This window comes from Zootoca vivipara, chromosome 11 (assembly GCF_965207765.1).
Source record: "Zootoca vivipara chromosome 11, rZooViv2.hap1.1, whole genome shotgun sequence".
Classification (NCBI taxonomy): Eukaryota; Metazoa; Chordata; class Lepidosauria; order Squamata; family Lacertidae; genus Zootoca; species Zootoca vivipara.
Genome location: NC_142594.1, coordinates 38,959,225 through 39,083,856, shown reverse-complemented (window position 1 = coordinate 39,083,856; position 124,632 = coordinate 38,959,225). Strand labels below are relative to the sequence as shown.

The 124,632-nt window shown below is 41.7% G+C and overlaps 1 protein-coding gene across 2 annotated transcripts; it reads left to right on the top strand.

The window, feature by feature from the left end:
- Positions 1-27,905: 27,905 nt before the first annotated feature.
- Positions 27,906-110,257, top strand: ODAD2 (outer dynein arm docking complex subunit 2). Of its 2 annotated transcripts, none has more exons than XM_035130099.3 (20): positions 27,906-28,390; positions 29,936-30,187; positions 32,426-32,583; positions 32,897-33,092; positions 33,685-33,791; positions 34,765-34,901; positions 36,329-36,445; positions 44,384-44,598; positions 45,842-45,943; positions 47,521-47,665; positions 60,564-60,710; positions 61,454-61,663; positions 62,476-62,712; positions 63,992-64,102; positions 65,403-65,557; positions 67,723-67,965; positions 78,518-78,632; positions 84,036-84,224; positions 85,931-86,152; positions 109,795-110,257. In XM_035130099.3, the coding sequence occupies exons 2-20, from the start codon at positions 29,964-29,966 to the stop codon at positions 109,906-109,908; spliced, it is 3,144 nt and encodes a 1,047-aa protein (XP_034985990.3). In that variant the 5' UTR covers positions 27,906-28,390; positions 29,936-29,963; the 3' UTR covers positions 109,909-110,257. The 2 variants fall into 2 exon arrangements, with proteins under 2 accessions (XP_034985990.3, XP_088509807.1); XM_088653681.1 differs by lacking the exon at positions 109,795-110,257 and adding an exon at positions 91,152-91,207 and having other exon boundaries at positions 85,931-86,228.
- Positions 110,258-124,632: the final 14,375 nt, after the last annotated feature.

Here is a 124,632-nt window from a genome sequence, read left to right as displayed (position 1 = left end):
ATTGCACAAGGTTCTGTCCTCATTTTACAAGTGATGAAATTATTATAATGACAAAATAAAAGCAACATATTACAACATGTGAGTTTAACAGCCAACCAGCAAGTTTCTCCTTGCATAGTGCATATTCTGGGGAGCTTTCCATAATAATGGTGTCACCACACACCCTATGATGGCATATTCACAATCAGCTCTAAACATCTGCACCATAGAAGCCTTCACTTGATTTAGAGTAGACCTTCCTTCTGGAAAACCTCTAGGGGTTTAAAGATGAACCCTAAAGTCCATTTTTTCCTCTACCACTTCCTGAAAGCCCATAGCTTGTCTTGCATGCATTGGATTCATGCGCCATTGGTGCAAAATATTTTTCCTTGTTGCATGCTACTGTGCTTTGAATAATTTGAATTGCATACTTAAATAAGTTGATTAATCAGCTAAAGAGAAAAATTAAAGGCAGGTTTTCATAATTAAGGCAGCAATGTCTCTGTTCTAATGTGTCACAGCAAAAGGGAGGAAAGTAGCCTTCTTACAATGGGAGAGAGTCTTGAAATTAATTGAAAATCTTTGAATAAGTTTTCCTTTACAATAAGGTGTCTGGAGATTCTAGAATAGGTGACAGTTTTGTGATTTCTTTTTTAAAAAACAAGAACCAATTTTATTTGTTTTTAAACAAATACAATACAGTAAATATTTCTATCATCCTAGAAGGGGACACAAAATGTATTTGGATAACTGACTAAAACTGGGTACAGTATATGTTGATAATATGTTGACCACATTTTCTTGTTAAGGTGTTTAGTTAAGTCAGCATGTTGACTTCTTAGGATGGATTTACTGAGCTAATCCACATAAGTGTTTTTTTTTTTAAAAAAAAATGCTAAATAGAAAACAAAACGTTTACTATGTCACAATGACTCTGACTTAACAAGTGTGTTACTCCAAGTAAATACTTTACTGCTTAGTCAATTGCATGCATGTGGGCACCCACAAAACTTTTTTCCAACTGCAGTTAGGACTGTAGATATTTTTGTTTCCTTGGAAAAGCATGCCTACAAGAGTTTCTTTCTTGCCTAATTGAATGAGTATAGCATTTTCCTGTGCAGTGTAGCAGTGAAGTTATAGGTGGAGAAAGATATATGTTCAACACAAGTGGAACATTCACACATCTCGGGAAGCTTAGAACTGTGTATTTCCAAACACTGCCTTTCCTTATGTTGCTGGAGCTGGGAGTCTGACGGAACCCAGGTTGCAAAACATCTTTACAAACTCAGGTTAAGATTATACCCACCCCCCACCCCACCCAAGAGATTAATGCAATTGTTCGACTAAAAAGGCTTCTTTGCCCACTTGGTGATACTTTATGTAGGCCAGATACAAAGGAATGTGAACCTGCCAAGAATTGAAATTCTTTTACCTTTGGGCTTCCGGATTCAGCGCCAGCGTCGATCGGCGGGGTTTCGTCTCGTCTCCGAGACGGCCCGTCTCTGCTAGGAGTGGGGAGGGCAGCGAGAGCAACGCTGCGCCCCTTAGAACCTCGGGAAGGGCGTCCCGAGGGCAATTTGCTCGGCACAGACCCAATCCGGACTCCCCAACTCTTCGGTTAGCTCTAATAAGAGCTCCGGAGCGAGGAGGGTAGAAGTCGCGGGGGCCATTTTGAGCGGCAACGTTATTCTAGCAGGGAGAAGCTTCAAGCCGAAGGCGGAGAGCGCTGGATTCTTCCGAAAATAAAACGATTGGAAAAGACTGTAAGTAACCTCACGATTTGGATTATAAAACAATTTGGTCTGGGAGAGAGGGGAGAAAAGAGGAAGCCACCCCCCCCCCACGGCAACAAAGAGACAGTAAATAGAAACCCGAAGCCATAAACAGAAGATTTGTAATTCAAAAGGATCCCTCAAAGGCATCAAAGAGAATATCCCCTTTGATGCAGGGTGAAAAGGGGAGAGAGACTGTGGTTTATGACTGCCCTGCAGCAATGAGGTAAAGCCTAAGAAAAACCTTTCTTTCCCTCGGGAGCCGGCAGCCTAGGCAATTCAGTGAGTTGATCAGGATTTATAAGTCAATTTTTACTTCACTTTGTATTTCTGGACTTTGTGGAATTTCTTTTTTGGCTTAAGTGCTTGTGAAATGTGAGTTCGAACTTTATTGTTAACAAGACTTGAAGAATGCAGCCAGCTTGTTAAAATGGAGTCGAGAAAATAAACTGTGATCATATTCCACCCCACGTGATAAGTTTTGACCTTGGCAGGACTGAAATATGTCAACAAAAAAGTGTTCCCCTGAGTTCCAGCGGTCTGTTTTGACCTTAATGTGGGAAACAAGAATAGAGTTATGTCAAGAGGAGACACGACGACAGGAGTTACAGCAGAAATTTCAGGAGGTGATGGCGGAATATGATTTTCTAGGAGATGAAGCTTTTGACACTGAAAAAGAGCAATGTGAGAATGACAATGATGGGGAAGGAAAAGATGAAGATGAGGACTGTGATGATTTAACACAAAATGAAACACACCATGAAAAAAATGATGACTCTACTCTACAAAAAGTTGGATGGAGTGCCCTGTCTTTGAGGGGGGCACGATTGGTATTATTGGAACTCCAGAACGCCCACAGGGAAGAAGGAAAAAATATGCAGAGAAGAGAAGAAATTCAGGGGTCCTGTATGGTGACCTGGATGGCAAGAGACTGTAAACAGGGGGTGGGGTGAAGGGAAAGTGATGTTGTGATTATAAGGATGGATTAACAGGTTTATAACTGGTCTGCTGATTTTGGAATTTGCTGGATTGGGGGGGGTGGAGCCGGTAATCGGGGATGTAAGGTTAAATTGAGAATAGTTATAGTTTTAAAAGTGAATGGATTTTGGAAAATGTGAAAATATGGAGGCTTATAGAGGGAGAAAAAAAAAAAATTAGGCACGGGAAGAGAAAATGGGAGTTTGAATTTTCAGTGATTTGAATATTAGATGAAAATGTTAACAATTGATTTATAAGTTGTATAAGATACAAAGGTGTATTTTTATAAAGTAAGAAACTGTTGCAGATGATAAAAAAGGGATGAAAACCGGGGAAGGGGGGGAGGGGAAGCCCATAAAATATGGTTTTTCAACTATGAATGCAAGAAAAATTTTTCTGTTTTGTATTGTTTTTTTCTTTTTCTTTTTTTTCTTCGCCCTTTCTTTTTCCCCTTTTTTTCCTATTTCTATTTTTCTCTTTTTTTGGTATAACAATAGATGGTTGGATGGATGTCCTCCTGCGTACTGCCCTGGTTTGCTGGAGCTCCCTGGTGGCAGGGGGGGGCTTTGGGGTCAGGGGAGGGGGAGGAGGACAGAAATCCAAGCATAAAATGGACCATTTCTGACTGTTCACAAACATGGGATACTTCTGTGGCAGGGGAGGACCCATGTGGGTGGGTAGGAAGGAGGTGGAAAAGGGGTTTAAGTATGTACCGTTTTTTTGTTTTTTTGTATTTTGTAAAATTAATAAAAAGTATGTTTAAAAAAATTAAAAAAAAAAAGAAATTCTTTTACCTTTGTGACAGCCAAGCTACCAGCATGCTAATTTTTACTCACACAAAAAGGTTAAAGACTCCAAAAGGCACCAAATTATCTTTTATTTTCCTGCCCAGATTGAGCTGCTCTGATGTGACTAAGAAATAGATGATAGTGTTCTTGAAGAAATAGATGATAGTGTTCTTGAAGAAGTGTGCATGCACACGAAAGCTCATACATATGACAAACTTAGTTGGTCTCGAAGGTGCTACTGGAAGGATTTTTTTATTTTGTTTTGATCATATTCATGAGAACTAGTATCTTTGGAGATGCCCTGGAATCTTCAGATGAGTATAAATTTAATAAATAATAACAATAATGTTATTAGTATGAGGTCACTCATATCATGAAACTCACTGGGTAACCTTTAGCCATTATTTGGTAAGGTAAAAAGAAAAAGGTAAAGGACCCCTGTATGGTTAAGTCCAGTCAAAGGTGGCTATGAGGTTGTGGCGCTCATCTAGCTTTCAGGCCAAGAGAGCCAGCATTTGTCCACAGACAGCTTTCCAGGTATTGTGGCCAACATGACTAAACTGCTTCTGGCGCAACGAAACACCGTCACGGAAGCCAGAGTGCACGGAAATGCTGTTTACCTTCCCGACGCAGTGGTACCTATTTATCTACTTGCACTGGCATGCTTTTGAACTGCTAGGTTGGCAGGAGCTGGGACAGAGCAACGAGAGCTCATTTCGTCGTGGGGATTCAAACTGACGACCTGATTGGCAAGCCCTAGGCTCTGTGGTTTAGACCACAGTGCCACCCGCTCCCTTTACCTTTACCTTTACCTTTATTAATACTCTCAGTGAAACTTACCTCACAGAGTAACTGTGACTATACAACAGCTGGGGAACCTCCAGCCCGCCAGGCCATCTTGAACAAACCTCTGATATCACCTGATATCATATATCAGACAGGGGAAACTTAACGGCTTTTATTATCTCTAAGCACCACAGCGCTGAGATCAGAGGTAAGCCCTCTAAAATGCTGGAATAGAGAGGGTTGAAAATGATTGTGTGCTTGCTTGCCTGGTATGTTGAGAGTTTATGAGTCTGACTGCATGCGCTTAGTGTGTGTGAGAGAGAGACAGAGACAGAGAGCTCTGTGCTTGGTTTCGGGTTCATGCATATTTGTGACACTGGAGGTCAGAAGAGGTACCGTGTTTCTCATATTATAAGACATGTCTTATATTTATTTTTTCCTCAAAAAAACACACTATGGCTTATTTTCAAGGGATGTCTTATTTTTTTCCTCCTCCTCCTGCCGCGGCCGGCATTGCTGCTGCGCCTATCACTATGTCTTATTTTCGGGGTATGGCTTATATTCCTTGAATGCTTAAAAATCCTGCTATGGCTTATTTTATGGGTATGTCTTAAAATATGAGAAACAGGGTACAGGGAAGTTTCCTGGCACCTTCATTACACACCTTTAGGCGCCAGGCAAAAACATTCCTTTTTAACCAGGCCTTTGGTTGATCTGATTGACATCTAGCACCCTTTTAGAATGGGACTCTTTTGGGGTTTTTTTTAATTTAAAAAATGGGTTATTGTTTTGGGTAAAATAAAAAAAATCCTTCAGTAGCACCTTAAAGACCAACTAAGTTTTTATTTTGGTATGAGCTTTCGTGTGCATGCACACTTCTTCAGATACAGTGAAATAGAAGTCCCCAGGCACTTATGTAGAGAAGGGGTGGGGATGGGGAGGGGAGGGGAGGGGGGATCACTCAGAAGGGTGGTGGAAGTGGGTGATTGACTGACTGATAGCTGTTGATGACCGAAAACGACTGCAAATGGTTTTGCATGAAAAAGCAAGGGTTGAGATGGCTGAAGATCGCTTATCATGTATAATGAGATAAGAATCCGATATCTCTGTTCAAACCAGGTCCCTCCATGGTTTTGAGCTTGGTGATAAGTTGTAATTCAGCAACTTCTCTTTCTAGTTATTGTTTTGGGGTTTGATTTATATGTTGTTGTCTTGTTTGTGAACCACCCTGAGACCTCTGGGTATAGGGCGGTGTATAAACTGAATTAAAAATAATAATACATGCATGCATTTTTCTTTTGGGGAGGGTTTGCTCTACTGCTTTTTCCCCACCTGGCATTGGAATGTGGCTCCCAGAACACAAGGTAAGTTCCTTGAGCAGAAATAGCTTCCTCACCCCTACAATATGAGAGCCAGCGTGGTGTAGTGGTTAAGAGCGGTGGACTCTTAATCTGGTGAACCGGGTTCGCTTCCCCGCTCCTCCACATGCCGCTGCTGGGTGACCTTAGTCACACTTCTCTGAAGTCTCTCAGCCCCACTCGCTCACAGAGTGTTTGTTGTGGGGGAGGAAGGGAAAGGAGATTGTTAGCCACTTTGAGACTCCTTAAGGGGAGTGAAAGGTGGGATATCAAGTCCAAACTCCTCTTCTTCTTCTACAATATGAGGAAGAGCCTTATATACTGCCATGAGGGACTTGGAGAAGGGCCAAGGCATAAATCGAATAAGCAAATGACCTTCAGGTCCACTTCTGACATCTAACTCAGAGAGATGGTTGGTCCTGGGTGCTTTGGGAGACCTTGAAAGTGCAGGTAAACCATTCTGCCAGTAGAGGATGATGCATCTAAATCAAATTCTGTGTGTGTTCATATTTAATTGCTTTATAGGTATCTCTAACACCCAAATAGAGCTCTTTCCTAGTCTGGATCTCTTTTGGAATTGTTCTTACATGTTTTTAGCTGTTTTGTTTTACCTTTGGCCTATTTGCTGCCCCGGGTCTCTTCATCTACCTGGCGAGGCTACGGATTGGATCCTTGGGCTTTTTGCATGCAAAGTGGGTGCTCTTTGGTCAATGACCTTTGGGCCGTTTTTCGTTTCATGTATTTTAGTTTTCAAAAAGAAATATAAGTTATGTTAAAAATGAAAAACTGGTTATTTTCAAAGAGTTGGTTCCGTGGCCTCATCACCAACCAGTTAAGAGGCAAAAAATGAAATGAAATTAAATGCTTCAATTTTTAAATTTAGCTTCAGAATCCTTACATTTTAAAACACATTCTAACTTGAATAGAATGACATTTCGAAATTACATGTAGCCAGTGGGGTTTTTTCTTTAAAAAATGTTTAGGGGTACTCTCATTTTCCTACTCATATTGAAATACAGCCCCCCAATGAGGCCAAACTTGGATTCACAAAATGTTTAGGGTTATGTGTACCCCTGCGTACCCCCTGGGAAAAAGCACTGCATGTAGCTGCTTAGTGTGGGGGGGGGGGGGCAAGGGAAGACAAAGCAGGCCAGGCTGATTTTATGGACTTTCCCACCCATGCTTTCAAATAAAACATAATTTTTCTTCCTATTTTTTTTTAAGATTACTTCTCCTACTGTACCTCTCAATTTGTTTGCTTATTACTTACACTTCCCTAAACCCAGCCCTTTATTGTATTCTAGTTTAAAAACCACCTGGATATTCTTTTTCTTTGTTAAATTCCCCCCCCCCCTAAGCCTCTTTTATATGCTCGTCTGATGTATAAGACAGACTCCTACAACATGAAAACTTCAGAACTCTTGTGCAGCTGGCAAGTTTTTCATTATTATTATTTTTTAAATGCAGTTCTTCTATATAAGTGTAGATATTAACTCTGAGTAAAATGGCTGTTGTCCTAAATGTTAGCAATCTGCTTTGTTTCAAATGTGGCATTAGCAGTTTCAGTGGCATGCTTACACCTGTAAGCTTGTTATATCACACCTTGTTATATTGAAGAACAGCAGAGTGTAGCAGACACATGTAGGCATAAGACGGGAGAAGGAACGTGAAGGTGGCCTTGTAAATCTTTGGTGCTGGAGTGTGGTGTGATAGCTTCAAAGAACAGCTCATGAAAAGATCATCAGGTGTTCTTTAGATATTTATGTCAAAATTCTATACTGGGTTCTTTAAAAATGTGAAACCCTTAAAACACACAGTTATGGCTAGCAAATGTTAAGAAGGGAAAACGCTTCTTTAAGATATCAAACTTCAACTGAGACCAATATTTTTTCCTTCTTGAACACTGGTGGCTTTTCCCACTCTTGGAGTTGCAAATGACGAGAAGGCTTTAATCTGGGAAACTAACTGCTGAAAACTGGCATCTCCTTCAGGCTGGTGCTTTCATTGCAGTGTTTTATTATGCAACATGTTTTTAAACACAATAATCTGCTTCAGTTTGGGCTCACCCACCCTTCCACTTATTGTGTGATTTATAGGCACAGGTCTGAGACGTGTTTGGTTTTTTTTTTTGTCCCATTACTTTCCTCGAGAAAACCCGCTGTTTACTGCTGAATTGGAGCGAATGTCAATCTGCAGAAAACCCAATTGACATTTGTTCCAACTCAACAGTATACAAGACAGAAAGCAGCAAGACAAAAGAGGGGGGGCACTCTTGAACCCATGCCTAGAAATTGCAGGACAAGTGTGGACGAGCCCTTTGTTTTGTGACGTTTCCCCTGTGCTACCACATTATTGCTCTCTGGGAGGGCTATAGTTCAATGAAAGCAGGGCAAAACTAAATGAAGGGAACGCTGTGGATGTAGCCTATCTTGATTTCAGCAAGGCCTTTGACAAGGTGCCCCATGATATTCTTGTAAAGAAGCTGGTAAAATGTGGGCTAGACAATGCTACCATTCAGTGGATTTGTAACTGGCTTACTGACCGAACCCAAAGGGTGCTCATCAATGGCTCCTCCTCATCCTGGAGAGTAGTGACTAGTGGGGTGCCACAGGGTTCTGTCTTGGGCCCAGTCTTGTTCAACATCTTTATCAATGACTTGGATGATGGGCTTGAGGGCATCCTGAGCAAGTTTGCAGATGACACCAAATTGGGAGGGGTGGCTAACACCCCAGAGGACAGGATCACACTTCAGAATGACCTTAACAGATTAGACAACTGGGCCAAAGCAAACAAGATGAATTTTAACAAGGAGAAATGTAAAGTACTACACTTGGGCAAAAAAAATGAAAGGCACAAATACAGGATGGGAGACACCTGGCTTGAGAGCAGTACATGTGAAAAGGATCTAGGAGTCTTGGTAGACCACAAACTTGACATGAGTCAGCAGTGTGATGCAGCAGCTAAAAAAGCCAATGCAATTCTGGGCTGCATCAATAGGAGTATAGCATCTAGATCAAGGGAAGTAATAGTACCACTGTATTCTGCTCTGGTCAGACCTCACCTGGAGTACTGTGTCCAGTTCTGGGCACCACAGTTCAAGAAGGATACTGATAAGCTGGAACGTGTCCAGAAGAGGGCAACCAAAATGGTCAAAGGCCTGGAAACGATGCCTTATGAGGAACGGCTTAGGGAGCTGGGTATGTTTAGCCTGGAGAAGAGAAGGTTAAGGGGTGATATGATAACCATGTTCAAATATATAAAAGGATGTCATATAGAGGAGGGAGAAAGGTTGTTTTCTGCTGCTCCAGAGAAGCGGACACGGAGCAACGGATTCAAACTACAAGAAAGAAAATTCCACCTAAACATTAGGAAGAACTTCCTGACAGTAAGAGCTGTTTGGCAGTGGAATTTGCTGCCAAGGAGTGTGGTGGAGTCTCCTTCTTTGGAGGTCTTTAAGCAGAGGCTTGACAGCCATCTGTCAGGAATGCTTTGATGGTGTTTCCTGCTTGGCAGGGGGTTGGACTGGATGGCCCTTGTGGTCTCTTCCAACTCTATGATTCTATGATTCTATGATTCTAAATGAGAGCATTTGTGATGTTAAAAAGCGATGGGCTTTCAGCAGGAAGTTCTGGGATATGCACTGGTTGGAAGGGAAGCAATGTGCTTGCCCCAGACATAAACAGAATTGAAAGCAGGTTCTACTTGTGACCATCCCAATAGCCATAGCTGCCAAGTTATCCCTTTTTTCAGGGATTTTCCATTATGCTGAATAGGCTTCCTCGCGAGAAAAGGGAAAACTTGGCAGCTATGCCAATAGCATCAAATCATCATGAATCTGCAATAAACATAATATCTGAAGAGGCCAACAGTCTCCTTTAAATGCAGTATTTCTGACCCATGTCCCTTCTTATGGTATTCCCCCTAGGAGGGAGAGAGAAAGCGGGTGCAACCCCACTTACCTGCTCTTCCTTCTCCTGAGGCAGCTTTTCCGCTTTAAATAGGAACACTGGCTTGATGTAGAAGTTTGTGGCATCTAGTTTAGACTTAAGGCTTTGTACCGTACAAGTGTCTGCCCAAAGTCCAAAGAGAATAAACCAACTGTCCTTCCTAGGGAGCAGTTGCTCCTGATGGAGTTAAAGGACAGTGAGAAGAACCATTTCCTACCCCACATCCTGGTTCTAATGCAAGATGGCGGCTCTGGCCCAGCAGTTTTGTAATGTTCCCTTAAAAATTGAGGGGGGGGGACATTCTCACAAATCTAAGAGACCACAACAAGACCATCTGACAATACTCCCAAAATAACATAGGACATGCTTTCTGAATATCCACAGCAAGGCTGACATAATTTTGGCCCAAGGCAGGCTGCTCCTTGCTGTATCGGTGTCACTGTTTAAAAATAGGTCTCTTTTGTCATCTGTGGCACTGGTGGCCAGGTTGAGTCATGATTGATGTCACCAGAAAGAACACTCTGAGCCTGCAAAACTGACAGCAGGCTCCTCTGAACTCGGTAAGATTTACACAGCTCTTGGAAGTTGTGTCTGGATCTGTGTCTTGTTGTAAATCCTAAAAGCTACTTTGTGGAAGACGGACAATATGCTGTCAGAACAGGAAGGCACGCTTCATCCAGAGTAGAATTGCAAATGTCCAGGCTCCTTTTGAACAAAGCATTAAAATAGATAATTCCCCCGTATTCACAGACATTTTCTCTTTTGAAGGTAAGGCTGGCCACTTATGCGTGACCAAAAAAGTAGAAGGAAAACATATCCGCATAAAAATCCCAATGGATGTGTGTACTTGCAGATTTAGAAAGAATTGGTATAATTTACCTACCATTTTCTATACCATACATCTTGCCATAGTGGGGAAGACTGGGGCCAGTTGGCCTGTGTGCCTACTCAGTGTGGCACCTCAAGCCCCCCCCCCTTCTTAAGACTTATTTATCTTCAAAGCGGTCATGGACTGGAGAGCCCTGCAAACAGTGGGTTCCTTCAAACAGCAGAATGTCCTCTGCTAGCCCTTCGACAGAGGACTGCCCTTTGTAAAATTGGAGGCCTGGTCATTCTAATCAAATTACATATTAGGTGACTAAAAGGGCGTCCCTTGAGCCTTTTGATGCTGCTCATTCCCTCAATTCCTATCCTCCTTACCCTTCACATAAAGTAAATCAAATGACACTTTTCTCAGGCAAATGATTATGTACAAGATCATTTAACTGCTGGACGAATATTTCTCATAATGTGACCCTTTCCCCATAGCTCCTTAATGGAAGCATCAACATTGTTGGGAAATTGACTGGCACTGAATTCATGTATTATTACTTCTTAAAACAATTGATCGAGAGCATTTTTAAAAAACATTTCACATGAGCATACAACACAGAATAAAGTGGTGTCGAACGTGTAGAATGGACTGTCCCATTTCAGCCACAAGTTGGGAAATATATTCAGTGGTACATTGGTTTTCAAACGTAATCCATTCCGGAAGACCGTTTGACTTCCAAAACGTTTGAAAACTGAGGCGCAATGGGCGGTTGGCAAATTTAATTGAGGAAATTGAGAAACGCGCCTTGGAAGTTGAATGGCTTCCGAGGTGCATTCAAATATGGAAGCCTTTACTTCTGGGTTTTCTGCTTTCAAAAACCAAAACGTTCGGCAATGGAGATGTCCAAAAACTGAGGTGTTGTTGTTGTTTAGTCGTTTAGTCGTGTACGACTTCGTGACCCCATGGACCATAGCACGCCAGGCACTCCTGTCTTGCACTGCCTCCCGCAGTTTGGTCAAACTCATGTTGGTAGCTTCGAGAACACTGTCCAACCATCTCGTCCTCTGTCGTCCCCTTCTCCTAGTGCCCTCCATCTTTCCCAACATCAAGGTCTTTTCCAAGGATTCTTCTCTTCTCATGAGGTGGCCAAAGTATTGGAGCCTCAGCTTCACGATCTGTCCTTCCAGTGAGCACTCAGGGCTGATTTCCTTAAGAATGGATAGGTTTGATCTTCTTGCAGTCCATGGGACTCTCAAGAGTCTCCTCCAGCACCATAATTCAAAAGCATCAATTCTTCGGCGATCAGCCTTCTTTATGGTCCAGCTCTCACTTCCATACATCACTACTGGGAAAACCATAGCTTTAACTATACGGACCTTTGTAGGCAAGGTGATGTCTCTGCTTTTTAAGATGCTGTCTAGGTTTGTCGTTGCTTTCCTCCCAAGAAGCAGGCATCTTTTAATTTCGTGACTGCTGTCACCATCTGCAGTGATCAAGGAGCCCAAGAAAGTAAAATCTCTCACTGCCTCCATTTCTTCCCCTTCTATTTGCCAGGAGGTGATGGGACCAGTGGCCATGATCTTGGTTTTTTTGATGTTGAGCTTCAGACCATATTTTGCGCTCTCCTCTTTCACCCTCATTAAAAGGTTCTTTAATTCCTCCTCACTTTCTGCCATCAAGGTTGTGTCATCTGCATATCTGAGGTTGTTGATATTTCTTCCGGCAATCTTAATTCCTGCTTGGGATTCATCTAGTCCAGCCTTTCGCATGATGAATTCTGCATATAAGTTAAATAAGCAGGGAGACAATATACAACCTTGTCGTACTCCTTTCCCAATTTTGAACCAATCCAGTTCTAACTGTAGCTTCTTGTCCCACATAGAGATTTCTCAGGAGACAGATGAGGTGATCAGGCACTCCCATTTCTTTAAGAACTTGCCATAGTTTGCTGTGGTCGACACAGTCAAAGGCTTTTTCATAGTCAATGAAGCAGAAGTAGACGTTTTTCTGGAACTCTCTAGCTTTCTCCATAATCCAGCACATGTTTGCTATTTGGTCTCTGGTTCCTCTGCCCCTTCGAAATCCAGCTTGCACTTCTGGGAGTTCTCAGTCCACATACTGCCTAAGCCTGCCTTGTAGAATTTTAAGCATAACCTTGCTAGCGTGTGAAATGAGCGCAATCGTGCGGTAGTTGGAGCATTCTTTGGCACTGCCCTTCTTTGGAATTGGGATGTAGACTGATCTTCTCCAATCCTCTGGCCATTGCTGAGTTTTCCAAACTTGCTGGCATATTGGGTGTAGCACCTTAACAGCATCATCTTTTAAAATTTTAAATAGTTCAGCTGGAATATCATCACTTCCACTGGCCTTGTTATTAGCAATGCTTTCTAAGGCCCATTTGACTTCACTCTCCAAGATGTCCGGCTCAAGGTCAGCAACCACACTACCTGAGGTGTACAAGACCTCCATATCTTTCTGGTATAATTCCTCTGTGTATTCTTGCCACCTCTTCTTGATGTCTTCTGCTTCTGAGGTACCACTCTATATATTTTTAATACCACCTGTTCTTCAATTTCAAAAATTTCCCAGGCTGAACTATAATCTTTCTCGCTGAAGGGCGAGCTGTTTCACTTGCAGGAACATTTTGTGGAGAGATATTCAAAATGCCTCCCCACTCCCGCCCTGCCCACCAAAAAATGCTGCCAGAAGTGCCACAGTCTGCTTGGGCTCCCTCATTCTGCTGCAGGCCTAAACCAGCACCTCATTTTCAGAACCCTCTCAATAAGAGCGGCAGGAGGAGAGACCCGGTGCTGTGGAAAAGATGGCTTTATGTAGTAGGAGCAAAAGAAGTGAGACTGAGAGAATGGAAAATCCCAGGTGAGGAGTGGGTAAGGGTGGGATTATGCGATGGCTGCCTAAAATACTAGACTTCCCAGTTCCTGAAGATGTGTCTGACTGTTCTGCCATATGTTGTCATTAGTCCTGCAATCAGATGACAAAAGGCAGGTTGTGATCCAAAGTGTATTCAGAGGCACACACAGAAAGAGAAAGCCAAAAAACAGCTAATCATAAAAATGGTAAATATGTGGAACAGTTTGCCATGCACAGCTGTAAGACTGCAAGCTCTCTGGGTGATGGTGAGCTTTTGAAATTAGCAAGATCCCCAACCTTCATTTGATTTGTAGACATGGAAAATATTCACAATTTTATTACATTTGTTTAGCATTCATGTTGCCTTTATTGCATGTTGAAGGTATCGCCAAGCCATTATTTATTTGATTGAGGAATAGCTTCCCATAAAGCACAAATAAACAATAAAAACCATATAAAAAAGCAACCACAAGTACAGTGCAGATACAGACTGGGATAAAAATCTACGCTTATTTAACTAAGCAGTTAACTTCCTCCTGTACCACCTTCACAAATCTTTATCTGATGCAATGGCCAATAGTGTCATGGTCTTAGATTGTGTTACTGTCCTCAAAACAAGAATACATTTATGATGAAGTATAAACAGGATGAACAGTTCATTCAGATACTTGTACAATCAGCTAGGGATGCAGGGAAATAAGTAACAGCAAGAATGTTGGGGTATATCCCAAGAGTGTGTGTGTGTGTGTGTGTGTGTGTGTGTGTGAGAGAGAGAGAGAGAGAGAGAGAGAGAGAGAGAGAGAGAGAGAGAGAGAGAGAGGGGAGAGAGGGCATTCTGTTGAGCACACAAGGAGGTGGACTTAAGCCCATAACCACTTAGATATTGAGGGGAAACCATGGCTTGTTATCATACACTGTATTTCATTCTTTAGAATGTACTGCAAAGGCTCCTGGAAATGCACTGCCAAAGCTTGTGGGATTGCTAGACACTGTTTTTGCACAATTCTTTTGCCAATTTTGCACTCTTTTCGCCCCCTTTTTGTGCCACTTCTGGGTTTGTGGCAATGCACACTTGCACATGCCTTGAATGCATTTAAATGGGGAATTGCCTGCAATGTATTTGGTTAACTATGCAATTAATAAAATAAAATAAAACAATCCAAATAATGCTTTTGGCGGTTGAACTTTCATCCATGGTACAAACCCAGCAAAAGCACACTCATAATTTTTTTTAGCCTGCTGGGCTTGTACAGACAGGAAAGAAGGTGTGAAAAAGTCTGTTTCCTTTCATTTGGCCTTAAAAAAAAATTGTACTGTTTCCTTTCATCTGAGGCATGTCAGGAAGAGGGAAGATATTTGCTGTTGGATCTGTGATGCCTCATTCAACTCCAGTAACTGCTTGATGTGGTAACATTTAGTAAACTCTGACACAATGCACACCATAATGGGAAATTAGCCTGGAGCAACTATATTTCTTTTACTACACATTGCATAAGGTCCTTGTACTTTTTCAGTTGCCTTCTATAAAGTACCAACAATGGGAATCAAACCTGATGTTACGCATATAAAAAGAATACTGTTACTATTTGGCAAAAACATATGTAATCCAGTTTTACTATTAAGCTTCTAATGCCACCATTTCAAACAAATCAGAGTAAATAACTTTCTGGAACTGATCACGTGACTTTTTGGAAAAGCAGCATTCAGAAATAAAGAACTTTAAAATAAATGCATCTCCAATTCTTCAATACATTACTGAGCGTCCAGTGAAAGAGTCTGGGAGTAAATCTCTAGTGCTACATAAAGTCCTAATTGAAGAAAAAGGAAACCATTCGATTTGTTTCTTCCAACAATAAAATATGTAATTACCAAACCTGGAAGGCGTTGGTTCCTTCAGCATGCCTAGAATGGCTCCAGTTTTTTCATCAAAAAAAAGCTTGATTTAGAAAAGTTATTACCCGAAAAGGAAATGGGGAAAAAATGAAGAGTAAATGTACCCATATGGACGATTGGAATATCCATGGCAGAGACTTTGAGAAAAATACCAGAAAATTGGCTGAATGAAGAGTATCAGAATGTACACTATGCAGGAAGACACGTATTGTAACACATAGTTCTGCTCTGGTTAAACAATATAAACCACGTTGATAAAAGGGCATCTTTTGTTCTGCAATTTGGCCACCTAATTGAGATGGATGTAGAATGAAACCTGTAACCCCATTTTAACTTCCTTCTTCAACAGCATCCATATGTCATCCAAGTGAGAGGGTTAGTATTGGGGGAAGTATTCCTTGGCTTTAACATAATATTTCTTTATATTTCACTTGACTGCTGACATAATATGATCAGTATGGTGACGGAAACCAGATACAACTGCAAAGGATTCCCCACCCCCACCCCCACCCCGTAGCAGCTCTTATTTAACAAAGCTGCATCCAGTCCAGTTTATTTTAGAACCTGCTTTCTTAGTGGAAATGTCGATTGATTTTTGTCCCCACCAAAATCTTGCGGTTCCAAAATGTTACAATCTGCCTTACAATTGTACATTTGCCTCGAGCTCCTTGAAGGAAATATGGTAAGGCAACATTACGGCTACACATTTTTATTGGGCCTGAGAATATCTGTGCAGATTTATTTCCGTTTAACAGGGCAGCCTTCCCTAACCTGGTGCCCTCCAGATGGTTTAAACTACAACTACAACTCCCATCAGCCTGAGGTTTTGCGCACACCACACATTTTAAACCGTGTTTGAAGCACATTAAAAAGAATTATGGGAATTGTAGTTTATCCCCCACAGAGCGACAATTCCCAGCTACCCTTAGCAAACTACAGTGCCCAGAGGTTGGTTTTTTTTTTTTAGGGGAAGAATGTGCTTTGAACATGTAATAAGCATGCAGCCCAGTCAGCATGGCTGTGCTGATATAGGGTGATAAACATCTGCAGAAAGTCAAGACCTTGGCGCCAGCAGAAGGCGCAATCGGACTCAGAGCATGACTGCAGCTTCCCAGGGGTAAGGGAGACATGCTCTGCAATTGTTGAGAGGCACTTCCATGCTATCATTTTCTCTTCTTTTAGGCTGAGCCCTAGTCCAAAATAAATCTGTTTGATGTACCTATCTCTACCTCTGCCATGTTGTGGGGATGGGAAGACGCTGGACCTGCAATTTGACTACATTTTGAATAATTGACATTGCATGTTAACAAGATCCCCGAAGAGATCATATGAAAAACAGGTTTTGCATGTCAATTATGTTGGTTTTAGCTCATGTGCTTAACCAAAGGTCTCTGGGAGCTCCTGATTTTCTCCTTCTTTAATCCCTTGTTTCATTCCACTCCAAGAGAAGCAATGTAACTCTTAAGAACAGCCACAAACCAGAATACTGAAAGGGGAGATTCACAGATTGTTTGTATTGAGATGATCACATAGGTTCCAATAAGACCATAAAAGGGTATGTTTCTGCTAATCACTCCATTAAGAATGAAAACTAATCCCATTTTGGTCATTTTTTTCCACCTGATCTCTCTAGCCACTCTCCTTTTTGAAATATGTACCGAAGCGGTAGGTTGCATAATGCCAAAGCAAATAAAGCCACAGAACGAGAAAGGTAGAAAACAAGAGCACAATATTATTCTGATTTTGAAACGTGCATCATCTCTCCTTTTTTTATTGGTTAAGCTCTCCCTAAATCACATTAAGTCTTGGATGGTGTGCCCTGCATTCCCATCTGGAAGCCATTTCAAGAAGTGTCCTGCAAAATCTCATTCCCTGTCATTGTGAAGGAAAGCAACTGCCTGAATATTATTAATCCTCAATTTATTATCCCAAATATCTTGTCTCACTTTAGGCAGCCTTTATTCTTCTTGAAGATTGCTGAAAGCATCATCTCTTGGCCAGACAGCCTCTTCTGAAAATCACATACTTTCCCCCCATCACATTGAATCCCATCGGAAAAAGACTTCGTTCCCCCCTCCCTTGAATTCACAACTGATACCTTGAGCTGTCTGTTGTTCAGCCCTTAAACCATGTTCCAGTCCAGGTCGTCTGACCTGTAGCCTGTGTTCACCTAATCAAAAAGTAAACAGGGATTTACTTATTTCTTTCAAATGCCACAATGGTCAAGGATGCAGTTGCTAAAGACTGCTCGGATAGTTCTGAAAGATGCTGGTTTTGGAAGTAATCTTGACTGTTTCTAATAAATAACTTACAAAGTCAAAAACTGGGAGCAAGTCAATTTTCAAGGAACAGAAAATACTGTCTCTATCTGGAAAACATCAGCTGAAGCTTGTAAATACATGCTTTCACAGTTTCATAGTCAATCTCATGACATGTGCTCAGTTGACACTTTTTTCTTGTTGGGAGGAATGTCCCATGCCTGATTACATTTTTAAATAGCTGTTCCACCTTTCTTCATCAGCTTTGCAAAATGACAGCACTACCTTGGTATCTTCATACAGAAAAACAGGCAAATCAGTGTTTGCCTAATGCAGGTATCCCCAAACTGCGGCCCTCCAGATGTTTTGGCCTACAACTCCCATGATCCCTAGCTAACAGGACCAGTGGTCGCGGAAGATGGGAATTGTATTCCAAAACATCTGGAGGGCTGAAGTTTGGGGATGCCTGGCCTAATGACTGTGGCGGAACTTAACGGAAGAATTAGAAATCAAGAGAACAAACTTTTTAGAAAGGAACGGAAATGTTTTCTTGAGTATTTACAAACAAATTGTAAACGGATCAAGACATTGGCAGGATTATTGTAAAAACCTGCAGTTTCAAAAAAAATAAATGTATATGAGATGTACATGAGAATAGATGAAAAGAATAAGAAGATAATTTGGAGCATGCAGGAAATGATGAAAATAAATGTAAAGAACTGCAGGGGGGAGTCAAAATTGGAATGTTTGTTGAATAATTGTAAATGAAAATTATAAATAAAAATATATTTTGAAAAATGACTGTGACTACTAATGACTACTAATGAGGCAAATACCATTGATTATTTCTGCTGCCTAGAAGAGTGGCCATTGTAGTAACACCCAAAACTTCAGTGTGTTGCAGCACTTCAGAGACATTCTAGTCTATTGTGGCAGGAGTTTTCAGAAACATTTGCTTGCGCAAAGTAGACATTATGAATGCATGCATAAATTGCAAATTAAGCGTGTGTGTAAATAGAATTCAAGTGGGACCTACAACAAAGTCTTGCAGTGTGGGGAGAGTGATCCTGTTCAGCATTCCTGACAGCCATGTCAGCCCCCCCCCCCATTTTCCCATCCCCACCCAGCACTCAGCATTCTATGACCACTTAGCATGCTGAGTTGTCCATGGGCATTTTCCCCCTAATTTTTTTTTATTTTTTTGTAGTTCTGCAAACCTTGAGTTTCCCCTAAGCCTGCTGATAATCTGCTTCTTCTTATGTGTGGATGTTGCTGCTTTGGCTACACAAGGCCCAGGCCTGGAGAATGAGTTTTCTATTAGTATACAGGAAAGCTGTCCATGCCAGTCTCTGTCTACCTCGCATTTAATGAAAAAGACAGTTGATTGACCAATTTATTGTGGTGTGAACTTCCAATAGTCTCTGAGGTGCATCCAGATGTTCAAACTTGTTTTCAGGTTCTGGAAATACTATATTTGAATAAATAAGAAATACTTTTATACTTTCCCTCTCTTATACTATTGAGACAGGATCTTGGATTCTTCTTTTTTTGTAGCGTTTTAATGTTTGCCTGCTAAATTTGGCACAAGTGGCAAAGAATAATTTGTTTTTCATAATACTCGATATTGTGGTGTGAGATCCTGGTGGTACTTGGAACACAAGACCTAATGGCTAAAGTGTTTGTGGCTTTTTTGAAAAGGATGACTAAGGGGGGAAACACGAATAAGGTTTATGAAAGTATGTATGGTGTAGAGAAAGTGGAGAGAGAATTTGTTTTTATTTCTTTCCTGCAATATTAAAATCTGGGGTTCACCGAATGAAGCTGATTGCTGTAGCTTCAGGACAGACAAGAGACAACCCAACTGATGTGTAGAATTCACTGCCACAGGATATGGTGCTGACTCCTTTAAAGGAGTTTAAAGGAGATTTAAGCAAGTCCATGGATAACAAGTCTATTTGTTATTTAGTAATGAAAACAAAATGGAGCCTTCGTGTTCAGAGGCAGTGCAAAGCTTGCTAGAAAGCCACATCATAGGAGAGCATCCAACCTTATGCTCTGCTTGGGGGGTTTCCAGAACCATACAGCTACCTCCTTTGGAAAACAAAATGCTGGGTTACTTGGACCTTTGGTCTGATCCCCTTCTCCCAGTCTTGCTTCCTTCCCCATTCTGCTCTCAAGCAGTGTTTTTAAAGCACTACAGCTATTTGCATATTGGCAAGGGAAGCGGTGGAAGTTGTGTGATGTTATGCACCAGAATGATGTAATTAACTACATCACCTAGTCTCTCCCTAAAATCTTTGTACACAGTTGCTCTGATTTGTGCATAACACTGCTACCTATACGCCATGTTAATGATGCAAAATGAGCTCAAAAATACCTGTTCAATCCAATCTGGCTTCCATGATGATTTATTGGTGTAGCTCACTTTATTAAAGACACAATTTATTATACACACACATGCACTGGTGGCTATGCTTCATCACTGACTGATAAAGGTGACTGAGAAAAAATGAATGAGTAGTGTTGCCAGTGTGAAAAGAATGTGTCTGTGTGTGTTTTAAAGAGACTCTGATTCTAATAATGTCAGTAGAAACATCTCAGGTGCTTAAAATCAACAGACCGAATTTATATGACAGTTACATCAAGGATAGATATTACCTGTTTTATTGCAGTGAACAAGGAATTTATAGGCATAATGTTCCACATTTGAGGCTCTCTCTGTTTTATAGTGGTAAGTTGATGACACTGGCTGAACATTTGATTTGAAATAGTGTTTGAACATCTACTACTCCCCATTCACTGATATGTGCAAACTCAACAGCTTTTCGATTCAGCCACGCTATTTATGTGTCCCTCCCTCTCCCTGTCATGTACTAATCTCTTCCAAGCAACATAATCCATTCATAGATAGTCACATAACCCAGTCATATACTGTACAGTCAGTCATGCATCTATTCACCTTAGCCAATCTACTGTCCTGGGGGGAAGATCCTGTGTTATATATTTGTATTGTTGGCTGTGGATTTTAAAATGTTGTGGGGTTGTTTTTTGTTTTGTAACTTGTAAGCTGCCTTGAAAGAACTGGTACCCTGAAAGGTGGGGTATATCAGGCTTTAAAAATAATAATCAGTGGTTGTTGTTTTTAGGTGGGCTGTAATGTAATTGTAATAAGTAAGAATTACCTACCAATTTGCTGCCACCCTTTTGTGGTGATGCAATTACTTGAACATTACTTTAAAACGGGACTGGATAAATTCCCTGAGGATAGAACGGCTAGCAGTCAGGATGTCTACAGAGGTGCCTCACTAGACGAATTTAATTCGTCCCACGAGTCACTTCGTATGTATAGCGAAAAATTCGTTTTTGCAAAGTGGCTCCCATAGGAATGCATTGAAGTCCTGTTTCTCATAGGGTGCCTCGCAAGACAAAAAAAAAATTGTCTTGCGAGGCACCCTATGGGACGAAAAAAAATCGTCTTGCGAAGCGCGCCATAGGAAACTTCGTCTTGCGAGTCTCCATTGAAATTGCAAAACGCTTTCGTTTTGCAAGTTTTTCGTCTTGTGAGGCATTCATCTAGTGAGGTACCACTGTATAAGGAACATCCAGGTTGAAATGCAGCATGCCAATGGATCCCTGTTAGTGGATGAGGGCCATTGTCTTCCTGCCCAGCTTGTTGGCTTTCTAGGGGCAGGTGGTTCAGAGAACACATATGCTGGGTTGGAGATTTGATGGAGCAAGGCTCTTCCTTTGTTAATTCTCACCACCAACAGCCCCATCTGGCTCAAGGTCTTCAACACAGGCGATTATTTTTTAGACTCAGCAACTGGAAAGGTCACAAACCATTCCATAGCATGTAAGCAGTTAAGCGAGGCAAAAGGGCCGAGTTGAGTGATCAACAATCTAAAAGTTTCAAACAGTGTAATTTGCATTTACTCCATTTTTTGTCCTACTTATCTGATTGGGGCAAATTGGCAAGCCACCATCTTCTGTCTGTGTTCTTTAATTTGATATGGTTTCCGTACAACCATAGCCTCGACCTAGCCAATTATACAAAGTTGGCTTTGATTTCAAAAACAGATAACTATTTTCACTGCTGGCTTCTTGAAGGTCAACAATATAGAATATTTCTTGGCATTATAGTGCTTTCAATACATACAATATACAGACTGGGGGCGGGGGAAGTATGTCTAGCAAAAAGACATATTGCTGGTTGTCTGACAGACAGTAATTTACCACTGATTAACTCAGTGTAACAGTTTGGCTTCAAGATGAGCTCTTGAGAATTAGTGAGAAATTGGGGCCCTCCGTGAGGTCAGTAATCAGCTTTTCTAATTGACCACAGCTGGAGCAGAACATAGGGGGAGATGAGACACAAGGTCTATGCTGTTATATGGGGGGGGGGGAACCCATGAGGATTTTAGGGATAAAGAAGGGGAATCTCTTCCTGGAAAATATGCTCCTTGCCAACTCAAAGGCCAGAATTAGGGCTGGAGGTGAATGATGCTGTAAGGAATGAGCATTTGGAAGCCTGAAATATCCCATGAGGATTTAATTTCCATGCAATACGCTGGAGTTGTAAGTTGCTTTGAGAGGCAATGCTTAATCACTTATTTCCTGCATTTGTGTAATGATGAATGTTGAGATGTTAATATTTCTTAGAAATATTACCCAACTATTTCCTAGTCAAGAGGCCGTGTTTCCATAGAAGAAAATATGGGTGTTCTTGTTTCTCTATAAATGGCAGTGGGTACCAAAAAATGGGCACCTTGAATGGTCAGCTCCTACAGCCAATGGTCTTTATTCCTCTGGGAAAAGGCAAAGGTATGAATGGGCTCAGGTGGGGGGGGGGAAATCCTGTGGTTGCTGCTATTTGTGTGATCATGTCAGGTGCCAGTTCACACAATCAAAGCTTCTGCATGACCCCAAAATCCACAAAACCCACCCCTCTGGTAGAATATCCTAAAAAACATTCTGGCTGTCTCTGAAAATAATTGACCTCAACCAAGCAGAAGCGTGAATAAAACATGTCATATTATTACATTAATGCAGCATTTGAATTGTTAATGTGTTCTAAGAATGTTTCCTTTTTGGTTTAGGAAACCTTTTAAAAAGTTTGCATTTGCCAGGTGTGGGGAATTTTGACTGAAAGAGCATAACTTGTGCTGTGACTGTAGGGCTGTGAAGATCTGCCGAGCCTGAAATCACTGGACCACACCAGTTGACCTGCAACATCTGAGGTTCATGCGAGCTGTTTTAAAAACAGGTTATAACTTGTGGTGTTCCACTGCCTGGATGCCTCAAAGAAAAATATACAAACTTGCCTCTGGTTCTAAGTTAAGAGCCTCCAAGCACAACTTGACTCATAAGCAGATTATGAGCCAGCAAGAAGCTGTTTACTTAAGCCCCATGATGCTAATTGATATTTTTTAACCTAGTAGGGAAAAGAACTGCCTTCTCTTCACTTTTTAATAATGTTAAGTCTAGCATTCCTATGAATTCAGCCATGCCCTATATACTGGTAAATTAAATGCCAATAACCATGTCATCTTCAGAGCATAGTGAGTTGCGTGTCGAGGACTCTCAGGACACCCTGAAATAAAGACACAGTTCACACAAAATTTTTGTTTTGTTTTTTGTTTTGACAGAATTTTGGCCACAACTTTATTGAATTACAGTATGTGAGTGGTTGCTTAGGCATTGGTTAGCGACTATCTGTTCCCACTTAGAGTTAGGAACACAACTGACAACCGCAACGAGGTCCAGCCACTCTTGATTGACGGAATTTGTGTGGAGAGGGTAACAACGTTTAGATTTCTAGGCATTGAGTTACAGGAGGATCTGTCCTGGAGTGTTAATACAAGGGGGCTTGTGAAGAAGGTGCAGCAGAGACTGTATTTTTTGAGAATTGTAAGGAAAAACCATCTTCCACAAAAGCTGCTGCTTGCCTTCTATCACTGTGCCATACAGAGCGTGCTCACGTACGGTTTATGTGTGTGGTACGGAAGCTGTACTTCTCAGGATAGAGCAGGGCTGTGTAGAATTATTAAAACAGCAGAGAGCATTATTGGCTGCTCACTCACCACCTTAGAACAAATTTACACCACCAGGTGCCATAGAAAAGCACTAGATATATCAAGAGATCCAAGGCACCCTGGTCACCATTTCTTTCAGCTCCTGCCATCGGGACGGAGATATAGAACAATGCAGGCAAGAACGAGCCGTCTCAGGAACAGTTTCTTCTCTAGAGCAATTTTGGCCTTAAATGGAAAGCCCGGACTTTGAAGTCATCTTATTTTACTTGTTATTTTGTAGTATATTTACTGTTTTTAATTAGCTTTTTGTAATTTTGGATTAAGCGGAATGCTTTATCTGAGTGGATGTAGCAACCGAGTAATTTCGTTGTTCCCGCAAGGGGACAATGACAATAAAGATATCTTATCTTAAGCCTGCGAAAGTCCGTAAGGGTAAACATTTTTGGGGAGAGAATAGAGCTAGGCACCAGGCTCTCACCTCTCTCCAAATGCTCCCAGGGGCTCTTGTGTGGCCCTAGCCCCTTGCCAGGGTTTCAGACCAAACCACTCACAACTGCAACCAATTCCTCAACCCCAGCGACGCAGCATTCAACCAGATGTCAGTCCCAGCAGGAGAGAGATGGACTCCATCATCCCTGTAAAAGGAAGCAGCTTTGATAGTAATGCCCGGGTGCAAAATTAAGGCACCACCCAAGGCTTCTCTCCACTGTGCTCGATCTGATGCACGCAGTGAAAAGAAGAAGCTCAATGCTACGCGCAGGGAATAAATAGCACCCAACAGTCAATCAACTTTGCAACATCAAATTATTGCCAGCAACAATTGGTGGTGCCCTATCAGATTCGTGGCCATCCATACTAACTTGCCCAGCAACAGGGGATGTCATGGTTGCCCCCACCGAAACATGTGCACTCCATGAAGGACAACCCGCTTAGTATAACAGATTTCATCAGAAAAAGCACTGCGGCACTTTAGAGACTGGCTGATTTATTGTCTTATTAAGGTGTATTTGGTTTAAAAGCACATAAACTACTCTCAGAAAACCAAAGAATTCTAATTTTACCTTCTGAAAATGTCAGGTAACAACAACAACAACAACAACAACAACAACAACAACAACAACAACAACAATATAGAATGTTTCAACTTTCAAAAATGAAGGGTGCTAAAAAGTTGTAACATGACTTAGGAAATCAAAGGTATTTTGGTTAAATTAATATAATTTTGTTTTGCTTGGTAAGTAAAATGTGTGTAAAATTGCTTGGAAACCATTAAAACCATTAAAAATGATTGCCAAGTACTTGCAATTTTTGTTGTTGTTGTTGTTGTTGTTTAGTGTTATTTAGTATTACCTGACATGTTCAGAAGGTAAAATTAAAATTCTTTGATTTTCCGAGAGTAGTTTATGTGCGTTTTAACCGAACGTAATTTACCAAGCTAAATGTCATCCAATCACAAAAATAATAGCAGTTTTGAATTCCTCACACCCAAAACATATTTTAAAGACTCCCCCCTGCAGAAATTTGCAAAAATTAGATTTCACCTCTTGAAATGACACACCCTATATTGCCAATGGTCTTTCATAGCATATTTCTCCATGGTCTTGATATTGAAAGGTGACTAGCTGAGGCAGTGAACAGAAAAGAACTGACAACTTGGCTACAGAACAAAATGAATGTGCTGCTGTGGTTATTGTATACTTATCTCCAGCTATTTTAAAATCTGGACAACAGACATTAATCAGGGGATAGGGTTACCATACCCAATGGAAACAGGGAAACTGGCAAGCCAAATATTCAACTGACTATATTAAGGCAAATTTTGTCTGGGTGAAGACTCATACTGACAAGCACTGAAGGGATTTTGAGGGAAATAAAGAACAACTCTCGCTATGTTTGCTCGTACAGAGGAAAGATACAAGCTTATATCATCAGCAAAATATGCATAGGGGGCAAATCTATGTAGGTGTCCAGAATTTCTCAAGAAAGGATTTTTACAAGAGTTTTGGAACAGATGTGGGTTAGATACATTTTGATATATTATCAATCAATTTAGAATATATGAGAAATAATCATGTATGGTAAAACATATCAAGCTTCATTTCCCCAGTGCCTGCCAGTGAAGAAGCACTTTGTAAAAATGAAGTCAAGTAGATATTTGACTAGGTCTGAGCACTTGTTGGGGGCTGCTAAGTAGATTTGAAGGGTTTGGTTTCAGAATTGAACAAGTGTTTTTTTGCAAAGCACTTCAAAAAAAGAAAAGAAAACAACATATGTTAAGCTTGGAGAAGGATTTGGAGATGGAAATAACTGAGAAGAACTGGGCAGATATATGGTACAAAAACAAACCCATTTAAGTGCTTCTCTGAGGGAAGTTAATTATAAGATTTTGAGCAGGTGGTATGCAACATCTGTGCACATTCAATACATATGTAAAAAGGGTAATAGGGCCTGTTGGAAATATTGTGGGAAGAGAGGCTCCTTTAAGCATATATGGTGGTCTTTTAAATAAATTCAAGGATTTTGGCAAAAAAAAAAAGTATAGGAATGGATTAAAAATATCAAAGGCCATTATATTCCCCTAGGCCCCACATTAATCTGCTTGAATAGGGTTTGAAAGATACTGAATGTTATACTTTTAAAGAATTTTAATTTTGTTAATAGCACCAAAGTTACATATAGTCCCAAATGGAAAATTACTCAGGCATCTACATTTATACACCTGGTATACAACTATTGGGACATTTCAGTCATTCATTAGGTAATGGATCTTATGCAGACAGTACAAGCTCTTCAGATGGGAAGTGCATTTCTTGAAAATTGGAAACCCTTTTCCTGAGGCCTGCAGATATTGACAAATTGCTTAGCCGTTAGAACATAGCCTCCATGACACTACAAAGAATGTAGTAAAAGGTATAAGCAGATAAGATATTGTTTCATGCCAAGTGGGAGTATCCAGTGGCATAAGGTAATATAAATTTAATTTCATATAAATGTAGTGAAAAGGTCCTGCACTGTTTCTTATTACACTAAATTGGTCAAAACAATCTCCTGGTCTCCTAAAATGTCTGTATCTTCCATTTGCATCTCACAGCAAACATTACATGGGTAAAATTATGCAAACAGCTCAGAGACTGGATGGGTATGATTCTGCAACAGCTTTCCTGCCAAGTCTAAGCAACTCAAAGTGAAAAGAAGCAATTTTCTATTATTACCACTTGGTTTTCATTCCTTCTCTATACTGCATTAAATCTCCAAATGAGAGAGAGAGATCATGCACAATACAATATAAATTAAGTCTTGTTATTTTTTGTGTTTTATTAATGGCAACTTTTTGGTTTTTTTGTGCTCACAAAGGTAATCAGTCTCACAATATGCAAATACTGTAGACTGCTTCTCTTACACTGTCATGTGTTTATTCTGTTGTGTCTTTTCCCCCTTGTTACACACTCCTGAGCAGTGTGAAGTTTCAGTGATCCCAGCACATACCTTGGGGTTGGTTCTCTTGGAATGAAGATAAATGAGACTGGTAGTATTTTTATGACATAATGTTTATTTACACACATATACAGGCTGAGCACATTAGCTTTCTAGGAGAACCACCCCTCCCATGCCCTAGCATTGGATTTCTTTGCAGAGCAAGTCAGGTCTCTGTGCCCAGTTTCAAGACAGCCTGGCTGACACGTAGATCACATCACATCCAGACAGGGGAAGGATAAAGAAACCCCATCCAGAAAGGTCTCTGCCCATTTGCTTCTGCAGCGACAAATCATTTGCACAAGATCAACTCTTTACTTATGCAAAGGCCCGTTTTCCCAACAAAACAGAATATGTGAGGCTAAGCTTCTTCACTTAGCTTGACTTGTTTAAACATCCCTCTTTCTACGAAACTGAACCTCAGTCACAGCTCTTAACAACAGTATTGGAGAGGACCCCCAAAATCCATTTTGTCTAATCCCAATTTCACTGTATGCATTGATGTTTTCCCCACCCAAATAGGAATAGCCTGAATCTGAATAGTAAAAAAAAAACATTTAAATGTTATAAAGAGCAAATATTCTTATTGGGACAATGCATGGTGAAATATATCCCTGCAGTTGTACTTCAGTTTTTGAAACACTGGGACCTGGAGTTAATTTTATGGTTGCTGTTGCTGTAACTTTTAGAGTTCCATTTCGGTTTGTAATTATGTTCTCCTTTTTTTGGCAGGGGGTGCGGGAGAGAAAACTATGAATTCAAAAACGCACCACCAGTGATGATTGACCTTTTAAGCAAGCATTTTAGGTGTTAGCCAAGTGTTCATCCTGACACAGTTATTTAGGCAAAAGAAAGATCAAGGGTGCCCTGGCAGATATTGGAGGACCTGCGGCAAGGGCTTCTGAATGATTCCCAGTCATTTAACCAACAGCAACAAGATTTCCTGAAGTACAGCGTGTGTGCGCGCGCGCCGCGTGGTTGGCGGGGAGGGTGGTCGGCGAGACGATTGACGTCTCGGGCAGCCAGTCGAGGAAAGGGACCCCCCCCCCCACAGATGCGTCCCTCCCCTTTTAGGAGGAACCCCGCGCCGAGGAATGGCGGTGAAGGAGGCGCCTGCCGTTGTTTACGGGAGTCTCCTAGCAACAGGAGGCCTCTGGTCCCTCCGGTCTCCATGGCAACCACGCCGCGCTTGTTCTCCGGCGGCGGCGGCACCTGCGAGGGTCGCAGTGGAAGAATCCGGAAGCGGCTCGGCTAGGCCGGTCTGGGAACGAGGGGCGGCGAGGGAGCCTCCGGCTTGGTGCTGGTCCAGGTCGCCGGGCTGCTGTCTCCGAAGGGCCTCCGCGGATCCAGCTCAGCCCGGGAAAAGGAGGACTGGGACTGTGTGGCCGTATATACTTGTGTGTGTGTGCATTTATATAGCTGTTCCTCATCTTCCTGAAGGTATCCAAGCGGGGCTGCTCAGCACCCCTTTTTCCTCAGCCAGTGATGGGTGTGTGCTTGGGTGGGGGGGATGCTTAGGGGGAGCCCGTCTCGCAACGGGGCTCTTGCACCCATCATCATCCCTTGATCCCTTGTCCTTTTAGCTAAACCAGAAAACCATAGCCATAAAATTGCCAGCAACTGCATCGTGCTATGAAGCAACAGGTGTAAAGAACGAAATTCTAGGTTATTGCTAGTGATTTTGTTGTTACTAATCCTCTCTTGTTTTGCTCATTATTGTATATATATATATATATATATATATATATATATATATATATACACACACACATATGTATTTGTATACATTTATATACATATATGTATATGTATGTATGTATGTATGTATGATGTATGTATATATAAATAAATATGTATATATTTACAAAGCTTCTTTTCTGAATGCTGATCCTTGACTGTCCTAAAGAGATTGGTTGATATTTTGAGCAGTGATCACCTTCAGCCTTCATACCCAAGACAGAGCTTTTGCCCCCAAAGCAACATGTGTTTGTGGATCCACTTCTTAATTACACTCGATTTGCTATTTATTTTAGAGGGGTGGTGTTCTTCTTATGAGCCAGCATTCGGCCAGTTGTGACCCAGCAGTAGGTCCAGACCCACTAGTTGAAAACTATGTTTTTGGATAATTTGGAGAAGGAACCCCCTACAAATGGTTTTTTTGTGTGGTGGTGACTTACGTTTTGCCCACATTCATTATACATTCCCAAGTCAGGCTGAATTTAATGCTTGATTGTACTTTGCTATAACAAGTGCTGGGTTTTCTTACCTCTTTTTTAAAAAAGCTTTAGAATGGGAAGACCCACGTTCAGTTCCAGCTCAACCTGAAGTACAGTAACTAGGGTTGCCATATTTCAAAAAGTAAAATTCCTGACACCCGCAAAGTTGCTCCCCCCCAAATAGGGTTTTTAAGGAGCTGTTTCCACTGCTTTTTCCATTGCATTGCCATACATATGGGGTTTTCTCTGAAATTTCGCCGATTTGGCAATGTTCCTGCCTGACACCATTTTTTCACCCGAAAGCTGGGACATGCCACAAATTTTCCTGACGTACGGCAAGCCTATCAGTAACCAACCTCACTGCTTCTCTGTGGTAATGGCATCCTGTGCATTAGGTCCAAAGAAGAGCAGACCTGTGTGTTTAAAAACTGCGCCGAAGAGGGAATTGAGCCAGGTGAAACGTGTACAAGTGCAGCTGAGAAAAGCTGTACAGGCTAAAATTCTCTCGTACAACTATCAATACCCTTTACAGAGTGTGCTGGGATTCTGAAGGACTAGGGATTGCTGCATTTATAAAATCTAGTAGTAAGCAGTTTTGAGAGGATTGCATGACAGGAGATGTGCATGGCTTTGTCCCCCCTGCCTTTAGACTGCCACATTACCTTGCATTTTTGCTGCAACAGCAAAATCTATCTTCATTGGACCCTTGTGTAGTTCTACATAGAAAATATTTTGCTAAGTTTTTTGTTTTCTATGTTCATTTGTGAAGGGAAAGGACACTGGGATGAGCCTACGCCATGGGAGTAGCCTTGACAAGAGCAGCTCAGTGGACTGCCGCCGGTTCTGGAAAAGGAACGTTGGAAATCACACCACTGAATGAATCACTTTTGAATGAAATCATTAAGTTTACGGAAAGCTTTAGCAACAAACATCCTCAAGAAGCTGCCTTTGTCTTTAAGGAACCACTTGAATGGCAGACAAAACTAGAGCCTTCAATGTTCGAGTCAGGCTATGAAGTCAGGTAAGACCAAGGTCAATGACCATTTATGAAATAATGTAAGTATAAAAAGTGAAGCCTGCCCATTAAGGTTATTGTTCTTTATCACTCCTTTATCACATATCAACATTTCTTGCTTTCTATGTGTAGATGCTGTAGAAAGTAGGCAGAATGGAAAACATTATGTTGTGATTTGTAACTTCCCATTCCATCCCTTTGGGGCCTCCTTCTATTACTTTGCACTTACATTTTCACACCATTCGGAATTCAATAGATTTCACAAGCCTGTGCATAGATTCATGGTGACGAAGGCTCACCAATTCTTGTAGTAATAGCAAAGGGCATATTCCAACCAAAGTTAAGCACTCTGTCTGTCATTGATGCAATGGAACACAAGTCTTAACTTTGGCTCTGTTGTACCCATAGGCATATGTGTTTGCTGATGCTCTGACCAGGCATGCATATTAAAGAGGTCCTGAAGAAGAACGACTGTAGAAGGGTAGAAAGCCATTGTCAGAAGCAAGTTTTAATCCCTCTGCCATTCTTTTTGAACAACTTGCATCACTCTTGCAATTTTTGTATTATGTACAGTACATCCAGGAGATGCAGTGGCCTGGCTTGTATGTCACAGTAAACCACAGTTCCTTGGTAGACCTATATGGTAGAAAGAAGAAGAGGTGCAACCCAGATCAGACTAGCCAAATTATGCAGATACCAATGAGTTTCATTCCCATTACATTCTGTGGAAAAGTCAAGTGGAATGTACAAGACCATTAGGAAAGGGGAAACAGACACCTCCTAGGAAACAGGGATCATGGGGAATGGGGCAAGATGCATGTTTAACCTTTGCCCTTGAGGTATTCCCAAGCAAATCTCTTCTGTTGTCTCTGATATAAGTGACTAGGCATCTTACTTATTTATTGCATTTATAGCCCACCTTTTCCTCCAAGAATTTCAAGGTGGCATACATAGTTTTCTGCTCATCATCATTTAATCCCCACAACCTTGTGAGGAGATAATAATAATAATAAATTTATTATTTGTACCCCGCCCATCCGGCTGGGTTTCCCCAGCCACTTGGGCGGCTTCCAACAAAGATTAAAATACATTAAACTATCACACATTAAAAACTTCCCTAAGCAGGGCTGCCTTCAGATGTGTTCTAAATGTCATGTAGTTGTTTATCTCTTTGACCTCTGATGGGAGGGCATTCCAAAGGTGGGCGCCACTACCGAGAAAGCCCTCTGCCTGGTTCCCTGTAGCTTTGCTTCTCGCAGCGAGGGAACCGCCAGAAGGCTCTCGGCGCTGGACCTCAGTGTCCGGGCAGAATGATGGGGGTGGAGATGCTCCTTCAGGTATACTGGGCCGAGGCCGATAAGGGCTTTAAAGATCAGCACAACACTTTGAATTGTGCTCAGAAACGTACTGGGAGCCAATGTAGGTCTTTCAGGACCGGTGTTATATGGTCTCGGCGGCCGTCACCAGTCTAGCTGCCGCATTCTGGATTAATTGTAGTTTCCGGGTCACCTTCAAAGGTAGCCCCACGTAGAGCACATTGCAGTAGTCCAAGCGGGAGATAACTAGAGCATGCACCACTCTGGCGAGACAGTCCGCGGGCAGGTAGGGCTTCAGATAGGTTAGTTAGGCCAAGAGGCAGTGACTGGCCCCAGGTCACCCAGTGGCCAAGTGGGGATTTGAAACCTGGTCTCACTCCCATGGGAAAAGTGAAGTGGTGTTGTGCATTTGAGAAACTGCTGAGATGAGGACAGAGCATGTCCCTGGAAGGCCTCCATGTAACCCTCTTCAGATAATATGCCAGACAAGGATACATTGTGCTTCCAAGTGTTAATACATGAGTCCTCTCTTATGTTCCCCCTTCCCTACAATCATAATGGTGAGTATTTTGCTAGTAATTGTGTTTTACAACTGCTTAGTGAACACCTGTAACATCTCAGCGATTTTCAAACATATGACTAAAGCTGACATTGTCTCTAGAAATATTCTCATAGACTGGAAGGAGAATATGAAGCCCACCTTTCACCTACATGGTTTGTGTAAAGGTGAACTGGGGTGGGCATAAGTTTAAATCTTTTTAATGTCCCCTTTTCCCGTTGTTCATATCACAACTTTAGGTCTCTCTGGCAAATTTTTCCAATGATATGTACGCTTTATTATAAAATTGTTTTCATAGGTGTGGTCTGTTAAAACAAATTCCAGTTGTTGTGAATTCTTGCATATTAAGTTGTTGTTTTATTCTACCAGTGACAAAACAGCAAAGTCTCAAGAATTAGACAAAGATGGGCAGCCACTGCTCCTGCTCAGAGGATCAGCTATCAGCGTTCGCAGTTTTGCGCAACTGTCTCGTTTGCTACATGTGGCTGGAGAAAAACGGCTAAAAGAAACTCGGGCATGCCTTGAAGGTATTCAAGACTTATTTGCCCACATAACTGGAAGCTTCTCAACCATACAGGGATGCAGCTTTTCTGACCCCATCCATGTTTTGCCTTTTTCCTGCCTTAAAAATAATATAAAGTATGACAAGGACTAACTGTGAGGGGAATCCCATAGTTATCTATGTGTAAAGTCAGAAACTATGTTAAAATTGAGTAACCTTTAGGCCTATTTAAAACATTATCTTATGCTATTCATGCAAAGTTATTTCATGTGAATTTAGCCTGATAACTTCCTGGTGTGATGTTTATCTGAATTTCTTACACTATGAATTCTTTACAGCCAATAGAGACCCCATTGTGAAAATTCTTGGCCCTGGTTATGGGACAATTGAAGGAGAGGATATGTCTATGCTTCGTTTACTAGACAAAGTGAAAAAAGAAGAGGTTTCTGATAATGAAATGAAAATGAAGATTTCCTTACTTCTCCAGCAACTGGATATGCAACTACTTAATAGCTCTTTAAAACAGATTTCACAGTGAGTGTATTTCAGATAGTATTCTTTCCACTTTATCATGCCAATACCTCTCATGCAGGCTCACTTTATGTAAGATATTACAGCAAGTGCCACACTTTTAACATGGGGGGAGGGAGGAAGATGCCGATACTGCGTTCCCTTGTGTACCCTCAGAAAAAAACCACTGGTTTTAGCAAAGAAGGTTTTACACTTAACTTTATTAATTTGAAACCCAAGTGATTTGAAAGGGATTTTTTCAGGTCTGCAAAAATAAAAGGTATATATCTTTAATGTTTTCTATAATCTTGCAGTACAAATATGTGCACATGGCTATGATCTTAAGATAAGTTCAGGACAGACAAAATGAATTATTTCTAAACAAACTTTCCATTAAATCCAAATTTGCCCTTTCCGAGAAAAATGTAATTAAATTTAAGAACAACAACACTGTCGCTAGTGACTTGGTTGCAATATCTGAATGGCCTTGTTTGTTATATTAAGTGTCCATTTGGAAGCCTTGGTTTAAGAAAAACCCAAAATTTCCTTTCTTTCCCATTAATACTACAAATATCTACTTGACTATTAGAATATAACTCATTTATTCTAATTACAGAGAAGTGAGGTTAACTCCAGCTGTTGTGAAAAATGAAATAGAACTGCTTAAACGTTTCTCGGGAGCGAAAGAAGATGCAGTCCTTGAATCACTGGAATATATATCAGGTCCAAACTCTACTTTTTATCCATATCATGTTTTCGTAATTGCACAGTCATTGAAAATACAGGCTAGTACAGGTGAAACTCGGAAAATTAGAATATCATCGAAAAGTGCATTTATTTCAATAACGCAACTTAAAAGGTGAAACTAATATAAGAGATAGATGCATGACATGCAAAGCAAGATATGTCAAGCCTTTATTTGTTGTAATTGTAATTATTTGTCGTTAGGCGGGTCAATTATAAATGGAATGTAATTAATGAAATGTAATAGCGATATTTATTTTTGTATGATTGTAACTATTTGTTTTATTACTGTGGAATTTCCAAAAGAAAGCATTTGTAAATAATAATAATAATAATATAATAATAATAATAATAAGTTGTATTACTGAAATAAATGTACTTTTCGACAGTATTCTAATTTTATGAGTTTCACCTGTATATTAGCGCCTACATTGTAAGATGGCTTATCAGCATCCATTAAGCAGGAATTTCATTCTGTCTTTGCCGTCATGTCCTTTAGGGGCTCCAAAGTGACTGATGAAATATCTCAGGATTTCACTCTTCATTTGTATTATAGTGGTGCCTCGACTTACGAATTGAATCTGTTCCGAAGGCACCTTCGTAGGTCGAAAAGTTCGTAAGTCGAAAAACGCCATTGGAAACGCGATTTCCCATAGGAATGCATTGGAAACGGAAAAATTCGAAAGTCGAAGCAACCCTATCTAAAAATTCGTAAGTTGAAAAATCACTATCTAAAACGGCCACGGTTTCCTTTCGGATGTCGAGACATTTGTAAGCGCGCGGCCATTAGCCCCATTCGTGAGTCAAAAAATTCGGTTGTTGAGTCGTTTGTAAGTCGAGGTACCACTGTAATACTAACAATATTTACTATTTTAATAAAATGATTTCATGCCTCTTTGCTAGTCGTATACATCACAGATATGGGCCAAACATTGCTGTTGTTTGATTACAGACTATGAATTTTCAAATGGATGCCGTGCCCCACCTTGGAGACAAGTCCATGGAGAAATTTGCTATTTGGCCATTAAACCAGTTGACACAGATCTTATGTACGTCACTTGCAGCACAGCAGGAGTATTTTTAAATGGAGTAAGTAATACTTATATTCAAGAGTAATCCTTGATGACATTTATAGTTAAGAACATGCCAAAACTTCAGATAAGTTGCATTTGTTTATAAGCAGCCAGTTCTGAACCAAACATGGGAACAGGTCAATTAACCCAGGTCACTGTTTCTCAACAAGGGGGCATATGACAAACTTGGGAGAGACAGAATGTTTCCAAAAATATGTACAATATACATTTTTTTAAAAAAAAGAGTCACAAAATTTCAATAAAATAATTAGGGGAGCCATGTTTGAAGGGGGGCCTGGGATTTTTATGTTAAGAGGGGGGCATAGATTTTTAAAAGATGGAGAAACGCTGATTTAGATGCTAGTACGTCTGCACAGTGGCGCTGTGGGTTAAACCACTGAGCCTAGGGCTTGCCGATCAGAAGGTCGGCGGTTCGAATCCCCGCGACGGGGTGTGCTCCCGTTGCTCCGCCCCAGCTCCTGCCAACCTAGCAGTTCGAAAGCACGTCAAAGTGCAAGTAGATAAATAGGTACCGCTCCAAGTGGGAAGGTAAACGGCATTTCCGTGCGCTGCTCTGGTTTGCCAGAAGTGGCTTAGGCATGCTAGCCACATGACTCAGAAGCTGTCTGCGGACAAACACCGGCTCCCTCGGCCTATAGAGTGAGATGAGGGCCGCAACCCCAGAGTCGGTCACGACTGGACCTAATGGTCAGGGGTCCCTTTACCTTCACTTCTGCTTAACCCTTTACACAGGTTGAAAAGGGACAGAACCAATAAAGTGCTCAGTGAGTCATCTATTTAGCCTTATATTTCCAAACAGTCGAGAATGTGTATGTCAAACTAATGCTCTCCCATGTTTAAAGGTCCACGTAATGCTATCCAACATGAGTAATTTCCACCTTTTCTTTAGGGAGGCTTTCAAATACCCAGTTAACTCAGCCCACAGATGTTTTAATGCTTATTTCACCTACGGCATGCTCTACATTTTTGTTGTTCTTAATGTTACACTTTTTATACCTCAGTTTATAAATCAGAAAACAAATTGCTCTCTGATTACAATAATGATTTATCAAGAAGATACATGTAAACTCTCAGAAATAGTTGTTGCGATAAATAAATAAATCAATAAACTGTCGAGAGAAGCTGTGGCAAAGGGAGAGAAAAGAGTGGACTTTTCTCTGAGTGTCACATTGAGCAACTTGCACTCACCTTCAGCCTTATGAGCAATTTCAAGGCAGAGTGGTCTGAACCACACTGAATTATTTCAAGACAAGGACTGGAATCCTGAACACCTATAATAGGGAGTCCTGTAGAACTCAACAGAGCTTATGTCTCAGATATACATAGGATTGCACTGTAAGTCTATGATTCTGATGAATGAAACATTTTGGTTGTGAGATTATGCAAGACTGCAAAGTAAGTAAACTACTCCTATTTTTACAGGGAAGGGAAAAAGAGAGGGATGAAATCAATTACGAGAGAATGAGTGACATATACAAAGATCTTGTCTCATTTTTAAGGGAAAGATCAGCAACATTTGTAGAAAACATGGCTAAACAGGTATGCATTTCAGACTTACTCCCCAATAACCTGTCATAACAGTTTGCAGAGATACACAGCTGAATTGTTTTTATGTTTAGGATGGTATTTATTTATTTTTCCATAAAATTTATACACTGATTGTAAAACAGCAGCAGCAGCAACACCCTGAGGTGGTAGCAGCACATACACAGAAACACAAAATATTAGAAATGATTGGCTTACAGGGATATGAAAATAAGTTTTACCATGCAATCATATATTTTATAGTTGTTCGTTGGGCTTTGCTTCTTGGTGACTTATCTTTCTATATACCTTTTCCCCAGAATTGAGCTAGTTTTATTTTGCATTATGAATGAAATCTGAGTTTCCAAAAGCATAGGATAAAAGCACAGTGTTCAAAATAGTAGAACTGCAAGTTTTGTAAACAATTCTAAAATGTAATCGTTACCTAAGTGTGTAATGCAGTCCCCTGACTTCCAACTAAAGAAGGTGAGAGCAGGAAAAGAGCTCTTTAGATTGAATATACTTAGCCTTAGTCAAAGGCATGGGTAGGCAAACTAAGACCTGGGGGCTGGATCCGGTCCAACTGCCTTCTAAATCCAGCCTGCGGAGGGTCCAGGAATCAGCGTGTTTTTACATGAGTAGAATGTGGCCTTTTATTTAAAATGCATCTCTGGGTTATTTGTGGGGCATAGGAATCATTCATTCTCTCCCCTCCCCATATAGTTTGGCCCCCCCCACAAGGTCTGAGGGACAGTGGACTGGCCCCCTGCTGAAAAAGTTTGCTGACTCCTGAGGCTTATTGGGGGGAAATTGCTGGGATTTTGTGCACTGAAAAATGTTTGATTATCCTTACTACAACTATTTACACCCCATATTTCAGAAGACAACTCTGTCTAAGGCAGCCTACAAGTAGCATTTAATTCCTTTAAAAAAAACAACAAATAAAACAATGACCGCTGCCCACATCAAATGGGGGCGACTTTTGCGTGGTTGCGTGCAGCCCCCTGGACCCCAGTCTGGCTCCCGGTAGTTCGGGCTGGCTTCATCCTCCCCAGGCTGGATACCTGGGGTCTCCACCTACCTCAGTCATCCGCCCAATCTTGCCTGGGGGAGGCGTTGCCAGGTGATTGGCCAGGTAAGGGCCCACAACACAACTGAAGGTGAAGCTTACCTGTGAAGTGGCAGTCAGCTCCAGAGCTTTAAAAGAACCAACAACAAATAAAGCAAAATGAATATCAAGTTAAGAAAAAGACTCTTCTCACAGGGCAGTTTTGGCAGAAACTTTGCCTGCCTCTCACTGTAAGTCTTCTTAAAGATGTTGCCAGATTACAGTTTTTGCCTTCGAGTCTGCACTACCACTCCCCTCTCCCTGACTCCCACACCTTGGGGGTGGGTCTCTGACCTTTGGGGACCACCCCAGGCCAGGAAGCAAGAAGTGGCAAATGAGGTGTCTGGCTCCAAGCATTGGGGTCTTTGCTGCTCATGGAAGGAAGGGGGCCGGGTTGAGTGGGGAGCGGTTGCTCCAGGAGAGGCCAAGCAGCTTTTCACCAGCTTGGTTCGTGCCACATGGGACCCCTAACTCCCAGGCACACACAAGGCTGGCTAGGGAGAGGCTGAACCTGCTCCACCAGAGCTCCAGATAGAGCGAGACAGGGACAAGGCTAAGCAGGGACACTTGGTGGGCATGTCTTGGTCTCCATTGGTGGCAGCTTCTTTTCCATCAGTTTTCCCTAAATCGACAAAGGCAGTGTGTAAGTCAGATAAACAAGTTGTTGAAGGGGGGGGGGGGTCTCTCTGTAAACCTGGAATTCTGCCAATTGCATTGATTCAGGACTTTTCACCCAGATCCTAAGCACGTTTCTTTGGAAGCTATATCAACTTGTTTCCATGGATGTTAGCAAGCAAGCCTAGGATTGCAGCAATTGGCAAATACTGTAGCTGCTTCTCTTCCTTTAGAGTCCTACACATGGTTTCTCTTTGCGCAAACGTCCAATTCTTAAAGCAGGAAAATAACGTATTTTACTGAAAAAGGTCAACTGTCTTTGACAGTGCATTAAATGATCAAAACCATTCCTCTTTTTAGCTTTGCCCCTGATGATTTGAATAAAAGGAATATTTCTCCTTTTACAAGAATTGTCTTTGGTTTAAACGTCAGACACAGTCGGGGTGTTTCCAGCTCACACAGCATGTGTTACCACCGTGCTAAGTAGTTCCAAAATTTAAGTATTCCTGGCTACTCTGGATAAGAAACACATTTTATTCCTTAGAGTAAAATTCACACAGTGGTTAACAGTGTCACATAGTTCTTATAGCAGACTACTGTCTTCAGTGATTGCAGTTTGGCGGGGACGACGACGACGACCGTTTTAAAGTTGTTTTTTTTAAAAGGCCAGGTTCAACAGGGTGTTATGCTCATGAACACCGGGCTCCTAGCTGTCATTCCCTCCATAGTTCCACCCCCCCCAAAAAAGCTGCTGTTGTATTTGGGGACATCATTCAATGCAGCACAAGGCTGCTGTAAACAGATATATATTAAAGAATCCTGAAACATTGTACTCTGTGGTTTATGGCAGGATATGAAAACCACAAATTTGCTTTAAATTTAGAGTCTATTTAAATTGAAACTTAGTTCCTGAAAACTGTATTTTTCAATATTTAATCTTAGGAGAAATTTAAGATTTGGACTCTCCATTTTACCAGAGACAATATTGTTTCCTTATTAAACTGGGAGCTCCCAAATCCAGGGGCATTTTTAAAGTAAAGAAAATGCAGGCTACAACTTGTTGCCTAGATAATTCATTCAGAATTGCCTTGGCTTTCCAATAACACTTGACAGTTTCTGTAAGATAAGGAATATTCTGCTAAATACTCTGCCAAATCTAGCATACGCTGAATGTTTGGTAAGCAACTGGCAATCCTGTTTGCTTTCATTAGAGCTATATCAACTAGAGTCCCATCTTCTCTTTTTGCCTGAACAGACCCAGGTTCTCAGTATATCCACAGTGCCAACTTAAAAGTAATTCAATAGTTATGCTTTCTCTTCGGGAAGCTGTAGGTGTTTGAGGAGATGCTGGGGATTCTTATCAGTATTGCAAAATTAGAATTCAGTCTCGGGATTCTTTGCAGACAGTTAGCCTGGTATAAATGCAATATATGTCTGTGCTGCAGATATATCCAGAAACACTAGCCTTTATATGTTCAGGCGTTGGGAGGCTGGTGCTTGGATTACTGGTGAGAAAAGACAGGGAAGCTAATGCTTCTGCTAGGTCTGCTTTAAATTCCTATTGAACATTAAAAAAAATTAAGAAGAAGATAGTATTACAGTGGGAAAGAGCTGTTTATTGTTGAAGCCCAACACATTTAAGAGTTATATATGGTGTCGACCAGAAATACAGAGAGTCACTCCACCATGTGAGGTCTGGTATAATTTTGCTTTACAACATATGGTAAGAAAACTGCCTCCTGTTTGCACATTTCATGCAATTTAAGAGGAACAGGAAGAAGAGAGACCTTTTGGAGTCTTAAAAATCTCATCTTCTGTGCTGTAGATTCTCTTAGTCTGAAATTTTCCATGCTCTGGATAATATCCATTACCTTTCTGAGTGTTGGGAGGACTCCGTTTCAAGATTTATTGATCCTGATGTTAAAAACTGCAGCTTTTTGCCCAGTTGCATATGCATCAGACTAATCCGAGTTGATCCAGTGAGTGTGATTTGTTCGTGCATTCAGATTGCCTCTCCTACATAATTGTGCCTCATGTGTACAAGAGTACTCTTTAAGGAACAGACTGCACTGTGCAGTCTTGGGAGGAAGAGGGAAATTAAATTTTGGTGCCTCCTTTGCCCTCTGCAAGAAATAGGAACTGTAATAAGGGGGCATGACTGAAAAGTATGACTGCAGAGTACTGAGGTTCTCTCTCTGCCCCTGCCCCTAGCCGCATCATTCAATTTTGAAACGCATGAAACCGAAGGGCTCCCATACTTAACCAAAGATTTGATTGGGATGAATCTTGCAAGACTTGTCTTTGGCCCTGCTTGCAGAGGAACAACCAGGTGCCCACCATAGCTGCCAAGTTTTCCCTTTTCTCGTGAGGAAGCCTATTCAGCATAAGGGAAAATCCCTTAAAAAAGGGGATAACTTGGCAGCTATGGTGCCCACTGGAATGCTTCTGATAGTTCCTTTGCAGCCCTGATATCATTTGTGAGGCAGGTGGGTGTGGCGTAGAGAAAACAGTCTTGTGGGCCAAACTGGGACCCCTAGGACAAGGTTAAAATAGGTCTTCCATGAGCACAGTATGCCTGTCACTTACAGGTGTAAGAACACCTTTGACTTCAACCCTGCACAAGCTTGAAAAAACAAAGTGCAGAGTTATCAGGCTACAGCTCCCCTGGCTGACTAAATAAAACTTGTAGAAACCAGAGCAAAAATATAATTCAGTGGGTCCACATATATTGTATATTGTATGAATGTGGATGGAATATGAGTAATTAATAGCATGTTTATTGACCCTAGAATAGGTTCTCTTAATTGTCTCGGTTTCTATACTGGCAGAGGTGGGAGTGCTTTAATTTTTTTTCTTGAAAATAACCCCCCCCACACAAAAAAATTAAAAAAAAACTAAAAAAAAACCTCTAAGGTGCTACTGGACATTTTTTTAATTTTAAAATTTATTTCGACTGCGTCAGACCAACACGGCTACCTACCTGAATCTACAATTTTTTATAGTAAAATAGCACTTCCGTACACAAAAAGAGAAGAAAAATATGATGAGAGGAAGCCAGTAATTAAAACCTGCCCCCTCCCTTACTTTACTGACACATCTTTTCTTGTTTTTTCTAGCTGTGACTGCAAGAGATGGATAATATACCTGGTTTATTTTTCTCCATTTTTTCTTTGTATTCTCTTTTTTCTTTTATGTCGCATGTTAGAATCTAAATTTCTGTATGTCTACATATTTTCTTTTTCTGTTTTTAATTTTTAAAAATAGAGCCCACAGTAGTGACTGTCTGCTCAGTAGTCAAAATCCATGCAAAAAATTGGGATTGTTATTGTAAATTCATGTTTTTTACTTAAGACTGAGAGGGAAAGCTTATGGATTCAATTCCCAGACAAGGTCATTTTCCAGGAAGGCAGGTCCATGCAGACCAGTAACTCAACATTAGGAAATATTTAAGCATCTCCTTACAGATATATAATGGCATATTAGATGGGATAGGAAATCCAATAAAACACAATAAATAGTATAATGTAGGTTTTTTTGGGGGGGGGGTAGGTTTGAAAACTAAACACAGGCAGAGTTTTTTTATAGATTTTCAGAATTATTATTATTATTATTTAATTAGTTTTCCAGTGCCAGGAAATATGGTTCCTTTTGCCAATATCGGAAGACTCCCCAGGAGTAGTCAACGTGGAGAGGAAACCATTTGGCTGTTGATAGATATGGTAGCACATGTGTCTCACATCACATTTTACTTAGTCCTCAGTCACTGCATTTTACAGAGTTCCCACTACCTCGTTTGTGAAGATGCTGCTGCTTCCCATCTTTCTTGCTGTGCCGAAGTGAAACCAGGAAGCCTTCAGTTAAACTTAGTTTCCCATTACATCCAAGCTGGGAGAATATCATCACCAAGTTTGGAACAAGCCAAGCCCCTAAACCAACTTCAAAATATGGTTTAAAACCAAAACTTGGTTTCTGATGTGATGGGAGATTATGGCTAATTGAAGACATCCTAGCATGAGTGAAGCACGCTGAGAAGTGAGGAGGGAAGGGGCTGTGAGCACAACCATAAGACTTGTTTTTATACATTAAATATATTATTAATGCTTATTGTGTTGTTTTTTTAAAAGTAGTTTAATGCTACTGTTCTCGAAGCTACGAACATGAGTTTGACCAAACTCTGGGAGGCAGTGCAAGACAGGAGTGCCTGGCGTGCTATGGTCCATGGGGTCACGAAGAGTCGGACACGACTAAACAACAACAACAATTGTGTTGTTTTTTTAAAAGTAGTTTAATGCTACTTGCAAGCAGTCTTGGAAGGATTTGTATCCTGAAAGGCATGCTGTAAATAGGCTGCTGTTGCTGCAGATTATTGTGGTTTATTGTTATTTTTTGACTTATTAAGCCAATGTATGATCATGGCAAGTGCAAACTCGGCCCTCCAGATGTTTTGGGACTACAACTCCCTTCATCCACGACCACTGGTCCTGTTAGCTAGGGATGATGAGAGTTGTAGTCCCAAGACATCTAGAGGGCCGAATTTGCCTATGCCTGGTGTAGGTAGTAATCTTCCAGATGCTGAACTACAGCTACCATCAAACCTGACCATTGGCCATGCTGCCTGAGGCTGATGGGGACTGACCAACATCTGGAAGGCCAGACACTTCCCAAATCTACTATAGGCTAGAGGGGTGTGTGTGTTGTAATCAAATATGGTGTAAAGTGCCTTCCCTATATGGAGACTCTAACTTGCTATGTCCAGTTGTGTTTTTAGTACAAGTGTATTAGGAATAATAATAATACAGCCGTACCTCGTAAGTCGAATGGAATCCGTTCCGGAAGTCAATTTGACTTTTGAAACATTTGGAGACCAAGGTGCGGCTTCTGATTGGTTCATGACTGTGCAGGTGTGCCGGAAACAATAGTGGAAGCCATGTCAGATGTTCGGCATCCCGAAAAAACGTTCGAAAACCGGAACACTCACTTCCGGTTTTCCATTAATATCATCATCAATAAACTGCCCTTCATCAATAGACCCTGGGTGGCCTACAGCATAAATCACAAAATATGTAATATAAAACATGCTAGAGCTTTCTTTACTAGAGGTTTTCCACTTTTTACATTTTTCACTATCCCTTCCAATGGCAATGCATTGTTGTTTAGTTGTTTAGTCGTGTCCAACTCTTCGTGACCCCATGGACCATAGCACGCCAGGCACTCCTGTCTTCCACTGCCTCCCGCAGTTTGGTCAAACTCATGTTCGTAGCTTCGAGAACACTGTCCAATCATCTCGTCCTCTGTCGTCCCCTTCTCCTGGTGCCCTCAATCTTTCCCACCATCAGGGTCTTTTCCAGGGAGTCTTCTCTTCTCATGAGGTGGCCAAAGTATTGGAGCCTCAGCTTCACGATCTGTCCTTCCAGTGAGCAGTCAGGGCTGATTTCCTTCAGAATGGATAGGTTTGATCTTCTTGCAGTCCATGGGACTCTCAAGAGTTTCTTCCAGCATCATAATTCAAAAGCATCAATTCTTTGGCAATCAGCCTTCTTTATGGTCCAGCATTTATGGCAATGCATTATAGATTATTTAATAGTTAATGCCCCTTAAGAATTTAATTTCTTTTAAACCTTTCAGTAACGTTTCTCCCGAGTTGCATTTGGTAAATTTCCCATGCCTCCTAGGCTTGTTCACTAGGAGGAAAAATTGTCATTGTTCTCAAGGACCCTGCAAGGCAGTTCTCTAACACCAGCTGCACTAGGCTTCTGCTTCTGCTCCAACTGAACCCACTGCTGTTTTTGTTTTGCTTTGTTTCAAGTGTATTGTTTTGAATGCCTTCCTTATATTTTACTAACGTGAGCATTGTAAAACTGGGTATTAATCTACATAAATTAATTCTTAATAACTTGTGATATTTGTATCAGAAGCTTATTTAGTAAGCCAATATTAGATCCATTTTGGGATGTTGCCATTATGAAATTTTGCCAATCATAATCTTTTCTTTTTAAAAATGTTAAATTTTTAATTTTTAATCTTGTGTTGATTAATAGGGAGGTTGTATTATTTTTTCCCTTTTGTAAACCGGGAGGAATGCTGGAATTTTTCATATGCCAACAGAGAAAAAAACCCTATAAAACCAATCTTCCTAGATTTCCTTTAGCTTGCAAATTTTTCAGCATGTTTTATTCATGTGGAAAAGTGATGTTCTCTCCCCCCCCTCAAATATTTTCGTCTCTTATTAGAAGTATACTTTTTTTGATGAACCAAAGTATGAAAAACATTATCAACATATGGAAGCGGTTGAGGCAGATGATTATGGCCAAGCCCAAAAGTTTTACGACTATGGAGAAAAGAATGCATATGAGAAGCCTAGGAGTCCTCAAGCAAAAACCAAGCCTACTGAGAGCAAGAAATTAGAACCATCTCTTAAGTGGAAGAGCATGCCTGGCTCCCGAGAGTATGTAATTCTTTTGAGAGATATTGCCAATTAAAATTAATGGTTTAAAAGAAATAATTAGCACTATGTGATTTTAAATCCCCCCCACTGAAGTTCACGTATTATTTTAAAAAGATCTGGGCAACACCCATATATATAAGGAAATAAATATATATTAAGGAAATATTTTAGTATTTAGGAAATACTACTTCCCAGTAATGCAGTATCTATGGTCCTTTTCTCAGAATTTTATTGTTCTCTTTCCAAATGATTCAGTACAACCAGCTTGCATCTGTGGTCAGTAGTACTGGCACAGGGAGACTTGCCCAGCTTGAAGGAAAATGTTGTACGTATTATTAAATAGTCCTACATTTTTGTTTTGCTTTTATTTTAAAAAAATATTTTATTCCAGGAGGCTTACTGTGATTGCCCATGTGTGTGATTTTCAACCCTGCTGTGATAGTGTAGGCGCCACACACACACACACACACACACACACACACACACACAAATGGCCCAGCTACCAAGGCCAAACCAAGTCATGGTAAGAACAGAATGTCTTAGGCTCATTGCTGGGTCCATATCTGCAGGTTCCCCATAGTTCAGTAGCTTTGTGGACTGCACTCTCTCCTTGATGTCCAAATCTTTGTTTAAGTTCTTGCCCCACCCTCACACTGCATTTGTATTAATGGGGGGCTTTAAAGAATTTTGAGGTTTTAAAAACTAATTAGTTTTTTCTAATTGGGCAGTGTTTTGTATTTTTCTTAACAAGTGTAATACAAGAACGGATCATTGGTAAAAAAAAATCCAAGAGAAGACAAAACATCAATGGGATTTTAAAATATATACCATATATATATAAAGAGCCTGCATTGTTGTGAAAACTGCTGGGGGGGGGGAGAAGAAAAAGCACAACTGAGTGTTTTCGTACTAAATATGATGAGCATGGGCCAATAAAGAATTAATGTGATCAGGTCCATGAAATCATTAGACTCAGTGGACATTTAAATGTGCATTAAATTGTGGGCAACGTTTTAAAATTCAGCTGCCCTTCTTGCTAACTTGTAATGACATCTTGAGGCAGGGAGTATTATATCCTTTAAAACAGGTTATCTTTTGGCCTTTGGTGGCATTAAGGGGGTAAGCAATTTAAATCTATCCGATTGATCAAATTAATTTTCGAGATATAAATGTACACACACATTTATGATGTATTCACAATAAAATTGAATGTCATATTAAAAAACAAAAATTTAATATTTAGGGGCAAAGCAAGGAAAGAAAACAAGGATGAAAAGGAAACGAAACAGACCCCTCCAGAAGGCAAGAAAAGAACTGGAGCAACATCCCCTGGTTCTGGTAAAGGGTATGTAATCTCTATGTGTTATTTGCCTCTTCCTTGAATGAAAAAACCCCCCCCAGTAAGCTAACTATGTGATATCAGCACCTCAAATTAGCAAAAAATCTAATCAATAGTCTAAACTAGAATGTGCTATCACCAACTGGGACTCTTCAGTTGTTTTTTTAAATGGAAAGTTCTTTGGCTATTCCCACTCCTGTGCATGACCGAAGAGGGAACTCCCAAGCTGAAAATATAAACCTGTTGGTTCTGGCAGGATTGTCTCATACTTGCATCTGCTACCATTTTTCCAATCATGGTCAGAGAGGAGATGATTGCTTGGCTTACTGTACCAGTAACTTGGCTCTTAACAGACAGTTCCTTAGCTCACATTTCTTATCCAGGGTACAGGGACAGATTGATTTTTTTAAAAAGGCTTTGCTCTTGGAATTTAAGTATCCCTTCCAGGTGAGTTTTTATTTTTTACTTTTTTGTAATCTCTTCCCCGTGCCTCTATTTTGTTTAATGTTGTGGGACTGATCTGGTATCAAAATCTGAAAAGCCAATGAATGCCTCCCTTCCAAGAGATGTCATAGTCAGTCACATTCTTTCTCTGATTTCAGAGAGTTCATCAACATGAAATAATAATATGGGTCGAAACAAATAATTTTGATGTTAGATAAATAGATATCCCCTACCCTGTGTGGGACACGACAGTGGATTGTGTAAACGTAACATAATGAAGTTAGTTATTGAAACTAGCTAACTTGATTAAAAAAACAGCTATAACATAATATTAGTGGAGCAGATGGGTTGGGCCGGGGGGGGGGGGAAGAGTGTACTTAACATTTTCGCTTGCAGACTGTTTTCCCAGGAAAGATTCTGCCCACCTCAGTGTGCTGTTCTAAATGCACACAAAAAACAATACTGTGTCCATGTATTCCCCCCCCCTACTGTATGTAAGAGAAAAGCTGCTTGGGTAGGGAAAGTTGACTGGGGGGGGGGGTGGCACGTGGGAACCTCCCAATGCTGCAATAAAGTAAAAACAAAAATTGTGAGGAGGCACTCCATATGCCCCCAACCTACGTCTAGCTTGTCTTTCAGAGCATGAGCTCAGATTCTAAGCCAGTCTGTCTCGGCTTCTGCTTGGTATATGGAGTATACCTTACTGGATTGCTGTTAAGTTTTGCAGAGATGGTGCATGTTTAAGCGTTTTGGTTAAGTCCTCAGAACGAAATGTGTGTGGCGGTGTGTGTTACTGGTTTGCTTTGGTTTTGATTAGGTATTCGTGTTGTGTTTTATTAGCTTGCATTTTTTTATGTCGTGAACCGCCCTGAGAATTATGGATGGAGGGTGGTATACAAATTTAATAAACCATAATAATAACAAGTGTTCCAACAGCTACACTAGTTTTATGATTATAATAAACAGTGCCTGTATGACTACATGAAAGGTTGCTAATATGCATTATATGCAGATTACCAATTCAGTGTGGCATGCATAAGGGTTCTCTGTAAACCACATTGGACACCAGAACTGTCTGATAGATTTCATCTATCTCTCCATAATATCTAATTAAGTGGTTTTATTTTATTTCTGTTTAGTAAGCTTCCAGCAAAGTCTGAAGATGTTAGTGAAAGTTCCTCAGAGAGTGAAGAGGAAGATGAACAACCTGAACGCCATCAGGAGATTAACACTGATTTGCCATCGGAATATTGGCAAATTCAGAAATTAGTGAAATATATAAAGGTAAACAAACTTTAACTTTTATTTAGAAGGCTGCAAATAATAAAATTATGTTTGTGTTCTAGCTGTATGCGAAACTTCATTCAGTTTGTTTCTTTTCAAATTGCTATTCAAATTGCACCATTTTTCTCTTTTGGAAGCTTTAACTTATTTATTTTTTAGGAGTGCCTGCAATTCCATTTTTACTCCAAACAAATGGCTATGATCGCAGCATCAGTCATGCTCCAATGGTATGCATGTTGAATCTGAGTGGAATAGCAAGGCTGTTTCAGTGCAGCAGACTGAGGATTGTGTCCACAGTTTGCTAATCCAGAGAGAGAGAAAATGCATTGACTTTGACATTAAAAAATGCATTGACTTTGACATCAGAATATACCAGTGGGATCAGCAACAAAATTGTAGTCAGAATGCCAGCCAGCCAGCCATACCGTCTCCCAGGGTATTCAATTACCATCTCACCTCCCAGTTTTCTGTCCTCTGCCCAGCAGTCTGTTAGCATTCCATGGCCACTGAGCATGCTCGGTGTTTATTGGGCTGTTTGGGGTCCCCCCCACTAAGTATTTGGAGTTCTGGAAAACTTGAAAATTTTCCCAGGTCTGCTGGTAACATCTCTGTTGTGCATGGATGGTGCTGTTTTGTCTACATAAGTATCCACATTTGGAGAAGGAGTGATAAGTAGGACTGTATGCAACTTTGTATAAGATTCTCTCAGGTTGAAGCTCTTTATCCTCATGGGTTTGTTTTCTTACATGACAGTTAAACAAACTTGAGATTCAGGTTTCTGATTTGCTGCAACGGGCAAAAAAATACTGTCATGTGGAGTTGTATTTCTTTTTGCCTCTGAAAATGAAAGAAAATGCAGAAATACAGGACCAGACATGTAATCTTTGTGCAAGCAAGGATCTAAACAAGAGCAAAACAACAACAGCATAAATCTCTTTTCTGTAAAAGTAGATCAGTGACGCACAGTATCAGTTTTGTAGCTATAATGAAAAACAAAACAATTTATCGGGCTTTGTTTTAAAGTGAAAGACCCTCAATTTATTTTCACTTTCCTATGTTATCTATGACATACATATGAAAACGCCATGTAAGAATTTGTTAAATTTAAAGAGCATGGCATGTTATCTCCCATTTCTTGTCTAGAAGACTAGGAAGAACAGCAGACTTGGTCTATACAGATAAAGCATATACTGTACGGTATAATTAATTCCAGAACACTTCTGCTTGACTATGACAGAAGTATGAAGAAACATAAACTAGCATTAGATGATTATTGCAAATTTGTGTTCTTAAACTATCAAGTAGCACACAGTACTATTATTGTGCCATACACACACTTGCTTGTTGCAGGAAACATGATACAAGCATGCCTTGAGGAGTTCATAGGCTCATGATGTAAGGATGATGGGAGACCAAGGGTTCTCCAGAGGCCACTAGGACACCACCTAGGGGGGTATCATTATGCTTCCACTTGCATGAAAGGCAGAAAAGTGCCATCACTCTCTGAAGCTTCTGAGTTGCCTCTGAGTTGCCTCTTGTCTTCAGTGACAGTTTTTCTGCCCTTTCTTCACTTGGTCACTTCTGGCCTTATTTTACTGTTTTTTCTATGTGAAGTTCCAGGGTTGTTGTTGTTGTTGTGTGGATCTTTTACTCAATAGTTTTCTTTCCCATTTGTAGTTCAGAATATAAAAAAGGTAAAGGGTAAAGGGACCCCTGACTATTAGGTCCAGTCGTGACCAATTCTGGGGTTGCGCGCTCATCTCACATTATTGGCCGAGGGGGCTGGCGTACAACTTCCAGGTCATGTGGCCAGCATGACTAAGCTGCTTCTGGAGAACCAGAGCAGCACATGGAAACGCCGTTTACCTTCCCGCTGTAGCGGTTCCTATTTATCTACTTGCATTTTGATGTGCTTTCGAACTGCTAGGTTGGCAGGAAGTTCAGAATATACTGTTGTGTTAATTCTAACCCTTCCACCTCAGACTCCTTGTCTGCTTTCTTCCCTTACAGTACTTTCCCTGCGACGTTTTAACACCTGCTGCCCCTGGAATTTATTCTTTTTTGCTAAATGATTTCATAATTGATCAGTTATTTCTTCTAGCGATGCTTACTCTAATTAACTGCTGTGATGGATTACTCTACACTTCCGCTTGATTTCCCCTCTCCCTTTTGCATGTGTGTTAAAAAACCCCACGCATACACCTGTTGGCAGGCAGATGCATTAATTTTTAGCTGATCTTTCCCCTAATTTCTATTTAATTTGGTGAACTTACCTTGAGCATGGCCATTCATAGGGCTCATGGCATGCGGATGATGAGAGACAATGGGATCTCCAAAACCCTGGCACACCAGATGAATCTCTGCTTGCCTAAAATGACATATTGGGCTCCACAACCCCCTTCCCTGTTTCCTGGCCACTGCCATTGCTGACAAATCAGACACCAGGCCCGTCTTAGCCATAGAGGCTAGTGGCGCGGGGAACCACGGCACCAGGCGCTGGAGGGCCCCGGAGGGCCCCAGGGAAGAGGTGCGGGGGCCACAGCTCGGTGGGGTGGCAGCCTGCCCGCTGCCAGGGGGAAGGCAGTAGGAGGCGATTGGCAGTGGAGAGCCGGGCGCGCAGCGATCAGCCCTCCCTCCCTCCACCCGTCCCTCTTCGGCTGGTGTGCGCACCCTGCCTGGGACGTGGGCACGATCCCCAGCGGCCCCCCCTCCTCTCAGCACCGCAATTGGTGGCTGGAGCGCTTCTCCAGCCTTCCACAGCAGCCAGCCAGCTCCTTCAGGGGTGGCCCTGCTGCTTCGCGACGGAGGGTGGGGAGCACGGAGGCGAACCGGCACCAAGCAGCGGCTGCGGAGGAGAGCGGCAGCGGAGAGAGCCCCGCTGCCTTTTCCCACAACCCCGTGCCTGCTGCTGCTGCTGCCGCCTCCGCCGCCTCTTCCCCATCACAACTGCCATTTTCCAGCTCCCGCGGCGGCGGCAGCTTCTGTCTTCGTTTCCCTCCCTCCCCAACGGCGCCCTCCGCCCCAGGCTTAATTTTGGGAAGGGAGGGGGGACCTTTGTGCCATGGCACTGGATGTGGTTAAGACAGGCCTGTGGGACACCCAAGCCAGGGCCTTGAACTGAGTGTTGAGAAATCTCATTGAATCATTAAATTGTAGAGTTGGAAGGGACCTTGAAGACCATCTTGTCCAAACCTCTGTATGCAGCTGTCCCATATGGGAATGAAACCCTCAACCTTGGTATTATCAGTGCCACGCTCTAACCAACTGAGCTATCCAGGCTGGTCCAATCTGTTCTTTTAGGCAAGAGGTAGAAAATCAGCTAGGCATTCCAATTAGACCTATCTCTTTGTTCCTCCAGCTCCCCCGCCAGATCTGCTAACGTACCTTTCATGTACTACTTTTCATGTATACTTTGGCACAGGCTGTGTTTCATAGGCAACACTATCAATTCTATAAATAATAGAACATTTCTATTTAATGTCTTCATTACTAAAGGCTGGGGGAAGACAATAGTCAAGAGTCGAGCCAATTCACGATATACATATAAATAAAGACCATCAACAGTTCCAAATCAATTTTCAGTTAGGGAAAAAAATTTCAAACCTTGTGACAAATTAATGTCCTGCATGTGACAGAGAGGAAAATACCATTGTAGATTGCAAAAGAGAATTGTGAATGATAGAAAGTGACTCGCAGGCTCCCTACATGAAAGGGAAGTGTGGTGACAGTCCTGTTGCATTGTCGTCAGGCTTTTGCTGTGCTTCAAATTAGGCCATATATCCATCATAGTAGCTTTCCAAAACAAATGTTTATTTGCCTCTTGTTATCTACTTGGATTTAGATGCTCATAATCATAGAGTGGAAAGTTGAATTGCTTAAGATTGGCTTGGGGGGGGGGAATCGAGAGACTGCTTTTCTCTAGACCCTTCCATAAATGTCAAAAGTTATACAAGCCTTTTAATTTGTTTCATTCTTTTTTGCTGGATGGATTGTTTTAAGCACTGTATGATGTTGCTGGATCAAATTAGCTGCACAGATAACAGCTGGAAAATGAGTTATGAGCTAGTTACACTAGATTTTTTTTTTTTTTGCACGATCCATTAACTGTAGATGGTAATGTAATTGCTCATGCAAATAGCACTCGAAAGGAAAGAAGGGAACTCTCCAAGAAGAAGAAAAGGCCGAAAGGGGAGGAAGGAAAGAAAAGATAATGTTGGCTCTTCAAAACTCTTTTGGTTGATAAAGGAAAATTTATGACTGTAGTGCTCACAAAAGTTAAAGATTTAAGCATGTGGAGTCAACCTTTCTTCAGGAAACCCCCCAGATAATTAAATAATGTAATCAATAATTGGCCAGTAAAATTGAATGCCTAAAGAAGGGCATTCATAAATGTAGAGGTTTAAAATTACTTTACTTTTTAAGTACTGTATTGTATACTTTCCCAGTTCTACTCTTCCACATTACTATATTCTAGCAGAGTTTGGAAACAAGCATTCACTTCAGTTTAAGCCAGGCATCCCCAAACTTTGGCCCTCCAGATGTTTTGGCCTACAACTCCCATGATCCCTAGGTACAAGGACCAGTGGTCAGGGGTGATGGGAATTGTAGTCCAAAACATCTGGAGGGCCAAAGTTTGGGGGTGCCTGGTTTAAGTGAATGCTTAAGGACCACCACTGGAGTCCTATAGGACACTGCTATAGGACACTTCATGTTATGTATCATAAGGCACTGCTATAGGACACTTCATGTTATGTATCATAAGGCAGCAATGTGTCACCACTCCTGCCCATGCCTGTTTCTGCTGTGATAAAGAGAAAGGGCCATGGTGCTTAGCGCCATAACAGCTTGTTGCCAAGGGACACCTGCAGTTGTTTTAGCTGATCTAATGTCTCAAGTGATAGACCACTGGTGTTTGACTTGGAAACACAAAATATTCTGCCACCTGGATTGTATCACAAATTATATTGGCCTGAAATGATGGGCTATAAGAGTCTTGGCCTGGAGTGACAACAGCGCTGCTCTAGTCCACCTTGTGGTCTTTTCTAGGGGATTCAATATATCTCTGCCAATACATTGAGGATCTTTAGAGAAAGAAGTTCTTCCAACAATGGGATCCTGATCTAACATTGGTTGCCCTTGAAGAAACAATAGGACTGGTTCTACTGGAATTGCTTTGCATCAGAAGAAACCAGGAGCCACCTACCTCTGGAGACACATAGGCAGATAGGAACACAACATCTGGAGAAACAATATGCAACAATATGTATCTGAAGAAGTGTGCATGCACACGAAAGCTCATACCTATGACAACTTTAGTTGGTCTCTAAGGTGCTACTGGAAGGATTTTTTTATTTTGTTTTGACTGTGTCAGACCAACACGGCTACCTACCTGTAATATGCAAGAAGAAAGCACTGACCTAAACATGACATGAATGGAAATCGGAGATAAGGATGAGTCGTATAACACAAAGGCTTAAAGTAATGGCTTAGCAAGTTGGGTGGCTCCCCATTCAAAGGATTATGACAATGCAAAGTACAAGTTGCATACTAAATTCTGAGAATGAAGGTAAGAATGCAGTCACAGCCAACAATCCTTCACATCTTTTCATTTGACAACAATCACGAGATATTTGGCATTTAAATAAAGCAGTGAGATAGTTCAGACGTAAAGGCCATGGTTTTGCAAACCATGGTTTGGAAGTGGCTGCCAAACCAGGATGTGAAACCACCATTTGAAGTGGTTTGCCTGCCACACTTTGAGTAAACAGTGATTTGATGTTAAATTTGAAGAACAAACAGAAGCATGGTTTGGGATGTTGCTGTAGCTTTGGGAGGTCCCGGTTTTGGAAAGCATTGGGATTCTTAGGAAAGATGGAGTAGGAACAAAATATAGAAAACATCATTTGTCTGCATCCCTAGAGCACAAAGCATGATTTAAAGTTTGAAGTCTAAAATATGGTTAGCTCCAGCTAATTACTGGTGCTTGGACCAAAACTCAGGTGCATCTGGAAAATAAAATGGATCCAAAACTATGTTGACTGTCCCATCTATTTGAGGAGTTATTGACAGTCCATAACCTGCCCATTATGGAGCAGCCAAGCTTGACATCCTAAAAAGGGCTAATTACGTATGCCCTGTACATAATTAGTTCACAGTTCAACAATTTAATGCCAAATCCTTTGATGTGACTCGTGTGTAAGCTTTGCAAGCTGCTCTCTATAGGGGGATTTCTCGACAATAGATACCCTTATAGCTTGTGCCACAATTGGCACCCATTCCTTGTACCACCTCTTAAAACCACAAGGGCTTTAAAGCATAGCAGCTAAATAGAAATGTCGTTTCGAGAGGCTATATGGATATGCTACTGAATTCATGGTCCTGGGGAGAAAATAGGGAGGAATTATTATGGGCTTCCTGAAATTATCTGGTCAGCCACTGTGTGAAACATGATGCTGGATTAGATTGATTTTTGGACCAATCCAACAAGGCTCAAGGTACTCAGATGTTCTTCATTCAGAGGCTGAAATGGGTGTTCATCTGGCAACTGAAAATTCAGTGCTTTTTGCAGGGTGGGACGTTGTGGGTGGAATTAAATTGTTTTCTTTTCTTATTCTTTATATCACTTTTTAAAAAACAAAACAACATTCTCTCAACTGATCAGAACTAGGTAATACTCCAGATGCTATCATATGGCATGCAGGCCCATGTATGTTTGAATCAGCTGCCACAATCTGGGAGATGTAATTTTTCAGACTTGTCCCGAGATCTCAGTAGTATGCTTGCTGAGCCAGTGAATTGTTTATTCCCTGAAAGCATTGTTCCCCTGATAGTTAAATCCTCTGTTCATATGGTTTAGTTTTCCCTCGGAAAATCCATTGGCTCCATTGCAACTAAATTGCCCAACTTTTTATTCAGGCTCAGCTGCTTGTTGTTTCCTTGACAGCCTGAAGAAGCAATGGTTCTTCCCAGATTAGTCTTGTTAAATTTCTTTTGCAGACACTGTTGCAGGCCCAGCCATGACCCCACACCCACTTGTGGCAGCTGCAACTCTTGCCAGATGCTGAGAGCAGTTTGTCCTCAGCTTCCTCCCCTATTATCAGCCCCACTTTGAGAAGTGTGCAGTGCTTTCTCTGGCATTTGACATCAGACAGAAGCACCAGTTTCCGAAGTGGTGTCCTTGCCATGTGCCCTCTGATTGGGCTATGGGAGCATCGTAGAAGCTTGGCGATGAAACAGGAGCAGACTGAAAGTTGATCAGCATCTATTGCTTTATCTCTGAGCAATTTGTATTAGGCCAGCAGAATTTTCAACTCCCAAAGTTTTAATGATAGTGACAACAACCACAACCACAAGTTTTTCCTCTTCTAAATTAGGCTGCAGATATCAAGAAAGCTTCGGTTCCCGAGCTTAGTGTGTGCTCAGAGTTCCTTGTTGCACCTTTCTGAGCCACTTTTTTGTACCTGGCTCCAGTTGGTGGATCTCTGGGTTAAAGAGTCCCTACCTTTCGTTTAAAAGGCTTTTGTGCACTGCAGCACCAGCAGTGACACCACATGCCCCTGTGAGCTGGCAAAAAAAGCATACAAAAAAACCACACTCTCATAACCTGCAAGTGTTATGAGAAAAACTGGGACATCTCACTCCCCCCCCCCATGAGAGCATGGGTGGGTCAAAACTGTGATATCTTGTGCAGTTTTGCACCAAGATGTTGCCCTAAAAAGCAGTGCCCCGAAGCATACGTTTTTGTGTGCCATTAGACCATGCCCCCCCCCAAAAGTGGCTCTGTGATCTCGTGCGGGTCACGTGACTCACGTAGGAGCATGGACAGGAGATGTGCATCCTGGCTTTGGGACACATGTTGGTGGGTATGCACTCTTCTACAGTGGAACCTCGGTTTATGAACACCTCGGTTTACGAATTTTCGGTTTACGAACGCCGTGGACCCATCTGGAACGGATTAATTCACTTTCCATTACTTTCAATGGGAAAGTTCGCTTCAGTTTATGAACGCTGCAGTTTATGAACAGACTTCCGGAAACAATTACACCCATGCTTCGGGTTAAGTACACTTCAGGTTGAGTACTCCGCGGACCCGTCTGGAACGGATTAATCCACTTTCCATTACTTTCAATGGGAAAGTTCGCTTCAGTTTATGAACGCTTCAGTTTAAGTACTCCGCGGACCGTCTGGAACAGATTAATCCACTTTCCATTACTTTCAATGGGAAAGTTCGCTTCAGTTTATGAATGCTTCAGTTTATGAACAGACTTCCGGAACCAATTGTGTTCATAAACCGAGGTACCACTGTGTAGACTTTCAAAAAGTACACTTAACAATATTGCTGTAAAACACTGGGCCACTCTAGGCACCGATCCCTTTTTCCAATGCCCTGATTCTCATTGCTGAAACAAAAGGGAGAGCATATAATTTAATTTTTCTCCAAAGTGGTTTCCTATACATGTTGACTGCATAAACCAGCTTATGGAGAGGTTTTAGATGCATGTGTGCAAGCCCCGGCGGTGGTGGTTCATCTCCTGCTGTGTGTCTGCGAGTTGAGGTTGGAGAAGGGGTTCAGTGATGCCTTCCATCTCCTGCTCCTTCTCTATTCCCAGTTTCCACCCACAGAAGGAACTCTTTAATCACTTAGGTACCATCAGGCTGCAGTTAAAATGTGTAGTGTGCAATTTAGGTACTTCAGAAAGATGAACTTAAGATATCAGTGTTGCTGTTTCTTACAGGTGCGAAACCCAATATGTGTTTGCTATCCGCTGGTGGTTACATCACATAATGGTCAAGTTCTTCAACCATATCAGAACAAGATGAACGATGAAGTGTCCCAATTTATTGCTGCCTGCAGGGCGTTTAGGAGGAACTCACCACACTCTAGAGCAGCCTTCCAGACGTTTTGGACTACACATCGCACATTGATTGGGAGTGATGAGAGTTGTAGTACAAAATGTCTGGAAGGCAGCAGTTTGGGCGAGACTGCTCTACAGTCTTCACTGGAAACCATTGATATGAATGACAGGCACAGTACCTCTGCCAGTCTGCTTCATCTTTCCCATTTCTGCCCTTCTCCTCTTGCCAAGTGCAAATCTTGGCTACCAGCAGTGAGAGACAAGCCACAGTCCAGATTATGTTTAGTCTCCCTCGGTGTACGTTTTGTACGCGTTGCAAGATGAAGAGGTCAGGGAGTCATGTAGCTGAGAGGTATAAGCAATGGCCCAGTACCACCCTATGATTCCAATATGGAAAGAATAGTTCTTTCTGTGTCTTGTGATTATTATTTTTATTCTGTTTTGCTAGCAGAAAACCTGGTAATAGTTTTAATCTGAATTTTACTGCATGCACTCCCTTGTTATTGAGACATACCAGGCCCAACGGTGTCAGTCCTTAATTAGCTCTTAAACAATAGTCATTTTCCACGCGCTACAGACATGTAATGTGAACATTATGGAATCTGTGATTTTTATCATGGTTATGATTTTCCACTGGCCCTGGTTATTTTAATCTGTATGTTTTATTCACTGCCAGGCTATAGCCCAAGAACTCCAGAGGATTCAGGAAATGGGGCAAGGAATTATTCCATAACTCAGTTATACTTGTCCATAACTCATCTCTAACAAGTTGCAGCTTGACCTGTGTTCTGTAAAATAGAATGAAAAGTTGGAGCAGAAAAAGGAACATTTAGAAACGTGCTTGTGTTTTTCTTTGAAACAAAAAACAAAAACCCTGTGCTAAGAACGTACTGGGATACTTACACCTTCATTCCAACAAGCAGTGCAACCACATAATACCTTAGGTTTTCATTTTGTATTGTTTCTCTTTCATATATATATATATATATATATGGTTTTTTAGTTCTTTTTATGGCATGTTTGTAAATCACCTTCAGCCAATAAAAGGATATTTTTAAATAAATAGTATTAGTAATACACCTGCTTAAATAAAAGTTGTGTATAAACTATATAACTTTTCAAATTAAAAAGATGAACTTTGCATCACAGCTTCATTTAATTAGCAATATACTTTGCTGTGACATAGTAAGCTTAGGCCTCATGAAACCTGAGATGTAATCAGAGCATAGTCTTTTAAGAGTCAAACTTCTCAGCTCCTTCGTTAGTTAATTAAGATAACGGCTGCTAAATCTATACTGCTTGATTCCCCCCCAACCCCCCCAAGAGCTCGACAATAGTGCTCTAGATCGCTCACATCTAAAGTCTTGGAAGCCTAGCTTTTAAAATTGTGCTTACAAACTTTAACACATGTTTTTAAGCATGTTCAGTAACAACAGTGCCTTGGAGGATATAATATTAATGGGTGCAAATAGAGGAACATCTCCTTTTTTCTCTTGCATTTTCAAAAGGTGGCAGGTATAGTCAAGCAGATACGACAGCGGTTTGTAATATATTCCCGCATCTATCCATGTGTGCCAGAGTCCTTTTTATAATCTCTCTGTCAAAAGGTCTCCTTTGGTTGACAACAGAGCTCCTTTTGTCCCACAGAGTAGGAATATATGCAGGGAAATGAGACATTCGCTTCTTTTTGGATGTGATCTGTGCAGAAGAGAATGCTCAGAATCGAATTCTACAAGAGCCATATGGACTCCAAGGAGCCTGTGGAGTTTGTGAACCAGACCCATTGTGCTAACCAAGTGAGAAATTTCTATAAGGAGTAACAGAGACATCTTTTCCATTATTTCCCCTTACTTTGGCTTACTCACAAGAAAAGTCATTAGGCAGACAAAGTTTCATATTTGTAATTGTTTTGTATTAACTACGGTAATGTATGCGGTTTGGTATTCACCTCTCTACATTTTTTTGCATTGTGTAATACTGTAATTGTTATTGTTCCTTTAAACCCACTGAGTTAAATGGGCTATTTCTTATATCTTCAGAAAGATGGCTTTCTTTATTTACAGCTGTCATTTGCCTTGATGCTGAAATTCAGCTGCCGCCCAGAGATTGGTTAGAAAACATTTTCTCTGTGAGCATGGTACACATTCTTTTTAGAATTCATATTATATTTTCATTTAAATTTGTGGATATTTATGCTGAACCATCCTATAAGAAGGGCTAGACTTTCTGAAATGAAATCTGCCTTTAATTTAAAGCTTTAAATGTGATTGTTGCAATGCCAGTAGAATTTATTTTGCATCCAACATACTGTATCCGATTTCAAAGGCTGTAACAACATGATGCAGCTTTTGTGTACACTTAATAGAAAACTAACCATTTCCATGTTTGTTAAGACTTGTCCTTGAAAGCGTTCTGTAAGAACTACTAGACAGAAAAAAATAATTGTTGTGGCAACCAGTAGTAATGGTTATGCTATAGAACTAATGTGTCAGAGCATATGAAAAATATTTTATTGCGGTTTTGCTTTTTTTAAAAAACTATATTAAACTGTGTAAGCAATCCTGAAAGGCAGAGAGAAAAAAAGATTTTTTTTTACTTGAGATTTATTGTGAGTGAATAAATACTTGTTTTAGTATTTTTGCAAAGAATGGAGTGACAGATCCACCACCCAATCCAATGCCACAGCAAAAAGTTTTTTTAGGGGGGCGGTTTCTTTGCTGCAACAGCTCCAGGCTACTTCTACTGAGAGCACCTAGAATCAAATCTTTCTTGGAACTGTTGGGGCTCCAAAGCGCCCAATGTCACACTGAAACACCTCATTTCGGGGCTTTCTGCTGGCAGTACTCTCCACCAGCAGAGGCCAGCTTAGAGATGTCTGCATGTTATTTTACCTGCCGCTCCACTGTCAAGATGGGGTGGGATTAGAATTGCATCCTTATTGAATCATCGTCACTCCTCATCACTTTTAATTTGTATACCGTCTTTCTGTCTTACAATACCCAAGGCGGCTTACAAGCTGAAGAAACAAAGAATGTACACCTTATAACAATCTAATGCAATGCAAAAATGGGATAATAAAATATAACTTTAAAATAAGCAACCTACATCAAATAAAGTAACATTCATTAGAATAGTACAGAATAATATTAAATACCAGCATATAAAAAATTAAACAGAAATCCACTTTTAACAACTACAATAAATAATTTCTAAACTACAATCAATAAAACAACGACCACTTGTCCTGTTAGCTAGGGATAATGGGAGTTGTAGTCCCAAAACATCTGGAGGACCGAGTTTGCCTATGCCTGATCTAGTCCAACCAGTGTTATAAACTGAGATATGAAAACTAGGAGCTAAATCGCACCTTAAACCTAGGTTATGGGCGCAACAACAGAATGTCTAGGTGTGCTTTTTTATAACAACAATACCAAGCTGAAAATGAATGAACTTCAGCTAAAATATTATGTTCATTTTTCACATGGTCCAGTCCTTCCCCTGCCCACCCCTCTAATATTCTTAAGAGGGTCTCTTAAGGGTCTTCCTAACTGGAAGTGGGGAGGCAGAAAAAGGTCCTCCTTTCCTTTTATTCTGCCGTTTTCTCGCACTAATGAAATTCCCTGTCGCAAAATGCGCCTAGAACAATGGGAGTTTTGAACACTGAGTCCAACTCTCTGCAGTGCAGGAATATCAACTATAGCATCCATTACATATAGGCATCGAACCTCTGCTTAAAAACCTCCAAAGAAGGAGACTCCACCACCTTCTGAGGGAGTTCATTCCACCATCGAACAGCTCTTGCCATCAGAAAGTTCTTCCTCGTGTTTAGTCGAAATCTCCTTTCTTGTAACTTGAATCCATTGGTTTGGGTCCTACCCTACAAGCTTGCTCCATCTTCCATGTGACGGCCCTTGAGATAAATGAAGGTGGCTATCATATCGTTTCTCAATCTCCTCTTTTCCAGGCTAAACATATCCAACTCCCTCAACTGTATAGTACAAAGTTGTATTTCATTGTACATTTTAAATGTCTCTGTTTTGTAGGCTGGCAACCAGACAGCTACTGTAATTGCATTGTGTTCAATGAGAGATTTCAACTTGTCTCAAGAAACTTGTCAGTTGGCAATCAGAGATGTTGGCGGCCTTGAAGTGCTGATTAATTTGCTTGATACCGAAGAAATCAAATGTAAGGTGAGTTAAATTGTCAGATTGAATTGTGCTTTATATGGATTCTAAAAGCTGTCATCCAGCAATTGTATATTTACTTCCAGGACAGATACTTCCCAATTAGCACTGGGTCTCTTACTCCTTAATGCAACTACAGCTTAGTATTGTCCGTAATATAATACAAAAATAAAATGACTCAGAACTTCAGAGCCGTTCTCAGTCTCCCTCAAAATTATTTCTACCGTTTATGAAGTTGCTGTCCTTTCAAAATGAAAAGTAAGAAACTGGGATGTTAACCACACAGTTAACCGTAGCTTAGCTCAGCTGAAACTCAAAAAAAGATGGTGGAATGGTAGGTTTCTGTTGTATAGACATCTTCCTTTCAGCAATGTAAGACTGCTAAGGCACTTGTTTAGTGAGTGTTCATTCTGGTTTTGTTTGCAGCAAGGTTAGATGACATTGTGTCAAAGGAAGTGTTATCCCACACTTTCTAGTGCCTTTTCCCTGCCACTTTCCTTATCATGAGTCAGAAGGCAGTTCCCGCTAAGCCCTGCTTTCCCCATCCACTCTGGGGACAATCTCGTAAGAGAGCAGTCTCCCTATCCCACATGATTTTACCTTCTTTGCATTCAGTTGTCTACCTCCCGCATCACGACATTCTACATCAAGATGTAGAACAGTCTGTACAGTATTTTAGCATATGTTACTTGAATAATCAAACTCTATATCCACGTTAAACAATCTTGTGTAATTTCTTCTCTGATTAGATTGGCTCGTTAAAAATCCTGAAGGAAATTAGCCAAAATCCACAAATCAGACGTACAATTGCTGATCTTGGAGGATTACAGATCATGGTTAAGATACTTGATTCTCTAGACCAAGATCTGAAATGTTTGGCAGCTGAAACCATAGCTAATGTGGCCAGATTCAAGAGGGCCCGGAGAACAGTCCGGCAGCATGGTGGAATCAAGAGACTCGTAAGTAGACCTGATAAACAATAATCAATCTTGGCATCACAGTTTTCATCTTCACTTTATCTTCTTTTGTTATTTTGATAACGGGTAGGCATTTCTGCGACATCATCTTTGCTTCAGTTGCTCCAATCCAGAAATCACTTAATGTTGTGGTAGCTTCTATTCCTTTGCACATGCCAATGCTTTCGTTGGAAAGTTTATAGTATAACTTCTAACCTGCCTTATTTAAAGAAAAAAAATACTCAAGGCAGTGTCTTCAGTAAACACTCTGAAACAACACACTAAAATTATAATCACAGCATGATTTCAAAATTCTAAAATAAAAAACCAATTTAAACTAACAGGAAAGGATGGCCAGATTTTATATATGGTACATAAGTTCAAATGTACCAATGAATGTCAAATGCCTTATAAGATAAAGTTATCATTATTTGCACCACAAAGCTAAGATATGGGCAAAGTTTCTTAGGGAAGGAATTCCAGAGGCTTGGACTAAACATTTTAAAGGCCATGCTGGCCACAAGGCTGTCACGAAACACATCTCTCAGATGATGCATGCAAAAAAGGTTTTGCCACAGAATCTCAGTAGGCATTCATGTTAGTGGAAGTATGGCAGCCTTCAGATGCTTTGATGTTTTAGACAACTTCTTGAATTGGGCCCAGAAACTAACGTCAGTGTGAGAACAGGTGTAATCTCTTTCCTTCACTCACCTTCAGTACATCAGTTACAGGCAGATACGTCTTATGCACAATGCTGCTCTCTGGTATGGGCACACTACGGTCGTCTTTATTGCTGATCTGTCTTTTTCTATCAGGTTGGGCTATTGAACTGCTCATCAATGGGGTTGTCAAGTCTCACTCCACTCCAGGCAAAAGAGATTGAAGTGGCGCGATGTGGAGCTTTGGCACTCTGGAGCTGTAGCAAAAGTTCCAGGAATAAAGAAGCAATACGTAAAGCTGGAGGCATCCCCCTACTGGCTCAGTTACTGAAGTCTCCCCATTCAAATATGTTAATACCTGTAGTAGGAACTTTGCAAGAGTGTGCATCCGAGGTAAGCATCTGAGCTTTTCTGCTGGTGGAAATAGAGCAGAATCTGAGATCAGGAAAAAGTGTACAAATGCTTTAAAACTGTTGTTTTTTAAGCACTATGATTGATCTTTAACAAATATCCCACAAAATATTGAATCAATTCAGTTAATAAAATAGCTCTTGCCTCAGGTTCATTCAGTAATATTTTTTAACATCTTAATGAATAAAAATGTGACTCCATTGATGGCTACAATTAAACATTACACAATACAAAATGAAAATAGCATCTTTTGCGCCAGTAGTCAAAGGGACACCTTATCTTATATCCTATTCTGAGTTGGACATTTGGTCCACCTAGCTCAGTAGTATCTATGTTAATGACAGCACCTGTCTGGGATTTCAGACAAGACTCTTCTAGCTTTACCTAGAGACTGAGCATTGGACCTTTGGCATGTAAAACATGTGCTCGAACACTGACCTATGGCAAAAGCTCAAATTACAATGAAAAAACCCTTATACTCTTTTGAGTACGCCTGCATTTTTTTATATTTAGCAACAGGCTGTATAACCAAGCAAAAGTCCCCTGTTACCTGTTGATCAAGCACTCTTAACACACCAGTTTCTAGATCCATCTTCCCTTCTAAGAAGCACCATTCCAGTGCTGAACAGGTAGATTGATGTTACTTGCTTGCAGTGACAGAATAATTCATCTGCAACAAAAGTCAAGTACTTGTCTTACTGGTTTAAATGGGAGTGCTAAACAGCATACTGAAATGTATCTCATTGACCGTAATAAAATGACTTGACTTGAGTGAGACTTAAAAGTACTTAATCTTGGAAGCATGTCCAAGGTTTGAAATACCGTACTGAAGTAGTTTCTTATAGTTTTTAATCTTAATTATTTGTTTCCTTCTACAACAAATGTTAAGATCAAACAATGAGAAAACAGTGTTTAACATTTTTATCTAGAGAAGCAGAACCTAGAATTATAATATCACAGGACAAATTATCTTTTGTTTATGAAGCTTAGGATCTTTGCTACAGAACTATGTGGTGGATTGTTCTAATTGGAGTCTCAGGACCACTTAGTATCTTGGTATATTTATGCCCAAGGTGTGTGCTGCCATACTTGAAACAACAATTTTATTGTAAACAGCTAGAGAGCATTCCCTGTAAAGGTTCTGCATAAATATGGTTTGGGTCATCAAGGTTCTACTATTTTGTTTTGCATTTTGAATATGTAATAGCAATTTATCTGTTATTACATCTCTTAACTTAATTCATAAAACTTGCCTTTGTAGCCAAGCTACAGACTCGCGATTAAAAATGAGAAGATGATAGAGAATCTTGTGAAAAATCTGAACAGTGACAAGGAAGAGCTTCAAATGCATTGTGCCAGTGCTATTTTTAAGGTAAGGGATACTTCCAGATCAGTTGAGGTTTCCTGCATATTATTTCTTCTAGTAATATTGCACAGGTCAGGCAGTTCTGTGGAAAGCAAGTTGTATCCTCCTACCCTACCAAGAGGCCTGAAAAACTGCATAGTTAACATGAGTTTATAAGCATGATCGTGGTGAAGTAGGCACACGAGTACTTCAACTAGAGCAAATATCCTTTATTAGGCATATCAAACCACACATTATCACATAAAATTTGTGTACAAGTTATACAAAATACAAGCTCAGTTGAGCAAGGCTTATCCCAGTCAGTTCCTTAACTCCAGGAAGAAAATAAATAAATATATATAAATACTACAACCCAGCACTGCCGCATCACCTACCAATTAAGGAGCACTAACTCTCTTTGTAATGGCCCAGCCTTTCTGCATGGACAGCACTCAAAAATTCAGCTACGGCTGTAGTAATTTGATCATCCCTGTCCGATAGTAGGATAGGACCTGAACAGTTGGTAGCTTAGGTTACAAAGTCATCCGAACCCCCTTTGTGCCAGGCTGGGGCAGGGTTGGCTGGTGTGGAGCTTCCCTTTCTGTCTACCTGACGTGCAGACTGGCAGAGGTAAACATGTCAAACATGCCGGCAGAAGTGCTGAAATGGGACTTTTTGGCAGGAGAGAGGGGCAGGACTGAGCTGTTGGTTGCTGTGGTAGCCCTGCTACTGTCACATGACGCCATCGGGTTCGATTCAGCCCCAGCTGCTGCACCAGTTCCAAACGCGCGCAACAACCAGCCAGCCTCCCATCCTGTCCTCTGCGTGCAGCAGGACTGGGGTTCCACTGCCATGTAAAAACCCTCTAAGGGGTGGGGGTGGGGTGGGGAATTGTTCCCTAATCTGGGACCCTGACGTTTAATGTGTTCAACCTGATTGAAGATCCTGAAATCCTGCTCCATAAAGTGTCTGCTTTAAAGGGGATTCCTCATTGACTTTGTTATCGGAGACAGATCCATAATGGATGCAGGCGCCACCTGTAACAATGAAGTTAGTGGAGAAGTCTTCTGGCACAGGAGCAGCATATTCACACTGGAGTGCAAATGAAGCTTTTGACTGGGAAAGGCTTTTGCCGTGCTTGTGAAGCTGTTGATTACATACTCGACTAGAGACAAGGCCAAATGTCCCCAAGTTCCATTTAACTTATTATGACTTGAGCATGCCGCTTTGCTCTGGATTGTTCTCATTACTTTCATTGTGTAAGCCTGTTTTATAGGCCTCCGCTATGTATGCTTCTACTTTTTCTGGCTTTCCCCCCTTTACATAGTGTGCTGAAGACCAGGAAACACGTGAGCTCGTTAGGCAGCACGGAGGCCTAAAACCTCTTGCTACATTGCTTGGGAATTCTGGAAATAAAGAACTTCTGGCAGCAATGACTGGAGCAATCTGGAAATGTGCAATCAGCAAAGAAAATGTGACAAAGTATGGATAACATTTTCACATTGTCAGCTATATATATTTAGCATCTTTTCATGTAGTGACAAAGCAAACATCCAAGGAAGAGAGATTTAACAGCTGTGCGCATGATTAAAAGTCAACTTTTAGATGTTGCAAATGTGCATTCGTGTTCCGAGGTGTACCCTGACTGTCTTGCGCCCTTGGCAAGAAGCTGTATTGGCACACACACACACACACACCTCAAAAAGCCTTGCACCCTTGGCAAGGTGTATCAGCACCTCTAAAGCTGGGAGAGACCATAGACAAGAAACTCAAAAAGATTGCTTTTCGTTGCCTTTCATGCTCTACCAGTGACTTCCTCTGCTTTGCTCCACCCACCCCCTGCCTCCACTTCTGTCAGTCAGCCTGCCTGCCTGCCTTTCTGCTTGCTGCTTTTCCTTCTGCCTCCTTCCTCCATCCCTTCCTTTATTCTCCCCCTGCAACTCATGCCCACTCTCTCTGCTTTTCTTGCCTCCGAACCCCTCTGCGTGCTCCAGTCACCACCCACCAACTAGGGAGGGCCTCCACCAAGGTGCCCAGGGGAGCCTGCATGCCTTGCCTGGCTGCCCGGAACAGCAGAGCAGCGATCCTATTATGTTAAGAGGTGCTGCTAGCTCTCATGAATATAGACATGTATTTTAAATAATTATGACAGTGATTTTTGTATTTTATTTAAGGATATTTTTAGCATCCTCTTTTGGTCCTGTCAGGGGTTCTTGCGACTACTCTAGAGTAACGACGCTCCACATGCTTGTCTTTAAACAGTTTTTATTAGTGCAGTCTGGTTACAGTGAGACAGGTGTGTAAAAACATGTCTGCTCATTCCGATGCAGAATCCGGCACTGCCCCCCCCCACGTGATCTTCTCCAACATAGGAGTCTTGGGACAGTGAATCTCCTCCCTTTCTTTCTCCTGCGTAATTCCAGAACCGGAGGAAAGGGTCTACGCTCCATGCTTTCCTTTCCCCCATTCTCTCCCTCCCTTGCCTCCATCCTGTGTAGCCAGGGCTCTCCCATGCTGCTGGAGCCCTGGCTCTCTCTCTCCACTTCCTGACTGGCCTCCTCAGAGCCCTGGCTTCCATCACTGATTGGGGAGGAGCTACTTCTGATGCAAGGGGGAGGTTCTCTGTACTTTCTTCCCCTTACAGGTCCCATGGCAGAGTACAAGAGCAAGTAAAAAAAAAAGCCAACCCATCCTGAAAACTGCCATCTTAAAGAGGCCACCCATGGAGCCACCCAGCCACTCATTACTATTTATTAAATTTGTATATTGCCCTGTGCCCACAGGTCCTTAATTGCAGCAGTGCACTAATAATACTGGCCAAAATGACAGGTGCCAGTTCTAGAGAGAGAGGTTTCCATATTTGTAGTGCCACCATACGGCATGCCCTATCCCATGTACCTCCTCTGGAGATGGGAGAACCTTCTGTTATATCTGTATTATATATACTGCAGCTTCAAATCTCTTTAAGAACTAATTCAAGGTTTGTGAGAACTAGAAAAGGCTAAGGAATTTCTACTGGAGTTTTCAACACCTTCATCAAACTCAACAGTTCCCTGTGGTTTTGAAGTTAACAATTACAGCTAAACTGATTTCGAATTAACATACTGGCCTGAATATAAGCCTCACTTTCCCCCATAGCTGCCAAGTTATCCCTTTTTTAAAGGGATTTTCCCTTATGCTGAATAGGCTTCCTCGCGAGAAAAGGGAAAACTTGGCAGCTATGCTTTCCCCCCCAATTCCGACTGTGAAAAGTTAAAGTGCGGCTTAAGTTCGTGACCTTACAAAAATAGGCTTTTACGATCCTGCTGCTGAAACAGACATACGGTAAAACAGAACAGGTGTGTGTTCCTGCAGAATTTTAAGGGAATGGCTTATATTTAGGTATTGTATTTTTCTTTCTCTCCCCCTCCCCTTGAATTTTAAAGGTGCGGCTTATATTCAGGCCAATACGGTACTTTAAACGTGTAGTGCAGATATGCCCTTAAAGCCTAATACATGCACAATGTAACGCCAATGCTTTTTAAAGAGTTCTTGAAATATTGTGTCCAATTTGTGATTTCGGGAGAATTAGCTCCATAAATGTTTTCAGGATATATTGTTCTGGTGAAGTTAATTCTGATATTTTATTTTACTTTATTTTCTTTTAGATTCCGGGAGTACAAAGCTATAGAAACGTTGGTTGGCCTACTAACAGATCAGCCAGAAGAAGTCCTTGTGAATGTTGTTGGAGCACTAGGTGAATGTTGCCAAGAACAAGCAAATCGGAGCATTATCCGCAGATGTGGTGGAATCCCATCCCTTGTTGCTTTACTCACTGGAACCAATCAGGCTCTCCTCGTAAATGTCAACAAAGCAGTGGGATCGTGTGCAACAGAACCTGAAAATATGATGTAAGTTGTTGTTGTTGTTGTTGTTGTTGTTGTTGTTGTTCATTAAATTTATATACCACCCTTCATCTGAAGATCTCAGGGCGGTTCCCAAGATAAGAACACAGGATAAAAGCACAAAAATAAATGGTTTAAACAAAAACAAAATGAAGCAACAACTCCCCTCTTCCACAAACACATCTAAAAGACTGTAGAATATTAATCATCCAAAGGCGTGGTTGAGGAGGATTGTTTTTGCCTGGAGCCTAAAGATGCATAATGAAAGCACCAAACAAGGAAAAGTTCCTCGTTGGTTTTTTTTAAACAAAATGTTGTGCATACATTGGAACAGAGTCACCGAGTTGTGCCCAACAGGGGGTTAGTGTGTGTGTGTGTGTGTGTGAGTGAGTGAGAGAGAGAGAGAGAGAGAGAGAGAGAGAGAGAGAGAGAGATACGTCATGTGCATCACATCATGCGACTGTCACAGGCACTATGCAGCATCTTCCAAGGCGGTTGAACACAGTGGGCAAAGGGAGGAGGGAGGTGAGCAGGCAAGGAAGGACTCAGCCTCTTCTGCCCCCCTCAAGATTGGAGGGGCTCAGCCCCAGCCCAGCAGACTAGGGGGGGGTGAAGATGCCTCAGCCCTATAGAGCTGGCACCTATGCGTTGGAATATCCTGATTTATCATATTTATTACAGAACTAGCTGACCCGGCCACGCGTTCACGCGTTGCTGTGGTTCTTTCCTGTGATCCCCCACCCACCTTGTCACGATCCATGATGTATCCTGCCCCTCCTCCCTCCACCCCGGCTCATCCCTGTGTTTCGGTAGGATACCCTTCCCTCTGTTGTCCCTGGGGAGTGTTGGCCCCTCCCCCCTGTATCTCCATACCTTGGTCCCCACCCTTGAAAAGGAACTGTTAGGTTCTGGGTTCTATTTCCCAGCATGCACTTTTGTCTGAACCCTCTGTTGTTCCTGGGGAGTGTTGGCCCCTACCCCTGGTATCTTCCTACATTGGTCCCCATCCTTGGAGAAGGAGTTTCTGGGTTCCATTTCCCAGTATTTACTTTTGTCTGAGCCCTCTGTTGTCCCCCCCCCTGTATCTCCATACATTGGCCCCTGCGCACGCATCGTGAACATTTCTATATGTTTAGATTAAGGATCGGGGGTGATGATGTGCCCTGGGACCCAGAGAACTACTTAAAGAATCCCAACCCGGGGAGGGGGGGTCAAATAGCGAAGCCCCACAGCCCTGTAGCAACAGACAGGCCCAGACAGAAGAAGGGGGATCATATGGGCCACTTGGTGCGGGCCTCCGAATCCAAAGCGGGCCTCGGTCAGCATATTCACAATCAGTAAAATGAAAAAAGTAACAAAAGGGTTAAAAACAGGGACACATTATCTTATCTACCTGGGCCGGGCCTCTGTCTGGCCCTGCAAGGGCCTGGCAACAGAAGGTGCGTTCTGAAGTACCAGAGTTGTTCAGTTCCATAAAAAAACCCAGGAAGTGGCAAGGGGAAGGTAGGGAATTGTAAATGGGGTGGGGGGTGTGCACTGCAAATATCTGAGGACTTAAACTGGGGAGAGAAAGTGAATGGTTGTTTTTTTAATTAAAAAAAAAGACACAGAGGCTTACAATCAGTTGTTTCTCCTAAAATAAGACATACCCATAAAATAAGTCATATTTATTTTTGTCTTGTGGATTTTTTGGGGGTAGTGGTGCTAAATTGTAAAGTAAAAAACCCCTTGCAGTGTAGGGGCCTACATAAATTGAAGGCCGTGCTGCGGTCTGTGGCAACCCCCCCCCCAAGACAGGCCCCGACCTCCACTTGGCAATGTTGGTTCTTTGGTGGGTTTTTTTTTGGGTGGGGGTAGTGTTGCTAAATGGTAAAGTAAAACCCCTTGCCATGCAGGGGCCTACATAAATTGAAGGCCGTGCTGCGGTCTGTGGCAACCCCCCCCCCAGGCAGGCCCCGACCTCCACTTGGCAATGTTGGTTCTTTGGTGGTTTTTTTGGGGGGGGGTAGTGTTGCTAAATGGTAAAGTAAAACCCCTTGCTGTGCCCCCAAGTGCGTTGCTGTGGGTTATCCCCCTCCCCGGGCCTAGTGGAGGCCTGGCAGCCTGTCAGGGGCCTAAAACAAAGGCCTAGATAAAATGGCTGCCTTGGTGTGTTTCAGTTGCTTGGTTGATGATGATGTCATTCGGTTTGTGGGTGTGGCTTAGATTTCTCAGGAAGGGAGGGGTGTACTGTGGGAGGAATTCCACTTGAGGGCGCTGTTTGACTTGGTGGAAAAGCAGGTCTGTACCTGGGCAGGTGTGCGATTTGAGGGATTTTTGCCCCCCAACAACGCTCTAGGAGTGGCCTGGATCGTTGTGTCAAAATTTCAGGACGATCGGTCAAGCGGTTACGGAGAAAAGTGGCAAACGGGATTTCATGATTTTTACATTTATATATATATATATAGATTAAAATACCATAATTGGCTGTGAATGAGGCTCCAGTTGTTCAACAATATAGATTCTTTTTTGTGAAGTCAGTAATGGACATGAAATATACTTACAAATATTAAAAGCATAGAAGATGTAATATAGTATTTGTAATATTTGGCCAAAATCAAAACAACAACCCAGTGGAATAAAAAAAAAGTTGTTGTTTAAATGGAACTCCTAGATGTCATATTACAAACTGCTTTGTAAACTCTCAATGGATCACATGGAAGAAAGGAGGCAACAGCTGTTCTGAGCTGTAAATCACATTTGATGAATCTTTGGATCTTTGGCCCCTGTGTCCAAACATGCAGTAATGTAACATGGAAGCCAGATTACGTAGAGAGAGGCTCTTTTATTGGGAAGGTAATTTTTCTGAGCTTCGATAGTCCACTTTGTAAATCAGAAGAATTCACTTGCATTCTAATAGTATTTTATATATACACCCTCACCCACACACATTGTACAAAGATATGCAGGAGAACTAAATAATAGTATCTGATATTAAGATAAATATCAGTACCTTCCAAGGTTTGGAAAATTCAAGCCCGATAAGCCTACAAAGCTACCTTATAGTGGCTTAGACCACTGGTCCATTTAGTGTAGTACAATCTTCTTCAGTAAGCAGCAGCTTTCCAAAGTCCATTTCACCTGAAGATGCCAGAATTTACTGCCTCCAAGCCATATCCTCTACCACCAAGCAGTGGCCTCTGCCCAGGTAATATCTGAATCCTAGCCACCTAAAACTGGACTATAAATTTCTGTTTTGAGGTGCTTTTGGGTGAAGTATGTTTGCCAACTTTTCTGCACATCTAGGCTTGAAAAAATAATTTGCATACTTGGAGCTCTAAGAGTGCTTTCCTGAAGTGCTATTTAAACTGAATATTTCAGTAGCTGTACGTGGAAACTAAACAAATACCAAACTAATTTTTCTTCCCCCCACCCCCCTGCATTGCACACTGTGATCATGAACTGAAGAGGGCTGGCATTTTATAAAGAGAACTGTTGATATTTGACTTGCATAATGTAAAGCTTGTACAGTTTGAGGCTCCAGCATTAAAATTTCATGAGAAATGTTCCAGTAAAATGTTCAGGTCGGCCTTTGCTTTTACTCTATATGAGGAAAGTCACAGTTCTCTGCTTATATATCAACAAGGTTGCAAGGAGATAGCTATCTTCTGCTCCTCCTGTTCTGTTGTGCCTAAATCACTTGATATTCACGGAGCGGTGCAGTGATTCTGATCGCCTGAAAGGGGCATTTGTTTCCATGCTTTGGCTGTCACCCAGTGGCAAGATAGTGCAGAAGTGTAAACATGCCATATGTACATGAACAGGGCTAGTCAAGTGGTAGAAAGGGGTGCATAGTTTGAATCACTTGCACGTTGTGTCTCACAAAGAATTGTAGATGATCGTATATGATTACTTTTTTTAATTAACCTAATAGAGGCAGTACCATAAATCAGCAAATAAATCCAAACAACCGATTGGCAGAAGTAAAACCCCAGGACTGTTCTGCTGCTCAGAGCCTATTGCTCTTCTATCCAGTATGGACAGCTTCATGCTGAAATGTAATCAACAAAAGAATCCAAATCAACCCAAATTGATGCCTAAAATTGTGGTCTTTCAAAGCTCGGCCTGTTTAAGAGGAAGGAAATCTGCTGATAGTTTGGGCAAAAATAAAACTTGGGCCATTTTTCTCTAACTGAATTATGGTTCTGATCTCTCTTCTTTTCACTACAGGAAGCACCCACTGTATTAGCTTGCAGTCCTGAGCCAGAATTTGCTCTTTTCAATAAAATGCAGGTGCTATGTATTAGAAGATTTGGTTTATGATCGAGAAAATGAATTTCTGAGGAAGAAAAATCAGGAAATTCTATCCCTTTTTGCCAGTGGCTTAAAAGGTGTCCCATTTTTAACATAAACAGGAAGAAAAGTTGCTCAGCCTCAGTACTAACTATGATGCATTAGAAAATGTTAAGGATTTTCAAAAGGTGTTAAAATGTGCACTAATGTTTTTTCTTATTATCTACAGATGTCTTATTTGTACTGTAGATACTGGTAACTTGAAAAGCGAGGGCAATAAAGTCATGTTTCACATTTCAAACTTCAAGTTAAATGGTTGTGCCTCCAAACCTTGCTGTATATTCCCTTCCCAATAACACACAAGTGGAAAGGGGGAATTAATAAGTGCAGCATTCTGTAAGGATTTACCCAGTTTGGAATGCAGTAAACTGGAGTGGAGCAAATTTTCTCTTGTGTCAGTTGACTCAATCATGTGTTTTCAGTATAGTAAGTAACAGCCTGTGCCCTCTGCTGCCCAAAGTTTCAGTGCGAACAGCAAAGGTGAAGTGTGTCACACAGATCACTCAGATTTTTCAAAAGCATGCTATATAGGCCATCCACGGGGTAATGAAACTAGTTCTGCCATAAGTAGTTCTTTGTAGATTAACTTGAATCTGTTCTGGGAAAATCGTTTCCAACTGTAGTTGTGTTAGTGATGTTGGTGATCCTGTACAGTCGTCTTTAATTCTATCGTCCATTTAAATTTCTTGTTAGATTTTTATATTGCCTTTTATTCAACATCAAACCTAACTATTGGTGTTAGGATTTTGAATCTTATGCACTAAAATGAAAGACTTTCTAACCAGCTTGAGCCCCTGATTTACCATACTATTTATCAAAGCCGTTTGTAACCAATTTTTTTGTTTTTGTTTTATGTTTAAAAGAGTTGCATTGTGGTTTTCAAAAAGATGAGATTGTGCTTTGTAAGACTTGGAACCTGTAATCTTACCAAGGAGCACTATAGATATATATAGTCAGTATAACACTGTTTACATTTGTGTATGTGGTCTCAGTTGGCAGGAGATGCAGTCAGACTTCTCAAGAGCCCTGGCATAGAATGGGGTAACAAAAAAGAGAGAGATAGATATAAGAAACAGATGTTGAGGGTGTGTGCATGTGTCTTTGAGTAAGTCTGGGGCTTGTTTATCCTGGAAATATTCAATATCAAATTATTAGAGCACAGAAATGGCTTGCTGTAGAATAAGATTGTTAACATGTAGAAAGAGAGACTTCATTTAGAACTGCTCTCTTGGCAGTAAAACTGATTTAACCCTGGCAATTCAGGAGATCTTCAAATGAGCGCAAATATATATATATATGAGAGAATATGAATTGCTTCTTGGTTAAATAAGCAACTGCCCAAACAATAATCATGGTCTAGCCAATATGTTCCAATATAAATTACACAAGCAATCAATTCTGCTGTGTAGCCAAGATTGGCTTATATACAGCAGTATTTTAAGAAACCATTAGACGTGCTGTGTTGAATCATATCCTGTCAGGGGCGTTTGGATGAGCCTCAGCCACAACTAGTCTGCAGATCACAGCAGAAGGCAAAGTCAAATGGAATAATGACCCAGGACCTCTAGGTAAACATGTGGTGCTGGAAGACTCCCGAGGAGAATTGTGATCGGAATAGATCCAGCTCTTAAGAAGTACAAATGGCAGGTAAGGAGGTCAGATGATTCAGATAGACAAATAGATCAGAAGCAGGCAAACAGCTTGAACAGGATTCCAGGAAGCTGGCAGGCAGGTAGAGAAGCTTACACCCCCCCCCACAGAAAAATCGCCCCATTCCTATTAAATACATTACATCAAATATTTGCTTGTTCAAGATGTTAAAAGGTAAAGGGGCCACTGACCATTAGGTCCAGTCACGGGTGACTCTGGGGTTGCGGCACTCATCTTGCTTTACTGGCCGAGGGAGCCAGCGTACAGCTTCCAGGTCATGACTAAGCCGCTTCTGGCGAACCAGAGCAGCGCACGGAAACATCGTTTACCTTCCTGACGGAGCAGTACCTATTTATCTACTTTGATGTGCTTTCAAACTGCTAGGTGGGCAGGGGCTGGGACCGAACAACGGGAGCTCACCCTGTCGCAGGGATTCAAACCGCCGACCTTCTGATCAGCAAGCCCTAGGCTCTGTGGTTTAGACCACAGCGCCACCTGCATCCCTGTTCAAGATGTTAACTCCTGCCTAATCAGTTGGACATGATATATATGTTCCAAAACAGGAAAAAGCTTGGAGACTCAAACCAGCAGCCCCACAGAAGTAGCAGCTTGGACTTGTGATGCAAACTCTTCCTAGGTTTCCCGAGAGCCTTGCTAAGTAGTCCAAGTTATCAACTATAGTAACAACAGCCAGTCAAGCTGATCAGCAGGAAGCAAATCCTTGCGCATAAGCTTGGCAGCCAACACACAACCACCCCTAAGGCTTCTCAGAGCCTAGTGAGAGAAGCTTTCATGAGACTCACCTTCATGTGGACCCAGTGAGTTGGTTGCCCTTTCCTAATATCCCCTGTGAAGCATGGCCTCAAGCAAGTTCATTTAATTACAGCCTTCTTAACAGACAATTCTCCGGATGCCATAGAAGTGGAAGCCGCCTGCCACTGGAGAGACGATGTCTAGGCTGAAGCAATTTCACCAGAAGCTGTGGAGAGAGCCTCTCAGTCTGTATTGGTCAAAACTTGTTCCTGCCAAAAAGGAAGGCAAGGAGCATTCTACCTCAAAACAATTCCTCCCATCTCTATTTTCCTATGTTTACTATAGCAGGAGAAGTAAAACCGGCATTCTTCCAAGGTTGAAGAGCAGTTCCAGAATTCAGCAGCTCTCTGGGAAGAAGCTTTCTTCCTTCTCTCAACGCCCCCCCCCCCAATACCAGCAAAAGGAACCTTTCAGAGTTTGCAGAGATTTGGAGCAAAAGACATAATTGAGCAATGATTACTGAATGGAGGCTTAACAAAGCACATTTTTCACATGATCCAAAATACTTATTTGAAATTATGTAAAATATACCAGATTATGAATGTTACGCTTTCAATTTATCCTTTTTTTGTTAATATGCTTTGCAAATATATATGATTTTTGTTAAACTGAATAATTTTTTAAAGAAATAAACCAAGCGAGAACGAGAGACAGAGGTGCACGCATGAGCTCTGCAAATGATGACAGAAAGCTAATCCCCAGAATTATCCTGTATCTCCTTGGATTGGCTTCTCCTTTCCGCCAAGCAAACCAAAGAAACATACAAGAATCAAAAAGGCTATCCAATATCTCATTCATGTTAAGGCCACAGAACCAGTTCCAAGTTGGAAGCTCTTCCTAGGAGTGTGTTTTGGTTTTGTGCATTTACTTTTATAAGGTTTCTTTTTTCATTTTATGGCTAATTGACGTAGCCCTGGAGACAAGAGAGCACAGAAGAAGAAGAGTAGTTTGGGTTTGATATCCCACTTTATCACTACCCTAAGGAGTCTCAAAACGGCTAACAATCCTCTTTTCCCTTCCTCCCCCACAACAAACACTCTGTGAGGTGAGTGGGGCTGAGAGACTTCAGAGAAGTGTGACTAGCCCAAGGTCACCCAGCAGCTGCATGTGGAGGAGCAGGGAAGCGAACCCAGTTCACCTTTCAGCGCCATTGCAAGGGAATGCTTTGTCCCCTGATGCTTGTACTGCTATGAGTTAGAAAGGAAGACGAGTTCAAGGCAGTATAATGTTACAGCAGCCATAGCAATGGTGTTAACTGGTATTTTGAAGGCAAGCAGAGTGCCCCGGATGGTGTTTCAAAAGATAATGCTCTTGAATCCACAGTAAAGCATGGATTCACTGGGTGGTCTTGATCCTTTTACTATCATGGTTTGTCAAGCTAAGTTTTCTAACTGTTAATTTGTGACTTCTAATAACCAGCCTCTCAGGGATTGATATGAGAAGCAGTAAGAGGCACTCTGCATAGTTTTTAAGTGTTCTACAGATGATGATAAAATACTGGTTTCCTTAAAGACTGTGATTATAGTTCTAAAATCAATAGAGGTAAGTTTGATTTTAAAGTTATCTAGATACACAATGGTACCTCGGTTTTTGAACGTAATCCATTTTGGAAGACCATTCAAGTTCTGAAACATTTGAAAACTGAAAATTCAACCCAGAAGCCTCAAAACGGAAAACTCAATATGGAAGCCGGGTTTCCTGTTTGATTTCTGAGGCATGTTTCAAGACCAAAGCAGTTACTTCCTGGTTTATTGAGTTCGAAAACTGAAACATTTGTCAACGGAGACGTTAAAAAACCAAGGTACCATTGTACTTTTCTTTCCTCATGAAGAATAGTAGTGCACACACACACACACACACACACACACATACACACACACCAGGCGGAATGAAGATACGTGCTTTGGGGTTAATGGGCAACAGCTTTATAAATATCAGATCTTCAACAGGCAGAAAACAGCACGTTAGTAGAGCAGGTGGTGGAAATCTAGCCAACTAGTACAAACTGCCAACTAGCTACACGAAAGCAAATATACCCGGTATAGGCCAAGAAGTAGGCAATTCTGAGAAGACAGACTGTCAGGTGAATGAAGAGTGGGTGGCAGCTCCTATTATAGTGGGTGGAGCCTCCTGCCAACCTGATGCCCCAGACATTTGTGCCCTGATAGGAATCTCCATTCCACAGTCATATGAGGAGGACAAATCCACCCCTTGCTAAACATGTCAGAGGACAGTGATGGACTTTGGGCTCTCAAATTTCAGTAGCGCCCTGTATAATGCTAAAATTTAGTACTCCTCTTGTGCGCTGTTCTACAGCATTGTGGTGCAACCTGCAGCGTAGCCCCCAGTGCAACTAACTGCACTGGTTGTGCTACCCTAAAACCGCCTCTGCAGAGAAGGATTTGCATAACCCTTTTATATGTGCTTGTGTGTACTGTATCGTTGTCATTTTATCGCCGCTTTGTGGTCTAAACTTGGATTTCCTCTGTGTTTTTTGAAGTAGCTGTTCTTTGTACTGGCTATGTAAATCGGCCTGCCTTGTTTTAACATTTCACATTGTCCTTGCTCCTCTCCAAAATACCTGGATCCTGGAAGCAAAATTATATAACCAGGTTGCATCAATTTAAAGAAAGCTGTACTTGCTTTAGACAGAGAGTTCGTGTCCTAAATCACTCTGTCTGAATCAAAATAATTGTATGATTACGTACTGGCCTGATTTTCTACTTACTTTTCATTCCTGGCAAACTCATTTTACATAATGAACAGAAATTAGATGTTCTTGCTTGATTTTTTTACATGGGTAAAAATCTGTGTTTTATTTTATTTCCAAAATAATGTATTCACAATTAAAGATGTGGACAAACTGTGTAGAATTAAACATTTGAGGTTATAAATCAAAGTATGCCTGATTGTCTTTATCTTCACTTCATCTGCTTTGAGTTTTACATATCTTCCTGAACAAAGCCATGTTTGTAAAGGATATTAAGTTTTGTTTGGTCTTCCTCTTCGTTTTAAAGTACTCGGTGGACTTTAATATGAAGTTATGATCCCCTAGACTGATTGATATATAAACATAAGACAGATGGTTTAAAGATGACTCTGATGATAATTCATTTTTCAGCTAGACATGAAGATACTTTGATTACAGTATGTTTAAGCAATTATAACACGGTATTCAGTGTTAGTCTCGTCGGTAGGGAGAACACATAGGAAACAAGTTGCACGTTATTCATGCCCAACAAAGGGTGCACTGTGGTGTGACCCATTTTAATTCCAAATGTTAGGTTAGCAACATAGAAATTTAAAATATGTCATACAGCAAGGTAAATAAATTAAACATAGACTCAATATAGAGTTAAGTACATAGTTTTTTGGCATAAATATTTGTTTTGGAAAGTATTTGTTGCTATATGAAAGAAACTAGTATGTTTGAATTTTGGTTCGACTTTGCATGTAGCTTGTTAAAGAAGTCACGTGGCTCATTTTTAAAGTTTACAAGGGTCCTAGCTATATAATGCCGTTCATTTTATACTTTTTAGCAAAAAAAATTAAGGTAAAGTGCTGGGGGCGGGGCAGGGGAATGTATAGGATTCAATGAGAAAGTGTATCTTGTTCAAAACCACATTTCTACAGATACGCTTTATAAACGATGTTGGCATGTTTCAATGATAAAAGTGACACATGGGTCTTGCGCAATAACCATCTAATAAATAGAATGTTAAGTATTATTTCAGTTGATATCTTCAATGCCTCTCTTTAATAGGATAATTGATCGTTTGGATGGTGTTCGTTTGTTATGGTCTTTACTGAAAAACCCTCATCCAGATGTTCAGGCGAGTGCAGCCTGGGCTATTTGTCCTTGCATTGAAAATGCAAAGGTGAGAAAATATTTTCTAAGTATTTTACTAAGTTGATTGTTAGTAGGAATTGGTGGGCTGACTGCTGATGGTACAAAGCCACTGACAGTTCCCTCAAATAAGGGAAAACAATGATCTTTCCCTATGCATTTTACAGGGGGGAAGGGTATCTAGCAGGGTACAATTGGATCCCAAACGCCTTGCGAATTGAATGCTTTGGCTCCCGAACACCACAAACCCGGAAGTGAGTGTTCCGGTTTGCAAATGTTCTTTGGAACCCGGACATCTGATGGGGCTTCCACGGCTTCTGATTGGCTGCAGGTACCACTGTATCTAGAAACAAGCCCAGAAAAGAACAAGACCTGGAAAGTTGATGTGTATACACACACACCATCAGCGGCTGAAACTAAGACCAAAGAGAGTTTCCTAAATAAGTTAATAACAGACAGTTGTTCCTCAAATTAAACAAGTTAATATATTTGTTCATCAGTTATAGCAATACCAGAACCAGGCTTTCTTGGTAGTGGCGCCCACCCTGTGGAATGCTCTCCCATCAGATGCTAAGGAGAGGAGTGATTATATAGCATTTAGGAAACATGTTTGATGTTTTATTGTGGTTTTACTATTATGCTGGGAGCCACCCAGAGTGACTGTGGAAACCCAGCCAGATGGGCGTGGTATAAATAATAATAATAATAATAATAATAATAATAATAATAATAATACTAAAAACCAAACTCAACAGTACTTGAATAGGTAGAGCAACAACAACAAGAACATATTATTTATACCCCGCCAATCTGGCTGGGTTTTCCCCAGCCGCTCTGGGTGGTTCCCAACAGAATAAAAGAGCGATGTAATATCAAACATTAAAAACTGCCTTCAGATGTCTTCTAAAAGTTAGATAGTTGTTTATTTCCTTGACATCTGATGGGAGGGAGGTCCACAGGGATAGTGCCACTACCAAGATGGCCCTCTGCCTGGTTTTGTTTGCAACATAAGCCATTGGCAGAAACTACAGTTTGATCAACGAGATACAGGCTGTAAAAAGCCACATAGTTATTGGTCATTAATCTGCCTCACATGTATGAAAAGCCTTTGATACACATCACTTGTGGCCCATGGGCCAGATCAGGCCCATCAAGCCATTTCAAGAGGTCCTCCATCTTTCCCCTTGTGCGTGTAGTATATTATGATGTATGTCTGCCAGTGTGATTGTGGGGGGCATGTGTGTATGCAAAAGAGGCAGTGGGTCCACTGGTACATGACTCTTGGAGGACTTACCAATGGTGAATGTGGCCCCTGGTATACATACCTGGCTATAAAGACCTATAAAGCCATCCTTTTTCATATGTATCCGTTGCTGTTAATATATATATATTTATTTTGAAAATGACTTAAAACCAGTCGCAGCAAGAAACATTTATGGGTATCTTTCCATGAGCAAATACTATATCTAAATGGAACATTATCATGTTATGGATTTTGTGCTTTTATGATGTAAACCTCCCTGCGATATTTGGATGATGGCCAGTATATAAATTCAACAAATAACAACAACAACAACATAGGCTGCATAGTCTCCTGGAACTAAGTCCCAATGCTCTTAATAGGACAAACTGCAAAGGATTGTACCGATAATTGCTATTAAGACTTGCAGATGGCATCTCTTTTAACCTACCTAATAGGATGCTTCTTCTGTTAAGTCGCCATCTTTTTGAAATACCATCTCCTAGCTCCTGTAAGAGCTCCTGTAAGAACCATCACTGCTTTCTGAAACTCGGGAATCCTTCTATTGCCTATCAAAATTTTAGCCATGGTAAACAAGGCAGCCCAAAGTTTACGCTGCTAAATTGGGGTTTCTCAAAACACATATTAAAGCTTCAGATTATTACCATATTGATCTTCATCCGCCTAGTTACTAAATTGCTTTGATAGCAAACTTCCAACAACATTGGATTACATTACACACACTATCGTAAATTGCAGCATATCAATACTTGCCTACAGCCCTTCCCACATTTTGGATCAGAGATGTTATTCAATTTGTATAACCATTATATGCCAGCATCTCAAAACTTTGCATTAAGCTTCTCTCATACCAAGGGAAGTGATAACCACCCAGGACCCAAATATGCCACTCCCTCTCCTCCAAGAGACAAGTGTATCATCCCCAAGCAAGAGCAATATTTAAAAAATTCACAACAAACATATAGTTCAGTAAAAAGGGTGGTAAAGATGAAGGTAAAGGGACCCCTGTCCATTAGGTCCAGTTGTGACCGACTCTGGGGTTGTGGCGCTCATCTCGCGTTATTGGCCGAGGGAGCCGGCGTACAGCTTCCAGGTCATGAGGCCAGCATGACAAAGTCGCTTCTGGCGAACCAGAGCAGCACATGGAAACGCCGTTTACCTTCCACAAAAGTGGTTCCCTGTATGTGAAAGTCTTCCCTCCCTTCTTCCATTACATGCAGTTAAGTCCTGATATACCTGAGCTGCTTATATTGGTGCATAGAGGGAGGGAGGGTTGTGTTAGCCCAGCAGAGCATTTCTGTGTATTATGGCGAGCAGTGTTACTTTGCTTGGTGGTGACTAATGTTATTTTGTAGTGGTAGGGTATATATAAAATTGAAACATTTATTTTTATATGTTTTATTAAAGAGAGAGCGAGAGAGAAGAGCGGCCAAGCAGGCAACAGAATCACCATAACAGAAGTAGATTTAGATTAATTAGCTGGTTAATTCAATAGCTACAAACCATAACGGTAGAAGTAATTGCTGTGACAGAGTGGAAGTGCATTAGCCAATCAAAGCAAATAATTATGAAGAATTGCAGTGAAAAGTGTTCTGAGCTCTGTTGATATTGGAAAGTCATTTTGTAGTCAAGATACTCCTTTATTCCCTATGCTGAATAATGTAAACATAAGAAACACTCAGAAATTACAAAGTTTTCCTTGTTTCAAGCATGGTTGCTTTGTTGATCCTAAACAAAGACAGATAGGATCAAAAAATGATTTAGACACTTTTAATTGTGGGTAATAGTGTCTTGAGCCGACCTCAACTTCTACATGCAAAAACTTTATTCGTATTAGCATTATTATTATTTTCCATATTTCAGTGAGAAAGTTAGTTTGATTTGAACCATTTCCCCCTTAATTTTGAGTAGTTTCTGAGGCTATGCTTGTTTACTGCTATGTTTCTCCCAGTCCATTCATATTTCAGCACATAAAACTGTGAATAAAACAGGAGGGGGAAGAGAAGTTCTGTACTTTGCTCTGAGCACACACAAAGGAGACAGAGAATGTGCTACCTTCTCCATATTACTTGAAGGCATTTAACCATGCAGCATCTCTGTATAGCATGAATGGTGCCATTGGCCTTGCGGGGGGATGGAGGGAGGCATTTTTTCCAGAGTGCCAGGCAATCAGGAGTGTCTGTTTTACCTAGTGTCTCTGAGTGACACCCTGCTCAATTCCCCAGTAGTCTGCAGCATGGGATTAGCCCAGAGGTCAGCAAACTTTTTTCAGCAGGTGGGCTGGACTATATTTTGGAGGGGGAAAATTCCTAGGCCCCACAAATAACCCAGAGATGCATTTTAAATAAAAGCACACATGCTACTCATGTAAAAAACACGCTGATTCCCGGACCATCCGCAGGCCAGATTTAGAAGGCGATTGGGCTGGATCCAGCCCCCGGGCCTTAGTTTGGCTACCCATGGATTAACCAGTTACCTTTGCCAAGCTATTTAGGATGTTTCAGTGTGTCCCCACAGCCAGCAAAGCCAAGAAGGCATGCTTTCCTTCTTCATGTTGCAAAACCTCAGGGACCAGTAGGTTAATTTGGCTGAATGAGATAGCAGTACCGATTTGATAAATTTGGAAGGTGCATTGAGTTGGCAAGGAGAATTGCTACCTTGCTTAGCAATCTGAGGCATCTTTATGGCAAGGGGATCTTTATAGACAGGGGCCACTAAACTTCATTATGGAGATTGACCACTCAAAAAGGAGTCACTTAATATGGCAGAAAACACTTCTGGCCCACCAGGCTCCTGTCTATAGAACTGTGTGCCCCCCCCCCCGCAGTAATCAAAGTTGGCCATCCTTATACAGTTATTTGCCAAGACATTTGCCTCATGTGTTTATCTCTTACGTTATGCCATTAGTTTTCCTTTCTCATATAATGATACTTTATGAAATGCAAAAGAGGCAAACTGAACCTTCTCCTCCTTCCTGCCCTCCGGTAAATGGACTTAGTAAGTTGGGTGTGCTGCAGAATGGCAAACCATGGAACGGGACATGGACAGGTCTCCAAAAGGAAATGGAGTCCACAGAGGACTCTTGGTAACTCAAGTTTATTTGCTCAACCACACCATCACATTTTTGGGCAAAAGTAGCCAGAGTTGATAAATTGGCTTTGACATCTTAAGCTTTCTAAGATATTCTAAAAGGAAAATACTACTGTGTTGTTTTTTTATTGGGAAGCTTTTATCTATGAGGGTAGAATATTTATAAACACGGTGCCTTTTCAAAGCAGCATTTAGTTTACAGTACTTCAAACTCAGAAGAGAGTCTCGTTCCGAGAACTGAAAGAGGTCTCAAACTTCAGTATTTTGGCAGACCAATATATATGTCAAGGAATGTTGATATTAAAATCAACAAGTGATGATGATCTGGTCCTGCAAATCACATGGTCCACAGCACCCCAAAGATTCCAGTGGATAGGACTCTAGTATCTCTGGGACTTGTTCAAAAACTGACTACCTTTCCCCCCTTCCCCCCAAAAGTCTCAACAAATGAAACTGATTTGTAAAAATGTTATGAGAGACATTGCACATATTTCTGTAAATCAAGAAAATCTTTAATAGAAAAAGAAAAAGATCATGATCGTGGGATAAGAATAGATGCTGAATATATTTATTCTCCTTTAGTACATTCACATTTTACATTTCTCTGTAGGAGGGCATGTCTGATGTAGGCTGCTCAGTATTGACACAATTCCTGACACAACACAGACAACATCTTAGGATTCTCGTTACTTTGCAAAGCAGCTCATATTGATTAATTGTAGTTTGGATTTGTACAGTGAAAGGTGCATAGGAACACATTTGATATTCAACCAACCATCAGGTTTGGACCACTGCAGGCTGTGCTTGGCTGAATCATGGTAATAACAGGTCCATTGAAATCAACGTGATTTAGCTTTAAATCCTAGCTTTAATTTCCGTTGTCTACTCTCAGCATGACTAAGCCTGGATCCAACCCATAATGGACAATCACATTTGGAAACCGAGAGAAAGAACGGGCAGTGAAATTAGCTCTAAAATGGAAAAACAAGAGCAAAAGCAACTTGTGTTTTCATGGAACCATTGTTTACATTAAGTGGAGATTTAGCCAATTAAGTAAATTGTTTTGTTTTGTTTTTCTCTCAGGATGCTGGTGAAATGGTTCGTTCCTTTGTTGGTGGCTTAGAGCTGATAGTCAACTTATTAAAATCAGAGAATAAAGAAGTTCTGGCAAGTGTGTGTGCTGCTATAACCAACATAGCAAAAGATCAAGAGAATTTAGCTGTTATAACAGATCATGGTGTTGTCCCTTTGTTGTCCAAACTAGCAAATACAGTAAGTAATACATTTTTTGTATTGCTAGCTTACTAAAACCTGCTGCATGATGGTATCCTAAGTGTGTCTGCTGAAATAGAATGGAATGGAAGAAAAGGGAAACAAAGTGCATTGGAAAAAACCAGGAGGTTCTGTTAAAAGTGAAAACTTTGAGAGGACCAGAATTTAAGCCTTTGGTATGGGCTTTACTGTGAAGCAGCTGAGAAGACCAGGACATTACGTCTGTAAACTACAAAGAAACACAGGATGACCTAGAGACTAGGCAGAGAAATGCAATTTCATTATGTGCTGCATTTTGTTCGTGAAATGATGTATTTACCTAGCCTTCATTTTATTTTTTAAAATGATACTTCCTTGTTTACTCACTTTAATACATGGTTTAAAATTCAGTTTATAAGGCTCACGTGCACAGAACACTTAACCACAGTTTAGCACTATGTGGATAAGCCTCGGTGAGCCTTAGCAAAGCATTTGGCTCACACACTGCCCCTTTCACTCTCATCCTCCTGCAAAACCAAGAGGAGGAGTTTTGCCAAGTTTACTTCCATTTTCAAAAAAAATATTGGTTTAGCATTATTTGTGAACCAGGATTAAAACAAACTATGGGCAGTGAAGCCAGCTTCATAACCCATGAAGTTGGCTTGTTGAGCAACTAACCATTCTCGAATTTATACAAGAATTCCTGGTTTACATGTAGTATAAAGCATATATGATTTCAAACTAGAAGTAAACTTGACTAAAGTCCTGACTGTGTGGGAGGAGGAGGAAGGGTGTGACTGAGCCTGATGCTTTGCTTGGATTTGCTGGGGCTTGTCTGTTAAGCCCTTCACAAGGGGTAGCCAATATGGTAGCCATGTTGGCTAGGCCTACGCTAATTCATGATTTGTGTACGCCCATAGTGTAAGCCCATAGTGTACACACCAGCCTGTCTGTGTGTGTGTGTGTGTGTGTGTGTGTGTGTGTGTGTATTGATACTGATTTGAAACTGAAAGAGTGCATATTCTATTAACATAACAGATCCACTATTTACCATGCTACAAGTCAGTTTAAAGAAGTTATTGCTTTAAGATAAGAAAATAGACACCTCAACAGAGCGACCGTATGGCTTTGCAAGGGAGCATGGCTTGTATTCCTTGTAAACAGTATTTTCCTGGGAGCAGAAGTTCCCATGATTGGCCCTGCTTAATCTGGTTCCACTGTGCAGATAGCAACTGCCCAGTGGAAAAGCTGCATGCTCCAGCACTGGGGGTGGAGAGCAGGCAGAGGCGTGGCTGGCGCACATCCTGGGAGTGTGATGCACATCCCAGGGGCGTGGCATGTCACTCGCAGGGGCGTGATGTGCGTCCTTGGGGCGTGGCATGCCATCCGGGGGCGTGGCACCCGGCGCAGTGGGGTGCGCGGCGCATGTCCGGGGGTGGCCACAATGGTACCACCCTCCCCAATGGTGCTGGGGGCGGTGCGCTCCTCCCACCCCACCCCACCCCATTCCTCCGCCAGTGCTACCGCCACATCAGATTTCATCATACGAAGTAGCTCCCATGTTGCTGTGACAACATCTAAGGGGGCCTTTCCTTAAAGCGATGGAAATATCCATTGCATTTTTATTCATTCCTAATGCTGTCATATGACGGTAACCTTGATTTAAAAGTCTTGGAGTACATTTCCAGGCTAACTAAATAACGGACCTATTTTTCCTCCTTTCTTAGAACAATGACAAACTAAGACGTCATTTAGCGGAGGCCATTTCTCGCTGCTGTATGTGGGGAAATAACAGGGTCGCCTTTGGGGACACCAAAGCCGTTGCCCCTTTAGTACGTTACCTGAAATCAAGTGACCCAGAAGTGCATCGAGCTACTGCACAAGCCCTCTATGAGCTATCAGAGGATGCCAACAATTGCATTACAATGCATGAAAACGGGGTGGTAAAGGTAAGTGGGGGGATCTCTTCCTTTCCCCCCTCTCTCCATAACATGAAGAACAATAAGCCTCATGACCCTGCGATGGGTTTTGTTGTGACGTGGGGTTTGTGATTTCAGCTCTCTTGACATAACATGCTGGAGACAGTTCTCTAGTAACAGCTCTTTATTAAAGTGAACAAGACTGAAGACTGAGGAGAGGAAAGCTACATTTATAGGGACAGGGGACTAGCTAGGAAGGGATACATTTTGGAGGGAACAATATCAAGCAATCACAGTGCTGCCTTTTGGAGGAAACCAATAAGACAGAGGATCCAAATACAGCAGCTTAAATGAACCAATAGTAGCTGTACCCTCTGGAACCAAAAGGCAGTTACTTTATCCTAATGCAAATACAGACAATAATAATACAGATATAAAATCCTTTGACTCAATACACAACACCCCTCCCCCCCTAGTGAGCACAGCAGACGTAATCCCTCAGGTACTGTGGGGTCCTACAACTTCTACCTGATCTCCTGACAACAGGTGTTGCAGGTTCTGGATTGGGTGTTACCTGTGGTGGAGGGGCTGCTATAGGGGTTTCGTCAGGAACAGATGGAGTCCCAGACATCTCAGGGTCCCCGACCTGTACCTCGTCATCCTGAGGACTAGCAGACCCTGGTTCATTTGCTGAAGCCCCTGGTGACTGCACCTCTGGGCCATCTTCACTCTGGTCTCGCAGCTGTGCGTCATTAGCCAGGGATGAATTATCTGACTCCTCCCTGCTGAGCGCCCGGCGCCTCAGCTGATCTATATGTCTCTTCCAAACTTGCCCATTTTCCAAGGTCACATAATAGGACACAGGTCCACTAGCCCGGGTGATCACACCGGCCACCCACCGCGGACCTCGTGAATAGTTCCTCACCCAGACCAGATCTTCAGGGGCGAGATACCTTGTTGTGTCAGTCTCAGCCTGGGGGGTTGCTCTTGAATTACGGTTTGGCATTTTATCTGGGTGGACATAATCCAGCACCGTTACCAGTCTTCTACCTAAGAGCAGCTCGGCTGGCGACTTGCCCGTCGCAGTACACGGCGTCGCATGCTGCAAAAATAACATTCGCGCAATGCGAGCCGACCAGTTACCCTCCATTAAGCGCGCAATGGATTCTTTGGCTGTTCTTACCATGCGCTCAGCCTGCCCATTGGAGGATGGGTGAAAGGGCGCGGATGTGACCCCTCTTATAAAGTTATCAGCCAAGAATGCCCTGAATTCTTGGGATACAAAAGCTGCCCCATTATCTGATACAATGGTCTCAGGTAACCCGTGTGTAGCAAACAGCTGCCTCAACACCTTGATTACGGCAGCTGATGCCATGCTAGGGACCATCGCCACTTCTAACCATTTGGAATATGCATCAACGATAACCAAAAAGACCTTCCCTTGGAATGGCCCAGCAAAATCTATGTGCAGCCGGCTCCAGGGAGTCCTGGACTGCTCCCACCAGTGGACTGGTGCTCTGGCCACTTCTGGCCGCACCTCTTGGCATGCCTTGCATGTTCGTACCCATTGTTCTATGTTCTGGTCCATTCCAGGCCACCACACATAACATCGGGCTAGCGACTTCATCCTGACCATTCCCGGGTGTCCCATGTGAAGCGTCTCAAGAACCCTGTTTCTCAGTGGTGCTGGGATAATCACCCTATCTCCCCATAGGAGACAACCCTTATGCATGGACAATTCGTGCTGCCTTGTCGCATAAGGCCTGAATTTTTCTTCATGCGGACCACCTGGCCACCCCCTCCCCACCCAAGTGAGCACACGGGAGAGAACAGCATCTTTCCTAGTTTTCTCAGCTATATCCGTAGCTGTTACAGGAGCCCCCGGAAGTGTTTCTAGCATCATAATGTGCTCCGCCGGAGCAGGATCCTCATTGCTCCCGCCAGGAAGGGGCAATCGACTCAGCGCATCAGCATGGCACAACTGTTTCCCCGGCACATGGGTCAAGGTGTACTGGAACCCATTCAGGAATATTGACCAACGCAACATTCTGGGGGAGAGAATTTGTGGCGTTTGTTTGTTTGGGTTGAACAACCCTAACAGTGGTTTGTGGTCCGTTTCAATGGAGAAATGGCGACCGTACAAATAATCATAGAACCTTTTGATTCCGGACACAATAGCCAGTGCCTCTTTATCAATTTGAGCATAGTTGCGCTCTGTGGGCGACAACGTACGGGAATAGAAAGAGATGGGCTTTTCCGACCCATCCGGTTCCCTATGACTCAGCACAGCCCCCAGACCGTATTGAGAGGCATCACATGCCAGGACCAGCGGCTTTGACTCATCATAATGAGCAAGGACGCTCCTGCTACTCAGCATTCCTCGCAAGGAGTCAAAAGCCTTCTGCTGCTCCCGCCCCCATCGCCACACATTCTTTTTCTGCAATAGTCTATGTAATGGTTCAGCTACCGAAGCTTTCTGGGGTAAGAACGAATGATAAAAGTTAATAAGTCCCAGGAATGACTGCAACTCCGTCTTGTTCTGTGGTCGTGGTGCCTCGATGATGGCCTTAATCTTAGCATCTGTGGGGTGGATGCCTGATGCATCAATTTTAAACCCCAAGAAATCCACAGTTGGCACCCCAAAACTGCATTTTTCTTTTTTCAGTTGCAACCCCACCTCCTTGAACTTGAGCAACACTGCACGGACACGCGCAACCAGTTCCTGTGGGTCTTTTCCAGCAATCAAAACGTCATCAAAAAATGGCAAGACCCCCGGCAGACCTCTTAACAGGCATTCCATGAGCCCTTGAAAAATCCCTGGGGCCACACAAACTCCGAACTGTAATCTGTTAACTCTGAACGCCCCTTTATGTGTGACAATAGTCTGTGCTTCTGCTGATTGTGGGGTTACTGGCAGCTGTTGGTAAGCTTGTGCCAGGTCAATTTTGGCGAACACCTTGCCCCCAGCCAGTTTAGCCAACAGATGTGATACGACTGGAATGGGGTATGAGTTTCCCCTGAGTGCCTTATTGATAGTACATTTGTAATCTGCACATATCCTGACTTCCCCATTTGCTTTAAGGGGCGTGACGATTGGAGTCTCCCACTTAGCAGAGTCCACGGGTGAGAGAACTCCCTGCTTGACCAATTTATCCAGCTCTGCCTCGATCTTGGGTTGCAGTGCAAATGGCACTCGCCTTGGTTTGAGTCGGATTGGGGCCACACCGGGGTCCAACTCGAAGTCAACTGGGGGCCCTTTATAACAACCCAGTTTTCCATTAAAGAGACCAGCAAATTCCTTGCATAATGCCTCGCTCATCTCAGGGCAGGTTTGGATTGAATTAAGCCCTGAGATACTCAGTCCCAGGGCGGGGAACCAGTCAGTGCCCAGGAGACTGGGGCGACTGCCCTTCGCAATCACCAGTTTGAGTACAGCCTGTTTGTCCCGGAACTGTACTCTCACGGCACACATTCCCATAACATGGATGCGGCCTGCTGAGTACGACTGCAAGGTTGCCGGGAAGGGCTCCAGAGGGGGCAACTTACCCCTGGGGAAGAATGTCTTCGCGGTCTGGTCCGACACGATGGTGAATGCAGATCCGGAGTCCACCTCCATGTCGCACTGCTGACCCTCAATCTTCACCTTGACGTGTGCCTTGCCTTGCGCTGGAAACTGCACGGCCCTCCCGTTGATCTCCGTTACGTAGTGGCAGTCCTTTAGAAAACGAGTTGCTGTGGGCGGTCTGCGATGCTCCAGTCTAGGTGCTCCTGTTGCTCCCGACGCCGCCGATCTACAGACCCTGGCGATGTGACCCGTCTTTCCGCACGTCCGGCACATAGCATCCCTGAAACGACAACTCTTCCGCTCATGGTTTCCGCCACAACCTGGGCAACTGCCTCGGCGATCTTTGTGCACTGTGCAGGCCTGACGCACCAACTCGACCCCACGGACTGGGCTCTGGCTCGGAGTAGCCTCTAGCTCGTCCATGGCATGCGCAACTTCTATCTGTGGCTTAGTGGCCTTGCGACTGGCATCAAGCTCCTCTCTTTCATAATTCTCCGCGGTGGGTGGCCTCCTTCAAGGCTGAAGCAAGGGTAACCTCTTCTTTAGCCACGATGCGTCTTCTGGCTTTCTTGCTGCTCAGACCACCAATAAACCGATCCAGGAGAGTCTCTTCCAGATTTTGGAAGCCGCAGTGCTGAGCGAGCTTCCGGAGTTCAGCCAGAAATGTGGATACAGACTCCCCAGCATGCTGCTGCCTCTTATGGAACTCCATCCGCCGGGCCATCTTGGTCTCAGTAGGCGCCAAGTGGCTTGTTAGGCAGGCAAGAATATCTTTGAGAGATGTCTCACTCAGCTTCGCTGGAGCAAGTAATGCCTTGGCCAGCTTGAAGGTCTCGGGCCCACAGTAGCTCAGGAATGTGGCCCTTCTTTTGCTGGCATCGGTGATCCCTTGAGCCACTGCAAAGAACTCGAAGCGTTCGACGTAGTCTTCCCATGTGTGGGGCTCTGATGGCTGGAAGGGCTCCAATACCCTTGGACTCTCCATTGTCCTAGCGGGCAGGGTCGTCTTCTCAGCTGGCCAGTGAGTCTTGTTCTAAGCTGCAATCCGGACTCTGAGGCAGGGCTGTGTTTAACCGCTCCTCAGCATTCCGGATCCCACCTTCGTCGCCAGTTGTTGTGACGTGGGGTTTGTGATTTCAGCTCTCTTGACATAACATGCTGGAGACAGTTCTCTAGTAACAGCTCTTTATTAAAGTGAACAAGACTGAAGACTGAGGAGAGGAAAGCTACATTTATAGGGACAGGGGACTAGCTAGGAAGGGATACATTTTGGAGGGAACAATATCAAGCAATCACAGTGCTGCCTTTTGGAGGAAACCAATAAGACAGAGGATCCAAATACAGCAGCTTAAATGAACCAATAGTAGCTGTACCCTCTGGAACCAAAAGGCAGTTACTTTATCCTAATGCAAATACAGACAATAATAATACAGATATAAAATCCTTTGACTCAATACACAACAGGTTTCTCCATCCTTGCTTCACACATCATTGCAAGTAAGTAAGTAAGTAAACGTTTATTTATACCCCACCCTCCCTGGCCAAGACCGGGCTCAGGGCGGCTAACATCAAATATCAAATACATTAAAACACAATCAAACAATTGATTAAAATACAGCTTAAAAATTATAATCAGGATAAAATTAAATGATTGCCCACGAATTACAACCATAGGGGTCGGGAACCTCAAGTATTTGGCTGCTGCTGCTTAAGGGGGCAGGGAAATGTGGAGCACAGTAACATCCTGTCACACGCTTTTTCTCTCTCTGTGTTCTGGGCAAGAGACAAGTAAAAGAGGTGGGTGTGCCATGCATCACTCATATTATCTATTCCCGTTCTAAATTTTCTTAACTATACAGTAGTTTTCATTTGCAGGGATATTTTTTCTGCCCCTCTTGAGTATCTGAATAGCTCTAGATCAGGCACCCCCAAACTGCGGCCCTCCAGATGTTTTGGCCTACAACTCGCATGATCCCTAACTAACAGAACCAGTGGTCAGGGACGATGGGAATTGTAGTCCAAAACATCTGGAGGGCTGAAGTTTGGGGATGCCTGCTCTAGATACCGTTGGACAAATGAGAAATGTAATGTTTTCTTATCTGAAAAGTTGAACACCAAATCTCATAGCCACCCAACATTTTTTCTTGGATGGAGTGATGAGTAAGGTTGCAATCCTAACTTCACTTTTTGGGGAGTAAAACCCATTGAATTTAATAGAACATATGTCTGCATAGACATGGTTAGGATTGGGCTGTAAGCATCTTTATCTTTCTTCAGGTAAGCAAAGTAATTTTTTAAAAATAATACATGTATTGGTAAGTCTTTGTAGTAACAAATAGGTGTTTGACTAAATAGGTAACTGCCAAAAAAAGGACTAATTTATTTTAATTGCCCAATTTACTTTTAAAGCTTTCATAAAATTTGCGTTTTCCATCTTTAAAATGCTCATTTTCATTTACAATCTATGGAGTCATTATAGTACTTAATTACAAATTATTATTCTGGGAACGTAAAAAAAAGTATATGCAGTTCAAACACACTTCCCAAATAATTATTTTGGGACTTTTATTGTTCAGAAGAATTTAAACTCTGTAAAAATATTATTGCTTTGAGCTGATTTAATGCCAAAGCTTTTTGCTCTGAAGTCCTCGTTTCAAAAATTCAATGGTGGATGAAGAAAGCAGTGTTTAACAAAACTTAGAAACTAGGAAACTGCACCTAAATATATACGTATGTTTGAAATGGAAGTAGTATCACCCACATTGAGATTCCTGATCATATTGAAAACTATCTCCAGGATATTCTGCATAGTTTTCTTTCCAGTTTTCAGTAAATTTGTTGTCCTCCCTAGATTTCAGTCTCCTCATAAAACACCTGATCTTTTTTGTCATCACAAGCAGAGGCAAACAAGCACAACCTAGATACCAACTTCATTTTTTTGAAAAGGTTGGGATACCCTGCAAAGGTTGTGATAGATGGAACCGTGGCATGTTCATCACTAGATGGTTTGCATGTGTGAACGAGCCATCACAGATATACCATACTTTCCCATGTATAAGACTAGGGTTTTTTTCTTTAAAAAATATGCTAAAAAGTAGGGGTTGCCTTATACATGGATAGTGCATAGGGTGGACGTTTGATTGGTTGCTGCCGCAGCTGTCAACAGCTATTGGGCATTTTATTGGTGGCTGGTGTTGATTGGCTGATGCTGTGGCAGTTGGGCGGGCAATTGGCAGCTTCTGCTGGTGAGGGGACAGACGAGAAGTGGATTTTGTGATGTGCGTGTGGGTGAGTGATATTTGGCAATCCCCCCACAAAAAAGCTCAACAACTCTGTGCCATCTCCCCCCATTTTCTTAAATTTGAGTCCCCCAAAATAGGAAAAATATGCAGAAAATTCCATTTTCATATTAGCTTGTGTCACCTCTGAAATCCTGCTTTTCAGTGGTGAAGTCAGTTCTCACATTAGGCTGCTAATCATCAAGTGTTCAGCAACCACAGCAACTCGGGCGAAGACCCATTGTCGAACTAATCCTAGGCAAGAGATGGCAACACCCCTGAGATGAGCTTATCATTACCTTCTTTAGTCTCTGCTTTGGTACGTTTCTAATTTAGGAACATTTGGACAACAAATTTGGAAATTGGCACCCTTATATTGGCATGTTCTGAATATCTTTTAGTCTTATAAAAAGAAGCCTGTCCCACCAAGCTGTAGGTTTATTGGAGCAGTTCAACAGAAGCAGAGCCCTGCAGCCCTTTTGGTGATAAATGAGCCATTTCAAATAAATGGAGCCGTAGCCAATTTGTGCAGAAGGAATCATTAAAACATTTTTAAATAAGACAGTTTTGAAGGTTCGGAATATATAAACAAGGTATGCTAAACCCAAATATATACTGCTCATTTTAATGGAAAAGGTTGCTGCTCTCGACGAGTCTTCCAACTTTAAGAGGATTTGCCAAAAAGCCAAAGAATCTGGCACGGGCCATAGATAACAGTTCCATCTTTCATCTAGGTTTCTCTTCTGTATTTATCTTGCTTGAGAGAATGCAGGGAATGTCCTTTCCTTCCGACTTGGCATCGTTTCTAAACCACAGAAATACACTGAGCAGCTTCTTGCAATTGTCTTAAGGCAAATTTCAGTTTAGGAGACTTTGTTGAAAAGTCAGGCTGGGATCCAAAGGGCCCTTTGCATGAGTGGAAAGCATTTTTCATGCGTGCACAGAGGGGTCACTGATTTTCCATCCTATGTATCTCGTTGTGTTGCCTCTCATACAGCTCTGGAAAGTTCCCTGCTCTACATAAGTGGCATTTAGTGAAGGTGGATGACAGAACCCCCTGATTTGTACTTGAAATAGCTTTGAATCTTGGCTAGGGTCCCTTTAATTTGAAAAAGCTACAAGAAGACCTCCTGGGGGAACACTGTTTGTAAATAGTACTATCATATATATATATATATATATATATATATATATATATATATATATATATATAAGTTATATGTACAGTTAATAAAATGAGTTTCTTATAACTGGCAGATACTGGGCTTAGCACACGGAGGCAGGGTGCCAGGTTATTACTTTTGGCACTGAGCTAAGCGAAAATAGTTTCCTTGCAAAAGAAACTATTCACAGAAGCTGAACATAAGAAATAACAATAAAAATGGTATTTCAGACTTCTTGACTAGTCTTTTTGGCATTCATTGAAAATATGATACATTTCTGCCTGAAAACAGCAAGTTTAATTTTACTAACTAGATAAAATTTGTAACTATTGAACTCGCACTCCGGGGTCACCACATTAGTGGAGTATTTGTATACATTTATGGATACCCTTTTCTAGAACTTGAGGGTCTTTACAATTCTTGGGAGCATTTTTGCAGAGTCTAGTAGATAATGGCCACCTCAAAGATGCCATAGCAATTTATTTTTGCGTAACATAGCAGAGATTGGTTATTTGGGTGCATTAATATGGAAGCAGCAGCTGTTATACCTATTTATTTTTATGGAAGTAAAACAGGTAGAGGAGGGGAGTCTCATTTTTACAGCAAGGTCTTCATTCATGTCTTTGTAGCTAGAGAGGAGAGGAATGTGTTTCATTCTTTGTTCTTTCTTTGTTGGCTGGTTGCTTGGCAGGCTTCAAGCAAGTGGTGATGCTTATATATCTATCTGTAGTCTCTAGGTCATGCAGCACCTTTAAAAAATCTTCAGTCTTGTAAAAGTTCTGAAGTCCAGCAGCTGGTGGGACAATTTAGGACTGGATAGGGCCCTAAGGGTGGAAACTGAAAGGCTTCTACTCAGATCTACTCTACAGGTGTGCAAAAATATCAAATAATGTTTTTGATCCTCTTAGGCCTGCAGAAATGTACAGAATATATTAATTTGACATTTTCTTCACCCTACTTATTATGCTTCACCTGCAATTCCTTGTGGAATTGCAATTTTGCATTGATAAATGGCCAGGCATTGAAACTTCCAGATTGAGTGCTTCCTCCATCTTCCTGCTTACCTCTTCCTCCATTCAGGGCTGCCTGCTGTTTTGGGTTTCATTTGCAAACTGCTGGGATATTATTATAATTATCATCATCATCATCATTATCAGCAGTCACATTAACAGTAATAACAGCAGCAACAACAGTGATGATAATGATAGAGCAAGATAAATAAATAAATAAATATGTATTTTTTTATTATAATTTAAAATAATTTTAAAAGCACCCGCAATTTTCTAAGCACTGTCCAGATATATTTTTTTTGGGGGGGGGGACAGTCATTGTCTACAGGCTCACAATCCAAGAGAAAAGGGTGGTGATGGGAGAAAACTCTGGCACCAATTCCAAAAGGTACACAATTGTTACATATAAAAAAATGGTGCTTGATTTTTGAAGGTCTCCCCACCACTGCCCTTTTTATACTTCGAATGAGCTTTGACGACTAGGGGGAAGTGGCTTTGTGATTAAGAAAGCCGATCAATGATGTGCACAGTTCTGCTTCTTGACTGACACCAGAGCCACCGAATTTATGCCGTTCAAATTCTGCTTCTTCTCAAGCCACAAGAATGAGTTCCCCTGTGTGTGGTCTTGGTTGAGAAGGTGGTACCGTATGTGCAGCAGAACTTCAGTCACAACATTTTCATAATAGGCTCACTACTTACATGTTCTTGCCCTGTATACATCCTCTATTTCAGTCAGTATGGAGACTCTCATTGAGCTGAGCACCATAGCTGCCAAGTTTTCCCTTTTCTCGCAAGGAAGCCTATTCAGCATAAGGGAATTTCCCTTTAAAAAAGGGAGAACTTGGCAGCTATGCTGAGCACCTGTGAGGAGCTCATGGCCATGTCGACTGCCACATTCCATTCATGTGGATCTGTTTCTTTCATTGAAAAAAATGTGCTCAACTTTAAGAGCAGGAAAGCTCCTATTTGGATCCCCCCACACTTTAAAAACCAACAATTGCTGGATTGAGGGACATATAAATAAACTTCGGGATTGAGACAAGTGCAAATTTAGAGGCTGAAAAGCAGTTAAGAAAATGTAATGTTTAGAGACAAAATGTCTGAAGGAGCTCCAGCTCCAGCAGAACTGTAGCTGCAGATCGGATGAACTAAGCTTATTTCCCCTGGGGCTGAGAGTTAGTTATTGGTAAACATACTTGGGCTTCTGACAATTGCACTTTTATGCCCCATTACAGAGGTTTTGAAAATCATTTTGGTTTAATACACTGGACCTCCTCCCATCCTCTTATTGTGCTTATCCGTTTTAGAGGGATGCATTCTGGTGGGGCACTATAAGCTCCTTACAGCTGAGAGATTCTGCCGTGGTCAAGGCTACCCAGTGAACCCAAGGTTGAGCTGAGATTTGAACTTTGGTCTTGCATGTCCAAATGCAGCACTTCATTTGTTCGGACTTGTCAAAACCCTTTCCATAGGGGTCAGAATGCTTGACGCACATTTAGGAGTGCGCTGGTATAAAAATACAGTTACACCATGGCATGTAAATTGCAGAAGATAGAAAGAAAATATTGTAGCACCCTAGCTGCTACGAGCAACATAACTTTTTGTAAACACACACACACCAACACCCCAGAAAAGTAAACTATTGTCAGAAAGTGGATGTGCCTAGATCCTGTGTGTAAAGGGGCATGGGGGACCAAATAACCCTGCTTATTCTTTGAACATGTATTAGAGCACGGGTGTCAAACACAAGGCCCGGGGGCCAAATCCGGCCCGCCAGACCTCGTCATGTGGCCCGCCGAGCGCCCCAGCCAGCGGGACCCAGCAGCGGGACCTTGCTGCTGAAGCGCCGCGCCGACAAAGCGCCGACAAACAGCTGGGGGCGGGGGGGTAGAAAGGCGTCCAGAGCAGCGCCGCACGGAGAGTCCCGAGCCTCTGCGACGCAGCAGTGCTCTGTAGCACTTTGAATCCTCCTCCTCCTGCCACGGCTCGGCGCCTGGAAACGGCTGCTGCTGCTGAAGCACAGACAAAGCACCCAGCAGCGTCGCGTGGAGGAGGAGGATTCAAAGTGCTACAGAGCACTGCTGCGTCCCAGAGGCTCGGGACTCTCCACACGGCGCTGCCAGGCACCGACCCGGCAAGCCTCCTCCTCCTCCTGCCATGGCTCAGCCTCACGAACGTGCAACTCTGAGGCTTTACGCACTTCTCCTAAAACGGACACCCGCTGCCTCACGCTGCACGGGAAATGCTTTTTGCCCCTGGGTCCCTTCGCGCTCTTTTCTGGCGCTGAATCAAGGCGGCGACCCCCCCTTCCCTTTCTTTCTTCCTCTCTCTCGCTCTTATTCTTTCTTTCCCTCTCCTTCCTTCCTTCTTTATCTCTGTCTTCTCTCCCTCTTTCTTTTTCTTTCCTTCTTTCTTTCTTTCTTCCTTCCTTCCTTCCTTTCTTCCTTCTGTCCTTCCCATCTTTCTTCCTCTCCCTCATTCTTATTCTTTCTTTCCCTCTACTTCCTTCCTTATTTCTCCCTTTCCGTCTTCTCTCCCTCTTTCTTTTTCTTTCCTTCTTTATTCCCTTCCTTATTTCCTACTCTTCTTTCTCTCCCCTCTTTCCTTCCTTCCTTCCTCTCTCCCTCCCACTCCCTCTTTTCTTCCTCCCTCCCTCCCTCCCCTCCCCTCCCTCTCCCTTTCCTCAGAAACATAGGATGCTGCTTTATACTTCTGGCCCTTAAACCCTGGAACCAGGAGAGCAGCTCCAGTGAGTCAACCTCAGCCAGTCCCTTTGGTGAAAGGTGGTGGCTCACTGGCAGAACATCTGTCCTGCATGCAGAAGGACCCCAGCATCTCCAGGTACTAGTAGCTCTGCAAAGGTCCTGCATGAAACCCTAGCGAGCCTCCACCACCCAGTGCAGTTACCAAAAATCTTTTTTCAATAAATTGTACAATAATTGTACATTTGAATATCTACTTGCCATTATTCTGACTATGTTTCTGCTTTCAGAGCTAGTTATTACTTACATTGTTACAAAAAACAGAAATAATTGAATGCAGTGACAATAATTTATAATAATAAAGAGTGGACACATAGTCCTATAGATACAACCGGCCCTTTGAGGGTGACCAAACTGCTGATGCGGCCCCCGATGAATTTGAGTTTGACACCCCTGTATTAGAGCAAATGAATCTGAACAAGCCGTCTAAACTCAACAGAAAACTAGTAGGATGGGTGTATTTGGGGAAGACATTCCACAGTTGCGTTATCACTACTCCACATTCCCATAGAACAAACTTCTTCAGTGTGGCACATTGGATAAAGCTGCCCCAAGTTTTGTTTTGTTTTGTTTTGTTTTTTTGATAAAGAGCCCTCAAAACTTGAAATAGAATTAATAAACAACAAAACTAGGATAATCTCGAGAATTAAGGAGATTAAAGCGACAATGATTAGATGGGCATAGGATATTGGCCACCCAACAATGATGGCCGAATGGGAAAATATTTGGAAAATAAATATGAAATTTACGGTGTGTTATAACATCAAGGAAAATACGTTAAAGATGCAGCACAGATGGTACTTCACCCCCTCAAGATTATTTAAGATGTACAAAAATCTAGCAAATATTTGTTGGAGGTGTGGTGGGACTAATGGCGACATGTACCACATGTGCTGGACGTGTAGGAAGATTAAAGTGTTTTGGGGTTTAATCTATGATGAGTTGAAAAAGATGCTTGGAATAACTTTTCTAAAAAGACCAGAGGCATTTCTGTTCAGTATTGTTGGTAAGGACATCCCGAATATTTTGAGAGAGGTATTTTTATACACCACGGCAGCAGCTCGGACTTTGGAAGCAAAGGGGTGGAAGGAAGAAGTCCCGGCGATAACGGAATGGCAGAACAAGCTACAAGAATTTGCAGAAATGGCGCAGTTGACAAATAGCTTGAGAGGCAACTCAAAACAAAAATTCATGGAAAAATGGGATAGATACAAGATATACGTTCAAAAATATAGTAAGGGTTCGCTATCTATGCTAGCATTTGATTGACTTTGGAGAGAGAATTATTCGAGAAATAAGATCAAGGGTACATACTGATATAGGAATGTATTAGATAATATGTAAAGAGATATACAACAACAAGAGTAAATTCATTAGTAAAATAAGAATATACAATGGGAATTGACAGGAAGTCCAAATTGTTGGTATATATATGATCTTTGATCATTTTTTGTTTTTGTTTTTGTTTCCCTTTTCTTTCTTTTCTCTTTTTCCTTTTCTGGTTTTTTTAGTAGGACAACTTTTATTAATCTTTATCAAGTAAATTTATTAAGTAAATCTTTATCAATCTTTAGTAATCTAATTTGTTGATTATCACCGTGTGTTAAAATACAAGAAGTGATAGATATAGCTGATTTTTTCCCCGTTCTTCTTCGTTATTATCCTTGTTCATATTATCCTTGTATATACGATGAAAATCATAGTGTAATAAGTATTGTGATGTAACATAACAATGTACCGTAGTTTAATGTAACATAAGAATGCTAACAAACTTCAAGTATGCAAAAAAGAAAAAGGATAAAGCTTCCCCAAGTTTAGCTTAACTGGTGATGTTGGAGAGGAAATATATAAAATAGGGGTTTGCAGCAGATTTGAATGATTTGAATGAAGCCTGAACTAAACCAGAGTGAAGCAGCATCTCTTTGAAGTGCCTTTAACTGAAGTTGGGGACCTTGGAAGCAATTTAAGGGTGATTTGGATATTTGAACTGTGTCTGCAAAACTTGGTTTCCCAAATCAGGATTCAGATTCTGTCCCAGGCTGAATTGGGCAACCTCTGAAACACTTCAGATCAAATCAGGCTGTTTTCTAGAGTGCTGAATAGGAGCCCCAACTGAACCATGCAATCGTTGCATACCCCTAAAATATAACAATGTCAAGTTTTGGTTAACTGAGCTATCCGTTGGGCCACCTTGCCAGGATGTTAGTGAACAACACATATCCATCTGCTTACACTTCTGTTTTTGATTTAAACCCATTGAGAAAGAGCCTTTGTGGTGTTATTGAATATTTTAGCTCTATACTCTGAACTTTATGCAGTCTTTAGATAGCTCTTTTAAATACAGACTGGAAAAGTAGTCAAGGTAATAAAATGCTAGCAGAAGGCTAGGACTTGGAAAAGAAGAACTCTGCTTACCTTACATTAACATATAGGAAAAGGGAAATTCAGGTTGCTAACAATATAAAGCAATTGAAATAAATACAGAAAAGAGAATCCAAGGCAGATAAAAGATAAGCAAAGGGGGATATGGCAATGGTTGAAAAGAGTGAGTCCCATGGGTGAGACTTGTGCAGATGTACATAGCAAGGAGAAAAGCAACAAGTCTGGCGAAATCCATTCCCCCTAATGTCTATTACATATGGGGAGTCACCTGGCTCCTCTTTTAATCTTAGTAAAATGAGTTTCCATTGAATGGAAGCAAGTGTGTGTGTAATATATCTATCACAAAGAACTTTGTCCTGTCTGTCAGTTCAAGAGCCGCCTTTGTATGTTAATCGCCTCTCGAAATACAATAGCATAAACATAAAATTGAAAAAAACACTTCAGGTGAAAGTATGCTATAAGACCTTTGGCTTCATGTTTTCTGGATTATCAAAACTCCTATTGCTTTTCAAGGAATGAATTTTATATCCCATAAGACTTTCTGTACTCTCTGAATGTTTACGGTGATTTGAGTTTTTCTAAATATTGAGCCAAAACTCTTAGAGTTGAATATAGACTCCAACATTCTAATTTTAATGATGTAGACTAATGGTTCTCAAAATGGACTTGAGTTGAATACTTAGCCAGGTAACATCTCTTTTCCCCCCCCTCCAGTCAATGGGTCTCCAGCCTGACCTTTCCACTTCTCAATCTAACTTAATAGTGCAGTATTGAAGAAAGGGATGGGCTCTGCAATCATAGAATCATAGAACTGTAGAGTTGGAAGGGACTCCAAGGGCCATCTAGTTAGTACAACCCCCTGCAATACAGGAGTCTCCAGTAAAGCATCCATGAGCGATGGCCATCCAACCACTACTTTAAAACCTGTGAGGAAGAGAGTCCACTCCCTCTCATGGGAGTCTGTTCCACTGTTGAACAGCTCCTACTGTCAGGAAGTTACTCCTTATGTTTAGTTGGAATCTCCTTTCTTTTGACTTGAAGCCATTCAGGTCCTACCTTCCAGGGCAGGAGAAAACAAGCTTGCTCCATTTTCCACATGACAGCCCTCTAGGTATTTGAAGATGGCTATCATATGTCCTCTTAGTCTCCTCTTATTCAGGCTCGACATACCCAACTTCCTCAACTGTTCCACACAAGGCTTCCAGACGCTTGATAATCTTGGTCACCTTCCTCTGCACACATTCCAGCTTGAAATATCTTCATCCAAGGCATTTATAAAGATGTTGAACAACAATGGGCCCAGGAAAGAACCCTGTGACACCCCACTTGTCACTTCTTTCCAGGATGAAGAGGAAACCTTAGTGAGTACTCTATGTTTGGTCATTCAACCACCTATCAGTTATCTTGTCTAGCCCACATTTTACCAGCTTCTCTGCAAGAATATCATGGGGAACTTTGTCAAGTGTTGATGGGTAATGTATCCCCACCCCATACTTTACTGTTCCCAGAGTCCAAATATGCTTCCTTATTAATGTACTACCTATTCATAAGCCTGTCCCTGTTCTCCATAAAAGCTAGTGGAGCAATTGGAGCTCTGTTGTCATTAGTGGAAAGGTCTACATTTGGGAAGATCATGTTTGCCTGTTGCATTAGATCCTCTCGCTCCCTGGTCAGAGAACAGGTGTTTCCCCCATTCAGTCTCTTTTCTGATTACAGATTCTTACCCTTCCTTTTTCTCCAAGACTATTCACTTAACCTGTGGAGAAAGAGGAAGGATGTGCAATCATGGGAACCAATGAACAGGATAAACTCACTGCACACCAAACCCTGTTGTGCTCCACCAACGATTCTGCATCTCCTGCTCTTTCTTGCTTCTCCTGTCCTCTGTTCCTTTTGTTCCTTTCCTACATTTTCTATTCTTCCTTTATTTCTGTCTACCTCCCTTGTCCTTCTGTGTGTTGGTGGCCACATCAAAGACTCAAACATTATTTATACAGCTTACATATGCTTGAATAAAGCTGAACTAAGATCATGGCCTGGATTCAAAGAGCCAGAAGCACATGCCCAAATGCTTTGTCATGCACACTAGGACTTCCCTCAAATACCATGCATGACCACAAGTTATGCTATTTGGAAGCCCATTCTTAGGACATCCTGATTTTCAATGGCAGTTTTCCAAGGGTGGGGGGCAGATTGCAACCAGGAACTCCCTCCCCCCTCTCTCTCACACACACCCCACTTTGGATTCCAGCCCATGTCCATATGTCATATTATTATAGCATTTGCCACAGGATTCGATCCCCCTGCTAATTGCAGTTATCTATAGTTAATTCTTGCCCAGTGGTATTTTCACAGTTTTGGATAATACCTCATTGTTAGCAGTTTGGACTGATCCAAATCCTTTAACTTCTTTCAAAAATAGGTTTCAAAGGCTGCATATCCACTAACTATTGCCTATTTCCATAGGGACCACCCACTGCTGCTCTGTCGTTTTTTCTGCCATGTTCCTCATGCAAACACCATTGTAAAACATCAGCTGAAATTCCAGTCAATGCGTAAACATTTATTAATCTTGCATTAAGCTGACAGTTACTGTGTTCACATAGTGATAACAGATGATGCGCTAACAATGGTTCTGTGGAGCCAAGCCGATGCATTGTAATTATCAATGTGGGTCACCCGTAAGAGTAACTTTCAGTTAACTAGCTTTCTTGTTTTCTAGGTTTATACTCTCAGGAACTTTAAAGCATGCTAGACAACATTTATAAGCTTCCCCCACCATCTTGTAATTTTAATCCCTCTGGTCCTATGCTAAGGATGAAAAAAAGGAGTAATTGTTATTCTTTCCTAAGGACAGCACATATTTCTGCTTTTTAAAATTAAAGTGGCTCTCCACACTTAAAAGAAGTTCACTAAATACAAATGATATTTTTACCTATGAAGGTTAAAATGATTCTGGTTTTAAATCCGTAGTACACATCTAAAACCTACCTACCGGTATATGAGGAAGAGGCGTACACAAGTTCCAAGAGTCACCTTGTAATTGTATGTTTTTACAGATTCTGATAGAGGGACCCAGGTGGCGCTGTGGTTAAACCACTGAGCCTAGGGCTTGCTGATCAGAAGGTCGGCGGTTCGAATCCCTGTGACGGGGTGAGCTCCCGTTGCTTGGTCCCAGCTCCTGCCAACCTAGCAGTTCGAAAGCACGTCAAAATGCAAGTAGATAAATAGGAACCGCTACAGCGGGAAGGTAAACGGCGTTTCCATGTGCTGCTCTGGTTTGCCAGAAGCGGCTTTGTCATGCTGGCCACATGACCTGGAAGCTATACGCCGGCTCCCTCGGCCAATAACGCGAGATGAGCGCGCAACCCCAGAGTCGGTCACGACTGGACCTAATGGTCAGGGGTCCCTTTACCTTTACCTTTACAGATTCTGATACTGTGTGTTTCTGGGTCACTCTGTGCTCTTTCCACTTCATTCTGTGTTTTGGGTTCTGAGCAACTCTGTATAAAAGTTCACTGTAATGGATAATTTAAAATCTGATGTTACTTTCCCCTCTTTTGCCAAACTGGGTGAAATTTACAGGTATAGGAGCCCCTCCAGATTGGATTAAGCCTGCCAAATTGCAGGCAGATAGAATCCAACAAAAATAGAGACCAAGAAAAAGAGGACATAGAGTCCAACAAACTCAAAATAATAAAAGGGGCAGACATAATGCATAGTGAAACGGTGGAATTCACTCCCACAAGAGTCAGTGATAGCCACCAACCTAGATGGCTTTAAGAGAGGATTAGACAATCATGGAGGAAAAGGCCACCGATGACTATTAGCTGCAAGTGTTATGTTCTGCCTCCACTGTCAGAGTTGGTAAGCTTCTTGAATACGTGGTGTCATGCTCAAGTCCTCCTTTTGGGCTTCCCATGGACATCTGGTTGGCCACTGTGAGAACAGGATGCTAGACTAGATGGGCCATTGGTACGCCAGGAGACTCCTTACCATAAGTGTTCCTAAGAAAGAGTTGAAATGAAGGCAGTCAGCCCCATGGATCCACCTTCTGACATCCCCTGTTTGTTCTGGGGCAAGGGCTTAGTGAGCATCGTGGCTTGATGCATCCTCTGATGGCACGCCAATAGTTAGGTTTCAGTCCAAAAGGGAATTTCCCAGTGTCCATTTTCAGCTGGAATCTGTTCACTTTTGGCCACAGTATCAGAGGCCAAGTTCTCTTTCGGCAGTGTGTGCGTTCCAAATATTGTGTTACCCTTTCGTTCATCTGGAAGCAGAAAGAAGCTCTGGATTTAAGTAGCAATGAAATGGCAACTGAGTTTTAACCCTAATTATTTTTGGATTGTACCACATGTTGTATTATTTATCATTTAATGAAACAGGAAGCCTTTTTTTCACAGAGGCAAATTACATGTGTAAAACAACACACAAACCTGGGTGCCTCAAATGTTTCCAGTCTCTGATTCAGTGTTGAAAGCAAAACGTTGGCTGCATCTAGACTGATACTTTTTTGGATGTGCTTCCACCATATGTTTTAGTTCAAGACAATATTTTCTTTTTTGTTGTATTATAAAAATCATGTAAAATGTTCTTTTGGAGAATGGCTACTATTCCTCTCCTTTTGCTAATTAGAAGATCACAGTATAAGGAATCTGACATTGTTTCATAAAATAGTATGTGGAAGAAGCAAGGCACTAAGACACTAAACTGGAACAGAAAAGTGTCACCAGTAATTTCTAGCATCAGTGAGAAACAATAGCCTACCATTGTGATAGTGAAATGAAGCAGCCATGATGGCATTAAGTTAAACAAATATATTGCAAGCTAAGATCAGTATTTATGTTGCTCTCTATTACTAGGTATGATTGCAGTTTATTTCCGAGAAGGGTAAAACACATTTCCCCCAAAACATTAGAAGTTTCATTTTGAAAGCTGGACCTCTTGAGAAAGTTGGGCCCACATGGACACCTCCCCACATGTGGTTCAGCTACTGCCTTTGCACTTCTGATGTAGGAATGGATCAGTCTTTTCCCCCTGTGTATTTGTAAGTCTGTTCTGCCCTGTCTCAGCCCCAATCTGTTTTCACACACACACACACACACACACACACACACACACACACACTACAATTCACAGTATTTTCCCCAAAAGCGCATGGGGTTTGTATGCATTTAAACAAAAATACGCATTCTTGTATGCATGTGTATTGAGCGTGTTTGTAGAATCTAAATGAATCAGCCCAATATATATTTATTTTTAATGAAACCGTTGTTTATTTATTTTGCCAGACTTACAAAATATGGAAGAGTTGCTCTCCTGTTTGCATGGTATTGCCTGTGGCCATTCTGTCCCAAACAAGGCAAATGCCATTTTGCGGTTTTATGTTTTCAGTGAGACTTGTTATGAAATGTCTTTTAAAACTATCAATTATACGCCAGTATAATGGAACTGATAGTGTGATGACTTTGCTAGTGGGAATTGTGACTCACATCCTCATTAGAACAGGAAGCTTGCCAAGTGTAAGGATACACAAATTTGTCATGCCCATGTTTTATATTTTTAGGTGCAGACTTAAAACATCTTAAAAACACACACACACACACACACACAGAGAGAGAGAGAGAGAGAGATAAAGTGGCCCCAGAAGGGTAGAGAATCATGAAAGAAACAAAGGATAAAGCAATAGTTTTAGAGGGACTTCCCTGGGAAGAGGCACTCAATGCTGTTTCAGTCATAGGAATCCGGTTTTATGAATTGGTTACCAAGTCAAAATCATCCAAAGGACTTCTACTGTGAAAATTATTTTGGGGTTCATAACACTGAGGAAGGCAAAAGATCTCCTGTAAACATGCTGGGTATAATTGTAAATAGCCTATTTTTCAAAATGCCAAACTTAAGGCTCTATTGAAACCACCATATGTACATTATGTGCATGCATATTTTTGGTTTTGATTCAGGCACATGGAATGCTTCTGCCTTTAACTCATCTGCAAGGTTTGCAGGAAAATTGCTGCATGCCTGAGGGAACATGTTGCTATTAGAGTTGATCAGAATTGCAGTTCGTGGAAAGAAACATAAATAGGGGGTGACATTTTAGGAGTTTTGTGGAGGAAAGCACATCAGTAAACACAAAGGATATAGAGAAACAGAGCTGAGCAATGCAGTCATTTCCTAGGCAAGCGCTATGCCTTTGCTATTAATCGATAAAACACAGAAACAATCTGAGTCTTCTCCCCTGTTCATTGATGCAGTGACAGAAGTTCCAGTTCTCTCCCTGTCATCTAGGTTGAGCCCTAACTTTGGAACTATTGTACCGTTAATTTTATTTTCGATTAACTGTTACAGAAATTAGCAGCCCTTTGAGTGGGTCCACACAAGCATGCTTTGCAGACTAATTCTCACACCATAGTGTTCATTCATAAGGTATGCCAACAGTTGTCACACTGTGCAGACATGTCACAGATCACTTATCAGTCACAGCACTCCATTGTATTTAAGAAGTGCATTTTCCTCTAATGCAAGCCGTGCCCATCAACAGATAATGAAACCCAGCATGTGTTAAATGTATCACTTGGTAATTACCAGGTAAACTGATTGTCTACAGATGGCCTCCTCTCTGAAGATCAGACACTTGCTTTCAGCAAGATATTATTAGCATGTTGTGGATCGGGAAGGAATTTTTGCGTAAACAGATTGCATGGTGATTGTGGGGTTGTTGTTGTTTTTCTTAAGGAAAGATAAAAGCTCCAGTACCTCCAGGCATCTGCTTATATAAAAATTCCTTCCCAAGTCACAATGTGGCAATATTTCCCTTGAGGCTGAGAGCAAAAACGTTCAGTTGGTATAAACCAAGTGCACTGGAATAGACAGGGCGAGTTTGTCTATAGAGCAAGTGGAGTACAATGGTGCCTTGCTAGACAAATGTAATTCGTTCCATGGGTCAATTCTTATAACGAAAAATTAGTCTAGCGAATCCCATAGGAATGCATAGAATTTTAAAAATTTATTTTTTGCCCATAGGAACGCATTAATTGAATTTCAATGCATTCCTGTGGGAAACCGCAATTCGCTAGACTAATTTTTCGTAAAACGAATTCGTCTAGCGAGGCAACCTCTGCTCGAAAAATCCTTTCGTTAAGCGAAAATTTTGTCTTACAGGGCGTTCGTCTAGCGAGGCACCACTGTATTTAATTCAACTCTCAGCCTGTAGGCAGAGCTGTGTGATCATTTGCTGGTGCCCCATGCGCTATAACACTGTCCCCAAGTGCTTTTAAGTCTCACATTAGCAATATACAATGACTTCTCTGCTGAGTATGTTGGCCTTGTCTGTGAACTCACATAGGTGTTGCAGTATAGGTGCTACACCCTGGTAACATACTCTAATTTTATTTTATTTATTAAATTTACATAAAAGCACTGCGTCTTTTAATTATATAGGCAAGTTTGCAAATGGTGCTTCGCATTAAGGCAAAATCCTGCTTTTACTCTAGTGAGTTGGTGTAGTTGCTGACCATGTTGCAAAATCCTACCTTGGGAGTTAATGTGATTCTGTGGATTTTGTGCTCAATATGTAGAAACTTTGTATTTTTATTTTTTTAAAAAAATGGAATTCAAGCAAGAAAATGGAATGTTTTTACAAGTTACATTGAGAGGTCAGAGGGTGAGAGGTGACTGGCAAGATGCTTATTCAGTGCATCACTCTAACACAAATACTTCCTGAAGTATGAAATGCTTTGATCTGCATAAGCATGTACCATATGTGTGCAGCTGTGATCCGTGTTTCCCAACCACTAGAAGGTTAGGGAAAGGTAGAATATAGGTCTTAAGTCTGGGTTCAATTTCTGCTTTTATATTCAGCAGTTCATAATTTTATGTAATACTGGAGCTGTATGAAAAATATGCACAAGGGCTGAGTGATAACAGATTTTTTTGCGGTTTGATTCAGTGTTGTTTGGGTGGATTCAAAATACTCAGGGCTGCAGGCTGAGAAGGAAAAGGGTTTTAATTAAGGCTATGTGACTTCAAAATACCCGAGGCTACTTTAAAAAGTTTGGGAAGCTTTTCAAAATGTGAGGTTCTGTGTAGCTCCTTTAAGATAAATGTTTAAGCAGTTGTGTCACAGACTAGCTGCCGCAAAATTGCAACAGAGACCGGGAACAACCTTTTATTGGTGGAGAGCATAGATTTTAAGTAGGCATACTGCCATGTGGTTGATTCAGCACCAAGAGTATTTCCATGGGCAGCAGGGGGCAGGGAGCTGGATTTGGCTGATCACACCGTAAAAGAAAAATTGGGCTGTTGGTTGTCAGAAAATTGATGACAGGCCACTGTTTTTAAAAGAATTTCTCTGAAATCCCAACCCTGAATGTTTGCACCTGCAAAACCGGGTAATGTTTTTTCCATTGACTGTACAACATCAAGTTTTAGGGAAACTCACCAATGCAGTTGTTGGCATTTCCTATCCTAAGCATCTATGAACTTTAAGGTTTTTGGTTTCTGCTGAAAAGAACAATCCCATCTTGAATTCCCACCCCCCACCCCCTGCTAACATTTAACATAAGTCACTTGGAGACATTGGGTAACAAGCAACTAACAAGTCTAATACAATAGTAATGATAATCAAATAATAGCAGACTTACTCTTCCCGTTTCCTCATATTTCTCCATCCCCCACCACCAGCAGCCAGTGATGTGGAGCTGGCGCAGGGCAGAATTTTAGTGTCAGCCTTTTGTTGAGCATCACATCTCATTTCTACCCTTATGGGCACTCCGTTTGCTACTGAGCTTTTGCCTACACAGCAATTAATGCCCATGCAGAGGTTAGTTGTTTTCTGATATGGGTACACAAAATTTGACAGCCCCTTTCTGTACTGGCTACCCCATCTTCTGTGTGCCTCCAGCAGAAAATAACATGTCACGATACATGCATAACAAAATACTTTTCCTAAGTGGAAATTTATCTCCACTTAGGAAAAAGTGATGCATGGCATGGCAATAAAATCCCGCTTTTGGAAGACTCTGACCCTGGAATCAGCTTTATCTTTGTGAATAATTTTGTGGAACAAACATGAGAGCAGTCACACTGGGTCATGCTAATGGATTATCTCACCCCAAATCCATTCTTTGACCAGTGACAGGATCTGGATGCTTCAATCATGGCATTTAATGAGGATGGTCACTCTTTGCTTCAAACAACCTTTCTGAGAAATAGCCCGTGTTTTCTGCCTAACAACCATTGATATGCTTATCTTAAATACATCTGTTTAGCCCTTTTTGGAACTCTGTTATCCTTTTGGCCACTTTTCGTTCTGCGGATGGATTCTTTTGAGAATCCAGCCTTGAAAACTCCATTCCAGAGCTGCAGAACATATGGCTATTTTCATTCATTACTGGATATGTTTCTCTAGGCATGTTATTTTAAAATAATTTATTTTCGGTATAATGGTTTTGGTTTGGAGCTCATTCTCATTTCATTTTTCTTTCTCTTGCATGTTGTTATTTTTTAACAAGCTTCTGCTGGGTATGGCAGGCTCTACGGACGAAACGCTTCAGGAAGCAGCAGCTGGTTGCATAGCAAACATCCGAAGGCTGGCTCTAGCTACAGAGAAAGCAAAGTACGGCTGAAACTCCAAACACAGTTTTCACCACGTCCTCTGAACTTTCCTTTTTAGTACTGCAGCCTGCAAGCTCAGAGTGGGCAGACACTGAATTAGAATGCCTCAGAAATGTGCATTTAGGTTATTTTTACTGCTAATTCTGATCAGAATTAACACAAGAAGTAGATATGGAACAAAATTTGGAAAAATCCTCCTTTGATTTAATTTACCATACTATTTTTTCAGTCTCTCTTTTCGTCCTTTTTTTTTTTTTACTTTTTCTAAAGTTGCACCAGAGACTATCGAAAAAATGTCAGTTTAAAACATTGTCTCCCCACATGCGTGTGATGGGCATATAATAAATATGTTTTCCCTTACTGTGTGTGGTTGTAGCCTCATTCCTGGGCGTCTCGAGCAATTCTTTTCTTGCTAAACCTGTCTAATCATTCTGTCATTATGGCTTTGCTTGTTTGAGTACTTACAAATCTCCAGAGAGGACGGCATATACCACATGCCCCCAGCTTCACATCTGGAAATGCACAAGTACTTCAAACAGATGGAATTGTCCACATGCTTCCAAGACTTCCCCCCAAATATCACTTTAGTTCTAGCAGCACTAAAGAAATCACTTAATTGGATTAGAGTCACATTATGAACACGATTAGAAGATCAAGTGTTAAAACTCCCAGCTAGATTCACTAAATGAGAATAATACAACAATTGTTTTATGCTTTCCTATTGGAACTCTGTCATTGTCATTACCCTCTTCGGACTCAAAGCACATCTATAGCACAAATGCACCCTGTGTTCTTTTACCACTCTATCATGGCTCCCCCCCCCAAAGAATCATGGGAAGCAGAGGGAATCTTTTGAATTCTTTCTTGAAAATCCCTAGTTCTCCCTAGTTCAGGTGAGTGGTTGTTAGACACTTTCAGTCTGTGTTGTAGATGTGCCCAAAGTCTGTATTCCTGATATGGTGCCTGTTGGTGTAGGACAGGGACTGTGCTATTTTTATTCATTTGTAAGCCTCTCTGGGAGCAATCTGCACCACCATGGACACTGAGAGCCCAGTAGGCAGTAGCTTTATCATACATCTTGCATGGGATAATAAACCAAAAATAACCTTATAAAGCGATCTATGCTGTTTCCAGTTTTATTTTTTTCATAAACTAAAGCATTCATTTTAGATTGTTATCAGAATACTTACAGAATCCTGCCCTCCTTTCCTGGGCCAGCATCTACCATTTCACAGGGTGAGGCAGCCCACCTCAGACTGCAGATCTTGGGAGTACCATGAAGGGGACAGAGTTCATTACTCAGTTTATTATTTGACAACCATCAGTGGGGACACCATTTTTATTTTCTGTCTATGGCATCGAAACGTCTTGGAGCAGTTCTGTCCTCTGGTTTTTCTTTAAGTGTATTTTTCAAATCTAAACTCTATTTGGCAGGTGGTTGGCAACATTCATTTTATTCTCGAGAGTTGAGGCTTTCAGAATGCCTTTGGTATCTTTTCCAATTTGCTTGGGTCAGTTTCTTGGTGAGTGTAAATCAACAAAACCCCAGTAGATGTCAAAACCACTAAGCCTTCTTTCATTAAGAAGCTGGGGGTGGGATATCTTTACCATTCACAAAACCATTCTCCTAGGGAAATACTATAGCACTTTAGGAAGAGAGTTAACAGAGAGGACTTTCCCTCCTTTGAACTGAAGAGAAATACTTGAGCTTTCACCACAAATGTCTGTCAGCAGACAAGAAAGCCTTTCTTTTATCACTTCCTGCTTGTATGATTTATTACTTGATGACAGACACTCATTATCAACTAATCAATTGTCCCAGGATGCTCAAATAGGCACTGAAATGTGAGCTTTATATTCATTTCCCCTTAAAGTTCAAGCGTATGAAAATATGTTATGACCCACTTACACACTGTTTTATCTTCCTCTTGTTAAGGAAATATCAGATGTGTATGTATACTAACCATTTTAACATTTCATCTTTCTTTATCTCAGGAAATATGGTCCTTGAATAGAAATTCAGACATCCTCATGGCCGTGTGGTAGGTTTAAAAGCACTAGTATGTGTAGGTGATCTTTTTAAAATGAATTAGAAATAGAAGAAGAAGAAGAAGAAGAAGAAGAAGAAGAAGAAGAAGAAGAAGAAGAAGAAGAAGAAGAAGAAGAAGAAGAAGAAGAAGACAAAATGGTTTCCTCTTTTTTTTTAATGACTGCACAATTATCTAAATGATAGGCATCTGCCAATGATGACTGATTCTCACATGCCTGCACATCACACCTCATTGCTTCATTACTGTATCATGCCTGAACATGTGAACAGGAGCGGACTTTGGTTTTTCAGATTTCAGTGGCGCCCTACGTTTAGGCCAAAATTCCCCAATACACCTCTTGCTTTCCATTTTGTTCAATTCACTACGTCATAGTTGCAGTGCCCTGATCCTGTGCAGCAGAGCTAGATGGGCAGCCCTAAACCCACCTCTGATTTGGGTGAGGTGAGAGGAAATGAATTAAAAGCTCTGCCTGTGGTACTTTATATGTGATGCACAAAACAATCTGTGTAAGGAGGTCATTTATGGAGGTTTGCCTTAGGGTAGCCCCCATAATCTGATAAGAGGTATGGGGGAGAGAGGGGGGGGCTCCTTTGTTGTCCTACCTTCAATATTCCTCTCTCTTGGAGGTCTATTGTCTTATTTTTTCCTGTTCCGGCTAAGACGCTTTTCGTTTCACAAAGCCTTTTAAAAAGCTGCTACTCAAATGCTGCTCTTAAATTGATGTTACATTATTATTTTTGCAATTAATGCTTTTTTAAAAATAAATAAATATGGCATTGTGTTTTGTAAACTACCCTGGGAACTTTATATTGAAAGTGTGGCATAGTTGAGGCAATTCTTGATATTAAAATCATTATCAAGTGATGGGTGCATATGTCCGAACACACCCTCAGCAAGACCACTAGACCACCCCTTGACATTTCAGTAAGCCAAAGTAAATATATATACCTGTCACAGATACATATTTGTCTATTCCTTGCTTATTCCCCCCTTCACCTTCTGTTCTGTCTGCCTCACTCGCTATTTCTCCTGCTCTTTCTTTCTGGTTCAAGGGTGCTTTCCTACTGCCTTCGCTGTCTGCAGGCATTTCAATTCCCTTGGTTTTTCCACTCCTACCAATACAATCTCCTGAAAAGTGCTCGGCTGGCGCAACCCCCTTTTTTCCCACTTCAATTAAGCTCTTTGTCTTTCAAATAACAGAAATAGTAGTTAGGGTGACATCATGTCACATCTCTTGCCAACCGTGGTGGCAATCCTGAAGCCGCTTGCCCCAGTCGAGCTCAACATTTCTGCACTGGCTGTTTTCATAGTTGACTTCCAAGATTTGGAAAGCAAACTGCTCCCCAGCCGAAAAGCTGCGGTCTCCTTGTCTGTCATCTCTTAAGCTTTTCTGCACACTCCCCTGGATTCAGGAATAGCAGAGCGGGAGAGAGATTGTGTGGCTCAGCCACACTTATGGCTCAGACAGCCCAACCCCACTCTAGGGCTTTGGTGACCTGCCTTTTACCTTTCAAGGGCCAAACCCTAGGTTAGCCTCATTACACACACACACACCAAAAACAAAAAAAACCCTTGTGGAATTAGGCCAGGAGAATTCTTTTGGCCCAAACCTAGCAGACTAACGGGAATCATTTCTGTTGTCATTCCTCCGGCACTATATAGAATTTCTCACCAAGAAGAAAGATAAAGACTCACCAATTATATTTTACAGCTCTGGCTAAGCTATAATGTTCTACACCACTCAGCACTGTGCCGTTCTTATCAAGATGCTGAAGCCAGCAAACTAGCACTTCTCCTGGAAGGAATCTTGCCTGCTTCATTTTAATAGGCTACTCTTAACAAGCAGATCTTTTTCCCCAGTCACCTTCACTTTTTAATCAAGCCCTATCTTAAAGCTTGACGGGTCAGAACAGATGCCTATTTTATGTAAGCGGGGGAGCCTTGTGGGTTACGCTCTGTGTTAGTATTTGTTCTAGTTTTACTTCTTTGTTCTGTGCCAGACACCCTTTTGCTAGACAGTTCCTTGCCAGCTCCTGCTGTTATTTTTGGCAACACAGATGTTTTATCCAAATTTACATGAAATACAAGTAACTTGTGTGTTTCATCTTTTCTGTGTGTGTTTTTAAAAAAAACAAAAACAAGGGAAAACAAAGACTGTAGTCAACTGTACGAATCTCCTTCTCCAAAGGTCCCAGGAATCCCGCACATGAGAGTTCTGCACCAGGTAACAGATTTCTTAATTAACAGATTTCTCACTTAGTTGGTCTTTAAGGTGCTACTGAAGGAATTTTTTTAGATTTCTTAATGTTAGGTTGCTCCTAGCAGAGCCTTATGAAGAAAGCTTTGCACTCAAAGGAAGCATAATGGACGCATGGCGAGAGGGGCAGTTAGTCCATGTGACCTTTTTTCGAGATGGAAAAGTCACCACTAGGTGACCCAATATCTGCATTCAAAAGTGGATTTGTGAAAGCACCTTATTTTATTAGGCAAGTTTAGTAAGCAAACACTTTCTGCATTGGATCTGCTGGGGGAGGGGAGGCGTCGCCCAGTGTGGAAAAAGCTTTGGCCTTCTAAGGCAAGGTCTGCTTGGCGCACCAGCTCTGGGAGTGCTATGTTAAGTATAATTGTTTAATTGGCACTGAAATGGAGATTGCCTATGTGTATTGCTGAAAGGGTTTAACTGGGAGATGCCATTGAAGCTAAAGAAAAGTAAGAAGAGCGCTCTAAACTCCTAGACAGGTTGATAATCAACTGTTATTGTTCTCTGATAGCTCTGATGAGGTGTTTAACTTTAGATCACATGGGAGGCTATTGAATTGCAAATTTGCCATCTTGGAAGGGTGGTGGGTTGGAGTCTTTGTTCCCAGGCTCCTTGGAAGTAGGATGTAAATAATGAAGCTCTTCAGGAGCACACAGACTCAGGCTGTGGAGGAGTCTGGGACAGGGGAGAGATAGAGTTTTGATCTCAATCCTGTTTAAAGTTCTTTTCAAGAAGATCCTGAGCCTGTGCTTAAATAAGCATATGTCTTATGGAATTCATTGGCTGTATCTTTGATGTTCTTGTTCTGTTTTGAAGAAAGTTCTGCAAATAAAGTTTTGAATAAACTGCAGTCAGTAAGCTTTGAATAATGCAGTATTTGGCCACCGCTGCAATCAGGTAACTCGTTCGTGCAAAGGGGGATCCAAGGTGTGGTGGTTGAATCTGCACAGAGTCCTCTGGTAGCTGGCTTCTACTGATGTGGTTACTGGCCCATGTGAACCACTAAAGGCATATTTGCAGGCACCTCATAGCTCCCCTTCAATGGCATAAATTGAGCTCTCATTGCTATGGTGCTACCCAGCGGTAGTGGCAACCGAGGATCAAAGCATAGGCCACCATGCAGGGTCCCAGTCCTCTGAGGCCATGAGAGTAAATTTAGCTGTAACTTTCCGGCAATGTGTCTCAATTCAGTTTACCAGAAGAGAAAGTCTGAAAATTCATGGCAGCCGCAGTAGTGTGGTCCACATCCTAGTTGCATGTGCATGTGAGCATTTTTAATTTCCCACCTAGTTTTCCAACCTTTAAAATGTGGGGTCTGGGTCTTGCCTCCTGCCGGCTACTTGCCCACCGCCATTTTACAGCAAAAGTCATTTTAATGTCAGAAGTCAGCAAACGGGATGCAAACAACTAGCTCTAAAGTATCGTTCAGCTGGCGTGAAAACAATTCAACTGCAGAAGTGTTACATATATAATGAATGGACCCTCAGGCTGCCACTGCTCCTTCTGCATCTAATAGAAAAATAGTGTACGGCAGAGAATGTGTTCATTGTCTGTTTCAATCAGTCCAATATCCCCTTACTTATGAGTTTCCTCAGTTGCTGTTATGGCACTGTTTCCATTTTAATTCCTCAAAGGACAATTCACTTTTGTGTTATCCTCACCCTGTTTGGGAACACAAACGTGAGAGGGGAGGGAAATAATGTTTGTGGATATTCTTGCCTAGTATTTACACAGGAACCTGGCCTCAAATACTTAGGTAGCTTTGAATCACAGAATTATGGAATTATAGAGTTGGAAGGGACCCTGAGAGTCATCTAGTTCAACCCCCTGCAATGCAGGAATCTCTAGTAAAAGCATCCAACAGCTGCTTTAAAAGCTCCAAGGAAGGAGAATCCACCACCTTCCAAGGGAGTCCATTCCACTGTCAAACAGCTCTTACTGTCAGAAAGTTCTTCCTGATGTTTAGTTGGAATCTCCTTTCTTGTGATTTGAAGCCATTAGTACTGGTCCTAGTCTACAGAGCAGGAGAAAACAAGTTTACTCCATCCTCCATATGACAGGTCTTTAGATATTTGAAGTTGACTATCATATCTCCTCTCAGCCTCTTCTTTACCAGGCTAAACATACCCAATTCCCTCAACCATTGGTTGCTTGGTTTCCAGACCCTTGATCATCTTGGTTGCCCTCCTCTGTGGTTTGTCAATACCCTTATTAAATTGTGGCACCCAGAACTGGACACAGTACTCCAGGTGTGATCTGACCAAGGCAGAATAGAGTGAGACTATTACTTCCCTTGATCAGAACACTATACTTCTGATATGCAGCCTAGAATAGCACCAGCTTCTTCTTCTTCTTCTTCTTCTTCTTCTTCTTCTTCTTCTTCTTCTTCTTCTTCTTCTTCTTCTTCTTCTTCTTCTTCTTCTTCTTCTTCTTCTTCTTCTTCTTCTTCTTCTCTGCATCACGCTGTTGACTCATGTTAAGCTTGTGGTCTACTAAAACCCCAAGATCCTTTTCACATATACTACAGGTAATCCAGGTGTCCGCCATTTTATATTTGTGCAGCTGGTTCTTCCTAAGTGTAGACCCTTACATTTGTACCATTTTCTTTGCCTCGGGCTGCCAGAAATCTGACCTAGGCTCTCCCTAAGCAGCCAGAAGGTGATTCTTCTTCATTCCTCTTTCCTCTGGTGAAGTAAGGACTTGCCCCATTCACATTGCTGGAAAGGCACCAAGTAACCATTGGGCCTGCAGCACCTGAGCCCTAGGAAGGGGTTTTCAAACTAGAGACAAATCAGGATACATAGGCCATCTCTCCCTGGTATGGCCTGTACAACACTGGCCACCAAAAACATTGAAAGGCAATTGGAGAAGAAGAGTAGAAGTTTTTTTTTTTTAAGAATAGTCAGTGGGTGTAGCTGCATGGCTTTTTCTCATTTGTCTAGTACGTTTGGTACTATGTTATCTGCTGCCACACACCCAGAAGCAACACTAGGCCATTGGGCTGCCTGTGTATTTTCCCCTCCGCAGTTAGTAGCAGTTTGTGGAGGCAAGGGGTGAAGCATGGTGAGGGGGGAGGGTTAGATAGTCCTACCCTCCTTGGCCCCAATCCAACTCCCAGTCCTTTGCAACTGATTTCATTTGGGAGGAGGAGAGAATTACATGGGGATATCAAACCACAAATCTCCCTCATAATGTCTTAAGTTGATCTCCAAATCTGGATATTGTTCAAAGTACATTGCCTTTCTGGTAAAGAGGCCAATTGCATGAGCTATGTGGCACTTACAGTATTCTGTAATATCAGTGGAAATTTCATTATTCCTTTTCCTCTGCCTTGCTCTCTAGTTGCCCTATTTCAAAATAGGGGATACTTTTAAAAATTGTGTTTGTTTCATTTGTGTCAAAATAAAAAAATCCCTTCAGTAGCACCTTAAAGACCAACTAAGTTTTTATTTTGGTATGAGATTTCGTGTGCATGCACACTTCATCAGATACACTGAAACATTTGTGTGTTTCATTTGTGTGTTTGTATGTAATGATAAGAGGGACGCGGGTGGCGCTGTAGTTTAAACCACAGAGCCTAGTGCTTGCCAATCAGAAGGTCGGCGGTTCGAATCCCTGCAATGGGGTGAACTCCCATTGCTCTGTCCCAGCTCCTGCCAACCTAGCAGTTCGAAAGCACGTCAAAATGAAAGTAGATAAATAGGTACCGCTACAGCGGGAAGGTAAACGGTGTTTCCGTGTGCTGCTCTGGTTTGTCAGGAGCAGCTTTGTCATGCTGGCTACATGACCTGGAAGGTGTACACCGGCTCCCTCAGCCAATAACACAAGATGAGCGCCGCAACCCCAGAGTCGGTCACGACTGGACCTAATGGTCAGGGGCCCCTTTACCTTTACCTTTATGTAATGATAAATAATCAATTCTTTTCTTTTTTTCCCTTCTGGCTTTGGCCAAAGGTGGAAACACTGCATTGATAATAACAATTGGCATTTTTATCCTGCTGCTAAGGTAAGAAAAAAGGCTCCCAGAGCCACTAACAAGTATCAGTGAGAAGGCCATCCCAGCCCTTCAGCTCACAATCTAAGAGGTATGACACAAAAGGAAAATAGACTGGCAAGGGGGAGGGAAAATCAAACCCAGGTGCTAAGACTGCATAGACTCCATACATCTAGAACACACAGAGAGAGATCCTGGGAACTGTAGTTTGTTAGGGGTAAACTACAGTTCCCAAGATTCTATGGGATCAAAGACGTTGATGTATTCTGTTACCTATGGTATGAATGCAAGCTATTTGTAGGTAAAGGTAAAGGGACCCATGACCATTAGGGCCAGTCGTGACGCGCTCATTTCGCGTTATTGGCCGAGGGAGCCAGCGTACAGCTTCCAGGTCATGTGGCCAGCATGACTAAGCCACTTCTGGCAAACTAGAGCAGCGCATGGAAACACCGTTTACCTTCCCGCCAGAGCGGTACCTATTTATCTACTTGCACTTTGACATGCTTTCGAACTGCTAGGTTGGTTGCTAGGTTGGTGTAGGTACTCTTATTTATGGAGTGTCATTGTGCTGAAACATCACATACACATAGTTCTGTTTCCTTTGTTTCCTTTCAAAGCATGTTTTGAAATGAAAAAAATGCAATGTTTTGAAATGGGGGGAAAACTGACCTGAAACTTCTAGGACTGCATAAGGAGCAGGTTAGTTGCCTGTTTCTTGAGTTGATTTCCAAGGCCCTCTTAGTTCCATCTGCAATTCCCCAGCATTACCAATAGGTGGCGCTCTCCATTTCGGTTACCAGGACTGACAAAATATTGCGTTTAAATGAAATGCTACGGTATGCATTTCAGCTCAATAACTGTAGCAGATTTTGAGTACTATTTGAAGAACCACATACTTAAAGTCTGGCATTTTACCTCTTAAGGTTGGTGTTTATGTGCTTTCTACTAGCAAACTGTGTTAGCAGAATAATTCATCAAGTAAGGAGATGGGTCTATCAAATCAGCCCGATTTGACGATTTGCTAATTTAAGGGGGGGGGAGGCCACTGGCTTTCATAAAACCTTCTCTCTCACACAACTTTTTAAAGTGCACTTTCACCCTTTAATTGCATAGATAATTTTCTTGACTTACACACTAGGAGACAGCAGGGCAAGCACTGTACTTCCGCCATCCCAGAACCTGCCTCATCTCTCTCTCTCACACACCTGTTCTTCCTTTCACTTCAACCAGATGAACTCTTAGGCAGAGTGAGGTGGCTGACACAGGGGCAGCAAGCGGTGGATGGTGCAGAGAGACAGTGGCTACAGCTCTCCTCGGGAGCAGGTAGCCCTGTGACCTTCAAGCTAGAGTTGTTATATGTCTGGACATATCTGGAATACTGTAGCTACAAGCAGTGTCCTGGTGGAAATCGGTGGAAGGAAATGTCCTGGAAAATCCAGACATATGCTGTTTCCTCAGAAATAGTTCCGAAACGTTCAATTTTTGCTATTTTGCAAAAAAAAAAACCAACCAAACAAACTGGACAGAACTAAAAAAAAATCTCAACAACTTTTCTGTCCGGATTTTCACTTTCTGAAATATGGCAACCCTACTTTAAGCTAGCCTGCTGTCCTCGGGTTTGGTGGACAACATTGCCCCACTATCAGTAGGAAAGAGCCATAGCTCAGTTGCAACCATCTGCTTTGCTCACTTTCCGGGTTCAATCCCTGGCATCTCCCAAGTAGGGTTGGGACGGCCCTCTGCCTGAAACGCTGGGGTGCTGCTACCAGTCAGTGTAGACAATACCGAACTATATGGACTAATACTAAGGCAGCTCCCTGTTTTCAGCGTTGAAGTAAGACTAGCTGTCAGTTTGGTCAGCTTCTGTGTGTGCAATGAGGAAAGGGACGCCACCTTGTTCTTTGCCTCAAGCAGCCAAACATCTTGACCCTGCCTCAGCCTGCACACTCTGAGGGGATATTTTTTCCTGAGTTACTGTAAACCCCTCAGTAAAGGTAGAGTTGTGTGTGTGTGTGTGTGTGTGTGTGTGTGTGTGTGTGTGTGTGTGTGAAAGTTATCTCTCATTGGAACAAGCAGTCCTTGGCAACTTTTGAATCCAAGCGGTGTGGTTCTTCTTTAGGCATTGATATACCAAACATGGGGGTTACATAGGTACTTCCTTGCACACTAGACCGGCGCAACCTCATACTTTGGCCTTGATCTGTGTGGCACACTTGCCAAGTGGACTCGCCACCGCTAGGCCACATAATGGCCAATTCATCAGGTGAAAGGGTTCATTAAATATCACCAGTGCTTTATATGGGAAGAGAAGTATGAATGAAAACCAAAGCAAAGAGGAAAGCCAAACAAACCGCAGGAAATGAGGGAAAGATGGCAAGCAGAAGGCAGTATGTCAAATAGATGGAATACCATGCAACACCAGGAAACTAGTGCTATACATCAATGACATCAGCCGGCAACTGTCTCCAGCACAGCAGCCCTCAACCGAGCCCTTAACAGACTCCTCTCTTCTTTACTGTGATCAGAGCGTTTGCTCGCAAAGCCCTCTCAGAACAAAGTTGAAATATCAAGAAGGAAGTATTGATTTCAGAGTCTCGGTAATTTGGACTTTGTGAGGCATGAACGAGAAAGATTCCTAGTTCCTTTCCCCCAAGGGCACTTGAGCGGCTGGGGGAGAGGCAGCGTGGTCTAGTCAATGAGAGTCCTGAGGGAGGTAGATTTCGGCCCAAGGAAACAGGATTTATTTTATTTTTAATTGTAATATTGCTTTCTCACATCAATGTGCCGAAAACATTCCACAACAGCAAAAATGCATATCAATGCATCTTTACAGGAAAGATTCTCTGTCTGAAATTCTGGATTGCAACTGAATTGCAACTTATCACCAAGCTCAAAACCATGGAGGGACCTGGTTTGAACAGAGATATCGGATTCTTATCTCATTATACATGATAAGCGATCTTCAGCCATCTCAACCCTTGCTTTTTCATGCAAAACCATTTGCAGTCGTTTCCGGTCATCAACAGCTATCAGTCAGTCAATCACCCATTTCCACCACCCTTCTGAGTGATCCCCCCTCCCCATTCCCACCCCTCCCTACCCCTTCTCTACATAAGTGCCTGGAAACTTCCATTTCACTGTATCTGAAGAAGTGTGCATGCACACGAAAGCTCATACCAAAATAAAAACTTAGTTGGTCTTTAAGGTGCTACTGAAGGAATTTTTTTATTGAAATTCTGGAGAAACTGTGTATTAAAAATAAAGCTAAAGAACGCAGCTTTTTTGTTAGCTAGATGTTATCTTCAAACTAAGCAGTTCTCACCATTCTGGTAGCATTGATCTGTTAAATCTAATTATGGTCCTCCAGCCTATTTTTAAAAAATTACCCGTATATTCCGGCGTATAAGACAACTGGGCGCACAAGACGACCTCCAACTTTTCCAGTTAAAATATAGAGTTTGGGATATACTCGCCGTATAAGAAATACGACCCGGCGTATAAGACGACCCCCGACTTTTGAGAAGATTTTCCTGGGTTTAAAAGTAGTCTTATACGCAGGAATACTGTATACAGTATTTGTTGATGTGATGAGGAAAGTATTTACTGCTTTGAGACTTCAGGCTATCCCCACAGTATATTTAGAAGGGAGATACTTTGGAATACCTGTAAGTTATAATTCTGGACAGAGAGATGCGGGAGATATTGTCCACTAGGCAGCGTATTGTTTCATGCCTATTTCCTCTGGGGATAGGTTTTTGGAAGAGATTATTGAGACGGTTTCATTTTTAAAAAATAGCAAGAAGATTTTGTTACTTACTGATTGATATGTCTGTATGTTTGTGCTGACCAATGGCTTGTAGCAAATTAATCTGAATGAATCTGCTGTGAGGCTAATAGCATTATCTCTGAAATAACCAATCTGGCGAGGAACAAGAGGGAAATAAGTACATATTTAAGGATTGCATCACTAATGACAGAATGCTTATAAAACTGATTCATTGTGCTTTTCAGTCAGTAATAGCATTACACAGTTTGCAGTGCCCCCCTAACCCCAATATTTGGAAGCATTTACAGATCTTGTCTCTGTTTTAAAGTTTTGCTTAACAGCAAATCCCAAGGAAACACGATCTCGTTTTGAAATAAGCTATATCTGACATCTGAATCCACTCAGATAATAATGTTTCTTGGTAATTCGTTATCTCATCTGATTACAAAATCTCCATCTTCTTTTAGTCTTTAACTCCTTGTTGCACTCATCTTTCTCTCTCTCCTATAATTTTACATTATCTTCCTGTACTCTGAAGCACATTTCATTCATTCCAACAGGCGTTGGGCAGACGGATTCATCATGAACTTTGATTTTGGGGTCTATTGAGATATGTTTGACCTCCTTTCCGAAACTTCAGCTCCAACCCTTTCCATTTATACATGACCTCAGCACACACAGCTGATATTTGAGTATGGATTGCTTTCTGCTAACCTCTTGTAGATTCTGAAGAAGCAGCTGCTTGTTGTCATCTGCCCCCCCCCCCTTGGAGAGAGGATGAAGCATGGCTGGACCAGAGTTAGGAGCCAGCTCTCTAGCTAAGAGCAGCCGATTTACGTTTCAGCAGTTTGGGGTAAGGAACCTTAATTAAAAACACAAAGCCTTGCATTCTGTATCCCATGCTGAATGTTAAACAAGCTCTGAAAATAGAAACAGGAGTTAACCTTGTTTTCATTAACAACTTTTTTCCTCCAGATTCTGATCTGAGGAACGGAATATGGAAATAAAGGGGAGGTGTGTGTGTGAGAGAGAAAGAAAGAGATATTTTACATGTGATTCTTTGGTAGACCTCACTACATTAAAGGCATGGATGGTGCTGTTTTGGTGCCAAGATCTCCTCTTCTTTCCCCACCCCCAAACAGCCCTGCTTTCCAAAAGTTGGATTTTTCTATTCATTTCTTCGTTTTTCCAGCCAGGCAGTGAGATGGTTCAATTTAATTTGTTCCCCCGTCTGCACAGCTTGTCTACCAAGTGTGGAAGCAGGGTTCTATTTCCCAATTCAGCCTCAGAGATGCAATCTAGGTGGCAGGATTTGTTTCTTTTGAAACCATGAATAGAGAGACAAAGGTTGCCAGAACATAGAGCTCTGTCTTGGCTTTTATAATGAGGAGACAGTATAGTTTAAGAACGTAACAATTGCCAAATTGGCTCAGTCCAAAGATTGTTCCAGCACGGCATCCTTGCTTGGGCAGAAAGCCAGCAACCAAGATACCCCACAGATGCTCACTACCGGTAGTTGTGCAAGATGCTGATAGCCATTCCTTGTTCTTTGTCTCCAGCATTTGGTAATCAGAGATACTGCACCTGCTTCTGGGGGTTCCATTCTTACCTGTTGCGTTTCATAGTTGTTGATCTATTCACTATGAATCTGTTTGATCACAACAAAATTTCACATGAGACAGGATGATTAACAATGCATCACACAAGGAAGTACTACAGCCATAAACCAACTCTTTGGCCAAGTTCATTCTAGTACTAATCCTGTGGTTTTAGCAGAAGCTATTTTAACCCACAAGGTAGGGAGTTGCAGGTCTCGGGTAAACCCACTGTTCTTTTTAATAATAATAATAATAATAATAATAATAATAATAATAATAATAATAATATCAAAGGTACTTTATGGTCATTTTCGTCTCTGAGAATCCACCCAGTTCATTTACTTAAAAATATGGCAGAACAAAAGAGAACATTGTTTTGTGGTGGCCTTAAACGACTTGCATGCATCTTCAGGGTAAACCCACTGTTCAGAGCTGGATGCTGTTGCAACTAATATGGCTGGCCGTTTTGTGCCTTGGTGGTCCATACAGTGTTGTTGTGGATCACACCCTAGATGAAATACACCATAGAAACTGAGAGCAGAATAACGTAACTCCTTTTACGATGGAGTATCAATGGCTACTGGCTGTGATGGCTGTGTTCCATCTCCGCTGCCAGAGGCATTATGCTAGTTGCTGGGAATCCCAGGTGGGCAGAGTATTGCTGGTCTCAGGACCTGCTTACAAGTGTCCAATGGACACCTGGTTGGTCTGTGTGAGAACAGAAGTGCTGGACTTGGTGGGCCACTGGCTTGATTCAGGTTGTCCTCATGTTCTTTGGAAAACAGTCGTCATACAAAAAGGCAATAAACTTTAGCATTTAGAAAAGAAATCCATCATTTCCCGCAAGGGAAATGGATCCGTGTGGATAATGTGTTGACTCATATCCTATCCCTCACCCTCTTGTACCCTGATAGATGGGTCTGGTCCAGATGGGGATGTGCACCCCCAGCCAGGGCCACTGCCGCATTCAACAAAGTGCAACTAAACTGGACTGGAACTGGTGTCTGCTGAGAAAGCATTCAAGCAGAGTGTTCCCAAGATGTCTAACACCAGGCTTTCAAAACAG

Bases quoted from the DNA above. Each gene is read 5' to 3' on its own strand.
- ODAD2 (XM_088653681.1), top strand. From the start codon at position 29,964: ATGGGAGTAGCCTTGACAAGAGCAGCTCAGTGGACTGCCGCCGGTTCT. The intron at 33,792-34,764 runs GTCCAAACTCTA...GTTTGATTACAG, and splicing joins ATCACTGGAATATATATCAG to ACTATGAATTTTCAAATGGA. The intron at 65,558-67,722 runs GTATGGATAACA...ATTTTCTTTTAG, and splicing joins AGCAAAGAAAATGTGACAAA to ATTCCGGGAGTACAAAGCTA.